This window comes from Protopterus annectens, chromosome 4.part0 (genome assembly GCF_019279795.1).
Source record: "Protopterus annectens isolate FY-2018-M chromosome 4.part0, PAN1.0, whole genome shotgun sequence".
Classification (NCBI taxonomy): Eukaryota; Metazoa; Chordata; order Ceratodontiformes; family Protopteridae; genus Protopterus; species Protopterus annectens.
The window spans coordinates 806,204,505-806,348,683 of NC_056733.1; positions in this window are offsets into that span (position 1 = coordinate 806,204,505).

The following is a 144,179-nucleotide window of genomic DNA, read 5'->3' on the forward strand; positions in this document are numbered from 1 at the left end:
GCAGGCAGGGAGATAACTACTGTGGATGACAATAGTCACATGGCCAAAATATGGGTGGCCATTACACAGACATAGGCTTGATGTGTGTGTGTGTGTATTCTGCTGTACATGTAATACATACATAAACACCGCACACACACACACACACACACACACACACACACACACACACACACACAGACACACACACACACACACACACACACACACACACACACACACACACACACACACACACACACACACACACACACACACACACACACACACACAGACACACACAGACACACACACACAGAGCGACTGATGTGAGATTACAACTGCTACCTACCTACTATTACACAATTACAGGATCTGATGAAGGCATAGCCGAAAGCACTCATCTTGTTTGTTTGTGAGGATTGTTGTTTGAAGGATTTTATTTGTTCTTTATTAAATTGTGCTGGTTTGATTTTATCTGCTGAACACACATTTTACTCTCTCTTCGTGGTGATATTGCAGTACTTGTGTTTAATCTGCCTTTACACAATGGGCCACACCATAGTATTTACATGTGTCACTGGTAAAAATTGGTGTATGTGTGGCTGTGGCAGTACATCACATTATGGCTTTCAGGGTCTCTGTCTCTCTGTCTCTATCTCTAGCTCCCTCTGTCTCTGCCTCTCTATAAATGATATATTTGTATATGTTACCTATATATCTGTATGTATAGCACACTTAGCAGATCCAGAAAAATCTTATATGTACCACATACAGATAGATGGGAGTAAACATGTCTGATGGGGGTTGGGATAGACAGTTAAGGTGTACATAGCTGTCTGCAAGTAGAAGGGATATTTGTACATCCCAGTGCTATAGTCGGATGTGGGTTCAGACATGGGCTGAAAGTAGCTGAGTGTAGGAGCATGCCCAGTATGACCATCAATAGTAACAGTGGGAGTCCAGGACAGACCTACCTGTACTCCTGACCAGGATTTTGTGTGCCACAGCTGAATGGCTGATGAACCTGTGTAAACAGTCCAGCACCTCACTGATATACTGGCTGAGGGAAATCCTGGCTGTGTGCTATCCTTATTAACTGAGTCATATCTAGAGTGGGTACAGAGTGCATTGGACTGAGCAGAGTTTTGCATAATAAGTGAGGCACATTTTGCACAGCACTGTGATGTCCAGGTATGTCAGTAGCAGATCAGTATAGATTAATGTGAGGAACCACTGACAAACATTTGTTTACTGACTCCATACACTGCAGGGAACACAAGCTACTGCACGAAGTTTTCTAGTCTGCACATTCTACGTTTGTCTGGCCAGTGGTTCCTCCTTTCTCTTATATGTGGCCCTTTGTCCTGCTCTGCTCCAGTCGCAGGCTTTGTCCACAGTTGCTGCTCTTGTGTAGTTGCAGTTATGGTGTGACTGGGGTAGAAGTCATAACATCACACACAGGGTTACAGACTGCACACCTCTGACTGTACCTGTTTAGCAGGTTGGCCAGCATTGTGCCCCATACATCTGCTCTGGTCCTCAGATGGTTTGTGTTGCACTGTTCTTATAAGGGTACATGTTGGCCATACCTCTCAAACTCTTATCGCCAGACATCTGGATAGGGCCATATATAACAGTCGGACACAGGCCCAGACATGGGGACAGAATCTTAATATTGCTCTTCCAAATGTAGACAGTTGGTAGACTGGTTTTGTATTAGCTTGCATTTTCCTATGGATATGAAGTCTGCATCTCAACTGTCTGTCATTGATATTTTAACATCAACCTTTATTGGTTTGTCAATAGTTTGCTAGACAAATGCAATATTATGACAAACAGAACAGATATATGAAGCATACATGTTGGCATTCTGAGAAACCCTGACATTTGTGGGTTATGGATGGTACCCACTGACTTGTTGTGAGTACTGACACAATTACATGGCCGTCATTGTATCCTGGCACTAGACTAACTTGTCACAACCTGCTGTTCTACTAGGAACCATCTAGGTTACTCAGAGCTGTGTACTGTCCATATCTGTGGCCCCTTGTCCCTCCATTGTCCTGCTTTTCTGCAGTAACAAATAGTGGCTACTGGACAGCCTGTAAAACTCCTACTGTAGGTGTAGATGACATGCAAAACAGTAGGCACAACCAGTCTCGAAACATGGACCCTGTCATCCAAAGCAATGTACTTAGCCCAGTGAGCAACAACAGTCAACAATCAGTGCTGTCTACTTCCTGACACTATTAGCCACACACATACATATAGCACATTGACCCCTGCATACTGTGGAAATAGAACATTTTAGCAAGTTGATTGGGACAGCCCTGGGAATGTGTAGTCTGCTGCTATTACCTTACAAACATAACTGTTACTACAGTTCTATGGGAACACAGGTGTGTCGGGCTGTACAGATTTTTGCAGAATGTCTAGATGTTTTCCTCATATTTGGGTCCATTTTTCATAAAATTGTGGTTGTCTGGAAAATTACTGGCAAATCATTAAAGGCTGAAGTTAGAAACTAATGACAGACATTTGAGTTTCAGACTTCTTACCCTTCAGAGAATTCATGCTACTGCAAAACCTGTTATTTTATCAACTTTCTGTTTGTAAGAGCAATATTTAACACTTACCGCTGCTTTTGGGCCTTTGCCCCACATTTCTTTATGGCTTTGTACAGATTTAGTGCTCTAAGAGGTTGAGAGGTATGTGTGGGGCTCCAGCATTGATATCCATGCATCTTTCCTATGACCCTGCTGTTTGCAAGTCCCTCACATAGTGCAGTTGGGTTTTCTGGCTTGGGGCCTACTGCATATTCTGGGGCAGCCAGTATTTGGCAGAGAGTTCCTGTTGTCCCACATAGTTGTCCATTGTCTGCTGGCAGCTGGTAGCCCACTCCATTCCCTTGCATACATGCAGCAATATCATACATATGCTACCACAGTCTACTACCCCATTCATTTGTTGTTAAGAAGAGTGACTTACCTTCTGCCTGCAGCAGTTGAGAGGTCAGTGCTTCAGGGCTGACTCTGTCGGATGCACACAGTACACAGCAATTACATGGTAAGATATAGGTAGTGTAATGTGGCTGGCATCCTTTTTACTGTGTATATAAGTCGGAGTGAGGTGTCAGTCCCCGAGTCCCTAGGTTGTCAGTGTATGTGCTATGCATTGCCTCTTTGCCAAGGCCAGGGTGTACTGGGCATGCCTACATCTGCCTACAGACACAGGCTCAGGGGATTCCTCTTCGGAGTCCCTCCATGCCTGTGGGGACCATGGCAATGGTGGGGAGGCTGTGTGTCCCTTCCCTCTGATGCTCCTGCCACAGCTTTATCCACAGGATCATATTGTGTAGCATGGCACATACTATGAACATGTGTGCACATGTGGCTGGAGAGTACTGCAGGGCTCCACCAGATATGTCAAGGCAGCAGAACCGTGACTTGAGCAGCTCAAATACATGCTCTACAATGTTCCTAGATTGTGTGTGTGCCTCATTATGGTGTTTCTCAGTTGGTATGTGTGCATTTCTGATGGGTGGCATCATCCACAGTTCCAGTGCATACCCAGCATCCCCCACTAGATGGCTGTATGGGATGTCCCCCCTGGCAAATGCCTGGTACAGTTGTGTTGTATGAAAGATGTGGGAGTTGTGATAACTTCCAGGGATGCCAGCACACACACTGATCATAATGCCCTGGGCATTGCACATGACCTGGCAGTTGATGGAGTGATACCCCTTGTGGTTGAGATAGACTCTACCCTCCTCACTGGGTGGTGCTTTGATGTGCACATGAGTGCAGTCTATGGCACCCAGTACCTCTGGCTAGCGTGCTACATGATGGAAGAGATGCATATTGCTGGTCCTCTCCTCAGGAGTGCTGGGGAAATAAATGTCCTCACTGGTATGTGTTAGCATGACATCCAGGAACTGGTGGAGTACCCTGCATGCAGATGCCTTTGAGATGCCCATCATGTTCCCAGTAGGTCATTGGAAAGTATGTGTAGCTAGTATTCTTAAGGCTACATGTACCTTTATTTCCACTGGGATTGATTCCCCTCTGTTGGCTCTGGGTCTGAGGTGAGGGTGGCAGATCTCAGTGAGTTCCTGTAGTATGTCCCTGTCCACCCTATAGCTCTCTACTATCTCTAGCTCATGTAGCCCATGAAAGGTTACCCTGGGCCTGAACACTCTTCTCCTCCACAGTCGGGGCCTATTGTCAACATCATCATCGTCACTAACCTCAGCCTGTAGTGCATAGAGATGTAGCAGAGCAGCAGCAACCCCCTATCATTTTGTCTGTTAAAATTCCCAAGTGTGTACACCAATGGTGCAGAGTATGTGGGAAAAATCAGATTGAAGGGTGTATGCATACTTTATGCTGGTGTGCTGCAGATGCAGCCTGTGTGATTGGCTGACTATGATACATTCCACCCGCCAGGTATATTATTGACGGGTTTGAATGGGCCAATGTCAGTGGAACAAGGCTTATTAGTCTTTTATATTTGACCGGCTTTCCCAGGTTATTTCCTATTATTTTTTTTTTCAATTTCTCCCACTGCAAAGCCCTGCGATGTTCCATGCAAACCTGTGGCACTAGTGTAAACATTGCTCAGCAGTTTAGATCCTCCACTGTACACGGGCATGGTCAGCTTTTTCTTAACTAGCTAAAACATATGCAGCAGGACTAAGTATAGCTTAGCAGCCTCAGACACACCTCCTGCTTAGTTGTGCTTAGCTGAGTGCAAACAGGCACCACTAAGCACCAATCCACTTAAGCATGCTGTGACACACCCCCTTTTAATGTGAGCTATCTGTTCTGCCTATACCAACACAGTTCTACCATGGTTAGTACCTACGGACACAGTGGCCCATTTTGCTATTCAATAACCATGGCTCATTTACATACACCTAATTGTGTATACCCTGGATACAGCACTACACCAGGGCCTATCACCTTAGCTACCACTGTAACCTGCCATTGTGTGACTCTTCATGCTGGCCACTATAGTGCAATGACTTTGCATACCTTTATATTTCATATTTTACACTTTTTACTTTTTTTTTTGCAAAATAGCATGTTGGCGCATCACTGTACACCACGTAAACGTGACATATGTATTAAAAAAAGTTTAATTTTTGATATATTGCATTACTTTTTCACCTCAATGTCCATAGTTTTGGCCATTTGCATGGCTACTGTGACATATACAATCTTTTATTTGGGCTGTTACAGCCCCTATTTAAATTTTATACTCTGGTACATGATTTGTAACTGCATACATTTTTCTTGCTGACACAGCACCTACATGGATGCCTTTCTGGTTGTTGAATCAGAAAATCACCTCATTTGTATGGTTTTCACCAGCAGATGAGGTGACTTGCATTCTGTGGACACCTCCATTGCCACACTGTGTCTGCACACTTTTGCATTCCCCCAGCCCTGTTTCCTGGATCGCTTGGTGGCCATATTCCATGTTCAGGCTGCTACACTATTCCTACATGGAGAATTGATCCATGTAGGGTTTATTGAATTACTCCTATATGTATTATATTTCAGTTCAGATTCATATGTCTATAGCTCTGTACTTGGCTAATGACTACTAGGGTCCTGAAAAGCCTAGCCGTGCAACCCAAATGTGACCCACAAATTTGATTTATAATTGATTCATAGGGGGGTGATTTACTGACTGCCTCTATCCTTCAGAGACATAGGAGCTAGACTAGGGGTGAATTTCTAATTTCCAATCCATTGGTCCAAGTTATGCTAAAATAGGGATAGGGAGGAACTCTGCTTCACATAGATGATGAGCATGTTCCAGAGAATGGGAATTCTCTGAGAAACATATCTGCCTCTCCAACATGCCCTATTTATGTTGCAAGCAAAATTTAGGTGTTTTAGTCTAGTAGTTCTGATGCTGTTTCTTTTGCAGATGAACAAAAGATTCATCAAAAAAGGGTTAAAGGTTGCCTTGTGTACCAGGGAAGGATCACCGCTCAGAAGTCTGCTTAATACCGAGTAAAGTGACAGGCTTTGAGGTGATCAGCATAGGACATTGTGTTTACTTCCTGTATTCTTTATGTAAGGAATGTTTGTGGACTTTCCAGTTGTTGCATATGTCTAGTCAAGTATATACTGAAGCAGGCATTATACATTATGATGGGCCTGATGAGGATCGAGTACAGTGGTATGATGACTTCTCTGGACCTAGATGCCACTCCCTTGCTTATAAGTTGAGCAACATAGTTATTAATGGACACATACTAGTAGAAGGCTAGGTTACCATCTGCATGAGTTCCCGGATCCTTGATAGTTACCTGGGGTGGCATACTTCTAAAAAGGGACTATAATGCATTTCTTGGTGGTACGTTTTAAGCCATGGCTTTGGCACCAAGCCTTTGCCTGAATTAGGCCTCCATGAAGGGTGTTCTTACCTTGGGTGGATTTAATGACTGCTCCCAGTTTGCAATAATTTCCAAGCTTGTTAGCCAGAGGCCTTTGACATTGGCTTTGACATCTGAGAAGTAGATGCCAAAGAGGAGTAGGCCTATCACAGAGCCCTGGGGGGACCCCACTAGTGACTGGCCTCTTTGTGGAAGTGGCCTCACTGATTCTGACCTCCTGGGTCCTATCAGTGAATCAGTTAGCTAGCCAGCATGTTATAAAGTGGTTTATATGCAGTTCTGTAAGTTTGTTGACAATGTCCAAATGAGGTATTGCATTAAATGCTTTAGCCAGATCTTGGTACACAGAACTTACAGTTTTCACCTCATCCACTACCTTAGTGATCTTTTAAAAGAAGTCCACCAGATTCAGTAATCATGACCTTCCTATGAAAAAGTCAAATTGGGATGGATCCAGTGTCTGGTGGTCTCCCATGTTCTTGTTGAAGATTTCCATGATAATTATTTTCATGGCTTTGGAAATAAAACTAGTCAGACTAATGGGTTTGTAGTTTCCAGGATCAGTTGAAGGCCCTCCCTTATGAAGGGGAATGACTATCACAGTACTCCATTCACATGGCACAAAGCCTATTTTAGGAATTTAGTTAAGTAATGATTTCAGGGGTCATGAAAAGTTAGACTATTCAGGAGGCATCATGGGATGTTATTGAAGCTCACTGAGGCCATGTTCTTCACTTTAGTGAGTGCAGCTAGTATGCTCCCTGTTTATAGTTGGAGGGGTTATGTTTAAGGGTATTATTGGGGGGGGGCTGGTTGGGAGTAAGAGGAGGGTAAAGTTGGAACTGGATTTGTCTGCTAACAGGTTCACTATATCATTAGGCTTAGTGCCCATGGCACCATTAACCACCAGTTCAACTTATTGCTGTGTGCTGACCTTGAGATTTCCGACATAGCTATAGAAGGCCTTATGGTTATCTTTCACCAGGGGGGATATCTCAACCTCAGAATTGGCTTTAATTGACCTAATTATCCCTCTTAGTGCCTATTTACTTTGATGAGGGAGTTTTTATCTTTAAGAAAATTACTCTACCTGATGTTTGCCATATTTTTTTCCGTTTCTTGTATATCCTGTTTAATTTGACATGCCACCAGGGCAGTTTGTTTCTTGGGCTAGTTCTAGGCTTATTTCTGTTATGTACGACAGCCTCTCTACAGCCATTGACAAGGTTGTACAGAATTTATGAGAGAAATTCAACTAAGGCTGGTGTGTTCTCAGAGTTTGAAGAGGCATTGAATTTTGATAAACCATTACTTAATAGCAGGTAATTTGCCTTGGAATGGTTTCTAACTGTTACTGATTTTGATGGGATTATAGAGTTGATTTTGGTTTTGAAGACAGCAGTTTTATGGTCAGACCATACCAGGTAGGACAAGACATGAACGGAGTGATTGTAAAGCATTCACCTATATTTGTGAGCAAGAAGTCCAGTATGTTGAAGCATCTAGTGGTTACATCCACTTTTTGGTCAAGGGTGCTTGTATTTTTGAAGACTAGCAATCTCTGTCCCTGTAGATTTGAGGCCGTGTACAATTTCAAATCTATAGAGGGGTAATTAAAGTCTCACATGAGAAGCATGTTAAGCTGGATTGTAATTGCCTCTAGTAGGGCCAAGTATGCAATATGAGCTTCTTGGGACATGGGGGTTACCTATAGCTAGCTAGGATATGCTAAAATATTTTGTCTATAGTGATCTCCATGTAGAGGGCCTCCAGCATATCATCCTGTACCACCCTAGAGGTATGCTTGTTAATGATGTATATTGAGACAACCTCACCTTATCCCTTGTCTGTGCAGCTACTGGTCTAATAGTGTGGAAGGCACTGAAAGCTTGTGCTGATGGATACTCTCAGCCTCTTTAAAACATATCTTAGTAACTGCAAAGATAGCTATATTCTCAAGTGTGAAGAGAGCTTGGAGGAAGTGTAGTTTTTTTTTTTTTTAGTTAGGCTCCTGGCATTGAGCAGTAGCACCTTAATTCTATTGAGTTGATTTTCCAATGTTAGTAGGTTTGTCAAGTTGGCATTGTCTAAAAAGGCACTATAGGGGAGAACAAAGCCATAGCTATATTAAAAAGCCTAGTGAGGAAAGGTGTGGACCATCCCCCCAAGTTGTCAAATATTGGATCCCCTTAGATTGCCACGAGAAAGACAACCAGTTGTTGAAATCAATATTTTTTGTTCATATTATGGCATCATCCTTGGTGATAGTAATATGCTGTTCAGTGCCAGGCTCATACCAGCCTGAGACACATAGTCCAAAAGCTCCATAATGTCTTTCTTCATATAGTCCAGGGAGGTACATCTCAGGTCATTTACAACTTCATGGACTATGATGGAATCATACTGGTACCTGCGGCATTATGACTTGAATGCATGCATGATATGGCAGATCTGGGCTCCCAGTAAACAATCTTCCAATTTTTCATCCTAGTTCATAGGTTCATAGGTAGGTACTAGGCTATCAGCCTGAGGGCCTATGTAAGCCTAGCCAACAAGGTTCCCTGGCTTACGTCACCCAAGAAAGTAATTTTCCTGTGCCACTGTCAAGCAGAGACACAGAAGTGATCCCCAGGGTGTATTTCCTATTTCCCATCCACTCATCAAGATTTTTCTTGAAGAGTGCTAATGAAGAACTTTGCTTGACATAGATGGGTAGCCTGTTCCAGAGAATGGGAAGACTCTGGGAAAGGAATCTATCCCTTCAGCATGTCCTGTTTATTGTGGTGACAAGGTTTAGATCCCTAGAGCATGTAGCTCAGAGGGATTGGGATTTCTTTAGGTGTAGCATGTCCAACAGCTCTGGGTTTGACATAGCTTTATATGTTAGGCAGAGATCACCTCGGAGTAGGTGATACGCTATGGAGTAAAGCTGGAGTTTTTTGAGGCGGTCAGTGTAGGGCATTTGTTTGAGGCCAGTAATCCTCTTTGTGAGTTACTTCTGTGGCCTTTCCAGCTGCTGCAGATGTCTTGTGAGGTACATTCCAAAAGGGGCATTGTACTCTATAATGGGTCTAATGAGTGTCGAGTAGAGGGGAACAATGACCTCTTTTTTCCTGGATGAGAACCCTTTTATGATGAGGTGTGCCACGTAGAAGGACTTCCTGACTACTGTGGCGATGTGACTATCAAAGGAGAGACTACTGTCCACCTGGGTCCCATGGTCTCATCACACATTCGGTGTTAAGTAGATTGCTGCCTATGTGGTTATTCATGGGTACAGAGTTTTTACCAATGGGGATGACACTACACTTTTTGGCATTGAGCTTGAGGCCATGGCTCTGACACCAGACATCTGTCTCAGTGTGGCCTTTCTGTAGGACGTCCACATCATTTGGATACTTGACTATGGCTCCTAGTTTGCAGTCATCTGCGAATTGGAGGGGTATCAGTATATATTACAAGGGAGTTTCCTATGTTGAGAGCCCTAGGAAGTTTGTTTGCTTGCCTTAGAGGTTTAGTGTTTAGGCTCGACTGAGAGTTGCAGTATGTGTGATGTTAGCGGTTGTTTTTTCTAAGTGCACTTGGGTTTGCTGAGTCATAGCTTTGACAGTGGGTGGTCTAGGTGATATTTGTTGTTTAGGAAGATTAATTTTAAGTGCCTCAGCATATGTTAGTCTATGTGTGTGTTGTGTGCTATGTGAGTTCAATGTTATGTATGTGGTTTCAACAGCCTGATTTTGGACTTGTATGTGGGAGTTTAGACTCCAGTATCATTGTGTAATTGCACTTCTTGCATACTGTGTCTGGTTCTTTAAGGGTTAAGCGGTTGTACGTAAGCATGAGACAATTGCTACATTGCCTTAAGTTGGCTAAAGAGAGGTTAAGAAATTGCATTTCCATACTGTCTAATCCTTTGGGTTGTGCGCTACAAGGGGTGGTATATTGAGGTTAGAAGGTTATTAAGGACACTTTGTTTGTTTGTTTGTGCTGATTAATAAGGGTACTTTATTGGAGCAGATTAAGCTACAGAGTATTAAAATTTACTAACTGTAATGTTTACGCAATACTGAATTCTACTAAATCAATAAACATTGCTCCTAGAGGTCCAACTAGCTGCTCTAAGCTTTTTTGCAGTGTTTGCACTATATTGCTGGTTTACAGTTTACTGTTTTATGGACTGTTCTACAGAGAAAATTTGCTTTCTAGGTGTTTGCTACTATACAGGGCACTGTTAACCCATGCAAACATGCAAAATGTATAGCAGCACAGAAAAAGAAAATGAAAACTAAATATAAGACGTCTGGCCAACAGAATGACTACACTATAAGTCCTTTTGTTTATTTCTCACCTCAGACCAAGCAAACACCTCCTGCCACAAGGTGAATAAACCCAGTCCTCTTGATGTAAAAACACAGTGGAAGTGACCCACAAGTGCAGTGCTAACACAAACCACTTAAACAACTATCTGGAAATCCTTTGCTGAACATAATTTCAAGGTAGTAACAGTGAGTGGAAGAGCACTTTTTTTTACAAAAAAATCTGTGGAATGCACACATAAAAGCAGAAAACAAAAGTGATTGCTGAAATAACTTTAGGAGCAATTTAGCAATCAAAGGTAATTAACTTTGCATGTATGGCAGTAGATGCAAGTAAAAGACTTCTGGAATGCAGGCTAGGACTACAATTTATTATTTATTTATTTATTTCCAGTTTGATTACCGGGGAAGTCCACTGGGCCCTGAGACCCATTTTCAGTGGAGGCCTGGGGAGAAAAGCTCCAGATGTACAAATATAACATACAGAAATATAAAATATGAATGATACATTGAGGTAATCAGTTTGTACAATAGAAACATTCATTATTGCAACAAAGTCAAATACTACTTCACTAAGGTTATTCTAAAAGGTTATACAATCATAAGCTGTTCTTATGGGGTAATTTAAGACAAAGCATTATTTGAGCACATGAGCACATTCTTAGAAGGTTATGTATTTGTAAAGGAATTCTTATAGAGTAGTTTGAGAAAATGCAATTATATAAGCACATAGAGAAGAGAGTTAAGAAATCTATTTACAATATTTACATGAAGGAGAATGAAAATAAGTCTTTGGGACATTTTGAGTGCAATGGAGCACTCCATGTGGTATGAATATGTACTTGGATAGTTTTTAGTTGAGGTGGACTAAAGGGCAGCCTCACCTTTTTGCACTCTAGGTAGGATATTTATGAGTTTTTGAATAGTTTTAGGTAGGGTGAAAGCAGGTGCATTTCCACTTAGTGGACAGATGTTTGAAAAGCAGAGTTTTGAAATTTTCAGTGCTTGATATAGTTCTTAGAGAGGAAGGGAGAGAGTTCCAAGTTCTACAAGGAAATTAGCAGGAGATAGTATATAGTAAAGGTTTACTCAAGAACAATACTGGTTTACTGGGTGAGTCTATGGAAAACAATGGACGAGAGGAGTACATAAATATCTTATACTAATGGCAATGAAAGAGGTGAGCGAGGGACTTTGGAAATCAGATAATCATAAGGGATGGAGTGCAGAGACACAGCCTTATAAGACAACACCAACAACAGAGGGGTGGGAGGATTCGGACCTTTTTTAGGAACAAGCAGGCTAGCTACAGAGGTCAGCAATCAAATAAAGGCAATATTGGAGCTTCTTCAGAAACTTTAGCTTAATGTGTTAGTGGGGAATGGGGAAGACACAGACTACAACTTTAAGCAGGTAAATGATAAGCACACATTGGGGCAGGGACAATTCTTTCACTATTGAACTTCTACTACAGTTTTAAGCAAAAAACTATGCAGAAATTTACCAGTAGCACTGTTTATGGAAACAATGCAGTAATAAATGATTAAGGCACAAATCTAATTGTAGTGCTCAATTTTGCCACAACTGTGAATTACGAATGAAAACTAGAAGAATTTGGCCAGCAGGGTTTAAAATACAAACAGATTGTTTTTACAAGCAATTCTACTTATGGAAATACAAGTGCAGAAACACCATTTTCCCACACCTGCTACTTAAAATGCAAGACTAAGGTGTAGTGCATTATGCTGCAAACAAAAAACATAAGTCTACCCAATAATCTCTGTATGAAAACTGTGGTAAAATGTAGACATGGCAGTAAACTTTTTTTCAAAACTGGCACATGTAAAAAAAATATTCTATATCAGTACCAGATGTAGGATATTCATGTTGTAAATAACAACAAGCTGAAGTCTGAAGTCATATGGAGTTAAATAATTAAAATATAAATGGAAACGTTTGTGCAAAGCTAAGAAAATAACCATACTGAATAATTAATATACTGAAAAGTAGAGAGAGGATTCAACAATACATGATGCAGAAGTAACAATTATGGTGAAGGGCAAGAAAAAGTGATTTTTTTTATTTTGGTTTTCTGGGAATGATATCTAATATGTATATAACCTTTTGAGGAGAGAAGCATATAAGGAACACTTGCTCATCTAGGTAACTGGCTGTGTGGTGTGCAGTGTAACAAGTCAGCTTTGTTTGGTTATGCATTTATCAAAGAACAAAACCATTCACAATTGATGCATCATACTTAAATGAACAAAGCTAGTCAAAATTGACTCATCATACTTAACAAAACAGGAAGAAGGTGAATAATAGACTTTGTATCATAGTACTTTGAGCGACAATAATGGAGAATACTGGACCACAGCAGTGCGTTTGCAGTAGTGCAGTTTGAAAGTGATGTACTGCTGCAGCAGCATTCTTCTAATACTTATTACTGATAGTTAAAAAATTGGTACTTACCTATTATCAGAACCAGATTTCAAATTCACCCTAATTCCTAATGTTATAGCAAAAGTAGTTTCTCCTGCATTAGAAAGGAGTGTGCAAAGTCAAAATTACTTTTCTATCATGTTGGTTCTGTAACAGGGACAGGAAGAATGCCCAAATTCCTCCTCCAGGGTAGTGTCCTTTAACCGTAACTGAATGCAAGAACTGGTTAAGGCATACAGTAGCAGCTTGCCAGTAACAGGAGGTATTCAGGCTTGTAACCCTTTTATTTTGCTTGGAGTGTAAGGTCTGTAAGCCGTTTTTTTCCATGCAGTGAGGTCTTGATTTAATTTTTTTTTTCCTTTACAGCTCTGCAAGCCTGTCTGCTAGGCTTCACCTCAACACAAGGTAGAATGATTTCTGTATTGGTGGTAATTGTTTTTCCTACATGACTATTTAGTGAGAAAAACAATCGTGACACCTTTCGACTGTGGAAGAATTTGTGCTTGTTAATGTAAAAACTGCTGCATTGTTTCTTTTTCCCTGTTTATTTCATTTCGCATTAAGTTGCAGCGCTAAAGGACGGTACCCAAAAAGAGGAATTTGACAAGTATTCCTGCTTGTCTTTCACAGACAATGTGATACAGTAGTGATTTCGAGTTCACACACCGCTTTTTACGTTACAATACACTTGTTTCACGATAACATCAGGATTTATGCCAGGTTACAAATATGGTTGGGATAATACATTAAGTACCAAAAAATCACCAATCCACTTACTGAAGTGCTAACATAACACATGTGTATGCCTGTCCAATTTTGCAGAATATTTACACAAAATAGTTGATTTTTTAGTAAAATAATGAGGATTACAGTTGGCCAATAATGTCAGATATTCAGGGAGCATGTAACAAGAAACATAACAGGAGATCCTATTGAGGTAGTAGAGATATTCCAGAAATTTTATGAAAATTTGTATAAAGCAGTGGAGTGGGGAACTCAAGAAAAATCACAAATGGAAATATTTATGAAGATTTAAGTATGCTGTGGTTAGTAATAGATGAGACTCCATGATTAACAGTTAAGACAGCAGGAGATGAGATAAAAATGGTGATGTATAATCAGTCTGCAGGAAAGTCTTTGGGAATGGATGGTATTCCTGTGGAAATGTGGAAGCTATGAGGAAAGAAAGTGATAAAAATCTGGAAGGTTTTGTTTAATAGTATTTTAAAAGGAGGCGAAGCAGAAACATACTGGAAGAAAGCTGTGGTGGCTGCAGTACCTAAAGATGGTAAAGACCCATCAGACCCAGCTCATATAGGCCTATTTCAATTTTAAACAATAATTATAAAGTGTTTATGTCCATAGTAGCTTAAAGAATGGCAGTGGTGTTGCCAAAATTGATAGATATGGATTAATGTGCTTTTGTGGAAAACAGGTAAATATTTGACAATTTTAATAGAACAATGATGATCCAGAGGGAAGCAGATTGTAAGAAAATACTGCTTCTATTAGTGTGTCCTGATGCAGAGAATGTATTAGACATAATAAGCTGGGAAGTTATGAGTAGGGCAATGGAAGCATTTACATTGCCTGATACAATAATAAGGTTACTTAAGAATATATATATATATATATATATATATATATATATATATATATATATATATATATATATATATATATATATATATATATATAAGGGATCAGAGGCAAACATTAAAATGGGAGATTCTTCCCTGATAAATTGGGCTGGAACAGATGATCTAGGCAGGGGTGTCCGCTTTCCCGTTTGTTGTTTGTGATATTTATAGAGCCATTGTAAAATAAAATAAGGGTCTCAGAAATTCAAGGATATAATTGATACAGTAATCAAGAAAAGTAGGCTTAATCTGCAGAAAATTTTATTTTGTACCTGATAAAACCAGAAAAGGACATGTCATTCCTGTGGAACAGTTACAATGTTTTTTTTAATATAAAATTAATGAAGACTAAGCAAAGGCTCTAGCTGTAAACCATGTACTCACACATGAATTGGTTCAGCAATACCCATATTTATATAGATACAATAACATGCCATATTTAGGAGTATAGGTTAGAAAGGATTCTTGCTGTGGAAACTAAGGATGTAAGGAAAGAGAGTAAACAAATGATAATATAAAAACTGAGAAGCTGGAAGCTTGAGTTTATGGATATGGATAGCAAGATATAAGCAGTGAAAGTGGTTCTATTCCCTTTAGTTTTATATACAGGCCAGGCAATTTTTTTTCAACCAGAGGAGAAGTTGTGGGCAGTATTTAATAAAGAGTTGAAGAAATTTATCTGTGAGGGCAACAGGGTAAGGGTCAAAGGGATAAGCTGATCCTTCCAATAGAACAAGGAGGTTTGGAATTTTCTGATTTGAATGGACATTTTAGAGCTACACAGTTAAGGTTCATATACATACCACAGGCAGAAAGCTATAATTCAAAGGGGAAAGGGATTATGATGAATGGGGGAATTCAAGAAATAAGGAGAGAGGTGGATTTTGAATATCCGTAAGGAGAATAACAAGAGCCATACAGAATATTATATTTATAAAGTAGCAGAAAGTATTCTAAGACCAAAGCCAACACGATAATGGAGAAAGGAGATTCTGTTAATAAAGATGACTGTAATTAGGGGTACCGAGTATAGGCAAGATGGGGCTATAGTTTACTGGAGAAAACTGGCAAGGGAACCACTATATTAGGAGCAAGTATCTAGAGAGGGAAAGATAATAGAGTGGGAAGAGACTAAGAAGACATTTGGACTGCAGGCTAGAGACTTTCTTCCCTTTTAGGGATTGAGATCAGAGTACAGGCAAAGAGAAAACTATTGGGGAATCCTAAATGAAAGACCTGCTCTGGTAGAGTTTTAATCAATTCTAAAACTGAAGCTGCTGTTTAAAAAAAGGATAATTAGTAGTGCATATAAAATATTGCACCATAAAAACAAGAATCAGTCAAAGGAGTTTAGAAAAGATTGGGAAGACAGACTGGATAAACAATCCACAAGGAAACAATAAGCGGACATATGTATGGCTCCCAAGCATGGATCAATGTCTAGAAGATAAAGGATTTCTGCTTGGAAGTATTTGCATAGTTATTTTTATACCCCAAGCAGACTCCAAATAATGTTTCCTTGGGCAGATGGCAAATGTTGGAGGCATGATGCGGAAGAAAGATGTAACTGCAAACATGTTTTGAGAGTGTAATAATTTGGCAGAATTCATAAAATTCCCTAGAGTACTGTGCCAAAAAAATTGGGTGAGCAAATGGGTGTAACAAAGGAAATTATTTTTTGAGCTGTGATACAGGATTTGAATTGCATAGACATTGTGAAGCCTTGTTGACCTTAATTCTGGCTGCTGCCAAAAAGCAGTTAATAGAAAATGTAAATCACAGTTTAAAACTACTTTATTTGAAGTAATGAGGATTGCAACAGAGATAAAAGAAATGGAAGTTGTATGTTCAGAAAAGGGTAGAAGATAATACTATAATACTACATATTTGTTTACAATTGTTTATGTTTTGCGGAAAGCAATAAGAAGCTCTGCTGAACTGAATTTTGGTGTTGGGTTGGTGTAAAGGGAATTGTGATAGGTATTGGGAAATATTAAAGCAATACCACCACCTTTCCTCTTTATATAGTCATTACAGATGATATTATGGCAAGGAGGTACAACTCTAGAATTGTTTATGCTGGGTTTAAGCTAAGTTTCAATTACAGTGAGAACATCGGGCTTATGTTGGGTTATCCGAGCATGAGGTTCTCAGTTTTATTGCTAATACTTCTAACATTTATTACAGCAAAAATTAGATCACAGTAGTTGGCGATTGGCTGTTGCTGGATTACAGAAGTGCATGGAACAGAATTATGTTTGTGTTTATTGTGATAGCTGGGGCCAGGTTTATGGTGTATATCTCCTCCGAGAAGGATCTTGGTATATTGTAGAATTATGCATACTTGTTTCTGGAGAGGATTCTTGCACTTAATTTTGTTTTGGTTTGAGCTGAAGTGCAACCAGCCTGTATTTGGTATAACAATGATGGGCAATATTAAATAGGTTTGGTGCCATGTGTGGAGAGTGTAAAGAGTGAGTATGGATAGGTGGTTGGGAGAGAGTTGGAGAGATGCTGCTATATATTATTGAGTAGTGGTACGATGAAAGATGGCACAGTAGGAGGAAAGAATAAAGGATAAGCTGTAGGACAGGAGTCTATATTTTATGGATATCGGGTAGCTGGGAAGTAGCAATGAAGAAGAAAACAAGAAGTTGCAAGACAGCATGAGATTCAGTGAGGGTTGATTCTGAAAGCTGGAAAAGGACAGATAAGAAAAAAAAACATTTTCTATAAAAGAAGAGCAGTAGCATTTACTGGTATCTTCTCTGGAATGTAAGGAGTAGGGGAGTATTAAAGGCTAGAGTATACTAATGTAGTCAAAATAAGAAAGAAAAAGATTTATTTGGGAAAAAGATGCAGTGTAGACTAAATAGGTAGTATTACAGGCAGTTGTGATTATAAATGGATATAGTGTAAAGCAGTATGGAAGGGAGAAAGATAGTAGGGGATAGGGCTAAAATTAAATAGAGATAGGGATTTAGGAAACAAGAAACAGAAGTGTATGTATAGAAGAGGTAAGGTCATTGGTGGGGGGTTTTGAATAAAAGTAACAAGTGAAATTGTATGTAGGAAGTAGAGAGGGTAGGTGGGAATTAGGGGTAGGGCAGGGGATTGTAGCAGGCTTCCTACCCTCAGGTCAATTTATAACAGAGATCAAATCAGTTTATAGCTGTAACAGAGCAATTAGAGAGATGCACATAAAGCAGGCTGTCTGTTATTTCCTGAGACTAAATAACTGGCATATGCAGTACAGTCTATTGGTCAAGCAAAAGGGGACAGCAGACAACTTAGTAAGAGATCCTTAGAGTGCAAGGACTGTTTCACTGATAACTGATAAAATCCAGTAAAAGACAAGAAGGTAGCAATCCCAGTAAGTATTCCAAAAATAAAATAAACCAGATGCTCCAAGGGACAAGATCTTGTATCCACAAAGTGTTTATTAATTTTACAGCTTAAAAAAGTTTAAAAACAAACTGCTGTTATAAAATAATCAAACAGGTATAGTGCTTTCATCTTTCAAGTGAATGACAACATCAGAACCATTGCATTTAAAACAGCGAGGCTTTTATATCCAAAACCACACCCTTAATTGAGAACAAACCATGAAGCCAAGTCCTGCATTTAAAGCTATATATTCAGCTAGCATTCAATTTAATAAATGTATGTTATAAATCGTTACAGAATAATGCATCATGAATAAAATAAGTAAAAATAATATACATATATACAAGCTGTGCTTGCAGAAACTATATTACAAAGACAAAAATAAACATATGTTCTTAAGTACATTACATCAATGTATATTTGGACAACCTATATTTTTATTGATCTTTCGTTTAACTCACTGGCAATTGAAACTGTTTCATTTAAGTTTGATGGCACAATTGCAGTAAATCTCAACTGCCAAAACAAAAAGATACACATAAAGCAGGTTGTCTGTTATTTCCTGAGGTTAAATAACTGGCATATGCAGTAGAGTCTACTGGCAAAGCAAAAGGGAGCAGCAGACAACTTAGTAAGAGGTCCACAGAGTACAAGGACTATGTCACTGATAACTAAAACCACAGAACATGCATGTATTTAACTGATTAAAGTTAATATGCAGCAAGGTTTTTCATGATAAATATGCTTATGTTAAACAGTGACAAAATTCTCAGCAAACTTGTATGTGTAAGGCCTTATAGCAGAGCTTCTGAAATAACAAGGTCAGATGTAGTGACCACAGGATATTAAATGCTGAGAAAATTCTCCATAAATTTGTAGGTGTAGGGCTTTATGACAGAGCTTCTATAATACTGAGGTCAAATGTAGTGACCACAGGCTCTGCTCTATGAAGGAAGGTAGTGACTGAAGTGAATTTGGCATTACGTTGTGATAATGACTTATACATGGTCCAGTGTTTAGCCATTGTCCCTGGAGAGACTTTTAACCCTTTAAGGAATGAAGTTTACCCCATTTGCTTTGTGCTGGCAGTGACGGTACAGTCCACAGTGTAGGCAGTAGATGAGGGGGAGAACAGAGCAATACTAGAAATGTTCATAGGTTCATAGTTTCATAGGTTGGTACTAGGCTATCAGCCCTAGGGCCTATACAAGCCTAGCCATAACAATTGACTGGCTATTTCTTCCCACATTATTTACTTCCCTGGACCCCTGTCTAGCAGGGTGAGTGATGTGATCCCCGGGGTGAATATCCTTTCTCCCATCCAATTGTCAAATGTTTCTTTTGAAGAGGGCCAAAGAGGCACTCTGCTTGTCATGTAACATGGTTAATTCTGTACCATATTCACCAATCACAATCATCTGCACTGGTGTAGCAATGATGAAACTATTCTTGTCCAAAAGTGTAACATGTGCCACAACCTACAGGCCAATGGTGGCTGTGTTCTGCCGATGTTACTGTAAAAAATTATGGCCAAAATGAATAGAATGGCCACAGGAATATTCCAGATTATTGCTGTGAATAAGGCAGAAATAGGCTGGCCAAATCCTCAGAATTTCTGCAGTATGAATATATAAAGATATTCCAAATCAAAAAGAGCACATCCCATTTGTGAACATTTACATAGAAGAATATAAGTACTAAGAGACACAGGGGTCAGTGACTCAACCAACATCATAATCCACTTCCCATCGCAAGTAAGCTACGCACTGCACTATATTGCATGGTTACTATTATTGCTTTTGAATGAGTTGGACAGACGGTGCCTTGCTTATGATTGTTTTCATTTCTTCTTGGATTGAACTGTATGTTAAAGCTAAACTGCCCTCTGCTTTTACACGATATCCAACTTATACATGGGTTTAACTGTTGGAATGACGTCCTTATTTTAAACTAACATTGCCATATGCTTCATTAGGATGTAGGAATGGCGTTTCCACTGTACTTTCACTAAAATAATAGTGCCACGTGTTTTTAGCTAGCTGTACCACTGTTGTTTTTACCGAGCTGTAGAAATTGTGTTTTTTGCCGAAAATAGCTGTTTTAATGTCCTTATTTCAAAATAACATTGCCATATGCTTTATTAAGCAGTAGGAATAGCATTTCCACTGTAATGTCGCTAAAATAATATCACCACATGTTTTTTAGCAAGCGGCACCACTGTGTTTTTACCAAGCTGTAGATATGGTGTTTTCTGCTGAAATTATCTGTTTAAAATGCGATGTGAAAGACAATACTGATGTAATGGATTAACACCACATATTTTTCATTTACTGAATCAACCGCATTCCTGCTATATTGTATATCACAAAGTGTGTTTAGCCAAGCTGAAATTTAAGAGACTGTCAGTATTGATGTAAATTACTTTGGCATCCTACTTTAACTAGTTGCTTTATCACTGTCTAGTGATCAGAAACTTAAGAGCCTGCTATCACTGTTAGTTGCTTTATTACTGTCTAGTGAGCAGAAACTTATGAGCCTGCTATCACTGTTGTAATTAGTGCTATTTTTACAGTAACAAGTCTTCTCATAACCAGCAATTGTAATAAGCTATTTGTTGCAAAAGCACTGTAAGATATACTACTCTAACTGCTTATCTCCTCACCTACTTATGTCTCCATTATTTAGTCTCCTTTTGTCTGATTATCCTTACACCTCTCTCCTTCAAATATAATAGTCTTACTATCATCATTACTCTCCTACCTACCCTCTTTCTTACTTCATTTTACCCCTCAGGAACCCTCTAACTGTCCTTACTACAGTCTTCTTGCATGTAACTATCTCTCTTACTTACTATCCCTATATTTCCACCCCCCCTCCTCACTACTGCCTTGTTTCCTCAGAAATAGACTTAAGTCACCTCACCATCTTACTCTTTTCCATCTTTATTTTACAGGTCCTTGGTATCAATATTAAGGTTTTACAAACCCGAACCAACTAAAAGAAGAATACCCACTCCCCTTGAGTTCTGACTTCTGTGGTATCCTCTCCAGCAACTGTGCTATTAAATGAAAGCAAAGTATGTGTTAAGTATATAATATTTAACCAATCCTCCTAGCCTACTAGTATGTTTTGATATTGTAAGGTACCTGGTCAGCTACAACACATCTCTGCATGTCCCACCCCTCACCTAGGTTCTCTACTTGTCCTTCTACCTCCTTACCCACTTGCCCAGCCATGTTCTCTGTTAGCTCCCTATCTTTCCACTAAAGCTACTACTGGTATTGCCCTTACCTCTTATTACTTTCTGTACCCTCTCCTCACACTGTCTTCTTCATCCACACAGTCTCTCACTACCTCATACTACTATCTGTATATTCTCCTCATACTGTCTAATCCAGCCACACAGACTCTCACTCACCTAACCCTAACCCAGTAATCCCCTTCTTCCTCCTCTATCCCCCCACTCAGCTCCCTAGCCTCACTCACAGCTTAGTGACCATTTTCCCCCTCCCTAGTCTTGTGTCCAGCTTTGTGTATGCTAAACCCTCCTCCATAGCCTTGTGCATAAAAAAAATAATAGACGTATTCCTAGATACAAAATAGCTCTGTCCTGCTACATAGCCTTTCACTGATTGTTTCATTCTATCACCCTGCCTCTTCCACGATGGTGCTACCCCGCTCCATTCGCCCTCACTACCACTCGGGCTCACTTCGCTCCCCATACCCTACCCCAATCCCACCCACCCCTAGATCACTCAAACTTATAGTTAAACACCACACCCACCAGCAATTCACACCTTCACAATTGTCCTATTACAGCACAGCAATCAAGTACAACATAAACTATAACCACCACACCCATATTAACACACCCAAGCATATCACCTAGTCCACACACAGTAGTATACTCCCTAAATAGAAATTATCCTCACTAAATCTAAAAACATGTACAGCTTGCAAAAACCCCTTCTACTAAAATGCTACTCTACCCATCAACTATCTCCATCCTACTTCTACTCTCTATACTATCTTCCTACCACACCCAACTACATATCACTCTTCCACCCCCATGGCAAACAGAACCCATTGCTAACCACACACTACTAAAAAACTTTCCCATACCAAACCCCAACACTACCTCCTTTCAAACCCCATCCCTCTTTTACAATAAGTTATCAGTAAAATCTAACCCTCACACCTCACACAAGCTATCTAAAATTCTTGATAAACTAGCCAAAGTCTACCTAAACCTACTGCAAAAACTCTCCTGCTGTGGAGACATACATCCAAACCCTTGACTCATCCCAACAGAAATAGCTGAAATACAGTTAAGAAATCCCCACTTCTACAAACCCAAATCATCTCTCCTCTTTCTAAATATAAATGTAAGAAGTGTACTGAACAAAATTCATAACCTGTATGCCTTATTAGCCTTGTATAAACCTTATATAGTGGTATTAACAGAAACATGGCTCAAACCTGATCACCCCAATAATGAGATCATAGCCCCAGGTTATTATATCATATGTAGAGACAGAATAGGGAAAAAGGGTGGAGGGGTTTCAATTCTATTTCGAAATCACCTCACCCTAGAACTAGTTGAGCATAATAACGAAGAATTCAACAAGATAGAACGTATCCTTGCCAAATTTAAACTAAACACCAACAAACAAATGACAAGTCAAAAAAGAAAGGTGAATACGCCATGGCAATCAAAGCAAACCAGATAAAGGTCAATGCACAAAACGATAAGTCCCAAGATTGATGTTAAAAAGTCATTCCTTTATTTGAACAAGTAAGCGCTTTCATGTCACTCTAGAGGCTTCATCAGACTTAAAACAAAATCTTGTGTTCAAACCTACGTAAATATCACTAAAACACCAATTAAACATTTAATAACAAACACATGACAAAGGAAACTTGCTCCATTGGTATAGGACTAAATAAAAAATAAAAAATAAAAAATAAAAATACATAAATATACACCATATATCAAAAACCAAATACAATGTATAAAAAGCATAACATTAAAATCTGATATATATACAAAACTTCATATTTTTAAAGTTAAATAAAATGAATATCATGTTACCTTATTATAACTGCATATAGACATTCTGAGTAAATCATGTTAGTAGTCACCATGCATATACACATATATAGCTGTGTATAAATAACTAAAGCTAATGTCTGAGTGGTCTATCCGCTAGAAATGGCCTCAGTGAAAATTTATCATTGAGGCCATGTCCCTTATCAGCCACTAACCTAAGGATCCAGTTGGCTTCCTCCTTTTCAGTTCTATTATTAATATTTCCTAGCCTTTCTGTAACACACATATATCCCAAAACCATAAACTTAAAAGTATGTGTCGTGTCATGTTGCTATACATGACTAGCTAGAGCATTACACTCATTCTCTCTGTGAATGGCATAGATGTGTTCCCTTATCCGTTCTCTTAGCTTTTGATTGGTCTTGCTAACATAGAAACAATGGCATTTGTTGCAAAGAGCAAGATAAACCACATTTCTAGATTTGCACTCTGCATAATGGCTAATTTCATATCTAATACCAGTATCTGGATGTTCAAAAGTGTTAGTGTTCATAATAAAACCACACTGATTGCAATTACGACATGCATATGTTCCCTTTCTATGAGATGTAACACTGTTCCTCCTATTCTTTTCATAACAAAGCATCCTTTTTAATGACTTAGTATTTCTATAACTAAAACCAGGATTAGTACCTACCAGGTTCTTAATACTATCATCTAATTGTAAAATTCCCCAATGTCTTCTAATAATGTCAACTACAGAACCATTATTACTAGTATAGGGAATAACTATCCTTCTCTTCACTTGTCTATTACTGGTATGTTGTGTCCATGTAGGATTCCTTCTCTTGATATAGGGTAAACCTACCTGTTCACGTTCATCTTCATGTAATGCTTTGAGATCCATTCTATGGTAGCCTCTCTCCATAAACTCCTGTTATATATCTATAAATGAATTAGAAAACACTGAATCATTGCTTATTAGTCAAGAATGGTGTATAGCTTGATTCTTAATTATATTCTTATGTATGTGTTGGGGGTGCATGCTATCTCTATGTAAGATGGCATTCCTCCTACAAGGTTTCCTGTAAACCTCTGTTGTTATTGTCTCTTTTTCTTTCTGCAACATAACATCTAGAAACTCATTTCTATTCTGAGATCTCATACTAGTCAATGTTCAAAAGGTCGTGGTACCATTTATATATGTAACAAAATCTTCCAAGCTCTCTAAATCACCTCCCCAAATCAAAAAAACGTCATCCACAAACCTCCTATAATATTTAATAAACTTAGAATATATCATATGTTCTAATATGTATGTGGATTCCCAATATGCTACCACCAAATTAGCATATGAGTTGGCACAAGATGTGCCCATCGCTACCCCTGTTGTCTGTAGGTAGTAGTCATTATTAAAGGTAAATACATTATATGTAAGCACTAGTTCTAGTAGCATGGTAATTCTCATAATCTGATTGTTATTCAAACCTTTACGTATCAAGTATAACCTCAGGAAATCCACTCCTACATCATTTGGTATACTGGTGAACAATGATTTCACATCTAACGTCACCATGTAGTCAGAACCTCTAAGCTTACTATCAAAATTATAGGGTGCTAGAGTCTCTAAAAATTGTTGAGTATCACGTAAGATAGAATCTGTGGAATCTACTAAAGGTCTTAGTTGTTTCTCCAAGTAAATTGACATACTCTCTGTCAACCATCCTTTACCAGAGACTATTGGTCTTAAGGGAGGTTTATTCATCACCTTATGTACTTTAGGAAGACCTCTAAACATAGGTACCAAAGGTTTTTTGATTAAAAATTATCTATACAAATTATCATCAATGACATTGCACATTAACATATCATACAAATTTGCATGTACTGTTCTAATTACTTTATGTAAATCAGACATAGTGAGCTTCCTATAGGTAGTATTATCTGATAGCATTTCAATGACAGTACTATCATAGTAACTCCTATCTAGTAGCACTGTAGCAACCCCTTTATCTGCTGGTCTTATCACTATATCAGCATTATTTTGTAGTGCGTTCAAAGCCAATTTCTTGTCTTTAGTTAAATTATAAAATTCAGGTTTCATCCTATTGTTTTCAAACAACATCAAAAAATCATTAGTACATGCTTTCTCAAAACATTCTAACAAGGGATGTGAGGCAGGTATATATGTTGAAGGTTTCTTAAATAGAGAAACATTATTGTCATTCACTCCATTCCTGTCATATTGTAATCCCAATGCAACATTCCTAGTGAAGTACTTAATATCCACTATCAAATCACTCACATGCACACCTGGTGAAGGGATAAACGACAATCCTCTATTTAAAACAGACTTTTCACATTCTGATAATACATACCGTGACAGATTAATAACAAAGTCCTCTGTATAGGTTTCAGTGTCTTCCTTTGAAACTCGAGTTGTTCTTCCGACGTTTTCCTTTTTCTCCCCTTGTACTGTAGACTCCATGCCTGTTTGTCGGTCATTCGAAATGGTAACAGAAAAAGGAGACCAGTCACATCGTTCTCTCTTGGTAAAGAGCACTGTCCAACCACCTGAGGTGTTCTTCTCCGCACAACTTGCTCACTATTGATTTTAGAGTTAATTGTATCGGTTGCTGAGGCCATAGAAGGAAGCGCTGCAGATCGCGATCCTTTATCTGTGGTACTTGGAGGAAATGGAGCCATATTACCGGAAGTAGAAGGAGCCAAAGAGTCAGGACACTCATTAGGTGATCTAACAATGTTGGTGGTGGTTCCAGTACTAAGAGGTCGAGTGGACTCCCTCGGCCAAGAAAAGAAGTTCCCTTTTGAAAAGTCAAAACAGTCTCTCTCTAATTTTTGTTTCTTAGCCAGTAACAATTTATTGTCCAGGGCTGTTAAGGTGGTCGCTAGATCAGTGAGAAAGCCATCTCTTTGTATATCCGTCAGGATAGATGTAAGCCACTTCTCTAGATCCAGTGCTTCTTTGTGAAGCTCTTCTTCTATACTGCTATACTGTTCAATTAAAAGCCTTATGTATCCATAACTCGTCTCTAAATTCAGTTGCTGCCACTTAGACAGCAACTCAGGGTACGCTGACCCAAAAGTCAGCATTTTCAATATGTGAAGCCCTCTGGGAACAATCTTGAACGTAAGGCAGGCTTCCATGTGTCTCTTCTGCCACTGAGCATTCTTAATCTTACTTAGAACATCCTCTAATTTTCTCATTAACTGTAAGGCATCAACTTGTAGCATAGTGCCTTTCTGTGTGAGGGCTGCTTTAGTTAACTCTGCATATGAAAGTCTCAATAATGGATTCCCATCCATACACAACATTTGTTTAAAGTCAAGTGTCTTACATTCAATAAATCCATTAGATATTAACCTGGTTTCTTCTGTCATGTCCCTGGTGTGGTCAAATATAAATATGTTGCACAGTCCCAAACAAACCAACAACTCAGGGTAAGGTGTGAGGTGTGAGGTGATACCTTACCCTGAGTTGTTGGCTTTTTTGGGACTGACCAACAAACAAATATTCATTGCAGGAGCCTAATTCCCAACAGGTAATAATATTCCTATAATGGAAAACCTGTTAAATTGGTTCTCACACTCCGTCCCCTATGAAACCATACTACTAGGTGACTTTAACATAGACTGGGTCAACTGCTCCAAACACCATCCCTCAGATCACATCAACCTCCATGGGGTCATCCAAATAATTACTACCCCCACTAGGATTGACAAAACAAATAAACATCAATCCATTTTGGATTGGATTCTGGTATCCCACCCCACTCTTGTACAACAATCAGGCTGTTTTCCTGACAGTCTAAGTGACCATCAACCCACCTACCTAATCAGGAACAGAACCCAACATCTCCCCAACCTACCTATTCTCAGAGTAATATGTAATAAAAGAAACTTCATAGCCAATGACTTTAATAAGGCACTAACTTGTTGCAATTGGTTCCCTCCCAAGCACCTACCTCTCGATGAAGCAGTACAGTATTTTAACTCAGCCTTCCTACTAATCCTAGACTATCATGCACCCTCTAGAACTATTAGGCCAGAAACCTACCATGCCCCATGGCTAACCAAAGAGACAAAACGTACAATGAAAGAAAGGGACAAAATCTGGATAGCATCTCACAAAGATAAAAATCCTACCCTAAGGCAAAAGTACATAGAACTACGTAATAAAGCCAAGAGGCTAACTAAACTTGACAAGTCCAACTATTATAAAAATCTACAAGATAAATATACCCATAACCCCCAAAAATTCTGGGCCTCCATAAATAGATTACTTCACCCTGGGAAAGCATCCACCCCTACCCCTGTGTTGCCAAATAGCCAAGACAATATCCTGACACAATTTAATAAATTCTTCCCAAAAACAGTACAAAATCTAGCTAATACCCAAAAAAAATAATGGCACTCCAACACAATCATCCATTACAACCGACAGTAATACAAAAAGTAATGTCTCTAGCTTTTCCCTTCATCCAGTGTCCACTAAAATGATTTCAAACCTCCTTAAGAAGCTAAAACCAACCACACTAGCAGCCGATAAACTTCCTGCAGATTTCCTCAAATATCAGCAGAGGCCATATCATATCCAGTGTCAATTCTCACAAAGAGGTCAATTTCAGAACACAAAGTACCTACCCTCTGGAAAACATCCCACGTTGTTCCTCTGCACAAAGGAGGCAACTCCTTAGAGCTGACCAACTATCGCCCTATAGCCATACTATCACCCTTATCAAAACTTTTAGAAAGAGTTGTTCACTTGCAACTAATGCAGTATCTCCAACAAAACAAATTACTATCTAATTCCCAACATGGCTTTAGACCCTCCCATAGTACGACCAGCGCTCTTCTATCTTACACCAATACAGTCAACCACTACAGAAACAAATGTCTTTTCATATCATCCATTTTCCTGGACTTATCAAAAGCCTTTGACATGGTTAATCACAATATGCTCCTCAAAGCTCTATCTAGTCTAAACATATGCTCCTCCAATATACTATGGTTCAAAAGCTACCTATCAGAATGCCAGCAAGCAGTCCTCTGGCAAGAAAAGCTGTCCCCCCTCTTACCAGTATCCATAGGAGTCCCTCAAGGATCAATCCTTGGCCCACTGTTGTTCTCTCTCTTCACTAATGACATCTCATCTTCCCTGTCCACTGCCTCAGTAGTACAATATGCTGATGACACCACCATAATATGTGCTGCACCCAGCATAATGGAACTACATACCCTTACCCAAAATAACTTTACTTAAGCTGAAACCTGGTTTTCTAACATACGACTACTTCTAAATCCCAAGAAAACAAAACTAACCCTATTTACCCCTGGAAGATCATCTAACTTAAACTATAGCCTCATCATAAACTCCAAAAATAATATTCAAATCACACCTCCCAAAACACAAAACTACTAGGAGTAGAGATTGATAATCACCTGAAATTTGAGATCCACATAGCACAAACCATCAAAAAGGTGAACAGAAAATTAGGACTACTCTATAGAAATAAAAAGTTCATGACTAAACAGACCAAAGCTACTATTGCTAGAACCCACCTCCTCTCCATCCTTCTTTACGCCTCCCTTATCCTAACTAATCTTCACCTTATCGAACTTCGCAAACTGGAATCGTGTTACAACAAGATTGCCAAGTTTGCCACAGACTCCACAAATAGGTCTCATCATTGTCATTTCCTAATGCAACTCAAGTGGCTGGAGCTTCCTCAGCTACTACGACTTAATCAAGTCTCAGTAGCACATAAACTCTACTACTACCCTTAGAAAACGCCTGCACTCCAGCTGCTAATTCAGCCCCACAACACCACTAGAGCCCTAAGATCCAGCAGCCAAAACCTCATTCATGTAATCAGACATAAAAATGAAGCAGGAAAATCTCTCTTTGCCTGCACAATAGCCCAAAATTGGAACTCACTCCCAAGCCATATAACTACCACTACGTCTAGTACCCAATTCAAATACCTCCTGAAATCCCATTATTCAAACAATTGACTCTGCTCTTGCTACTCCCCAGGGTAAACAATAACTATGCACCATTGCAAGGATTCTGCTACTCTCTAACATTTTCCTTACATAGCCCTGCTAATATCCTTGCTTATTCATCCAAACTCAGCATCAGTACAATAGGATAAAACATACTATCACCTGTTCACTACACTATTGCAATCTGTACCTGATATAGGCTATAATCTGTATCGGAGAAATGTATAAACCTTATCAGAGAACTTCATATTCTCATTTTGGTCTTACTTCAATACCTATATTCTTCATGTGTGCATGTGAGCATATATATATATATATATATATATATATATATATATATATATATATATATATATATATATATATATATATATATATATATATATATATGTCTCTACAAATTTTAATGTATAAATGTATTGTGAATGAGAATATAAAAAAAAAAAAAACTTGTTAATTTTCTACTAATTGTCACTTCTAACAGATGCATCATATGCTGTGTACATTTTCATTTTTGTACTACTTTAAATAAGGTAACACCTAAATTTGTTCTTAAGACTTGCTTAGACCTGTATAAATGCTAATAGCGTAACATGGAGCTGTTCTCCCCGGGCCTCCGCTGAAAATGGACCTGTGTCCAGTCGGACCCTCCCGGTTAACAAATGTAAAATAAATAAAAATAAATAAATAAAAACTTAAGAATCCACCTACATGTGCACTGACCCACAAGAGGGTGAATGACCAGCAGTAATGGTACACAGAAGAATTTTGACCTTGGCAGTGACAGCTATCTCTCACCCATTGATGAGTGTCTGTGTATGTGTCTGGGGATCAGTGCAATGCATTTGCATAAAGGACATTGTTAGGTATGACCATGACAACATGTGCAGTTGCCTGCTGCTTGCACCATGCTTGCAATGCATGCATGCTTGTGCTGTGATATGCAGTACATATTTGCATCCATTGTGCCACATGAGATATTGACATGCTGTAATCGTCTTTGCTCTGTCAAACATCATAGACATACATGAAAGGTCTGGGTGTTGTGCATGTTGCAACATTTGGGCATGTGACTGATTTTCTTATAGTGTCACTGACAAAACGTGTATGGGCAGCACACTCACCTTTGGTGCTAGAAGTTCAGAAGGCAGTGGGATCTATTCTCCCTCCAGCTGATTGAATTGCTGACACTATATTGTAACATTAGGGGGTGCTGCACTCTGGGCATGTCATCCCTTGGACGAGATGTTAAATATAGGTCCCATCTGCTTGAGCTGGTGATAGCTCAGGATGGGGGGTGGGGAGTAAGAGATCTCACAGCACTTATCAAAAAGAGTAGGGGATGCTCCTTGATACCTGGGTAAATTTCCTCTAGTAGTATCAGGACACTGGATCGAAAACTGATTTAATCAAACAGCTTTTACACTGAAAATGCCGTTGATAGAAATCGGTTTTGTGGGGGGGATGTGCCCCCCACACACCCCGTTAATTTATATATATATATATATATATATATATATATATATATATATATATATATATATATATATATACCAACTCCAAGATTGCACTACAGTGAAGAACGGGCAAATTTTCCAATCTTCACTGTCCCATGATCTCACAAAACCGATTTCTATCAATGGCATTTTCAGTGTAAAAGCCATTCAATGAAATCAGTTTTTGATCCAGTGTCATAGACCCATAGTATCAATACTACCTTGCGCCTGCACTGAAAATATGCTGCCAACTTATTGGGACTAGCCTGGTTAACAAAGAATAAATTAAAAATAAATACATCTGCTCAGCATATCTCAGCCCATTCATTTTACATTCAGCTAATTGTACCAAACTTTCAGGTCATATATATATCATGTATATGTCAGCATGTATGTGCAATGCATGTGATACAGCTATGTGTGTACCCAGAAAAAGCACTTGCAGTCACAGAGATAAAACCATGTGTGGTATGCCACCATGTCTGTTGCTGTGTGACACTACATGCTTTAATGCTTATCTTTGTACATGTGGGCTTTGGCTGTGTCTCTTTGGTACAAATGCATTTCTGTGCATGTTCATACCGCTACAGCTGGGTGATCTAATTTGATTTAATGTGCAACATTTATAGTTAGGTTTTGCAGAGAGGAAGGAGAGACTGGTGGGAAACCACAGTCAGGACATCCAGCAGAATAACATAAAAACAGTCCAGCAAAAAGCGTAGCAGGAAGAAAAGAGGGTGGAGCATCCTTTTGGTGAGGACATCGAGGATTTAAGGGAGAAGGTAAAGCATCTATATCCATTCTTCCTAGACCTATAAGAAGATGCTGCATCCTCTCTGTTAGGACAACTGGGTCTTAAGGCAGGAAGCACAGTAGCTATCCTTTCTGTCCACACCTACAAAGAGGTGCTGCATTTTCTTTGTGAGGACAATGAGGTCTTAAGGTAGGAGGTATACCATCTGAATGGTCTAACCAACAAGAAGGTGAAACATTATCTGAGCACTGAAACTCTGTGCTGTACATTATTTTGACCCTCTTGCTGCCTGGGTGGGCCAACAGGAAGCAACACAAATATTCCTGGATCTGTCAGCATGAGATGAAAACCTCATACCCATGAACACATGGCATTTGTCATCTGCTGTGTTGTGCCATGCAGCACTGCCCACTACTCTGCACTAAGACTTTATTAAATCTGTAATAGGTCAGGCACCTTTGGCATCTGGTGTAACATCCTGGGAGATGTAGGCAAGCCAGTGTTTTCACCATCTGCATTGCCTAAACTTAGTGCCAGCTTTGGAGTGACATCACTTCTACTACCTGAATCTCTTTCCAGCAAAGGTCAGCCACAACTTATATAACCTGGAAAAGCAATCAAGTGCTTGCTATAAGAGGCCATGTGCCTGACAGCAGATGATTATGAATAAGAGAAAAGAAGGGATGAGACTAATGTTGAGGAGAAATCTTATGCTGAGGATGTTACGACAGAGAAGGGATAAACTTTTGTAGTTACAGCAGACGAATATTTTTGAGTTTGCAGTGCCCACCAACCCTCGAATCTAAGCCTCATTAGTCAAGCACAAAAATCACTTTAATTTGTATATTATTATACTGTAAAAGTCTATTTTTACAACCTGATATAGCATACTTAGGTTTTGTGTATTTTATTTTGTGTGAATGCACTGCATGCCCTATGCTGAGATATGCACTGTAGCTTTTGTGGGAGAGTGTGTGTGTGTGTGTGTGTGTGTGTGTGTGTGTGTGTGTGTGTGTGTGTGTGTGTGTGTGTGTGTGTGTGTGTATGTATAGGGCTTAGTGAGCTGCAGTGTATTGTTTGGTCTGCTTATTTATGTGACCAAATGTTGGTGGGATATTTATAAGTATCGGTCATTGTGCTTCTGAATGATTCTGTAAAAAAACATCTGTTTACTACTGCAGCATTCTTAAATAATTATTTTATTGACTCACAACCTTCCCTTGCCATCTAGGTATGCTCTGTTTATTTACTATTTGTTTAGTGTTCTTTTCATACCTCTCAGTGGTCCAGAATTTTGCAGAATGTCTAGATTTTTGTCTCATATTTTTGGTCTGTTCCTCATAAAATTTGTGATTTTTTTGGCAAATCAATGCCAATATCTGGTAATTGAAGTCAGTAAATAATGACATACATTTTAGTTTCAGACTTCAAATCCTACAGAAAAACACATTTGCACAAACTCTGTTATTCTAGCAACTTTCTAATGTTTATGAGTGATATTTAAAATCTGTCCCTATTTTTGCCTTTGTCCCATTTTGTCAGGGTTTGTCTAGATTTCTAGTGCTAAGAAGTTGTGAGGTATGGTTCATTTGGCATCTACAGTGCAGGTGATAAGAGATAATAGCTGATGGAGCTCAATGCCATTTTCCAGCAGATGTAAATGTTTTTCAGCTGTACCTAATATCATCTCTGTTTGTTGAAAAGTAGGTATAGTGTAACCTCTTCTACACTAATGCTGTTCACATGTGAGCTCTTGTGGATCCACATTTTTCAGGCGCAATGCCCAAGTATTCACTAACAAGTTGCCATACTTGTATAAGTGTGATGTGTATACTTTCCTTTTCTTAGCTACAATCATGTTTTTATTCTTGTACAGTAACAGTTAAAATAAAAGGATTCATCTCACAGCTTCAGAAGCCAAACCATCAAATTCCAAAAATCGGAAACCAGTCCATCAAGCCTACAAATATCAGTACAGAATATGTTCTCATAAAAAATCGACAAAAAATAGGAAAACATGATTTAGCCTCTTACTTTAATATACTCATTCTATAATGATGCAGTTGTGGAAAAAGGGCGTACACCACCAATGTCTAAAATTCATCTACCTTCCTGTCTGCGCAACTGCAGTCATACAAAAAAGAAACTTAAATGCAATTGCGGTTCAAACAAATGAAAACCAGTATATCAGTTACACCTCTAACATAAAAACAAATCCATACTAACCTCATGCACAAACAAAACATAACCAATTATAGTTTTCAAATAAATACATACATAACATTAAAGTGTCCAAAAAACATCCTTCAATTTCTTTGTCACAATAGAATTTCCCTCCATGAAATTGTCATTGATGGAATAAATAAACCCAATATAAAACATTTCTAAGCTTTCTAAATTTCAACTTTTCTGGGGCTATACAAATAAAAATTGTCAGACAGAAAAAAAGATCAATATTACTGCATTCAAAAATTCCATTCTGCAGGAAATCTTAAAAGAAAATAAATTATATAATCTCACTGTGCATACAGTTTTTGAGATATTCTAGTCTCCGTCTCACATTTTTGGAAGATCTATTCCATGTTTCTTACTATTACTAGAGTTCAGAGACATAGGGGGAAATTTAATAAAGCCTGCATGTTTTTTTCCTGGTAGGCATTGCACTGTGCTGCTTACATAGGCACAAAGATTTTTAAATTCAATAAGTGCTGCTGAGTGGTGTGCACACACATGCCAACACTCAAACCTCCGTGCCATGCAGTTCACCTCATAAGGTGAAAATCATGCAAATGAGGCAGGTAAAGCAATCCAGCAAGCAGATAGGCATCTGTAGTGTAAGCAGAAATATTCCATGTACAGGAGTGTAGACAGACAAAAAGGGTTGTAAAAATGGAAATATATGGAAATAAATGTCATACCACATGCACATATGAACAAAACTATTATCCTGTATGTCAGAAAAATTAAAGGAAATAACTTAATTTTTTTTTTAATAATCTGGGCATGTTTGCTCAGCACACCACAGTGTGCAAACATGCTTTATAGAAAAATAAAAAAAAGTTGGAAAAAAAATTAATATAATGTGACAGAAATGTATTACATGACTGTGTGTGGAGTCCATACAATGGTGCATTGGTGCTGTTACTAACATGGTTGGGCTATGAAGCATGACATTTCCAGGCTGTGAGCATGGATACCTATGAAAATGACTCAGAGTTACTGAATAGCAGAAATGAGTAATCATGTCCACATATCCCCCTTCATGTAAGCCTAGACCCATGTTGCTGTTTACAAGGAAGTAGCTGACACCAGGGGGTATGTCTACTGACTACTAAGCTCATTTCAGATTAGGTGCATGTGTTTGTGTGGTGTACCACCTGGCTGAGAACCTCCTTTCATGGGGGTGTGGCCACTCACTTCTAAGCTCTGTTTACCTTCCGTGCACATATTTGCGCTGTGCACCACTGTGCTGAGTGTGCCTGAAACAAATGTATTTAATTAGTTTTGACCATTGTTTAAGCTAAAATAGGGCCATTAAATGATGTTAATTATACTGTAGGCAGGAGAAATGCATCATAGTTAGCCAATTACACATTCTGCACTTACAGCAGTGTTCTATAAAGTATGCCTACACCCTACATTCTGATTTTTCCCCAATATTCAGGACCATTGGAGCACAGACTTGGGAATTTTTACTGAGAGAATGCCAGGGGCTGCTACAGGTCTGCTGCACCTGTATGTGCTAGATGCTGACGTCAGTGCTGCTCCTGCTGCTGACAATAAGACTAGGCAGAGAAGGAGAAGAGTGTTCAGGCCCAGGGTAACCTTCCAGGAGCTACATGATCTGGAGATTGTAAAGCACTACAGGGTGGACAGGGGCACCCTATAAGCACTCACTGAGCTCTGCCACCCTTAACTCAGACCCAGGGCCAACAGAGGAAAACCCATCCCAGTGGAAATAAAGGTATGTGTAGTCCTTAGGATAATAGTTATAAGTACTTTCCAACGACCAACTGGGGACATGATGGGGGGTCTCACAGGCATCAGCATCCAGGGTACTCCACCACTTCCGGGATGCCATGCTACTACATGCCAGTGAGCACATTTCTTTTCCCCTCACTGCTGAGGTGAGGGCCAGTAATATGCAACACTTCTACCATGTAGCACACTACCCTGAAGTACTGGGTGCCATAGATTGCACTTATGTACACATCAAAGCATCATGTGGTGAGGAGGGTAGAATCTACATCAATCTGAAGGGGCATCACTCCATCATCTGCCAAGTCATGTGCAATGCCCAGGGGATTATCATGAATGTGTGTGTTGGCAGCTCTGGCAGTTATCACAACTCCCATACCTGGCATGCATCACAGCTCTACCAGTTGTTTGCTAGGGGAGACATTGTACATGGCCAATTACTGGGGGATGTTGGCTACTCCCTGGAACCATGAATGATGACACCCATCAGAAATGCACACACACCCACAGAAGAATGCCATAATGAGGCACACACACAAACTAGGAACATCATAGAGCATGTGTTTGGGCTTCTGAAGTCACAGTTCCGGTGCTTTGATATATCTGGTGGAGCCCTGCAGTACTCTCCAGCCATATGTGCACATATGTTTACAGTATGTGCTATGCTACACAATATGATCCTGTGGAAACAGTTGCAGCAGGATCAGCAAAGGGAAGGGATACACAGCCTCTCACTAGTGCCTTGGCCACCACAGCCACAGTCACAGGAGGACTCAGAGAAAGAACACCCTGATGATGTCCCTATATGCAGACATAGGCATGCCAAGTATGCCCTGGTTTTGGCTAAGAGACAACACATAGCACATTCACTGACAATCTAGGGCCCTAGGGACTGACATCTTACTCCTACTCACATACATATATTAAAACTGATGCCAGGCAACCCACACAATCTGTACCTATCCATGTATTGGCCATGTACTGCTTGCATCAGACAGACTCAGCCCTGAACTACAGTACTGTCAACTGCTACAATCACAAGGTAAGTCCCTAACCTATACACTAGTTGTAAGGATTACTATAATATGGTATTATATGTATGGATCTGCTGCATTTATGCAAGGAAATATAGTGGGTTATTTGGACACAAGTGACATCCACATTGGACTACAGTTATCCAGTCCATTAGTATACATTTCTTAATATTAACTAGGCCTCATGGTTGGAATATGCACTAAATCAGTCAAGGGAGATGTTAATCAGTGGGGCCACATGATATTTGGACTACTGTGTATCCCAGCAGAACATGTGGTGTTGCTCTTCCACACCCAACACAGCAGTTTTCCCATATAACCACTTTAACAGTAGGTCATCAATGCTATATCAGCAGTCCAGACAATCTCAGGGCAGTAACACAGAAATTGCTGACACATTATATGTCTCACTTAATGCAGGAATAACAATGTACATATGATTGTGTGATGAATGACTACTCTCTGGCTTGCAGCTTGGGTGGCTCAGTGGACTAGGCAAGTTACCATGAGTGATGCTGTTGATGGTTCAAATCTGGAAGTATCCACGTCTTTTGTACTCTCTGCAACTCTCACCACTTGTTGTAGCACCTTCCTTTCTGTAACTGTGCAGTTTCCAAACTACACTGTGAAACTGTAGGTGAGGATGCTCTCTATTTTACCCCTATATAAGATGGAGAGAATATGAGGAGGAAGCTTAGCTTTTTTCAGCCTTCTTAAAAAAATGGAGGCATTGGTGCGGTTTCTTGACCAGTTGGCTGGTGTTTCCCAACCACGAGAGATCCGCGGATATGTGTACACCTAGGAATTTCATACTCTTAATTCTCTCCACACTGTCACCATTGATCCTAAGGACTGGGTGGTTTGTTCTTCTTTTCCTGAAATCGATGATAATCTCAGTGGTCTTGCTTACATTCAGGTCAAGGTTGTTTCCCTCACATAAAAGTGATCAGAGATGCCACCTCCTCTTTTTACACACTTTCATCCTCCTTTGTGATGAGCCCCCATGACTGTGGTGTCATCAGCAAACTTGATGATATTGTTGGACTTGTGCTTAGCATAGCAGTCATGGGTCAGTATGGTTAACAAAGTAGGCTCAGAACACATTCCTGTGGAACCCCGGTGTTAATTGTGATGCACTTTGATGTGTTCTTACCTGAACATACCATCTGTGGTCTCTCAATCAAGAAGTCCAGGATCCAGTTACAGAGATGTTTACTGATTTCTAAATGTGCCAGTTTTTCTATCAGCTGCATTGGTATCACCATATTAAATGCAGAGCTGAAGCCTGTGAAAAGCATCCTCACATAGCTGCCTTTACCATCTAAATGCTCAAGGGAGATGTGTAGTGCTACTAATATGGCATTAGTCATGGATTGGTTAGCTGTGTAAGCAAACTGCAAAGGGTCAAAATCAGGAGGTAGACATGATGAAAGATTATTTTTGATCAGCCACTCAAAACATTTCATAGCAGTGGATGTCAGAGTGACTGGTCTGTAGTCATTAGGGCTGGAGGGAGTGTTTTTTTTAGGTAGTGGGATGATGTTAGTTTCCTTGAAGCATGAGGGTACTTTTGCCATGGCAAGAGAGATGTCAAATATTTACTTGAGCATGGTGCATAGTTGATCAACACAGCCTTTTAACATCTTGCCCAGTATGTTGTCTGGGCCAGCAGCCTTCCTGGGGTTCACTCTCCTTAGCTTTCTTCTTACCTCCTCTGTGCTGAGGCTGAGTACTGCATCCTTCTCATCAGTGGATAGTTTTAGTGCCAACCTGTTGTTTCTTTCCTCAAATCTACCAAAGAAGATGTTCAAACTGTCCTGGAATTCTATGGTATCCTCACACTGTGGTGACCTGATTTTGTAGTCAGTGATCTCCTGTATGCCTTGCCATAGTTTCCTTGCATCCTTCACTTCTTCAAAGTGGCTCTGTACCTTTCTGCCATACTCTCTTTTAGTGTCCTTTATACCCCTCCTCAGATTACCTCTTGCTGCACTTAGGGCTGCTTTGTCCTTAGCCCCTGTAAGCAGCATTTCTCTCCTTCAGAAGTTCATATATCTTAGGGGTGAGCTATTGCTTCTGTTAGCTCTAATAGTGATACTCTTGGTATTTGTTACCCCATCAACACAGTTTGAAATTGTTTGAAAGAGTTTGTAGTTGAACATGTATTTTGCCAGTAATGCTTTCACAGGTGTATTTGCAAATGTTGCTGATAAAAGGGTACATTTACCTGCTATTAGAGACTTTCACTTACATCCATTATTCCGTTTTTGGCTTTCTATTTCTGTACTCTTGCACCAGACTCCAAGGTACACTGCCATTTTTCCATTACTCTTTAAGCAAGTTTGCTTGATGTGGTATGATGCACAGCTCCACTTAAAACACACAAGTCAAGTCAAAGTGAAGTCAAAGTGAACTTTATTGTCATTCAGACTGCACAGCAGTGCAGCTGAACAAAATTGTGTTACTTTGAACTCAATGTGCATAAAACATTATACTGATATTAATACAACAATAACGGATACTAAATCTAATCCAACAATAACAACAGTAAGACATTTATGCAGTACAGTAACAAGTACAATGACATGCACCAAGGCTATTCCACTTACATGTCTTCGTTAGTACCCAAAAATATTGCACAGATAATATATTGCACAGATCAAAATCAGACATATTTCAAACTGCATGGAATGAATGCTACCTTGGTATATTGCACAGAATGTTAACTTGGCATTGTTAATATTGCACATAAGGTATAAGATTGTACTTTCACAGAGTTATTGCATATGTCTGTGAATTACTTCAGCATTGTAACTCCAGACCTCCATGACTAGCAGGATGTATGTTATTACTGGAGTTCAGAAGTCTGATGGCCCAATGTACATAGTTCATTGTTTTTTTCTTTGAATTTTTATATCAACGTTCTTGTTTTTTATCTTTAAAATCAAAAAAATTACTAAGTTTTCTATTAATAATTGTATTCTTGTTATTCTTAAGATATGATTTTAATAAAATTTATTAAAAAAAAAAAAAAGAAGTCTGATGGCCTGTGGAAAAAAGCTTCTATTAAATCTGGTGGTTTTGCAGCATATAAGCTATTGTATCTCCTGCCTGAAGACAAACACCAGAACAGACCATGGGCAGGGTGAATGCAGTCTTTGACTATCTTCATGGATCTGCTGAGGCACCGAGCAGAGTGCAAGTCCTGGATAGATGAGAGCGTGGATCTGGTAATTCTCTCTCCACTTTCACCATCCTCTGGAGAGATTTGCAATCTGAAACTGTGCAGTTTCCATACCACACCAAGAGATTACTAGTCAGGATGCTTTCAATGGTACCCCTGTAGATGGCTGTGAGAACTGAAGGTGGTAGTTTTGCTCTTCTCAACCTTTTTAGAAAGTGTAGGTAGTGTTGCACCTTCCTGGCAATGTGATTAGTGTTTATTGACTAAGTCTTCAGCAATATGCTTAATGAGTGTAACTTGCAATTACTATGTTTTGCTTAAACTACCTGTTTTAATTAACAACTGTGTGGCATGGCAGGTTAATGCAGTGGTCTGCAGGTGTGATGGTCTTGGGTTAAAAATAGGAGACTGGTGTTTATTTTGTACATTTAAAACACATGTATCAATACAGGTGAGCTAAGTGAAGCTGTGTGATGTGGTGCGTCACGCAGCATTGTGCAGCATCACACAGCACAGAAATAAAAATATGTAAAGAAAAGAAAAATGGGGAGATAAGAAAGTAGATAAATGGGGTGCAAGCAGGGGAAAAACATTGTGAAAGGCAGGTAGGGATGTGCAGGAAGGGTGTAGGAAAGAACCATAGCTAGCCATTTCTTGTACAGCAACAACTATGCACTTTGAAAGAATTTGTAGATGACTTTGGACTCTCACCCTCAGAGAGAATGGTGAGGACAACATGATTGCATTGTTAAGCTAATTGGACCAAATTATGTGTGTCCATTGGACACGTGCGAAATGGAGAGCTATGTATGGGACAATATTTTTGGGGTGGACAGGTGCCCATTTTTTTTTAAGGTGAAAGTGGAATGTTTATTTATTTTTTTTAACATTTGTTAGCCGGGAAAGTCCAACTTGGAACAAAGCCAATTTTCAGCAGAGGCCCTGGGACAAACACTCCAGACGCATGTTTTTTTAACATGGGAGGAAACGGGAGCACCCAGAGGAAACCCACACAAATGCAGGGAGGACATGCAGACTCCACACAGAAGGTACCCCAGCCAAGAATCAAACCGGAGAACCTCTTACTATGAGATGACAATGCTACCGCTGCACCACTGCGCCGTCCAAAGTGGAACATTGGTGAAGGGACATAGGTATGTGTGGGGGAGGTAAGTTGGGTAGGTGAGGAAGCTTTTGCAGACAGACAAGACAAACAAGACAGCAGACGGGGTGGTGTGTGACACAAGAGGGGGGTGAACACCTTGGATGGGGAGGGTGTTGTGGAATCTCAGTCCAAAGTGCCTACACAAGGTAGCAGTGTGACTCACATTCCTGGGGACTGCTGGCACAGCTTTGTCACTGCCCCAAGGGTAGCAGTGGTGGAGGCTGGGCTCCGGGATGAGTCTGCCCCACCATGGTGACCAGCATGCTCTCCATCTGATGCAGGCATCATCTAAAACCACTGTACATGACACTGAGTACCAAATCTGTCAGTTTGTTATGGGTGATAATGCCCCCTCTACCACTGCTGCTAGAGAGGGGCTCACCCCTGTCCTATGGGGTGGTACTACCTGACACTGCAGGTAGTGCAAGGACAGCAGAGGGGGCACCACCTGGCTGGATTCCAGGATGTGCTGGGACCTGATGCCATGGCCAGAGGAGGCAAGGTAGGCAGATCACAAGGAACTGGCCAACCATGATGCACTGTAGTAAAGTGGTTATAACAATAAGTTAAGCTTAGTGAAAATTAAAACAATGTTAGTATTAGAATGGAATTTAATATTTATTAATTCAAATACATATTAAGGTATATTATGTGTAACACAACATTAAGTATCATAATAGTAAGTATCTTAACAACAAGCCAGTATGAATTAAACCATAAGGCCAACAAAACAGTTAGTTTAAAAAAATATGTTAATATTAAATCATAATAATAAATATCAATAATAAATTACAGAAGATAAGGAGTGAGGAGAGAGAGAAAAACATACTATTAGTTACCTCGCAGGTAATATTACTACATAGAGTACTACTATATACCTCTACAGGTGTGCAGTGTTACTTGTGAGTACAGTGACTACAATTCCTTTATAGCTGAGGCTTAAACAAAAGCAGAAATAAATAATTAATTACATCTGGTTTCTATTTTTAGATGTCTGGCAGGTGACTGCTGTCTCTGTGTAAGCATGACTTGGCATCGCTGTGCTCCATGCCACACAAACAGACATTTAAAAAAATTAAAAAAAAAACATAAACACGTAAAAAACAAATATCATAATTAATTATATCCAGTTTCTGTTTTCGATGTATGGCAGGTGTCAGCTGTGTATGTGTAAGCATGGCTTGGCATTGCTGCCCTCTGCGCTGTGCTGTGCAAACAGACATTAAATAAAAAGAAATAATAATTCAAGAAAAATTAGACATTTAAAACACAAGCTATTAATTCACAGCACATTTTAACAGCAGCAGAGAACATTACAGGGAGCTTCATCATGTACATAATATCTGACCAGCTTCAAAACTTCTGCCTACAAGCATTCAATATCACCATTACTATGCTTTGCTTAGGCAGCACACCATGATTAATATGCATGGCACGCTACCAAGGGGGAACCGTGTCCCTGTACACGGGTACATTCCATGTAGGCTCTACACAGACTCTACACAGATTTTATTGAATCCTGGGGATAATCTAATTCAGAACTACTTTGTGTATAGTGGGTTGTACCAAACCCACCTAGTTGCTGTCATTGTAACATGGCTTCAAAAGGGAACAATGCACTTACATGATACATCAGACTCTGACAATGGTGATCGTGTAGCCATTGACATTTATTATCTTAAAATAACATATCTGGTAAAGAGATGAGGGCTTCTTTCAAATCATTTGTGTCAATAACAAAAACGCCCCTCATCAAGATGGCGCATCCTGGGCTATCTCTTAGCACCTGTGCAATACTTAATTTTGTCTGTGTGTTTACAGTGACTCTGTCTCACTAATTCATCTAAATTGAGTTTGGAATGGGACACTGGAGGCATACTCCCCAGTTTACCTTGATTTTAGAAAATGTCCCTGATTTGCCTCATATGTTTACCTGTTCTTTGCAAAATGTTTGATTTTATGCTAAATCATTGTATATTACAACAAACCTCTCAGCTGTCCAGATTGTGGGAGAACGTCCAGATTTTTGCCTCATGTTTTGGGTCTGCTCCTCATAAAAATTGTGGTTTTCTGGACTTTTGTGGTAAGTCAGTGAGGCCTGAACTTACTAAATAATGACAGGCATTAGAGTTTCAGATTTCTTAACTTTCAGAAAATGCATGGTAGCACAAGACCTTTTATTCTAGCAATGTTCTGTGTTTCTAAGAGCAATATTTAAAACTTGTCCCTATTTTGGGGCTTTGTCCCCCCATTATTTTTATCTTTGTCCAGATATTATGTGATAAGAGGTGAAGAATTACGGATTACAGTCAGTAAGCCATGCCAGACACTAGGGTTTTTATGCTTCCTTTTGTTCAAAAAATGCATGTGTATGCAAAATCTGATCTCTATTAAATTTTAAGTGAATTAGAGTAATATTTGCTAATTATCTCTGATTTTGGTCCTTTGTCTCTACTACTTTTAGCTTTGTCCAAAATTCTTGAGCAAAGAAGTGGAGGGGTACATCTGGAAGTAACTTGTTATTACAGCTGCAATTAGATGAAGTGTGCTGGAGTGGCTCTGCCTTTTATAAAGCTTGTATTTGGGTACTTGTACAGTGTTCTGTAAATTGTAGAAAATGCCTCTTATGTTTACAGTTTTGAATGCCTTTGCTGTGATGCCATCAACTGTTTTACTATGTCACTAACCTTTTACAGTGCTGATTTAATTATCTGTGACAAATGGCTAAGTTAGTGCACAGGTTTTCAATCTGCATCCTGTTAAAACTCAATCCTTTGTCTGATTTGATGGACTGGAAAATGCCAAGCATAGAGAAGCACTTGTGCATTGCTAGTATGAAAGTTTTGGCTGACATGGAAGGTCTTGATGTCGTTAAGAGACATTTAAATTATTCTTCAGTCATGGCTATAAGAAAGTGCTATTGACTGGTCCAGGAAAATCAGTGTTAATTGTAGTACTGACAGCTTCTGGCAGTTCTCTCACTGAAATGGTGTACTGGAGTTTCAACTGCATTAATGTGTTCATTTTTCTGCTCTGTAATGAAAACATCTGGTCACATGCACTACTGTTATATCTTCTACGGATTCAGAGACTCTAGTACTTAAAATTCTGACTGCCTTACATATACAAAAAATACTCTTTGAACACATTTCAGTAGTTTAAAGGGATCCAGTTGCACTAAGATGAAAAACAGTTTGATTATGTAGTTTAAATCACAAAGAATGTAATTTAAGGATAGTTTGAATACTGCTCAAAAGTTTCAATATAATTTATTGAAGGATCTACTTGAAAGTACCAAAGCCAAATGTATTGCACCCCATCTACTACTGATGGTCTTGTCACCACCCTGTTAACAGGGACGCTGCAATATAACACTGGTGCTTCACCCACTCCATTGTATACCTCAAAGTGGGGTCTCTACCCAAACCCTTGATGTATTACTTTATAGGTCCTATTTTATATATATATATCTATATTTTACACACACACACACACACACACACACACACACACACACACACACACACACACACACACACACACACACACACACACACACACACACACACACAGACATATACAGTATATATGTAAATCACTTTCTATCAAGTTGCTACAAATGCAGATAGTATATAGGAACTAAGGAGCAAGTAGGCAGAGCCCATACTTTGGGTATCTGGCCTCCTTACAAAAATACTTTCCCATATTCTTTGATTGCATATTTATGCAGTTGTAGGATGACAATACAGTGCTACTGGGAGACTGTGCTTTGCAAGTTTGGTGTCATAACTACAATGCAGATTCTAACAAAAACATTCTACAAAACACTCAACAGAATACAGCTGAGATTAAATTATTTGTTAATGCAAAAAAGCCGAGTTTGGTGACTTCTGGGCTTAACACACTTCCCCTTGACTCACATAAATTACATACAAGCTAGAAAAACAAAAAAGTTTCTCAGAAAAAAAAAACAAGCAAAAAACCCTCCCCAGAAAATCTGTCAGCAATATCCATGTAATTAAAACTGAGCAGACATCTAGATGATGAAAAAGAAATGCATTTCCAGTTTTGAGGACAGCAGACAAAAGTGTGTCTGCCTGCACATCACAAGTAAATGCAAATGCTGTGTATAGCAGGCAGGACAGAACCACCACGATAATCATAAAATAGATTTATTGTTCTAAACACAAAGATGAGCGCTTTCGTGTGCCAACAAGCATGCTTCTTCAGATCTTACAAAAACAATTCATCTCATCATCTTATATACTCTCATCACAAACACATTAAGAACCGTTAAAAATAATCATTCAATTAAACCCTATAATTCAATTTAATACAACGGTTTAATTAATTAGTTGTCTGTTTAAAATATATGCTTATGGCAGAACAATCTGTTGCATCATAACACATACAAAAACCCTGTTTAATGACTCTAAATCTATAGATATAGAATATATTATATTGCATAGAATATATTATAAATGCAAATGCTAGATGACAGTGTTCACAGTGTTTTACATTATGACTAGGGTTTCCAGATGAATATTGTATTGTGACATACAGATTACTATTGGTAAGAGCAATATGCAGGATGAGTGTGATTCTAAGTCACAGATAATGCCATCATGCAAGGGGCAAAACATCAGAGAATGTATTGCATATATCAGCATTCAGTGCTTTACATTAACTAAATGCTCTAATTTTAATTCTTAACCTAATTTAGTTTGAGGGATGTAAATTATTGATTTATGGGGAAAATCTTACTTTCCCAACATTTTTAGAGAAGGGGTGTTCATGTTTTTTTTTTCACTGTGGAGGCTGCTCGTACAGTTTTGGTACTGATTTTTAAGATAAGGGTGATGTGCAGAGCTGTAGTAACTACAGAGGGATTAAATTGATCAGTCACAGCATGAAGTTATGGCAAAGAGTAGTGGAAGCCAGGTTAAGAAGGGAGGTGATGATTAGTGATCAGTAGTATGGTTTCATGCCAGGAAAGAGCACTACAGATGCGATGTTTGCTCTGAGAGTGTTGATGGAGAAGTACAGAGAAGGTCAGAAGGAGTTGCATTGTGTCTTTGTAGACTTAGAAAGCATATGACAGGGTGCTTAGAGAGGAGTTGTGGTATTGTATGAGGAAGTCGGGAGTGTCAGAGAAGTATGTAAGAGTGGTACAGGATATGTACAAGGGTAGTGTGACAGCGGTGAGGTCTGTGGTGGGAGTGACTGATGTGTTTAAGGTGGAGGTGGGATTACATCAAGGATCAGCTCTGAGCCCTTTCTTATTTGCAATGGTGATGGACAGGTTGACAGATGAGATCAGACAGGAGTCCCCATGGACTATGATGTTTGCAGATGACATTATGATCTGTAGTGAGAGTAAGGAACAGGTGGAGGAGACCCTGGAGAGGTGGAGATATGCTCTAGAGAGAAGAGGAATGAAGGTCAGCAGGACTAAGACAGAATATATATGTGTGAATGAGAGGGATGATAGAGGAACCGTGAGGATGCAGGGAGTAGAGGTGGCAAAGGTGGATGAGTTTTAGTACTTGGGATCAACAGTTCAGAGTAATGGTGAGTATGGAAGAGAGGTAAAGAAGAGAGTACAGGCAGGATGGAGTGAGTGGAGAAGAGTGTCAGGAGTGATTTGTGACAGAAGTGTAACAGTAAGAGTGAAAGGGAAGGTCTACAAGAGGGTAGTCAGACAAGCTATGTTATATGGGTTGGAGACAGTGGCATTGACAAAAAGTCAGGAGTCAGCTTGACGTAGCAGAGTTGAAGATGTTAAGATTTGCACTGGGTGAGACGAGGATGGACAGGATTAGGAATAAGTATATTAGAGGGTCAGCCCAGGTTGGAAGGTTTGGTGACAAAGCCAGAGAGGCAAGATTACATTGGTTTGGACATGTGCTGAAGAGGGATGCAGAGTATATAGGGAAAAAGATGCTAAGGATGAAGCTGCCATGTAACTGGAAAAGAGGAAGGCCTAAGATAAGGGTTCCGGCTGTGATGAGAGAGGACATGCAGGTGGTTGGTGTGACAGAGCAAGATGCAGAGGACAGGAAAAAATGGAAACAGTTGATTCCAAAGAAGAAGAAAAAGAATGGATAAAACATAGTTGTTTGAAATTCTCACCGAAAATGCCTTTTCTAAGCCTCTGTGACTGTTTCTTCACATGCAAGAGTATCTACAGGGCACTTGCTGCATGCTAGAGAAGCTGGAAGCAAGAAGACTTTGAGCGATTACATCACCTGAGATTTGATATCATGCATGACTCGGAAACCAGGAAGTAAAGCTGAAAATGAAACTAGAAGAAAAAGTAACTGTTGTTTTTTTGGTTGTTTTATTCATCGTTTATGCATCTAAATGTATGGACTCACTTTAAATATGTATTTTTAACAAGCTAGGACTTTAACAGAGTGATTATTTTACAAGTCTAATGAGGAAAATTACAATTTAATGCTACTGTATGTCTGTTACTTTGAAACACTAAAGTCTGACAGGATACCATTATTTGCTTTGATAGCATGCCCTAAATGATAATATATTAATATTTGACTACTTAAACAACCAATTTCTTTAATATTGTCAATGTAAAGATATATATAGGATTAAGTCTCCTTTTCCTACTGCTGCTTTCGTGCTTAAGCAACTTTAATCTATATTAAGTATTTTCATTGATGCAGATTTAAAGCAACATAATCAGACTCAGTTGCAATTATAGTTATGATACTATGATTCAAATCTTTGTATGACCACATACACTGTAGGAATGGATTGTTAAAATGTTTTAGGTCACTCTATTCTGTTCAATTAGTATTAATAGACCAACATATGTCCCCCCTTTTTTTCTGTATTGCTATAGTTATAAACACAAGAGACTGTAATACAGGTATAAAATATATAGGTATCAGAAGCTTATGTTGATAAAGCAACTAGGTTAATTGGTAAAACTGACTCTTTATTTTCCAGGACCTAGTAGTGGTTTACACAATATTACATACGAATCCACTGTGATTGTCTTATGGACTTTTCATGTTCATATTTGTTTGAGTTACCTTAGAAATGCTTTACTGCTTGTATATACTACATTTAAAGCAGGAGCTATTATGTATGGTGTTAAAGGGTGGTTTAGTTAATTTATTAACTAAACCTGGAATTTTAGGTTCCATGTATGTATGTTTTCTTAACTATTGGTTTCAGAATTTGTTTCTAAAGATTTTTGACTCATCCATGATAAACCTCTTCATGAATTACTTCAAGTCATTATACTTGGAAGATATTATTGATGCTCTAAATATTACTTTAACAAATGATGATATATAAATGCTTATCATTAAATATCAATGGCTTAAATAATGTTAAAAGAGCTGGTTTAATTAAATTAATTAAAATGCACAGAGCTCAGATAATCTTCTTGCAGGAAACCCGCTTGCTGGAGAAGGATTTGCAAAATTTATCATTTAATGGTTTTACAGTTCTCACAGATTCCTGCTTTAGAGCCAAAAGGAGAAGTAGTCTTATACTATGGAATAATACATACACTACCTAAAATTTGAAACACCTTTTCAGATAAAGACGGAATGTTAAGCTTAGTAGTGCTAGAAGTTAATAAGAAATGTTTCACACTGGTAAACTCATATTGGATTCCTGGTCTAGGAACTAAATATGTGAAGAAATACTTGGATCTCATTACTTTACATGCAAAAGGAGAAATTATTCTGGCGGGAGATTTCAATTGCTTGTTATCAGATGAAGACACCTCTAAAAATAGTAAGGTTAAACTAACGACACAAGCTAAAAAGGTAAACAGTTTTATAGCCTCAATGAATTTTACAGACATACATAATTTAATAGTTCAAAATTCACTTCAATACACTCATTATTCATTCCAATTTGGCACACAAACTAATATTCATAAGATTTTTGTGTCTAACACTCTTTACTCTAAAATAAGTGATGTTACAATACAGTCATGTCCACTCTCTGACCACAATGCCTTTTTGTTCAGCTTGACTGAAAAAAGAGGATATGATAATTTTTCAAAGAATCCCAGCCTATGTTACTAAGTTAAAAGGTTTTAAGGGGTGGTTATTAAAATAAATAAATGCATTTATAAAAAACAACAATAATGGTGAAGTAACAGATATCATACTTGGGGATGCATTAAAAGTTCCTATCTTTAGTGGAGTTAAAGCTTGGTATTTTCAAAGGAGAAAGGAATGGGAGAAGGAACTTTCTGATTTGCAAGCCAAAATAGGTAAGTTGAAACTAAATTTAAAATCAAATGATAAAGCAGTGCTTACTGAAATTTCTAAGCTAAACCACAGATATTTAGAAATATTGAATCATAAAGTTGTTATAAGCTTAGAAAGGATTAAACTACAGTCCTATTCAGTAAACCCCAGACATTTACATAAACTAGCTATCAGATCTAAACAAATTAATAAACAAAATCACATTAATGAAATTAAATACAAGAATAATAACACAGTTAATTAACAACTGATTTAGGAGGTGTATTAGAAGCCTTTAGAAATCATTATCAGTTAATCAATGACATGCAATCACCACTAGATTCAGATGATGTAATAGATGCATTTCTACAAGAAAATATCAAGACTAAACTATCAAAACAACAAAATAGTACCCTAAATAAACAAAAAACCTTAGCAGAAGTGAAAGGACAAGTTCAAAATCTGAATGATAATAAAGCCCCAGGGTTAGATGGGATAATCCCAGAAATATATAAAAGTCTTCCAGAGCACACAAAGTTATTATTAAACACATTATCCATGGTTAAACAAGACTTAATTTTCCCACCCTCATGGAAGTACTCAATAATTTCCCCCATTCTGAAACAAGGTAAGGACCCCCAACTATGTGCATCCTATAGACCTATATCATTATTAAATATTGATTATAAAATTTTCACGTCTGTGCTGGCCAAAAGACTAAAGAATATATTCCCCAATCTAATATACCTTGATCAAACTGTCTTTATCTTACATAGAAAAGTACATGACAATATTATTAAGCTACCATCTCTAATAGACATTGCAAACAAAACTAAGAAACAATTAAGTATTATTAGTCTGGATATTGATAAGGTGCTCGATTCCCTTAGTTGGTCATACTTACAAAAAAATCTTTAAAGAATTTAACTTTAATTCAGATTTCACTAAACTGATATTAAATATTTATAGTGATTCTAAAGCATTTGTTAAGATTGGTTCATGTTTGTCATCCCCAGTAAACATTTATAAGGGAACTAGACAAGGTAGCCCTCTATCCCCATTATTTTTTGCTTTATCAGTGGAACCTTTTGCTTCATTTATTAGAAATATCCCAAATATAATTTCCCTCCAAAGTTAACTTTTACTCAACTTATGATACTTAACGCTTATTATACGCATCTTAGCTTACATAAATTTAACTCTAAAAATTCTCCTAAATGCCCATACTGTAAAAATGAAACTGCAGATCTCCTTCATATGTTCTGGAGCTGTAAGTGTATATATAAACTATGGAATTCCTTGAAACTACAACTGCAGAAGGTGAGTTATCAAACTTCCACGCTTTCCTGGGAATTTACTATATTACATATTCTCCCAAATTATCTAACTAGATCCCAATTGACCATACTTATGAATATCTTTTTGTTAATGAAACTCTGTATAGCAACTAATTGGTTGAGTCCATCGCAAACTTCATGGGATAACTTTAAGAATCCAGTGATAAAACACATACTAGCCCACAAATTACTAATCACTGATCATACCAAACAGATAAATAATCGGAAGATCTGGGAACAAATTTTTAACATTATATTGACTTAATGTGTGGAACCCAGGATAACCCTTGGATATTAATACTATAAAGTAAACTTTAATAGTAATCAAATTATTATAAGATATAATACCTATTGTCTAGACTTTTCAGATGTCTTTTCTTGTGTTAAAATGAAAGCATTCATGTATATAGTGTACACATGTTGTAGGATTGTTTTTTGTAGTATTGTTTGGAAACTACCTGTGTATATCAAGCTCAAATATGTGTATGAACAATTGTAAAAGTAATAAAGAATTATTATTGAAAAAATAAAAAAAGAAATAACCCAAATATCAAAGGATTTTAAGTTAATGAAGGATAATACTGTCCAAAAGTTCAGCTTTTTGCTGATGATATTCTACTAGCATCCAGTGACATAGAAGGCTCTTTACAACATATCATGAAAGCCATAACTCTATTTGGAAAAATTTCAAGGCTCAATTTTAATCAAAATAAAACCAAAACATTTTCAATCAATAAGAAAATAAATAGCAATTTGCAAAAATACAATACATTCAACTGGGAAAATGATAAGATAGATTATCTAGGAATAAGTATTAAAATAAATAGAATGAGACTATTGCATTTAACTGCATTAAACTGGTAGCTATAATCAGTGACTTGACTGAAAAGTGGAACAAAATGTTTTTCACCATGGAAGACAGACATACATTAATAAAAATTATTATTTTACCCAAGATTTTATTTTACATGCAATCATTGATTTTACCTCCTCTTAAGAAATTCTTTAAATAGATTCCCTATTACTAACTTTTCTATGGTTCCGAAAGAAACCAAGAATAGCCTATAAATGGCATGTTAGAGCGTGGGACAGTAATGGGATTGGCTTTCCCACCATATAATTATATTCCAAATCTGTTATTATTAACATAATACTACAATGGATTTCAGCCATATACACCTCTAGCTGGAAACAACTACATGAAATACATATAACTTCCTCTGAGAACTCAGCAACCCAGTTTAAGGAAACATTTGGAATTAACAAAATATTTTGGATACTCCATGAATATTGCTTATACAATAAGAAATTTAGCCACTTCTCACATGGTATAAACCAAATATTTTATATTTTCAAAAATATAATCAACAACAATTATAGTCTAAAGAACACCTTTTTCATTAAATTTCCCATAGCTTATATACCAGATTGCCTAGATACCATCAATATCAATAGGATGCGGAATCTTAAAGAGAATAATCTAAAGTTTTGGTACCAGTTTATAGATAATAAGAACATCCAACCAATGAACTTTCTCTTAGCCAGATATAATGTCTGTCATGATAATTGGCTCTGTATTCAATCTTTAAGACAGTTTGTTGAAAATAAAGTGAGAGTGTCAATAAATCTGGAAACTGATATTATACAAAGATTGATACAACTATTCATATGAGGTAGTCCGATGAACATTGAACATAAATTAAGCATATCACTTGTATATAAAATCCCATGAGAAGACTTGATTACTTTTGACCAAGCTTTCTGAAATTACTCCACAAAGATTAATGGTGAACCTTCATTTAACGATAATAAGAAACAGTTATTAAATTCAATATAAAACACTTCATCATCTTTATATTGGAGACTATATACCTGGAGATTTATTCATATAAGATTTTACACTCCACACAGAATTGACATTATAGCCAAGAGTAATGAAAGCAAATGCTGGAGGTGTGGTGATATTCTTGAAGCCAACTGGGTTCATATGTTCATTGAATGTAGAACTCTCACACAATACTGGAGTGATTTTAGACATTTCACAAAAGCCCTGAGGTCTGATAAATGTCAAATTACTAGCTCTTTGATATTTTTCAATGTCCCTACTCCAAGTGTAATTCCTAGACATCAGTTACCTGTTCTTTGGTTAATTCTAGCTATTGCGCAAAAAATAATTACATTGAACTGGAAAAATAAGCAAGATATGTTTACTGAGTTTATTTCAATAGTAAAATATGTATGTAAAAAAGAAATACAAACTATTTATCAGAGATCATCAAATGTAACACACAAAAGACTAGCTTGCCAAAAATTGGAGATATTGTTAGATAACTATTGACAACCTTTCTTGGATAAAACAAATGTTTCTCATGGATGTTTGTATATAGTGTAAATTGTTATTATGTTTTATATTGTTTATTTTTAATACTTTATGTCCATGTTTATTAACAAAATTTAATAAAAATGTTTTTGGAAAAAAAGAATGTAGTGCATGTTAATGACTGCATAATGACATGGAAATGACTTGCCCCACTGAGCCACATGGAGCTTGCAAATAACAACACCTAAAGCTGTGGACTGATTGAAAAACATATAAGATAGGTGCTGTTCCTATATGAATAGCATTTGGAACACTGAGATTGAAGACGTGCATGATCAAATTAATACTACTATCACCAGATGAAGCACAGCAGTATATGCCAATGGCTCCAACTGAGGCAGTGGCTGCCATGTTTCATATTATGGCTATCTGTGTGATTGTGATTTCTGTAAAGATAGGGAGACTGTAAGGGGCCTAGTGAAACTGTGCCAACCAGAAGCAGAATCAAGGGGAATGCATGATATGCCCATACCTGTGAATACTATCATATGTATAGCCTTAACCATCTTTGAAACAAAGACCTTTCAATGACTATCTGGGGCTGTAGCAAAGATATTGCAGGCATCAGCCTTTCAAATTCTAAACTAGTTTCATGTAATTATAGACTGCAGGGGAGAGAATCAGTAATCTGGAGAATTTTAAAACACAACCCCTTTCCCAGTGGTCTGGTGAGCCATCCAAGATTCCTTCTGGTCTACAGGGTCTGTGATGCATCTACAAGAACTCCTTCCACTCCCTTAACTGCCAGGTGGTCTTTACTACCCAAGTTGTACATATCTCTATCTATATATCTATCTATATATGTGTATATATATATATATATATATATATATATATATATATATATATATATGTATAAATATATATATATATATCTATATATATATATATATATCTATATATATATATATATATATATATCTATATATATATATATATATTTATGGGTTCCATTCAGAAGCTTGAAATACTGAAATCTCGAATTTCAGTATTTGAAGCCCAAGAAGCCAAATCCACATAATAGCGAAAGTTTAGAAGTGCGAAATTCAAAACCTCAAATACCGGAAGTTTTGAATTTCACTCTTCTAAACTTCCGCTATGGTTATGTATTCAGGTAAGTGTGTGTCTGTGTGTGTTAAGGGGTTTGGGTAGGGGCTGTGGTGTGTGTCAGTGTGTTTTGTTGCTGTGATGTGTGTGTGCGAAGAGAAAGTAGCTTGTGTGGTGGTGTTTTTGTGTGTTTGTATGTAGTGCGACCTCGGATTGAGAATATTTAAGTGGGGGGCTTGCCCCCCTGCTTTCATGTAGTAGAGTGATTGTGTGTGTTTGTGTGGTGGATGGTGTGTGTGTGTGTGTGTGTGTGTGTGTGTGTGTGTGTGTGTGTGTGTGTGTGTGTAGTAAAACTGCAAAATTCAAAACTTCCGGTATTTGAGGTTTTGAATTTCGCGGTTTTTAGTTTTCGTTGTTTTGGGGATTCCACTTCTTGGGCTCAAGATACTGAAATTCGAAATTTCAGTATTTCAAGCTTCTGAAGTGAATCCATAGATATATATATATATATATAGAGAGAGAGAGAGAGAGAGAGAGAGAGAGAGATTCTACTATTCCTTTTTCTTTGTCTATACTCTGATATCAATTCATGATAGGGAATGCAATCACTAGCCTGCAACCTAAATGTCTTTTTGGCCTTTTCCCTTTCTACTACTTTTCCTTCTTTAATTATTTGTTACCAATACACTGGTTCCTTTGCCAGCTTCCTGTAGCAAATTCTATCCCTCTCTAATCTATTCTCTGTACTCCTAGTTGTAACGATCCATATCAGCAAACTCTCTTTTTTCTATTCCTGTGTTGGCTTAATTCTTAGAATACTTTCTGCTACTTTATGAATATAATATTCTGTATGACTGTTGCTACTCCCCTTAAGGATCTGCATCCAAAATCCCATTATTTTCTTATTTCTTGATTTACCTCCCTGCTTCCTCATCATCTCTTTCACAGGTTCATAGGTGTTTACTAGGCTAATGGCCACAAGGGCCTTCTTAAGCCTAGCCATACATCCCAAATCTCTGATAAGTTCTGATATCCTTGATAAGTGAAACCATGGGCCTGGGAGATGAACCGTTTACAGGTCACCTGTGTCCATAAGAGACATAGGTGCCAAACCAGTAATGAGTTTCCAGTTTCCCATCCAGTTGTCCACATTACACTTGAATTGGAGTGGGAGGAACTCTGCTTCACATGGATGGGGAGTCTGTTCCATAGACAGGGTTGTCTCTGGGATACATACCTATGTCTCCAGTAGGTCCTATTTATATCACAGGTAAGGTCTAAGTCTTTAGAACAGGTAATTCTGGTGCTGTTTGTTTTGTGGGTATGCAGGAGGTCCATCAGAGTGGGATCTGACAAAGCACTGTATGCCAGGTATAGATCTCCGCTCAAAAGCCTGTAGGAGACAGAATGCAAGGATAGAGCCTTGAGGCAGTCTGCATAGGACATTTTACTTATGCTGTGTGTTTGTTTAGTGAGGAAACTCTGTGGACATTCCAGTTGTTGGATATGCCTGGTTAGGTACATACCAAAGAGGACATTGTACTCAGTGATAGGTCTGATGAATGCTGAATACAGTGGAACAATGACTTCCTTGGGCTTAGATGCCATACCTTTGTTTATAAGTTGCGCAATGTAGAATGACCTTTCCAGTTTGAATTGCAGTTGTCTGCTTGAGTTATGTACAACAGCCTTAACTGTGTAACCTTAAAATATCCCTTCAAAACAAGTAATCCTAAACCTCCTTGTTGTGTTGGGAAAATCAACTTATCCCACTTGACTCTTGTCCTCTTCCCCTCCTGAGTAAAATTACTTCAACTCTGTATTAATTACTGTCCAGAACTCCTCTTTTTGATAAAAATATGCCTGCCCTTTGTATAAAATTAAAGGGACTAAAGACATTTTTACTGCTTGTATCTTGCTATTTATATCCATAAGCAAGAGCTTCCAGTTTCTCAGTTTTTGTATTATCTTTCATTTAGTCTCTTCACACATATCCTTAGCACCATAACCATATGTTTTTTAATCCATATTACTAAATACTTCATTTTATAATGTTCCCGTAAATATGGATACTGTTGGACCAATTCATATGTAGGTATACAGTATATAACTATAGCCTTTGTTTTATCTTTATTAATTTTATATACCCACAAAAAACTGGAACACTCTCAGAATATTCCACAACACTGAGATGTCCTCTTCTGTTTCCATCAGGTGCAAAATAATAGCATCTGCAAATAAAGCTAACTCTTCTTGAACACCTTACTAATTATATCCTTGAATTTCTGATTTCCTTGTTTTCTTTGCCAGTGGTTCTAAATATAAAGCTAATAACAAAGGGGAAAGAGGACACTCCTGTCTGGTCCTTCTATCCAGACACAACTTATCAGAGAGGAACCCACTCACTTTGCTCTTTGCCTTCAATCGCTCACACATAGTGAATACTTAAAGGCAGGAACATTAATAGCGGTACAGGAAACTATGGTTCTTATGAAAAGGACTTTCAGGGAACAGAGTAATTCTATTAAATGTAATGAAATTAATTAGTGGAAGGTAATTAAGCCACTGTCTGCCCATCAACATTAAGGAAAGGCATCAGTCTGAGATGTTAGTGGTCCTGTTTGGCAGTGGAATGAGAACAGTGAGGCATCAGTCTGAGATGTTAGCATTCCTGTTTGGCAATGGACAGGGGATGATGAGGCATCAGTCTGAGATGTTAGCATTCCTGTTTGGCAATGGACAGGGGATGGTAAGGCATCAGTCTGAGATGTTAGGGCTCTTGTTTGGCAATGGACAGGGGATGGTGAGGCATCAGTCTAAGGTGTTATTGATCCTGTTTGGCAATGGACAGGGGATGGTGAGGCATCAGTCTGAGATATTGTTGATCCTGTTTGGCAATGGACTGGATATGGTGAGGCATCAGTCTGAGATGTTAGTGCTCCTGTTTGGCAATGGATCCTGTTTGGCAATGGACAGGGGACAGTAAAGCATCAGTCTGAGATGTTAGCGCTCCTCTTTAGCAATGGAATGGGGATGGTGAGCCATCAGTCTGAGGTGTTAGCGCTTCTGTTTGTCAATGGATCCTGTTTTGCAATGGACTGGGAACAGTGAGACATCAGTCTGAGATGTTAGTGCTCCTGTTTGACAATGAACTGGGGATGGTGAGGAATCAGTCTGAGATGTTAGCATTCCTGTTTGGCAATGGACTGGGGATGGTGAGGTATCAGTCTAAGATGTTAGTGCTCCTGCTTGGCAATGGACTGGGGATGGTGAGGCATCAGTCTGAGATGTTAGCACTCCTGTTTGGCAATGGACTGGAGATGGTGAAGCATTAGTCTGAGATGTTACTGCTCCTATTTGGTAATGCACTGGGGACAGTAAAGCATCAATCTGACATGTTAGCATTCCTGTTTGTCAATGGAATGGGGAGGGTGAGGCATCAGTCTGAGATGTTGGTAATCCTGTTTGGCAATGGACAGGGGATAGTGAGGCATCAGTCTGAGATGTTAGTGCTCCTGTTTGGCAGTGGAATGAGAACAGTGAGGCATCAGTCTGAGATGTTAGCATTCCTGTTTGGCAATGGACAGGGGATGGTAAGGCATCAGTCTGAGATGTTAGTGCTCTTCTTTGGCAATGGATAGGGGATGGTGAGGCATCAGTCTGAGGTGTTAGTGATCCTCTTTGGCAATAGACATGGGATGGTGAGGCATCAGTCTGCAATATTAGTGCTCCTGTTTGACAGTGGAATGAGAACAGTGAGGCATCAGTCTGAGATGTTAGCATTCCTGTTTGGCAATGGACAGCGGATGATAAGGCATCAGTCTGAGATGTTAGTGCTCCTGTTTGGCAATGGACAGAGGATGGTGAGGCATCAGTCTGTGATGTTAGTGCTCCTGTTTGGCAATGGACAGCTGATGGTAAGGCATCAGTCTGATATGTTAGTGATCCTGATTGGCAATGGACAGGGGATGGTGAGGCATCAGTCTGATATGTTAGTGATCCTGATTGGCAATGGACAGGGGATGGTGAGGCATTAGTCTGAGATGTTAGTGCTCCTGTTTGGCAGTGGACTAAGAACAGTGAGGCATCAGTCTGAGACATCAGTGTTCCTGTTTGGCAATGGACAGGGGATGGTGAGACATCAGTCTGAGATGTTGTTGATCCTGTTTGGCAATGGACTGGGTATGGTGAGGCATCAGTCTGAGACGTTAGTGCTCCTGTTTGGCAATGGATCCTGTTTGGCAATGGACTGGGGACAGTAAAGCATCAGTCTGAGATGTTAGCACTCCTCTTTAGCAATGGACTGGGGTTGGTAAGGCATCAGTCTGAGATGTTAGTGCTCCTGTTTGACAATGGACTGGGAACAGTGAGGCATCAGTCTGAGATGTTAGTGCTCCTGTTTGTCAATGGACTGGGGATGTTGAGGAATCAGTCTGAGATGTTACTGCTCCTGCTTGGCAATGGACTGCGGATGGTGAGGCATCATTCTGAGATATTGTTGATCCTGTTTGGCAATGGCTGGAGATGCTGAGGCATCAGTCTGAGATGTTGGTCATCCTGTTTGGCAATGGACAGGGGATGGTGAGGCATCAGTCTGATATGTTGTTGATCCTGTTTGGTAATGGACTGGAGATGCTGAGGCATCAGTCTGAGATGTTGGTTACCCTGTTTGGCAATGGACTGATGAGATGTAGGTGCTCCTGTCTGACAATAGACTAGGGATGGTGAGGCATCAGTCTGAGATGTTGGTCATTCTGTTTGGCAATGGACAGGGGATGGTGAGGCATCAGTCTGATATGTTGTTGATCCTGTTTGGTAATGGACTGGAGATGCTGAGGCATCAGTCTGAGATGTTGGTTATCCTGTTTGGCAATGGACTGATGAGATGTAGGTGCTCCTGTCTGACAATAGACTAGGGATGGTGAGGCATCAGTCTGAGATGTTAGTACTCCTGTTTGGCAATGGACTGGGGATGGTAAGATATCAGTCTCAGATGTTAGTGCTCCTGTTTGGCAATGGACTGGGGATGGTGAGGCATCAGTTTGAGATGTTGGTGATCCTGTTTGTTAATGGACTGGGGATGGTGAGGGCCAGCTAGCAGAAAACCTGAAAATCTGCTCCTATAATATTGCCATGAAAACTGCAGATGGATCAGATAGATGTCCAGAGGGGAACCATGAGTCAGTCATGACATGAATAGACTTTAGTATTTATGCAGGCTTCAGGATCAGATTCTGAACTTGATGTGGGTGATTCCACATTTCCCAACATTTGTTTTCCAAGTCATTGAGCTTAGTAATGTAGAGTTAGAAGGAAAACGGTATAAATAAAGGTACAGCATCTTTTTAGTATTAGTACATGTTATGTTTTCTTGTCTGTTGTTTTTGTCCCTTTACAAGCTTTTAAACACCTTCACATAATACTGGTAAGTAAAATGTCAACACAGTTCAGTTTGTTCACTGCCTTTAGTCCTAATTTTTACAAGCTAAAACTAATTCTTAGACAACAATGATTGATATTGCAATGAGAGTTAAAACAGAAAAAACTACAGAGCAATGTCTGCACATTTTCTTGGAGACATCTGATGGAATTATTATGCCATTCAAAAAGTGTTATTCAAATGCTCTGAGGGAATTCTTCACATATTATAAATGTTCCTTCTCCTGCTATGTTCTGAAAAGTTAGCAGTTTTAAAAGTCCAGGATTTTCGCGTTGTATGTCTTACTATTAATTTTGGCATGAAATGTGTGCCTATGTTGCCACATGTCTATGGCAGAATATTCATTAACAAAACTGAAAGAAAATGTAAAAAGAATAGCAGACCATATTCAAATTATTAAGCATACAGTTAAAGGTTATACACTTTCTGAGCACACATTAAATGGGGGGAATTCTGCATCATTTTAAGTTCACCAGACTTGAAAATACCTGTTTTGGAAATAAGGAAGTAGCAAATAAATGACTTTATGTAAAAGGTAAATTACAAATGAAACTGAAGTGCAGTATACTTTTGAAATGGAGATGAATGAATATTTTCATCACAAATCATTTAAAGGGGATGTGTGCCTTCAATGTGTGACTCAACACTTTCAAAATGCAGTCGATATGATTCATTGATAAAGAAATAAGTACACCCTCATTACACAAGTCCCGACTGGATGCAGCCTTACAGACTAATCAGGTTCAGATCCTATACTCCAGAACCATAGTATTAAACTACACTGCCCTAAGTGCAGTTTTTCTGTACTGGCTCTCAAACACTGGGAGTTTCTTCCCCTGATTTTTAAGACATTCTAGTTGCTCAAAATTCAGACCTCTATCCAGGCAAATAATGTTTAAACAAAGAAAGTGCAAGCACACCCCTAGTGGTTACTCTTTCACTACTATGCTCTCTCTCTCTCTGCTACTTGTACCTGTTCTGACAATACAAATTGTACACATACAAATAGCTGTAAAGCTATTTACCCACTTTACCTTGTTATACTCATGTTCTTCTTGCATTACATTGCTTTTGTAATTTACACATTATGCAATATTATACTGCGGTGGTGGTGCTGTGGTAGCGTTGTCGCCTCACAGTAAGACGTTATCCGGTTCAATTCTTAGCTAGAGCGTCTTCTGTGTGGAGACGTGCATGAATGGGTGTACCTTCATGGAAGGTTGTGCGTCAGGGCTAGCAACTCGGCACGTAAAAATCTACTGACAATTATTAGCGAACCGGAATTCTGCTGTGGTGACCCCTAACCGGGAAAAGCCGAAAGACACAACATGCAATATTATTGTCTAATGCAAACTTGGCTTTACCTGAAATTGGTCTTTATCAGAGCTCTACCATGCTACACAAACACAAACAAAATAAATAGTGTATATTTGGCACTTCATTCTACCAGAGGTTCTATATCTAATTATAAATGTCTCTGAGGTCACACTACTGTAGGGGAAGAGGCTAACTCTCGATTAATAGGTCCACAGGTTCTTACTAAGCTTACATCCAAAAGTGACCATCACGAAACTCGGCCACATCACCCAGCACTGGTGGTAAACTAGCAATGCCTTACTCCAAGTAGACTTTCTCATATAGTCCTGGTGAAAATTTGCAACCACCTATCTAGTCATTCACACTTCTTTTAAGGATTACTATGGAAGTGCTCTCCTTGGGCAGCCTATACCAGAAAAGGGTAAGCACTAGGTTAGGTCTCTGTCATATCATCTGGTCTTGTTGATGTGATAATGCAAGTTTAGGTCTCTAAAATGGGGTGTTTACTTTACCAATTGTTCTGTTTGGGCGAAGGAGTTCAAATAGTGCTGGGTAATTCACAGCATGGAAAACTAAGGAGAGATCGCCCCTCAGGAGTCTGCATGACACTGGGTAGAGCAGCAGAGCTTTTAGTGAATCAGAGAAGTTAGAAGCACTAAGACTTGAGATTTTGGTGAGGAAAAATTGAGGTCTGTCAAGCTGATTTAAGTACTTGGTGATGTACATGCTATAGGGTTCATTATATTCAATGATAAGCCTAATAAGGGGAGAATAAAATGGGGATGTAACTTCTTTGAATCTTGTGGAGATGCATGAAAGATTAAGCTGTGCAAGGTAGAAGGATTTTTTAACCACCACAGAGATAAGAAGGTCAAAGGAGAGTCCGTTATCAACATAATAAATAAATAATAAGTACCCAAGTGCTTGATGGCTGTGTCAGATTTAAGTGCATTGCTATCACTATGGTAAGTAGTAGTGATGCTACATTTTCAAATGAAACTATGCTACATTTCTTGGTGACAAGGGTACATAAATGATTAAGACACCAAGCATCTGTGTGGTTAAGATCTTGCTGGAGAATTTGAGCATCTGACTGTGATTTGATAACAGCCCTCAGTTTTCAATCATCAGCAAATGTATTAGCCAAAGTCTTTTGATATCATTTATTTATGTCACAGAAATATATACCAAACAGGACAAGACTCAGGATAGAGCCTTGTGGGATTCCACTAGTGATATTTTCCTGTCTAGAACACATACTTCCAACCTTTACAGTTTGGATTCTGCAAGGCAACCAATTACCCATCCAGCTAATTATATATGGGTTAATGTTGAGTTGTGATAGTTTGTTAATAATTCCAAATGTAGGAAGCTTTTTGTATTAATCTGCTAATGTCAATGAGTTCATCATAGAATGATATAAATGGTTAGCAACACAAACTTGGATGAGCTAAGCATATTATACATACCCGATACATTGTTTGCACACAATCAAAATATTTTGGCACTGTTCATGAATACCATACCTCTCAAGTGTACCTCATTATGAGGAACGTACCTCATTTGGGGTCTTAAAAAGTTCATGTTCCTCAAAGTTCCACATTGAAAGAGTCTGTCACACATTCAGTGTTAGGAATTTTTTTAAGTGAAATCCATAGTAAATAGAAACTAAGCATATTAATTCATTAATGGATCTTCCTTATAAGTAAAACCAGCATATTTTAACCATTCTATGACCTTCCTAGTTGAAGTTGTTAGTAAGCCATTAGTATGTGTTCCACATTTTGCTCATTTGTTCCACATTATGAAGGCGAGTGTTCCTCATTTTTGAGATGGAAGGTTGAGAGGTATGTGAATAGCGATTTATTGCTACACTAGTGAGGTATAAATAATAGACACTAAAACATAAAAAAGATGTTTTTCTTAGAATAGAGCACAATACTTAATAAGATGCCACAAAAGAAACTTATAAAGAACCTACAAAGAAGGAAAATTGACCATTTTGTAATGAAGCAGGTACCTATCTGGATTGTAAACAAGAAATGTTATTTGAAACAAGACAACACAAAATGGGATAACAAATGAAATGAAATAAAGATGAGAGTACCAAAAGGGGTCAGTATAATTTTTTCAACTATTCTTGATTCTTCTTCTTCTGGCTTTTCCCGGTTAGGGGTCACCACAGTGGATCACCTGTCCACTCATGATTGGCGGTGGAGTTTTTATGGTGTTGAGTTGCCAGCCCGACACTCAACCTTTCACAGAAGGCACACACTCATAACTAGGGTCAATTTAGAGTGTCCAATTCACCTACAGCATGTCTTTGGGATGTGGGAGGAAACTGGTGCACCCAGAGGAAAGCCACGCAACCACAGGGATGACATGTAGACTCCACACAGAAGGCACCCCAGCATCAAACTGGAGAACTTTTTGCTGTGAGTCAGCAACACTAACCCCTGCCCCACAATGGCTGCCCTTCAACTCTTCTTGATAAAAACACTAATCTAGGACTTCTGAAAGGAAGATAATTATCAGGTAGGCAGATGATGTAAATACTGTCTGTAAAACAAATTTAAAGGAAGACTTTCCAGCTTTAGGAAGCATATTATGCGCTGTCAGAGTGCACATAATTATTCTGTTAGACAGAATCAAACATACATATCAAACAACAAAATATCAAACTTGGCAAACTACCATCTAGAAAAAGAAATAAGCAGCAGAAAGATATTAAGCTCTAGAAGATGAGGTTTGTACCACTACTCAAATTATATTGCTTGAAGATATTCAAAATATCAAAAAACTCAAACCAGCTAAATGCAGTCTTTAATTTTAGCACACAGTGTCTTCAAATGGGTCTATGTCAGATGATCGACTTTTCGGAAACTCGAAAAAATATTGAAGAAACCATATGATCGAGTTTTTGGAAACTCAAACATCAAAAAAAATCTACCTTTTTTATGTTTTTGCAGTGAACAAGCCGCCCTGCACCCCCACTCCCTGCAAGTTATATATACCAACTTTGAGACTGTGCTACAGTGAGGGAAAAGGGTAAATTTCCCAGTTCTCACTGAACCACAATCTCTATTCGAAAGCATAGAGTTTTCAAAAACTCAATCATATGGTCTTGATCATATAGCATTCAAATTTCTGAAAACTCGATCAACTGATAGGGACCCCCTTCAAATATATGTATTTAATAAAGATTGCATGTAATAAAAAAGTGTAAAAAAGACAGAGACAGTTCAGACGTACTTTGATATGAAGATCTAATGCCTAAGGAATCATAATATGGAATCTATGAAAAAATAAAGGCATGAAAAATGCAGAGAATTTTCAGACAATCATTGCTCTACAAATAAGAGAAGACTGCACAGTAAGAGCAGTGTCCCTACCAGACTGGTCATCACAAGTGTAATACATGGAAATGCAAATCCTTGTAAGTGAGACAATAGAGATTTTTACGAGTTATTTTTCAGGGGTGGGCTGTGCCCATTACAACTCCTCCTTTGTGCACCCCATATTTCTCCTCATGAGGATTCACATCATGAGAATTCACATTTTTGAGCTATTGATTTTGTGACAAGTACCCCTCTGATAGATCATGAAAGGGTGACATGATTCTGTTACAGAGGTGAACATCTTTCCAAAGCATTACAATAAAAAAATAGTTCTAGTAAGAAGAACTCTCAGAAGCTGTAACCACAGACTTCAGAGGCTTCAGTGATTGGTAGAGATGCTATAAAACTGTATTGCCTATAGGGATAATAATAGACTGAACTCACAGGTGAAAAGGTCAGAGAAACAATAAGCAACAACTCATTTACAAATGTATTTGACAACAAAATATAAAACCAAAAATTCAGCATGTAGACAGACCATTGGATACCCACAAATACAATTTTGCTCAGTTCATAAACTATCTGAAAGTTTCCACCAGTTTTCTTGAATTCAAGTATACACTTGATAAACTGAGTGTTGGTGGTTTACAAAAGTGTCAGAAGGATGGGGTTGTTTACCAAGGTTAAAATAGCAAGTAGCAACTTCTTCTTACATTATAATAGCATGTACTCAGTTTATTTAACAGCATGAGATACACCTTGGACACATTAACTTCCAAGACTGAAATTGAGAAACAGATTATTAAAAAAAATTAAAACTGAGGTGTAAAATGGGGTTATCCCAAGGATGTTTTAAACAATAAAAAGGCAACTGTTAGTAACAACAAGCAGGCTGGTAATTCTGATCTAAATATGATATTGAAATATAGTACCAACAGTAAGGCTATCAAGGATATGATAAAAGAAAATTGGAAAATTTTGAATGTCAGTCAGGAAATGTTGGGGGTCCAGTCGCAATTTGTTAACAGAAGAGCAAGGAATAGAAAAAAACTTTGGAGAGGGGACTAGGAACTAAGAATATTGTTAGCAAAAACAGCACATTATAAGGCATACATAAATGTGGTGGTTGTAAAGTTTGTAGATATATTTTAGAAGGACTCTATATTTTAGAATTGACAAACATAAAGTGTATTAAAAACACAGATTTTTTCAACAGTTGGTTGTATGACAACTTTACAACTGTTTTATTTAATGAACAGATGTATTCTTTTTTTAAGGTTGAACACCCTAAATTATGGGGGGGGGGGGTGATTGTTTGGTATTCCCATTATTTATGCCAATGAAACAAGTCCCACTATGAGACCTACAGTATTGGTTAAAGGTTTTAAATTTGTGGGGGTCCAGCCCCAATTTGTTAACAAACGAGCAAGGAATAGTAAAGAAATTCTGGATAGGGGACTAGGAACTAACAATATTATTAGCAAAACCAGGACATTATAAGGTGTACATAAACATGGTACTTGTAAAGCTTGTAGATATATTTTAGAGGACTCTATATTTTAGAATTGACAAACATAATGTGTATCAAGAAACATAGATTTTTTTTAACAGTTGGTTGTATGACAACTTTACAAATGGTTTATTTAATGAACAGATGTATTCTTTTTTTAAGGTTGACACCCTAAATTATGGAGGGGGGATGTTTGGTATTCCAAGAATTCATGCCAATGAAACAAGTCCCCTGTGAGACCTATAGTATAAGCTAAAGGTTCTAAATTTGTGCCACTTTTTATGTATGTTGACAAAGTATTGAATTAAACTGTAGTCAACTTATTTTTCAGTAGGGATTCTTTTCATTTTAAAGATACTTTAAAAAGTATAGTTAAATAAAGTGATTCACTAGTGACGATTGACATAATCCCATATGATTTAGCTATAGACCGGGTGGGTTTCTAACATGTTATTGAGCCATCACGAATTTACAGTTGGAGAAATCAGATTTATTGGCAAAAGTTTGGAATGGGTCTTAAAACATAATTATTATTGTTTGAAGGAGAGGTCTATGAACAGGTTAGAGGCTTAGCAATGGTAGCTTGCTTAACCACTAACTATGCAAATTTGGTTTTCATATATTGGGACAATGAATGGGTATACATTATTGAATTTTTTAAATACATCATTTTTATACTTGTTTTATTGATGAGATTTGAAAATAGGGGTTATCCCAATGAGGGTTTAAACAATGGAGAAATGGCTGTTAGTAACAACAAGGAAGCTGGCAAATGGGATGCAAGGATGTTATTGACATATAATACCAACAGTAAGGCTATCAAGAATGTGATTAAAGAAAACTGAAAAATTTTGAGTGGCAGTCAGGAATTTCTTTCTGTTTTTGGTGTTCAGCCATAATTATTTAATAAAAGGACAAGGAATATGAAAGAGATGGAAGCAGCCAGGATGATTTTTTAAAGTACATAGAATATAGTCAGCAGACATTATCGGATGCTTGTGCAGGAAGGGGTTTAAATATTAGCATTAATTACAAATGTGTTTTAAAGATTAAGAGATATGTGCTATCACATGACTGTTCACATGATGCATTTCAGCAGCATTTAAAGGTTTAATGTTTCTTTGATGTTAAGTCTGATGAAGCCTTGGATCATTTTTAGTGATTGTGAAGATAAAAGTACTTACTTTTGATAGTTTTCAATATGAAATACTTGTGTTTATCCTTTTTGGCTTCTTTTCTATTTTTTAGACTTGGTTTTGAATTTATTGTTTAATTGTTCTGGTCCTTGGAGAAGCAAACAACTTTATACTTGATATATCCATATATGGCTTTATGGCAAGTTGCAGACATATACATACATTGAAACCCAATTGATCAATGCCAACATACTGAAAAAAACACTTATAGGAAATCAGAAATAACAAAAATCAAAAAAGACTGAAAAAGGAGAACAAACTATTTTCTTTTGTGATCTTATAACAAATCTCTACATCTACATTCAGACCAAATCTGTCTGAATAGTTGTAGCTTTACCCCCTGGATACATTAGTAACCAACCATAACTCACATGTGCCTTGCAACAATATTTGTAATTGTTTACAGATTGTAATTCTCAATCATTTGTCAGCAACTACACTTTTTAGACTAAACAATCAGAGCCAATCATGTGGATATTAATCAAATATCCAGGAATTTGATAGAAATGGCTAGAAGTATTTTTTTTTTTTTGGAACAGATGCCGTTTTATTTCTTTGTTGATAAGGGAGAATTGAGGAAGTCAGGGAAGTAAGAGGTGGGTAAGGAGGGGGACGGTAGGCCACAGGGAAAGATACAAATGGCTGACAGGGAAAGGGTTAACACTATGATGGAGGAGGAACACAATGGTGAGGGAGACATCAGAGGCAAGACAATGGTGTGGGGGAATTGCACAGCATACATGGGTGGGCATAGACACAAAAGGATGTGAGTACCAGGTTGGGGACAGGGCTAAATATCTACAGATGCAGTCTCTGTCAGCTAAAATACAGTGGGAGATTACTCATCATCTTGGGTACTGTCACCACTCGGACTTCGCTCAGAAGGTGGAACCAGTGCTGGATAGGGACTTGACTCAATGAGCTGCTGGAGCATGTTCTCCATCTGACTGATACCAGCATCTGACCTCCAGTTGATATTCCCCACAATCTCTGCTTGCTGCTGATGGGTGATAAAGGTGACATCCACTCATACTGCTACAAGTAGCTTCTACTATACTATTCTCTGGTGCAGGGCTACCTGGCACAAATGGTGCAGGTAGGACAGGAGATGTGGAGGCAACTGTGGCAGAGTGGGACCCAGATGTGCTGGGTGCTTCCTCTGGTGTTGAGTCTTGATGCTGGAGGTGGCACTGCTACTGCCATCTATGGGCGCTGGCATACCTTGCAGTTCGCATGGGTACAGGTTGCTGTTCTGTTGTATAAAATACTAAAACAAACAGAGAGAAAACAACAAACAAACACATAAATAAATAAATAAATAAATAAATACATATGCAAGCGAAAGGAGAGTGTCAAAGCAAGTAGAGGAAGTGAAATGCAAACACAATGAAAATCCCATTCTAGCTGTTATTAATAGTGCTACACTTAAACAAAATACACTTAGCAAAGCATTAAATAATCCTGGATGTCAAATGTCTGTTTTTATATACAGTACATATAGATAAACAGACAGATGTAGTGGGTCCTAAAATAAAAGCCAGCTTGATACACAATATTACAGAGAGAAGATACATGGCTGTTTAGCCAGACCAATGTGTGCCTGTGATCAGATACACTTTTTATATCTGAAAATACTGTACATATAGAAAGTAAACTTGCTGCTCATATGGACATACTTCAATCACAACTGATACACAAAGGACTGCCAATCCTACTGTAAATTGTGAAATATCCAGCATCTAATAATGATGATGTTACATATATAGGCATGGCCTGGGGTGGAAATTGAACGCAGTGACATCCTCATAAATGTGAGATCAAAAACACTTAACATGAAGATCCACTTGGCCACCTCATACAGGAAGAGGCAAGAAGAAACACTTCTAACATTGAAAACATTTTGGGCTAATTTCTATAAGTTACTGTTAGTTGCCTGTCGGGTGCCAGGATCCTACATAACAGAGCACTCAGGTCACTCCAGAACAAGTACAAATATGACTCTGTCATTGTCCATGTTGGTGTTAATGACCTGAGCCGTACCTCCCTGGACTACATGAAAAGAGACATGGAGGAGCTCTGGAGCTCTCTGATCACATAGCCCAGGCCGGTATGACCCTGACCCTGAGTAGCATCCTGCCCTCACCAAGAACAATATCACGGTATAGAGAAAAAATTATCAATTTCAACAATTGGCTAAGCTTCTGGTGTTGTTCAAAGGGGATCCAGTGTCTGTCAGCCTGGGATGACATGCTCGACAAGCCACGCTGCTTTGCTAGAGATGGATTGCATCTGTCACCCTTAGGCTTTCGAATACTGGCCAAGGCTCTTGCCACGCCTATAGTGCTTTTTTAGGCAAGACTCAAAAGACAAACCCACCACCGTAAATAGCACAAGTAACAAAAAACTGAGGGTAATGCTGCTCAATCCCAGAAGTCTAAACCTCAAAATGCATGCACTCGAGGCACTCCTCAGTATGGAGAAAATTGATATATGTGCAGTAACAGAAACCTGGTTTAAGGCTCCAGAGAGCACCCCAGACTACCAGGCTACAGCTCATACCATACATTTTGGCCACAAAACCTGGCCCGAAATACAAAAGGTGGGGTAGTATCCATATTCATCAAGGATACCCACACCTCCAGGTTAGTAGCACAGCACGATGCTTCAGAGATCATCCACGTGCAACTAACAATAGGCAAAACTGCTGTTCAAATTATAGCTTGCTAGAGATCACCCACCATGTCCTAGGACCCCCACTCCGCATTCCTGGAAACACTGGGAAACATAAAGGTCCTACCAAACACCCTGATATTGGGCGATTTCAATTACTCAAACATTAACTGGGAGAACTACTCAAGTACGAAATCCCTTGCCCAACATTTCCTAAAATTTATAAACTCAAATGCCCTGGATCAACTGGTCAACACCCCCACCAGAGGTGACAACATATTGGACCTGGTCATCACCAACATGGGAGACCGGTGTTCCACACTGGAGGTCAACCCCTCACTGGTTAGATCTGACCATAAACTAATCACTTCAGATATCCACATTCCGCCGCGATCCCCGGTCAACGAAACCACCATGAAAAACTTTTCAAAAGCAAACTTCACGTTGCTTAAGACTAAGGTGGGAAGTTTCAAAGCCCCCATGCTAAAGAATAATGCTGTCCAAGCTGCAAAATCCTTTACTAATGCACTCTATGGGCACGTACAAGAATGCACAGGTCATGCTATCCCAAACAAAACCAAGACTCACTCTCCAAGAAAAGGAAACGAGTCTGGTGGGCCCCTGCCATAAACAAGCTATACAATAGAAGGAGGAAACTAGTACAGAAAAGAGTAAAATCCCAAGAAGGGAAGACATCACTGATCAGTATCAGCAGGAAACTATGTTCCCTCATAAAATCATCCAAGGCTAGCTTTGAAAGAAAAATTGCCATGGACTCCAAAGATAACCACAAGGCATTCTTTAGCTATGTCAAGAATCTAAGTGGCAATTCTCAGATCTGCTCAGAGTTAGTGCAGAATGGCACAAAATACACTGAACCGACTGATATAGCCAACATCCTGGCAGACAGGTTCAGTGCAAAATTCACCCCCTCTTACCCCTAAAAGGGCCCATAACTATACCAGAAGAATGTAGTGCCCCTGAAACCACAGACACTCAGGTTAAAACAGCCCTCTCCAAAGCCAAAAACACAGCATCAATGGGACCAGATAGTGTCCCAGGCTGCATCCTAAATGAGCTCAAAGATGAACTAACCCGTCACCTAAACACACTGTTTAAACTCAGCCTCTCCACAGGCTATGTGCCCACAGAGTGGCGCACAGCAACGGTTATTCCACTCCACAAAGGTGGAGCCACAATGGACCCCGGGCACTATCGCCCTATAAGCCTGACTAGCTTGGTCTGAAAAGCTATGGAGTGCATCATCATGGATCTCATTAACAGAGACATTGGAAACCTCCAAACACTGGACCCTACCCAGTTCGGCTTTGTTAAGGGCAGATCATGCCTCCTAAACCTGATGGACTTCTTTGAGACAGTTACCAAGGATATAAATGAGGGAAATGTGGTCCACACAGCCTACCTAGACCTCGCAAAGGCCTTTGACACCATTCCACACTCAGGTATTATAGACAAGCTCACCAGTCTGAACATAAACTCCTATGTCACGAGATGGGTTGCCAACTGGCTGAGGGACAGAACCCACATGGTAAGAGTTGCAGGAGCTAGGTCTGACTGGTTACAAGTGGCATTCCCCAGGGCTCAGTCCTAGGACCCCTCCTGTTCAGCATGTACTTCTCAGAGGTACAGGCAAGCACAGGAGGACTATGGCTGACCAAGTTCACAGATGACTGTAAACTAGGGGCTACAATTGACTCTCCAGTTGACACAGACATCCTCCAAAAGGGTCTCACTGAGACAGATACCTGGTGTCAAAACCATGGCCTCTAGCTAAATGGCAAAAAGTGCATAATAGGTTCATACTTCATACTAGGCTATCTGCCCTACGGCATTTATAAGCCTAGCCAGAGTGTGTTTGGCTTTCGCCACCCATTTTAAATTAATTTTGCTATGCCCTTTTTCGAAGTTATAGGTTCATAGGTTCATACTATAAAGCTAAACTGAATTAATTTGTTTTTGTGCATTGAGGAATTGGGTTAATAACTTTTGAATGCCACACTTTTGGAGATTTCATAGGTTCATAGGTTAGTACAAAGCTAACTGCCCTTGTGAGCCTTTTTAAGCCTAGCCAATTATCCCTTGTGAGACTCAAACCCTGCACCTTGTGTTTGTAAGGCAAACGTCATCCACTTTGGAAAAAACAAAGTACCCATAAACTACCACATAGGTGGTAGCCCCCTAAATATGGAAGACATAATAAGGGATCTGGGGACCCAAGTAGATAGTAACCTCTCCTTTGATAATCACATTGCCAAAGTGGTTAGAAAATCCTTCTATGTGGCTCACCTAATCACAAAAGGGTTTGCATCCAGATCGAAAGAGGTCATTGGGCCCCTCTATGCATCACTCATCAGATCCATCATAGAGTACAATGCCTCATTTTAGATGTACCTTACAAGACACCTGCAACAACTGGAAAGACCACAGAAGTTCCTCACCAAGAGGATCACTGACATCAAGCAGATGCCCTATGCAGCTCGACTGAATAAACTCCAGCTCTACTCGGTTGCATACCGCCTACTCAGAGGTGATCTCTGCCTGACATACAAGGCTATGTCCAATCCAGAACTGATGAACATGCTCCACCTAAAGAAAACCATATCCCCTCGAGCCACATGCTCCAGGGATCTAAACCTCACCACAACAATAAATAGGACGTGCTGGAGGGATAGATCCCTGTCTCAGAGACGTCCCATGCTCTGGAACAAGATTCCAATCTACATTAGGCAGAGCTCTTCACTAACCCTCGTCAAGAGAAACCTTGATGAGTGGATGGGAAACAGAATGTTTACCCCAGGGATCACTTCAATGGCTCTGCTGGACAGAGGTACAGGGAACTAATCTAAGGGCGTGGCGAAAGCCAACACATTCCGGCTAGGCTTATAAATGCCTTCAGGCAGATAGCCTAGTACCTACCTATGAACCTATCAATCTATGAAATGTGCACGCTGATTGGCCAGTATGCCTGTTGTAAATCCCACAATATACCAACAGAAAAAGGTCCGGTCGCCCAGACTTTTTTCAATTGGTATAAAGTGTCCAAAACCTTTTTTTTAATAAATAAAAAAAAAATGGAGCAACAGAGACTTTCTTTTCTCCGTTACTTCCGTTTCAAAGCAGTGATGCACTGGATATGTGTATGAATGCAAGTCCCATATGTATGCGCAGTACATCAACACAAGGAAGCAGTATACCACCACCAGTGGAAGAACAGTAATGCACAGTTATACAAAGACATTATTTAAGAAAATATTTTTTTTTCTTAAATAATGTCATTGTATAATAGCAATAACCAACTCCATTGTTGTGGTATATTGAAATTTACCCACAGTTGGCTTTATTTAATCATGCCAGCCATGGGTAAATCTTCAGTATACCACACCACGTCATCAGTTATTGCTGAATTATATAATACCTACTACTCTTACTTTTAAAGCCAGACGTTTTAATGAGAGTATGCATACTCACTTTGGCACTCTTTTTCATATACTCCAGTAATCTGTGCCATGACCACAAGGATGGCCTGTCCTGGGAATACATGCATCCACAACAGATGTTGTTATGAAAGGGCTTGCACCGCAGGAGTGGGATGTCACTTATCCAGCCATATTGGCTAACATCTGTGGATGTAGCAGCTGACTGGCTGTGAGGATGGCCTTTTGCACTTCGATGAGTCTAATGTTTGGAGATTTCCTATATCCTGATTGGTTAATTACAGGATTAGTGATTTCACTGACCCTTGCTCTTCTCAATATTAAATACCCTATTACTGGTTCTGACAATTCAGATAAAAGCACTTTTTTCTTTTGCTACTTCTCTGCTCTCACACAATTACCTGTGAAAGACATCCACTTCTATAGTCTCTTGTCCTCCTTCACAAATAACGATAACTGTGCCTTGCCCTTTGTCCATTGTTACATGGGTTGCTTATACCTGATGCACAGAATAGCCAGTCTATGCATGAGTAAGCACAGCCTGGTGTTTTTGTATGCATCATTTTTGCTTTAGTGAATGTCTTAACTTTTATATACTTATGCTGTAAAGCCATGTGTGATGTGCTGCCTCGTTTCTATCCCTAAGAAGTAACTGAAAATAAGCAACAGATTAATATGACATATTGATCAGCTTAATAAACATCTATGTAACTGCATGGATATGCAAACTAAGCAAGTCTATGCAAATTACCAAAATTATTTGCTTTATACTACAAAAAATAACTTTGCACTACTTTTAAAATGAAGGGACGTTTCATGTATTTACTGAGTTTTGTGCTTTTAGAAGTTTATTTAATCACACTAGAGACTCAGTTTTCTGTTTTATTTTTTTCCTGCAATTAAAGCTGGTAGTGCAGCGGATGAAAACTGAGCTGCTTTCTCTAGTGCAGGGTTTGATACCTTCAGTCTCCAATTATCTGCTGTGCAACTCTGAGCAAGCGACTTAACCAGGGAGTACTCTGTCCAAAGGGTCAAGTTCTGCAGGCAGAATTTGTTCAGAATGTTCAGAATGTACTGACTCTGTTTCTGAAATATGTTGGAGATTTTTTTAAAGAGCATGCTGCCTGAAAATAAAATAAAAATAAAAAAATATATATATCTGTACAAACTGTGAGTAAAGAGAATTTGGGAACAGACTTAACTGTCTGCATTAACTTTAGTTATGTAAAAAGGCCATGTTTCAACAATGTGTAGAATTGAGATCTAGAGACAAATTAGATGCAATGAAGAAAGACCTCATTATCAGCTAACTTGCATTTCTTTAATCACAGCTAACTACCACACGTGACAATCAGCACATTCATGTGGTAGTTAATCCTGGCAGCCAATGCATCATGTTACCGCAAGCACCCTCCATTCACTTTCCCACACATAGTAAAAAATGATACATACCACATACCCCATACCAGTCCCTATTGTCAGGACATACCCCAGTGTCTTTTTTATGTTAGTGTCAGTGGTGCAACATGTAGCATATTCACCTTTAGTTCAGCCGTTGTGGGTTCTATTCCCTCACCTGGTAGATTAATAGCTGACACTGCAGTACAGCATAATGGGGGTTACTGCACCCCTGAGTGTGCCATCCTTGTGATGAGACATTAAACCAAGGCCCCATCTGTTTGAATTTGTGGTAGCACAGGTGGGTGTAAAAGATTCCATGGCACTTATTGAAAGGAATTAGGGAAAAACTGAAAATAATTAGGGAACGTTTACTGATGCCTTGGCCAAATTTCCTCTAGTAGTATAAATACCCCCTTCAGCTAACCCTGAGAAGAAGCTACTAGTCCAGCAGGACAAAAACAGTCAAGAAAAAAGATAAATAGATAAGTAAATACATTATCCCTACCCTGGTAATTCATATATGATTTCAATCATTAATTCTACATAACAAAACTATGATAGAAAAGAGCCACCAATAAACTAAATGAACAAAATTGTCTCTTTGGCAGTTTTACACTATAAGCTCCATACTCATAGAAAAGCACATGTTCTACATAGAAAAACAGATGTCCAGGCAAATAAAACAACAAACAGAACTTTAATAAATACAGGTTAAGGGCTATCATCCATGCAACAAACTTGAGACTTCTTCAGAACAATGACATACCCAAAGTCACTTGCTTAAATACTTAAAAAAAAATTGCTTAATCAGCTCTTAAGTAAAGCAATATAAGATGGCAATTAAATTAATCTTATTGTTACCTTTATATTTTCTTAAAGGCCAAAGTACCCCATTTACCTTTACACACGGAAAAATATTCTTTTGTACAATATCAAGTGCAAACTTAGATATACATACAAAAAATATATAAGCACATATTATATAAAAACGTATTATGTACCAAGTTATGCAAGATAACATTTCTAACAAAATAATGCAGCTAAAAAATGCAGTTAAATAATTTAGAAAGAAACAACAAGGTCACCAAACAAACAACTATTACCTTTGCTATGAAACTGTAATCCAAATAAAAAATAAACCAGCAAAGGTATGGCTCCAGTATAAGCAATAGCAGCAGTGATAGAATCCAAAAAACAAACGATAAATATGTGTTAACTCAGCTTTAATAACACAAGCGCTTTCATATATAGCTTCATCAGGTGTTTGAAAAAAACTGAAATACAACACCTTTATAAACATTTCAAAAATCATGTGATGAAACTGATATAAATTTAAAGGTAGACACTCTTTAAAATATAATTCCACTAGACTACTATACATATATTCAAATAAAACATTTAATAATTTATTAATTACAATAAAACTAAAATAAAAATGAATATAAAAATAATAAAATAAGAAAGTGAAAATATATAGGCATAGAAACATTTGTGTCATTTCTTCCTTAGAGGTCTCTTCTGTAATATTGGTTTAATTGGGACATGGTCATTAAGACCATGGCTGTAATTCGCCCTAAGTCTAACTATCCAGCAAGCTTCTAGCTCTTCTGTTCTGTGCCTAATATCTCCACGTCTCACATTTTCATGGGTCATAGCCAGAACTAAAAACTTAAACACATGATGTTTATCTGTACTGGCTACATGTTTAGCAAGTGCGTTTGTAAAATTCTTTTTATTAATATGATACAAATGTTCCCTGATTCTTTCCTTCAGGGAACGATCCGTTTTTCCTACATAATATTTGTTGCACAAAGTGCAATCAGCAAGATAAACCACATGCATAGAATTGCAAGTGGCTGAAACAGTAATATAAACAAGCTCACCAGTATCTGGATGCTTGAAAATAGTCTCTGTAGAAATAAAAGTACAATACCTACATCTACCACACGGCTTAGTTCCAGGAACAGATGTAGCAGAATTACTAAAGTAATTCTTATTACATAATCTATTTTTAAGTGACCTCTTATTCTTAAAGGAGAATTGTGGTCTTGTGCCTATCAATGATTTTATATGTTCATCAGTCATTAAAATATTCCAATGAGAATTTATAACTTCTATATATTTATCAATATCTCTGGTATAATGTAGAGACATTCTCAGCTTACTATCATTAGTTCTTTTTATTTTATCTACATTGTCCGAAAAGTAAGGTTTTGCAATGGTGGACCTCATTAAATCCACCTCACAAGAAATATTCTGAACCATTCTTTCATCATAGCCCCTTTCAACTAATTCCTTTTCAGTTATAGATTTACATCTTTGATAATCATCCTCCTTAACATTGAGCCTAGAGGCTTTAAAAAATTGATTCTTAGCTACACTTCTAAACACAAAATTTGGATGCATACTTTATCTATTTAATAATTGGTTGGCATGACATTTCTTCCTATATAAACTGCTAATCAATTTACCATTTTTATCCCTACTTATGTAGACATCCAAAAAATTATACCTGTAATAGAAAAATTTAAAGTGAAACGCAAAAAACTAGAAGATGTGTTAATATATTCCATAAAGTGTGCCAGTTGTTGTTTATTACCTCTCCAAATTAGAAAGAGATCATCAACAAACCTTTTATAAAAGGGAATATAAGATGTAAAGGGACCATTGGTTAGAAATTTGGTCTCCCACATATTCCTTACAGCATTAGCATAACTATTAGAGCATGAGCTCCCATGGCAACACCATTCCTTTGCCAATATATTTTCTGATTATATACAAATATATTGTTCTGTAGAACCAGGCTCAATAAAGTTTGAATCACATACAATTCATCTTCCCTAAACTCTCCTGACTGTCTCAATAGTTGCATAACAGAATCTATGCCTATATTATTAGGTATGACAGTAAACAAGGATACTACATCTAAAGTCACAAGCATAAATTTGTCTTGAATAGTAATATTCTTGGAAAATTGATACAACTCAGTCAAGAATTGTTCAGTATCTCTCAGGATTATTCCTGACTTGTCCACTATAGGTCTAATACATTTCTCTAAGTATATAGACAAAGATTCTGTACACCAATTACTACCTGCAACTATTGGTCTCATAGGAGGCTTATCACAATTCTTGTGTATTTTTGGTAATCCTTGTATTATAGGAATGGTAGGATTAGATGTATACAAATATTTAGCTAAATCATGATCAATTACTGTAGTTGTTTCTAACCATTCAATAGAATTTTGAACAGCATTTATCATAGAATCAACACGTGCTGTTGTAATAGGTTCATAAAAATTAACATCTGATAACAAATCGGACATTGCTCTATCATAATCAACCTTGTCCATCAACACAATCTGTCCACCTTTATCTGCAGGTTGAATAATCAAACTTTGATTGTTTTCCAATGAAACCAAAGCTTCATACTCTTGCTTAGTCAAATTATACCTTCTATTTGTTTTCCTACTTGTATGTTCATTATTATAAATGTCATATATACTAGAAATACATAACTGCTCAAAAGCATTTACTAAAGAATTCTGCTTCGGAATAAACAAACTAGGTTTTCTAAAATCATTTATATACACTGATTGAGCATCATTAAACATACATTTAAGGGTTAGATTATGTGTAAACATTTTGGCATCAAAAACAATGTCTGTAATTTGCATATCAGTAGTTGGAATAAATGTTAAACCTTTACTTAAGACACTCTTTTCAAAACCGGTTAAATAATGACTAGATAAATTATAAATCAATGTCTCACATTTTGGAAAGCCTTTTTTATCGTTAACGGGCTCGTAGTCCCATCGCCCAATTTCCGTTTGTATCTGGTTGCACTCCTGCCTCGTTGTTGCATTTTCTGTTGACCATTCCTGACCCGACTTACAGATCTCTCTCTTATCGGGAGAGGAAAATTGAGGCCCATAATATTTGGACCACACAAAAAATTATTACTATTACTGTTGTTTAAGTCAAAGTGACTAAATTTGCAGCAAATACCCACCACAGTATAGCACTAAACTGGTTAAAACTACCCCATCAACTACATACACAATTTCACACCACCTATAAAATTATATAACATCCATCTGCTTGTCCATCACTAAATGCCATTCAACTCAACCATGTTCCCAGTCAGTCATTACAATCCAATGGCCAAAAATTCCTCTCTGTCCACATACCTATTCAATCTGCTGGACATGGTCTGTACTCATACAATGTTGCTAAGGCTTGGAACTTGTTACCTATATCCATCAAGTCAGTACCCTCCCTCCAGTCCCTTAAAACCATTCTGAAAGTCTTCCTGGCCAAATTCTGATTGTTTTCTTGCTTAACCACAGGATAATCTATAACCCTAAATATGAACAAGTACCTATTTTTTACCTTACACATCCTTAGTCTTCTATCTTCACTTTCATGACTATCTTTTTAAATTGCCATATCCTTTTTTTCTCTCACTTCATATTGCAGTTCTTGTTTGTATTATATGAACATACTTTCAGTTTCACTATAAACTATTTAGAGGTTCTCTAAATATTAAATCCTTGTCATATAATTTATATCTGTTCTTAACTAATGTTTTCACATTGTGTCGTATTTGGTAGGACTATCTAATTAAAGGTTTACTTGTTCAGGGCTTAATCTGAGTTTTTTCATTGGTTTCCTTGCATTAGCTGTTTTGCTCTACTCTAAGGTCATTTTTTTTTTTGCTACTGCATTTGTGCACTTTGATTGTATTTTATACCAACTGCTGCTTTTAAAGATTTGTTCTGTTTAGGACTGAGCATTAAAAATCTGGACATCTTTTCGTAGAGAAATTCCCCTGTACCTTCATGGCAGGATAAGTACAGTAGGATTAACTAATTAAAGGTTTACTGGTTCAGGGCTTAGTCTGAACTTTGTCACTGGGTCAGGGATCCATTTGAACTCTTTCATTTGTTTCCTTGCATTAGCTGCTTACAGCCAATATGGGTGGGTACTGTTGGTGGTTATAGATGCAGACTTCCTGCTTGTTAAATATTCCTTAGCCCAATGTTAGTGCTCCTTCAGAAGTTTCTCACGGTCCTGCTCCACTGTCAGGTGAACACTAGGCGCAGCTACTGAGTACCATCATAAGTCCCACCCACTAGCCCCTCCTTATTTAAACCTCTTCTACTGTACATCTACCTTACCTGATCCTTCCTGTCCTCTTCCTGTTCTGACCACACTGATTTATCTTACATCCAATTTCCCACAGTTTCTCCAGCCAGCTTGGTTGACATGAGCATCCTGAGGCAGTATAGCAATTCCCTCATGTACACTGACAACCCTCTTATTCTACTTTACAGAAATTCAATATTCAAAAATGTCTCCAAAGCCAACTTCATGCTTCTTAAGACAGAAGTGGTGAACTTCATGACACCCATGCAGATGGACAATACAGTTACAACTGCTGAATCATACACAAATGCACTCTTTAAGCACTTAAACGAGTGCATGGATCGTGCCATCCCAAACGGAACCAAGATGCTATCCTCCAAAAAAAGGAAGCCAATCTGGTGGTCCCCTGCCATAAACAAACTGTACAACAGAAGGAAGAAACTGTTGCAAAAGAGAGTAAAATCCCATGAGTGGAGGAGCTCCTTGGTCAGCCTCAGTAAGAAGCTGAGATCCCTTATAAGATCCTCCAAAGCTAGCTATGAAAACAAAATCGCCACTAAATCCAAGGACAACCACAAAGCATTCTATAGCTATGTCAAGAATCTAGATGACTACACCCAGATCTGCTCCGAGTAATAGCACAAAGGCACGGAAATTACAGAACCAACTGATATTGCCAACATCCTGGCAGATCTGTTCAGTGCTAACTTTACCCCCCTCTCACCCCCTAGAGGGCCCATATCCATACAGGAAGAATGCAGAGTCCCTGTAATCACAACTACGCAGGTAAAAGCTGCACTCTCTATAGCCAAAAACACAGCATCCATGGGATTGGACAACATCCCAGGCTGCGTTTTACACGAACCTCAGAACGAACTGGCTCTCCACTTAAGCACCATGTACAGTAATAGCCTTGTATCAGGCTTTGTGCCCACAGAATGGTGCACAGTAATAGTTATCCCACTCCACAAAGGGGGAGCCACCACTGATCCCGGGAACTATCAACCTATTAGCCTGACAAGCCTGGTGTGCAAGGCCATGGAACATATCATCATGGAACTCATAAACAAAGACATTGGTAACCTCCAAACTCTGGATCCCACCCAGTTCAGGTTTGTGAAAGGCAGATCATGCCTCCTGAACCAGATCGACTTCTTTGAGGCAGTCACCAAAGCCGTGGATGAGGGTAAGGTGGTTCACACAGCCTATTTTGACATCGCCAAGGCTTTCAACACCATCCCCCTTCTGGAATTATAGCTAAACTCACTAAACTAGGTATAAGTCCTTACATCACAAGATGGGTTTCCAACTGGCTCACTGACAGAACCCACACTGTAAATGTTGCAGACTCCAAATCTGACCTCAAAGCAGTGACAAGTGGAGTACCACAGGGTTCTGTCCTAGGACCTCTCCTGTTTGCTATCTACTTCTCTGAAGTACAGGCTAACACAGAATGCCTCTGGCTAATGAAGTTCACAGATGACTGCAAACTTGGAGCCATAGTCAAGTCCCCAAATGATGTGTACATCCTACAGAAGGGCCTCACTGAGACAGATGCCTGGTGTCAGAGCCATGGCCTAAAGCTCAATGCCAAAAAGTGCAGTGTCATCCCCTTTGGTAAAAACTCTGCACCCATGAACTACCACATAGGCAGCAATCTACTTAACACTGAATGCATGATAAGAGGCCTTGGGACCCAGGTGGACAGTAGTCTCTCCTTTGATTGTCACATCACCACAGTAGTCAGGCAGTCCTTCTACATGGCACACCTCATCATAAAAGGGTTCTCATCCAGGAAAAAAGATGTCATTGTTCCCCTCTGCTCATCACTCATTAGACCCATTATAGAGTACAACACCCCTTTTGGAATGTACCCCACAAGACATCTGCAGCAGCTGGAAAGGCCACAGAAGTACCTCACAAAGAAGATTACTGGCTTCAAACAAATGCCCTACACTGACCGCCTCAAAAAACTCCAGCTTTACTCCGTAGCATATTGCCTACTAGGAGGTGATCTCTGCCTAACATATAAAGCTATGTCAAACCCAGAGCTGCTGGACATGCTACACCTAAAGAAATCCCAATCCCTCTGAGCTACACACTTTGGGGACCTATGCCTTGTCACTACAATAAACAGGACATGTTGGAGGGATAGATTCCTGTCCCAGAGACTTCCTGTACTCTGGAACAAGCTGCCCATCTATGTCAAGCAAAGTTCTTCATTAGCACTCTTCAAGAAAAATCTTGATGAGTTGATAGGAAATAGGAAATACACCCCGGGGATTACTTCTGTGCCTCTGCTGGACAGTGGCACAAGAAAATAACTTTCTTGGGTGGAGTAAGCTATGGAACCTTGCTGGCTAGGCTTACGTAGGCCCTTTGGACGATAGCCTAGTACCTACCTATGAACCTATGAACCTATGTGAGAGATGCATCTCTATAAAGAACCTAGAATTCATGCTCTCTTACACATCAGTCAGTGCATCTGACGCAGACCTCACCTCTTTCAGCACCCAAACCAACAACACACATACCTACATTTGTGGAAACATCAGAGACCTCCCAAGCACAAGCATGCTTCACATAATACAGCCTCTGCAAAACACAATACACATAATAGCTCACATACCAGTGTCTCACCAGACAAGGCCCTAAGGAAAAACACAAAACCAAACATCTTAGTCATAGACAACTCCATTGTGAGACACACAGATGTCCCACTCACCAGGTTGGATAAGGAAAAGATCATGGTCAGCTGTCTGTCAGGTGCCAGGATCCTCCACATCACACATGCACTCAAGTCTCTCAATAGCAGGTACTGTTATGACTCAGTCATAGTCCATGTTGATGTGAATGACTTGAGACATGCACTGGACTATATGAAAAGAGACATGCTTGAACTCTCTGACTGTGTGTCCCAGATAGGTATGTCCCTAGCATAAAGCTGTATTTTACCTTCACCTAGTTGCCTCATTACAAACAAAAAATGATTGACTCCAATAATTGTCTTAGTTTCTGTTGTCAGTCTAAGGGGATTTTGTACCTGTCAGCCTGGGATGACATGATCAACAGACCTCAATGCTTCATCAGAGATGGTCTTCATCTGTCACCTCTAGGATTTTGGTTATTGCCTAAGGCTCTTGACACCCTCTTATATCTCTTTTAGGCAGTGTCACAAGGACAAAACTCCCAGCATAATAAGACCATCTAAAAACAAACTCAAGGTTATACTGCTCAATGCTAGGCATCTAAATTTGAAACTGCACTCACTGGAAGCTATCCTTACCCTTGAATATGCTGACATCTGTACAGTCAAGGAGACCAGGTTTAAGCTGTAGAAAGCACCTCAGCCTTACTGGTTTACAATTCCTTCCACACGTTCAGACCTCAAATTGAAGGTATGAGAACTAAGGGAGGTGGTGTACCAATATTCATAACAGACAAATACACCTCAAGACTGGTTAAACAGAGTGACTCCAATGAATTACTCCAGGTGTAATTAACTGTTGGTAAGACCTCTCTTCAAATCATTACCAGCTATAGGAATCCCTCCATGTACCAGCACACCCACTCAGCCTACCTGGATCTACTTGAGTCAATCAAGATACTACCAAACACCCTGATTTTGGGTGACTTTAATTACCCGCCCATTGACTGGGTTAATTATACATGTACTAACCCTCTCGCCCAAAAGTTCCTGGATTTCATTAACTCCAGTGCCCTGGACCAGTTGGCTAACACCCCCACAAGGGGCTCAAACATTCTGGATCTGGTGCTCTCCAACATGAATGATCGGTGTACTACCCCAAGTGTGTTGCTCTCCCTGTGAGGTCTGACCACAAATCACTCTCATTGGAGGTAACAATAACATCCCCCCCAGCAGCAATTAGATTGAAAAACTTCACTAAGGCCAATTATGACCTCTTACAAGATGGCATAAACAGCTTCATACCCCTCCCCCCACGGATGAAAAGGTTACTTATGCTGTGATATATACTAATGCTTTATACAAGCATCTATAGCATTGTATTAACTCTACCATACCTGATAGGACTAAAGCAAGATCCTCAAGGAAGAACAAACCTGCAGTGTGGACATCAACCATTAACAGGCTATACAATAAGATGAAGAAATTGCTGTCTAAGAGTAGGAAGTTACAGTCTCAAACCTGGAATCACTCTCTCCTTATCTTAAATAGGCAAATAAGACATCTTATAAAGTACTCTAAAGCTACGTACAAATGCAAATTAGCATTCTATAGGCATTCTTTAGCTACATCCAAAACCTCAAAGGAAAAATCCATATTTGCACAGAACTCGTAGTTAATGGTACTAGATATACATGACTGGTGGATATAGCCAACCTGCTGGTTGACAGGTTCAGTGCACACTTCACTCGTTGCTTGTGAGTGCTGTATAGGTTTTCACACACTTGTTAAATGTGTGTGGGAAGGCATTCAGCAGTGCAGTGTGGTAGACGGGAAGGCACGGTGGGTAATCTGAGTTCACAGCAGCCTGAATCAGGTAGATTACTGTCATTGTTTTCTAGATTTAAAAGTGGTTGGGATAAGTAGAATATTCAGGGGCAAAGAGGGGGGTGTCCTTTCATGCGTCAAGGGGAAAACTGAGGGACACATTCTCCCATTAATATACAGGTATTGTGGCAGTTGGTGTATAGGATAAAGGAGGATTTGGTTACATTGAAGAGGTTATATTCGGGTATGTGCATTGCATGGCCTGACATAGTGCCGTACTTATGTGGGAGAAATGCCACTAGTTTAATGGCATTAGAACGGGCTCAGCAGTTTATTAATTGTAGGCTGGCACAGCAGTTGGTTACTTCAGGTATGCACGTGATAGAGCATAGGGACTTTGATGACAGAAACAATGGAGTGCACCTGAATACGTTTGGTATGGATCTCTTTAATGTATATTTAAGCTTATTTTTGGAGGGTTTTGTGAAAGTTCTTTATCAAGCAAGGGGGAACAGCCTGGGGTCAGGCTGGTGGGTAGAGGAAAAGGACAGGCTTGTCCCTCTTCTGTTCCCCCACTTGGTGTTGGGTGTTGATGCAAGGACTTTGGGAGATGAAAGAGAGTAGTAGGACACTGCATTGATTAGTAAGAACAAATGAGTGGTGGTATGGATAATGCTTATTCAGGCAGGGTGAGCAGGGATAAACTTTGGGGGATGAAAGTGAGTGATAGGACACTACTTGATTAGTAAGAATAAGTGAGCAGTGGTGTGGACACTGCTTATTCGGGCAGGGTGAGTGGGGATACATTGCACTGACATATGTTTACAAAATGTTACATATTGTGGTCACAAGGATTTTCATGCTGTAATTAACATTTTGAAATGATGCAATAAAGTTATGTTGTTGGAAGTCAATAATGGTCATCAAATGCCATTTTGGTGTGATGTGTTTTATTGAAGGGAATCAGGACAAATGATGTTTGGGAACAAACCAATTTGTCTGGTGACATCTTCAATGCTTAAGGGTTAGACGGAGTTAAATAAGGGTGTGGAGTTTTGATTGGGGGAAGGATATTAAGGCTAGGAAGTAAGGGAAGGTTGAGCAGACTCTGAGAAGGGGAGGGTTAATTTTATATGGGAAAGTTTAGAGGAAGTGAGGTAGGTTTAGGGTGGGATTAAGGTGTTTCAAGCGAATGTAAGAGGGAAAGGAAATCGGATTTAGGTGTGATCATGCTACATGCCGTCCATCCCTTTTTTGGGGGATCATTTGGATGCTGTTGTTATTGAGGTGGGTGTTTAGGCAGAGAAGAGGGGTAGGCTTTTCCCCTCTTCTGTTCCCCCCCTTGGTATTGGGTGTTGATGCAGGGAGTTTGGGGATATAAGCAAGTGGTAGGACACTGTTTTGATTAGTAAGAATAAGTGAGTGGTGGTATGAATGCTGCTTATTCAGGAAGGGTGAGTAGGGATATGTTGCACTGAAGCATGGTTACAAGGATGTTACATGTAGTTATGAGTATGTTCATGTTGTAAATAACATTTTGAAATGATGCAATAAAGTTATGTTGTTGGAAGTCAATAAAGGTTGTCAAATGTCATTTTGGTGTGGTGTGTTTTACTGAAGGGGATCGGGACGGGGAAAACATTTCTTCAGTTTATATAATTACCCTTTAATTATAGCAGTCACATTTCAGTACAATTGTAGTTTTGTGGACTTGAACTTATTTGCTCATTCCAAACATGCATTCACATACGTACACCCATGCATGACATTGTACTGGATATTAAGGATTTATAAGAATTAGCAGAATTGAATAATTGTGAAGAATTCATAAGAAAGGTACAGTAACCAATTAAATCCATCTTCAACTGATGTAAATACATATTAATAGTGAAAATTATTTAACAAAGGTTTGTAGCATTCTTTAATGAAAGCTGTGTTAATATTTTCTTTAGGAATAAAAATGAATTTACAGCTTTTATTAGAATAATCTTTAGCTAAATGATAACTACATATTAAATGTACAACTCTTATGTTCTTTTCTTCAGTAGAAATTTTAGTGGTAAGAGCACATTTGTGCCTCCATGCTTCAGAAACAACAACGACTTGAGACATACCTCTCTGGACTATATGAAGAGAGACATGACTGAGCTCTCAGAGTATGGGTCCCAGGCAGGTATGACCCTAGCTCTAAGCAGCATCTTACCTTCACCAAGAATGATACTACAATACCAACAAGAAATAATTGACTTCCACAATTGGATTAGTTTTTCGTGTCATTCCAAGGGAATCCAGTATCTGTCTGCCTGGGATAACATGGTCAATAGGCCTCGATGCTTTGCCAGAGATGACCTCCTTCTGTCACTCCTGGGATTCTAAATTCTGGCCAAGGCTCTTGCCTCCTCCATTGTGACTTTTTTAGACACTGTCCCAAAGACAAATCTTTCAACATAAAAGATCTGTCAAAAAGCAAACTGAAGGGCATGCTGTTTAACACTAGGAGCCTTAAACTGAAAAAGCAGTAACTTCAGGCTCTCCTAGCACTGGAAGATACCGACATCTGTGCAGTCACTGAAACTTGATTCAAGGCTGTGGAGATCACCCCTGCCATACCAGGCTATACCTCATTCCACACATTCTGACTCCAAAATGTGGTAGGGAAGACTAAGGGTGGTGGAGTCTGTGTCTTCATTAAAGACAAGCACATCTCCTGACTAGTTCACCAGCATGACGCACTAGAACTACACCAGGTGCAACTGACAGCTGGCAAGACACTCATCCAAGTTATAGCCAGCTACAGACCCTTGTCCATGAGTCAGGACACTCACTCCTCCTAACTGGACCTACTTGACTCCATCAAGGGACCCCCTAACATCCTGATCCTTGGTGACTTCAACTATCCCACCATAGATTGGGTGAACTATTCCTGCACTAATGCACTCATACAATGATTCCTTGACTTCATCACTTCTAATGCACTAGACTAGCTTGTCTCATCCCCCACAAGAGGTGATAACATTCTGGACTTGGTTGTCACCAACATGGGTGATGACTGCACCACTCCATAGTAAGTTCTTCCCTGTTGAGATCAGACCATCGGTCTGTCTCATTCAAAGTTTCTATCCTGCCCAATCCCCCAGCCATAACCAGGCTAAAAAACTTCACAAAAGCTGACTATAGCCTCCTAAGCGAGGGTATCATTAGCTTCACCCCACCACCACCCTCAGAGGATGCAGACAACTATACTGAACAGTAGACATGTATACAAGCACCTGTACAACTGCATGGATTCAACCATACCCAACATAACTAAAACCTGCTCCTCAAGGAAACACAAACCTATCTGGTGGACATCCTCTATCAACAGGATTTAAAACAAAAGGAAGAAACTGTTGTTCAAGGGTAAAAAGGCACAAATTCCCAATTGGAAAAACTCTCTTCTTAGCCTCAACAAGCAAATTAGATCACTAGTGAAAACCTCAAAAGCCAATTATGAATCAAAACTAGTCTCTGAAAAAAAATAAAACTACAAAGCCTTCTTCAGTTACATCGGGATACTTAACAGTACCACTTACACTGATCCTGTTGACATAGCCAACCTGCTAGCATATAGGAGCAGTGCAAACTTCACCACCCTGCCTCCCCAAAGACCCATTCGACATCTCCAGTACTTATCCCATGCCTCACATTCTCCATAGATCAAGTGTTAAAGGGCCTATCCAAGGCAAAGAACACAGCTTCCATGGGACCTGATAGTATCCCAGCCTGTATTCTGCACCATCTCAAGGAATAACTAGCTTTGCCATTGAGCACCCTATTCAACCAAGCCTAAGTACAGGCTTCATTCCAGCAGAGTGGAGAACTGCCATTGTCATCCTCTTTGACAAAAGTGGTGCCATTACTGACCCTGGAAACTATTGCCCCATTAGCTTGACAAGTTTAGTCTGAAAAGCCATGGAGCGTATTATTATGGAACTCATAAACAAAGACATAGGCAATCTCCAAGCACTTGACCCCACTCAGTTTGGATTCATCAAGGGCAGATCTTGCCTGTTGAACCTGGCTGACTTTTTTGAGACTGTCACCAAGGCCCTGGATGAGGGAAAGTCAGTACATACAACTTACCTTGACTTGGCCAAAGCCTTTGACACAATTACCCTCTCAGGCATCTTCAAAAAGCTAACACAACTTGGCGTAAATCCCTATCTCATTAGGTGGGTGGCCAACTGGCTCACCAATAGGACCCACAAGGTCAAAATAGGTGCATCCATCTCCAATAGCTGTCCTGTCACTAGTGGTGTTCCCCAGGGATATGTCCTGGGACCCCTACTGTTTGGCATCTACTTCTCAGAGGTCCAGGCAAAGACAAAAGGCCTGTGGCTGACCACGTTTACAGATGACTGTAAGTTGGGTGCTGCCATTGACTCCCCAAATGATGTTAACATACTACAAGAGGGTCTCGCTGTAACAAATGGCTGGTGCTAAAGTCATTGACTTAAGTTAAATACAAAAAATGTATTATCATACTATTCAGTAAAAACATGGCCCCTACTGATTACCACATCAATGGCAACCCTCCAAGCACACAGCCTGTGGTGCAAGACCTGGGTATGCAGATTGAAAACAATCTCATATTCAACCATCATTTAGCGGCTGTGGTCAGAAAATCCTTTTACTTGGTTCATTTCATAAGTAAACTGATTGTATCTAGATAAAAGGATGTTATTACCTCTCCTTCCTCCTCGCTCATTAGGCCAATAATTGAGTACAATGCCCCATTTGGTATGTAATACCTCACAAAGAGAATCCATGGCCTCCAACACCTGCCCTATGTAGACAGGCTCAAATCACTATCACTCTGCTTGATATCTTACAGATTATTTAGAGGTGATCTGTGTCTCGTCTATAAGGCAATTCTACTAGAAATGCTCCATGTCCATAAGTCTAACTCCATGCAAATTACCCGCTTCAAAGGCCTAAATCTAATGTGCAACATTAGCAAAACCTGCTGAAGAGACAGGTTTGTCTCGCAGAGGCTGCCCTGTCTCTGGAATAGACTTTCCATGCACGTCAAACAGAGTACGTCATTGACCATCTTCAAGCGCAACCTTGATGAGTGGATGGGAAACCATAAATTTGTCCCAGGGGTTCCACCTGTGTCCCTCATTGACAGGAGTGACAGGTGCTGACTGCGGTTTCCTTTTTGGGGATAAACTCTTGGCTAGGCTTGTAAGGGCCTCAGGGCCATTAGCCTACTAACGTCCTATGATTCTATGTTAGAATTACCATTTTACTTCATTAAGAAGGATAGACATTCAAAGTTAAGATCTATGCAAAGGAATTTGAATTGGCACATTAATGCCCCACAGCAACATGAAGATATTGTTTTTCTTGTTAAGATATGAAATATCATGCCTACTCAACCTGGTAGACTTCTTTGAGAAGGTCACCAAAGCAATGGATGAGGGCAAAATTGCTCACACTGCCTAGCTTGACCTGGCCAAGGCACTTGACACAATACCCACCTAGGGCATTGTTGACAAACTCAAGAGGTTAGGTACAAACGTGAATGTCACCCGCTGGATAGCCAACTGGCTCACAGACAGGGCCCAGGAAGTTAGAATTGGGGAATCTACATCTACAAAGAGGCCAGTCACAAGTGGAGTCCCTCAGGACCAGTCCTTGGACTACTCCTTTTTAGCATTTACTTCTCAGATGTCAAGGCCAATGTCAATGTTCTCTGGCTGACTAGATTTACAAATGATTGCAAATTAGGAGCCATGACTGAATCTCACACTGACACAGATGTTCTCAGGAGGGGCTGACACAGACAAACAGCTGGTGTCAGAGCCATGTAGTAAAGCTAAATGCCAAGAAATACATAACAGTATTCTTTGGGAAGTCATCCATCCCTGGTACCTATCATATTGACAACGCACTCCTTAGAATTGACCCAGTAGTCAGGGACTTAGGGACACACATAGATAGTAATCTAGCCTTTGATCATCACATGTCTACAGTGGTAATGAAATCATTTTATGTTGCTCAACTTATAAACAAAGATATGGTATCTAAGCCCACAGAAATCAGACCTATCATTGAGTACAAAGCCCCCCTTGGTATGTACCTATCCAGGCCTATCTGACAATTGGAATGTCCACAGAGGTTCTTCACTAAAAGAATACAGGGTGTAAGTAACATGTCTTATGCAGACCACCTCAAGGCCTTATCCCTGTATTCTATCTCCTACAGGCTTTTGAGGGGAGATCTATGCCTTACATACAGGGCATTGTCAGACCTCATTCTGATGGACTTCCTGCATATCCACAACACAAGCAGCACCAAAAGGTTAAAGACTTAAACATTGCCTGTGATATGAATAGGACCTGCTGGAGAGATGGGTATATATCCCAGAGATTACCCAGTCTATGGAACAGGCTCTCCATCCATGTTCGGGTTCCTATCAGAAGACCGAAGACACGTTCTGTTGAATGCGTCTTGGTCAAACTGTAAATGCTGAAAATGCAAAATGACAAAGCGGCATTTAAGTGAATTATGTCCCTGGGAAAGAAGTCGCTTCCATCACTTTGCCATTTTCGGCACTGTAGTGCGATCTTGGAGATGGTCTATTTAAGGAGGAGGTGTGGGGGGACACAGCCCCCCACATGGGGTGTGTGGGGGGCGAAGCCCCCCAGTTAAAATAGTGTTTAGTGTTTTTTTTTTTTTTTTTTTTTGGGAGCAGCGATTTTTTTCTCTGGGAAAAAAATTTGCTGTTCTGGTAGTTCGCTCATTTACATTTTCATTGTTTTGGGTTCGATATAACAGCATTCGATCTTTTGATCATTTGCTGTTATAACATAGAACCTCCATGTTCATAGGTTCATAGGTTGGTACTAAGCTATCGTCCCAAGGGCCTATACAAGCCTAGCCATAACAATTCCTTGGATATTTCTTCCCACAATATTTACTTTCCTGGACCCCTGTCTAGCAGGGTGATTGACGTGATCCCTGGGGTGAATTTCCTATCTCCCATCCAATCGTCAAGATTCCTTCTGAAAAGGGCCAAAGAGGCACTCTGCTTGACATGTATGGGCAGTCTATTCCAGAGTATGGGGAGTCTCTGGATCAGGAACCTATCCCTCCAGCATGTTTTGTTCATTGTGATGACAAGGTTTAGATCCCTGGAGCATGTGACTCTGAGGGATTGGGATTTCTTTAAGTGGAGCGTGTCCAACAGCTCAGGGTTTGACATGGCCTTGTATGTTAAGCAGAGATTGCCTCTGAGTAGACGATATGCCACAGAGTATAGCTGGAGTTTTTTTAAACAGTCAGCATAGGGCATCTGCTTTAGGCCTGTGATTCCTTTAGTGAGGTATTTCTGTGGCATTTCCAGCTGTTGCAGATGTCTTGTGAGGTACATACAAAACAGGGCATTGTAATCTATAATGGTTCTAATGAAGGACGAGTACAGTGGGACAATGACCTCCTTTTTTCTGGATGAAAAGCCCTTAGTGATGAGGTGTGCCACATAGAAGGATTTCCTAACTGTTGTGGCGATGTGGTTATCGAAGGTGAGAACCCTGTCCACCTGTGCCCCTAAGTCTCTCATCACACTTTCAGTGTTTAGTGTACTGCCACCTATATGGTAATTCATGGGTACATGTTTTTTTCCCAAAGGGGATAACTATACATTTCTTGGCATTAAGCTTAAGCCCATGGCTCTGGCACCAAGCATCTGTTTCTGTAAGGCCCTTTTGTAGAATATCCACATCATTTGGGGATTCAGTAATGGCTCCCAGTTTGCAGTCATCTGTGAATTTTGTTAGCCAGAGTCCCTTAGTGTTGGCCTGTACTTCAGAGAAGTAGATTCCAAACAAGAGTGGTCCCAGGACTGAACCCTGAGGAACTCCACTTGTCACTTGTCTGGAGATGGATTTGGAGTCAGCTACTTTTACAGTCTAGGTTCTGTCAGTAAGCCAGTTGGCAACCCATCGAGTGATGTAGGGATTTATGCCCAGCTTAGTTTGTTTATCTATGACTCCAGAGTGGGGGACGGTGTTGAAGGCATTGGCGAGGTCCAGATAGGCTGTGTGTACTGCCTTACCCTTGTCCACAGCTCTGGAGACTGATTTGAAGGTCAGTCAGGTTCAGGAGACAAGATCGGCCCTTCACAAACCCAAACTGGGTGGGGTCCAGTGTTTGAAGATTGCCAATGTCACTGCTACTAAAGAAGAGTTAAAAGTTCATACTGTTTTTGTTTAACTAGTTATCTAGAGCTTGTTTAGCGTAATTGTCCACTCGACAATTACACTGTAGAACCTGACTGTATTGTTGGCGTTGGCGTTGTTGCTTGTTTTCTTACTCAGTCAATGCCTATATTAACAAGTAGCTTAGCCTGTATAACATACCATGATAATGCATAAGGTATTCACCAGTCAACTACTACTCATATTAATTTGTTTAAATGTCTGTTAGCTGTGAAAACCAAGAACAGTTTTAAAACTATTGTTACTGTTACCACTGCTTACTTATAGCGAGCTACTGCTTAGTCTCTCATTGAACCATCTAGCTATAATTTGGTTAGTCCAATTTAGATAAGGTAATTCTGGAGTGCATTCAAAGTTTATTGTGCTGTTTCCTATTGAAAGAGGTGCTTTGCTAATGTTCACAACAACGCTGATTACTTCTGTATATGGCTCAAAGAATTCACAATGTCTGAATCTCACTAGCCTCAAAACCCCATTTACAGGATATTAAACTACTGTTCTCTTTCACTATCCTATCTCAGATAGCCCCTAAGCCAACTGCTCACCACGTGGCACCCAGGCTACCATCGCTGAACGGAAGAACCCCCTCCATGTGCGAATGCACAGACCAGCGTGCAACTAAAACTTGGAATTAGAACTGTAACACCCAAAGTAATTTAGGGTAAATCATATTTCCTAGCTTAACTGTGTAATCTTGAAGTGCTCCGTTGGCAGGAAACAGACTGTACCTTCTCTAGATATCAGGCTTAATATCTGTTTTGCTAAGATTTAAGTCCAGTAAAACAGCAAGCATTCACTTCTAATATTTGTCTGTTAAACCTATAACCAATTACCTTTAAGACCCAGGGATACTCCTTGTGGTGTAATCCCGCTCCTTGCCCCACCCTGCCCCCTTATCCCACCCGCCCCCACTACCTCTACATTTATCTAGTCCCCAGTCCATCCCACTTGCCACACACCAATCACAACTCTCCCTCACTCGGACACTTCTCCCTCCCACTTTTTTGACTTTCTATATCCCTCCCACTTTTCTGACTTTCTATATTCTAAGGTTACTCTCCTAGTCCTCCCCCCATCTACCTCTCTCTATTCTCCTCTCTATCTCCTCCCCCTCTCTAATCCTGCCCATCCATTCTATTCTAGGATATTCTCCTAGTCTTCACACCCATTAGCCTCTCATTATACCATGGATAAAAACTCTTTCTCTATTATCCCCATCATAGTAATTCTCCTTCTCACTCCATATCTATTAACCAGATATGAAACTCAAGCCCTCTCAGGAGTTCACCTCCCCGGGAGTCACACCTCCCTGCACTTAAACCATCCCTCCAATCCTATCTCTCCCTCTCCCCACCCTACCAATAACACAGGCTCCAAGATAGTACATCTTATTCTCTGCCACCCTAAAGCAACCACAACTAAAGCCGATCTTAAATTACTAGTTAAGCTCCAAAAACTACTAGAGCATCTGAAAAAATGTATCATAAAAGATGGCGATATCCACCCCAACCCAGGTCCTAACACTGTCCCAAGCTCCAGCTCCTTGAAATCTGCCAGAAACCTTACTAGCTCCCTCCTTATGTTCCACCTTAATCTTAGAAGCATCAATAATAAGGTGCATAACCTACACGCTCTACTAGCTACCCATTCCCCCGACATCCTGTGTCTATCAGAAACACGGCTTAAACCGAGCACTAAGGATGAAGAAATTATCCCACCCGGATATAATATTCTTAGGGCTGATCGGACAACTAGAAAGGGCGGGGGTATAGCTATCATGTTTAAGAACTCCCTGAACATTATAAGGAACCCACTCCAACCTCCTAAAGTCTCTAACTTAGAACTGATTGCCCTAAAGCTATTCCTAAACAACCAAAAAAGTATCAATCTTGTAGTAATTTATATACCTCCAGGCAAGAACGTAGAAAACCTCGAGCTAACTCTCAGCTGGTTTGCCAACAACTATCCGCAAGAAACCATTATACTAGGAGATGTCAATATTGACTGGTTCCTCTGCTCTGAGCATACAAATCCACACCCCATCAACCTACATGGTTTCTCCCAAAATATTCTATCTCCCACTAGAATTGGCAATGCTCAGCAAAAAGATAATATCATTGACTGGATTCTTACTAATAAGAGCACAAATAACTATACCACAGGGACCCTCCCCAATGACCTTAGTGACCACCTTATTATCTTTATCATTAAAAATAAATGTCCACCTACTAACCCCACCCCAACTAGACTGGTCAGGAATAAGAAGAAATTTGTTCCAGACAAATTTCTTGCTGAACTCAAATCTTGTAACTGGTCGGTCCTAAAAACTCTGCCCCTAGATGAGAGTGTGTCATACTTTAATGATACATTCCTCAAGATACTTGACTCCCATGCTCCAAAGCGACTAATCAGGACTAAGGGGCTAACAAGAGATACCAAAACTAAAATTAAACTCCGAGACCAGGCCTGGAACAAATGGAGAGCTTCTAAAACCCCCTTAGATCGCACCAAGTACCAACAGCTTAGAAACTCAACAAAAGCAGCCATTACTACAGACAAAAAACAATATTTCTGTCACCTCCAGGATAAACATCAGCATAACCCTAATAAATTTTGGGCTGGATTTAATAACCTCCTTCATCCAGGCAAATCTACCACCCCCACCCCTGAGAAATACATAGGTCAAAATCCAGAAGTAATAGCCGATGCCTTTAACTCGAGACCATTCAGTCCCTAGCCAGTCAGCTCACCTCAGCTCCCTCACCTGTAACCTTAACTAAAGACCCTGCCCACCCCTCCTTTAACCTACAACCAACATCTACCTCCTATATTCGTAAACTTTTGAAAAAACTAAAACCAACAACCCTAGCAGTTGACCAACTCCCAGCCGAATACTTACAAATTGCATCTGATGTCATAGCATATCCCGTATCAATCTTAATCAACAGAACCATAACTGAAGCTACCATTCCCACCATATGGAAAATCTCTTATATCATCCCTCTCCACAAAGGCAGGACCTCCACGGACACATCCAACTACAGACCCATTGCAATTCTGTCTCCACTAGCCAAAATTATGGAACGATGTGTTCACAAACAACTCAGAAACCACCTTACCCTTAACAGCCTCTTGTCTAATACCCAGCATGGTTTTCGTTCCCATCATAGCACAACCACTGCTCTTCTCTCCTTTGTTGACTCAGTCAACAACAACCGTAACAATAAATTAATATCCTCTGCTCTCTTTCTTGACCTATCAAAAGCCTTCGATATGGTCAATCACCAGCAGCTGCTCCATACCTTGGAAACCCTACAGCTTAACAAATCAACCATAAGTTGGTTTAAAGCTTACCTCTCTGGAAGAAAACAAGCTGTTCAGTGGCAAAGCAGGCTATCAGACTTACTCCCCAATAATATAGGTGTCCCCCAGGGCTCTATACTTGGTCCCCTTCTCTTCTCGGTCTTTATTAATGATCTTCACTCAGTCATACCCAAAGCCACTTGCATTCAATATGCAGACGACTCCACCCTGATCTGCTCTGACGTCTCTCTCACCAAACTCCAAGCCACAACCCAAAAATGTTTTACTATAGTAGAAAAATGGTTCTCCGAATTAAAACTCTTACTTAATCCTACTAAAACCAAGCTACTGTTATTTTTCCCCACTGCAACTACATCCCAAGGAAAAGAACCACTAAATGTCAACAGCCCAAACTTCCAAGTGTATTCTGCCAATGGTACCATTATTGAACCGGTCTCCAACACCAAACTACTAGGTGTGACCATTGACCACAAACTAAAATTTGATACACGTCAGCCTGACCATCAAGTCTGTAAACAAGAAACTCGGGTCCATGTATAGAATAAAGAACTTCTTAACCCCACACACCAAACTAACACCATCTCCTTTCCACCCTTCTGTATGCCTCCCCGATACTCTCATTTCTCAACAAGAGTGAGCTCAATAAACTTTCTACAGCCTATAACCATATAGCCAGATTTATAACGGGAATGCCTTATCAAACCCACCACTGCCTAAACCTAAAATCACTTGACTGGCTAGAATTGCCCAATATACTCAAACTCAACCAACTTGCTGAGGCATTTAAAATAATGAACCAACCTGACAAAACCCCCTCATTGAGCAAAATACTTACCCCCTACTCCAACCTCACTTGCATCAGATCATCTAAAAGCCTCCAAGTGCAAACCATTAAATCTAACAACTCGGGAGGTGACGCTCTCTATGCCAATTCCATTGGAAAACTCTGGAACTCCCTTCCAAACAAACTAAGACTCTTGACCTCTCTAAATCAATTTAAAAATCACCTCAAAGAATTCCTTAAGTCCCACTGGCTATGCTCCTGTACTAAACCAGACTAACACCAAATGTCCAACACCTCCTAGCCTCTTCCCATCCCAAAATCATTCTCTGTCCCAGAAGGAAGCACTTTGTAACCTTCTTAGATTAACTACAAAAGCCTCCACCTGTTTCTTAATGGAACTAAAGTCAATTTGTTTTTATGTCTTTATGTGAATAATATTTACACTTGCTTGCACCTGTAGTCAACAGAATGTATAGCCAATTGTTTATATATCTTTATGTGTATAATACTTACTTTTGCCTGTATATGATATGCACCTTCTTTGTATATGATCTGTACCTTTCATTTCTTCTGGAGCTTTTCTCCCCGTGCCTCTACTGAAAAAGGACATGTATCCAGCTAGACTAGCCCGGTCAACAAATGTAAAATAAAATAAATAAAATAAAATAAAAATGTCTTTGTTTATAAGTTCCATGACAATGCATTCCATGCCCTTGCAGATCAGGCTCATCAGACTGATGGGACGGTAGTTCCCGGGATACAAGGTGGATCCCCCTTGTGGATTAGGATAACTGTAGCTGTGTGCCACTCAGTGAGCACGAAGCCTGAGGTGAGGCTATGATTAAACATAACACTAGGTGAGGTGCCAGTTCATTTTGTAGTTCATGTAATACACAGCCTGGGATGTCATCTGGTCCCATGGATGCTGTATTCTTAGCTTTGGAGATTGCAGTTTCTACCTGTGTGGCCATGATTATTGGAATTTTGCAATCTTTTGGTATTGAGATGGGCCCTTTAGGGGGTGAGAGGGGGTGAAGTTAGCACTAAATCGATCTGCCAGGATATTGGCAAAATCCTTGGGATCAGTATATGTAATGCCATTCTGTTGTAGCTCAGAGCATATCTGAACATTGTCATTTAGATTCTTGACATAAATATAGAATGCCTTGTGGCTGTCTTTGGAATCTTTGGCAATTTTATTTTCATAACTAGCTTTGTAGGATTTTATGAGGGATCTCAGATACTTACTGAGGCTCTTAAGGGAGTTTTTTGCATCCAGGGATTTTCCTCTTTTCTGCAACAGTTTCTTTCTTCTGTTGTATAGTTTGTTTATGGCAGGGGACCACCAGATTGGCTTCCTTTTTTGGAGGAGAGTGTCTTGGTTCTATTTGGGATGGCACAACTGTGCTCGTACAGTGCCTTAGTGAAGGATTCAGCAGTCGAACTTTCAGCTCCCATCTGCATGGGTGTCATGAAGTTTGTCACTTCAGACTTGAGTAGCATGAAGTTGGCTTTGGAGAAGTTTTTTACAGAGGTTTCCTTACTGTGGGGTGGAGGTGGGATGTGGATGTCAATGGTGATTTGCTTATGGTCAGATCTGACCAATGAGAGGGTGACCACTGGTTGGTAATGACCAGGTCTAGGATACTGGAGCCTCTAGTGGGACAATGGATTAGTTGATCCAGGGTATTGGAATTTATGTATTCCAAGAACTGTTGGCAGACGGTGTTTGCACCTGAGTAGTTTTCCCAGTTAATGGCAGGGAAGTTGAAATCACCCAGTATTAGGGTGTTTGGTTGTATCTTAATATTTTCCAGTATGTTTAAAAAGGTGTAGTGAGAATCTTGGGGCATGGTGGGGATCTGTAGCAAGCTACAATTTGGATGCAGTCTTACCTAGTGTTAGTTGCACCTGGAGAATTTCAGATGCACTGTGTTGGGCAACTGGCCTGGAGGTGTGAATATCCCTGGTGAATATGTACACTCCTCCACCTTTAGTGTTTCGGTCTTGGTTTGGTGGTCAAAAAGTGTGGTAAGCATTGTAGCCTGGTATTGCAGGGGTGCTCTCTGGAGCCTTGAACCAGGTCTCAGTTACTGCACAGATATTGATGTTCTTCATTTTTAGGAGTGCCTTGAGAAAGTGCATTTTTAGGTTTAGACTTCTAGCATTGAGTAGCATTACCTTCAGATTTTGCATGCTTGTCTCTGTTACAGTGGTGGTTTTGTCCTTTGAACCTTGCCTAAAAAAGGCACTATAGGTATTACAAGAGCTTTAGCCAGTAACCTGAATCCCAGGGATGACAGGTGCAGACCATCTCTGATAAAGCATTGTGGTTTGTTGATCATGTCGTCCCAGGCAGACAGATACTGGATCCCCTTTGAATGACACCAGAAGCTTAGCCAATTGTTGAAGTCAATCATTTTGTCCTTATACTGTGGTATCATTCTGGGCAAAGGCAGGATGCTACTCAGGGCAAAGGTCATACCTGCCTGGGCCACATGATCCAAGAGCTCTTCCATGTCTCTTTTTATGTAGTAGAGGGAGGTATGTCTCAAGTCATTCATTCCAACATGGGCAATGACATAGTCGTATTTGTACTTGTTGTGGAGTGACTTGAGTGCATGCATTATGTGGCAGATCCTGGCACCTGACAGGCAGCTGACTGTAATTTTCTGCTTGTTCAGCCTGATGAGTGGGACATCAATGTGCCTGACTATAGAGTCACCTATGACTAAAGTGTTGGGTAAATTGTCTTGCCTTAGAGGCTGTTGTTGAGTGGCACACTGGTGTTGTGAGCTATGTGTCACTTTGGTTGTGACTGGTGTTTGTTTGCATTTCAGCTTCGGAGGTCCTTGTTGCTTGGGCAGGTTAATGTTAAGGGCCTCTGCATATGTTAGTTTAGTGTTGCTATGTGTGGTGTTGATAGTGTGGGTTTTGAAGGGCTATGTGTTGCTTGACGTGTAGCACATGTGTTAACCTTCTCTTCTTGGCTGTCTAGCACAATCTTGGCTGGAGAGAGCTTTGCTTCCAGTTTGGCTATATAAGTGCATCTCTCACAGGTTGTAGTGTTGGGTGGTAGCAGGAGACGGTTATCTGTGTACATGAGGCAGTAGCTGCATTGCCCCAATATGCTCAGATTCACCAGGTGGACAGGAGAAATCACTGGAAGCTGACCCTTGGACATGCCTGTTTAGGTGCTTTTTTGTAAAGTACAAGAGCTGTTTTCCCTTACCTTTGCAAGGTACTTTGCAATTATAGGCTGTTTAGTGCCTACAATTAATGTCCCCTTATTAACAAGGAGAGTTGAGTGCTTGTATCAGTTTAAGGCTTCCAAGTGCTTTACATCAGGTTCTAGAGCAAGTGCTATTCACAGGGGTTCAGATTTTAGTGCTACTACTGAGAAAGTAGCTAGTTCTAATGGAAAATTTGAAGATCAGACTTTCTGGCACCTGGAATAATTTAACCATAGCCCCGCGGTGCTGCACAATGCGAAAAATGTGCACAGATATTGATGTTCTTCATTTTTAGGAGTGCCTTGAGAAAGTGCATTTTTAGGTTTAGACTTCTAGCATTGAGTAGCATTACCTTCAGATTTTGCATGCTTGTCTCTGTTACAGTGGTGGTTTTGTCCTTTGAACCTTGCCTAAAAAAGGCACTATAGGTATTACAAGAGCTTTAGCCAGTAACCTGAATCCCAGGGATGACAGGTGCAGACCATCTCTGATAAAGCATTGTGGTTTGTTGATCATGTCATCCCAGGCAGACAGATACTGGATCCCCTTTGAATGACACCAGAAGCTTAGCCAATTGTTGAAGTCAATCATTTTGTCCTTATACTGTGGTATCATTCTGGGCAAAGGCAGGATGCTACTCAGGGCAAAGGTCATACCTGCCTGGGCCACATGATCCAAGAGCTCTTCCATGTCTCTTTTTATGTAGTAGAGGGAGGTATGTCTCAAGTCATTCATTCCAACATGGGCAATGACATAGTCGTATTTGTACTTGTTGTGGAGTGACTTGAGTGCATGCATTATGTGGCAGATCCTGGCACCTGACAGGCAGCTGACTGTAATTTTCTGCTTGTTCAGCCTGATGAGTGGGACATCAATGTGCCTGACTATAGAGTCACCTATGACTAAAGTATTGGGTAAATTGTCTTGCCTTAGGGGCTGTTGTTGAGTGGCACACTGGTGTTGCGAGCTATGTGTCACTTTGGTTATGACTGGTGTTTGTTTGCATTTCAGCTTCGGAGGTCCTTGTTGCTTGGGCAGGTTAATGTTAAGGGCCTCTGCATATGTTAGTTTAGTGTTGCTATGTGTGGTGTTGATGGTGTGGGTTTTGAAGGGCTATGTGTTGCTTGACGTGTAGTGCAGGTGTTAACCTTCTCCTCTTGGCTGTCTAGCACAATCTTGGCTGGAGAGAGCTTTGCTTCCAGTTTGGCTTTGTAAGTGCATCTCTCACAGGTTGTAGTGTTGGCTGGTAGGAGGAGACGGTTATCTGTGTACATGAGGCAGTTGCTGCATTGCCCCAATATGCTCAGATTCACCAGGTGGACAGGAGAAATCACTGGAAGCTGACCCTTGGACATGCCTGTTTAGGTGCTTTTTTGTAAAGTACAAGAGCTGTTTTCCCTTACCTTTGCAAGGTACTTTGCAATTATAGGCTGTTTAGTGCCTACAATTAATGTCCCCTTATTAACAAGGAGAGTTGAGTGCTTGTATCAGTTTAAGGCTTCCAAGTGCTTTACATCAGGTTCTAGAGCAAGTGCTATTCACAGGGGTTCAGATTTTAGTGCTACTACTGAGAAAGTAGCTAGTTCTAATGGAAAATTTGAAGATCAGACTTTCTGGCACCTGGAATAATTTAACCATAGCCCCGCGGTGCTGCACAATGCGAAAAATGTGCAAACACGTGGGTTTTTAAGCCAGAAAGTTTAAATGTATAGAAATCAGCCCAAAATAGCTAAAATTCCAATTTCAGAGCCTGAAACCACTCCTCTAGTGTTAGACAAGCAGTACAATGCTCACCACTCGCACTGGTAAGCAGTAGGACTTCCCTCTACCACAGCAAGGTCTGGATAACTCTTAAAGCAGAAAATAAAGTCCTGAAACCAGCAAAGCCTGGGATCTGAACTATACTAGCTAGGAAAGGCAGAAAATGAGCAAATAAGATAGTATTTTTTTTTTGGTTAAAACAGGCTAAACAATGCAATAATACACTAAATAAACACAGACAAGGCTAAAGTACTTGAGTGTGCAGTCCTAAACAGTAAATACAATTAGAACTCTACAAAATTAGCAATTTAAAACTTTTAAATGAAGCAAGACAAGTGCATAACTGAAAAACAATCTAAGAGGCAGTAATACAGTAGAATAAGTAGCTAGTATACATATACAGAAAAGTCTATATATACAGAAAAGCAGCTAAAACAACACTAAAACAATTCAGATGCAGTGCAACCTACAGCCTTTGAGTTGTAGCAATATTAAGGCAAATACAGTTTTAATAAGTGCACTAAAATATACTCCACATTTCCAAAATGTTTGAAAAGCAGTCAGAACACAAGAATATTCAGACAATTTTTTTTTAAAAAAGGGAGAAAGGAGGAACAGAATTAAAGAAACTAAGTGGGTTGGCCTTCTCAGATGTTCTCTCTGTATGAGCTAATGACACTAGACTGAGAGGAGTGTCCAAGATCAAATCTAGAGTAGGGGTGGGCAACTGCAAGGCCAGTAGGTGTAAAGACAAGATGCCAATACGGAGAGAGGGTGGGACAACACTACAGAAATGTTTATCACAAGTGACCAATAGCTATGAAATACAGTACAAGTATGCAGTATACAATAAAATTGCTATAAATATCTAGAATAAGCAATAACTACTACAAATAAGCAAAAAAAAAAAAAACAGGCTACTTATTGCTATATATCACAGATCATCTGCTCCTCCTCAGATAGCTGTGTGTGTAAATGGCTGAAAACTCAAGCTAACTTCTTAACAGAAAGTTGAAACCTGTAACAACTTTCAAAAAAAGCTCAAAAGAACCAGTGAGGTGTTTTCTCCAAGCTGTAGCCCTGGCAACCCAACTAGACAATGACCATAAACATTAAACTTTTACCGAAGTGGGGGATGGTCTTTGCTAACTAAGATGGCCTGGAGAATGAGCTCAGAAAACAGCCTCTAACAAACAACTAGGCCCACAACACAATCAGGAATATGAAGAATATTACAGCTACTACCTAAACTATTTTATTCAGAACACACTGCAGAAATGCTTATCACAAACACAATCAGGAATATGGACAATATTACAGCTATGACCTAAACTATTTTAGGCAGAAAACACTACAGAGATGTTTATCACAAGTGAGCCAATAGCTATGAAATACAGTACAAGTATGCAGCATACAATAAAAGTGCTATAAATATCTAGAATAAGCAATAACTTCTACAAATAAGCAAAAAAAAAAAAAAACAGGCTACTTATTGCTATATATCACAGATCAGCTGCTCCTCCTCAGATAGGTCTGTGAAGCAGAGTTCCTCCCTAACCCAATTCATGTTCAGCTTGGACAATTGGATGGGAAATTGGAAATTCATCCCTAGTTTGACACCTATGTCTCTAATGGACAAAGGTAACATGTAAATGGTTCATCTCCCTGGCCCATGCTTACACTTTTCGAGGGTATAGGAACTTATCAAATATTTATGATGCATGGCTAGGCTTAAAAAGGCTCTTGTTGTTTTTAGCCTAGTAAACACCTATGAACCTATGAACCTAAATATATACATTACAGGAATCCCATACTAAAGATATTATCACTCATCTCATACCAAGCGTTGTGCATCCAACCTTAAAAAGCTGAATCATGAATCTTGCTTAAGTGCTATACAATAAGCAGCATAAATTAAACCCGTTCCCTTCCGTCAGGTCTCTAATGTTGTTACTCTATAATTTCTTACTCCCCCATGAAATCTCCTGCCTACACTCATTTGTAAATCTTTACCACAGTCTTATCACTCTACATTTTTTTTTTACCTATAGGCAGAAGTGAAGTACAATGTACCAAGCAGTGTGGCACAGATTAGACCACAGACAAAGTGCTGTACACAGCACTGGAGTTTGACTGCAAATACAACAATGGCTATTAAAACTCATTATGTTGCACTAAAGAGTGATCAGCATGATGGAATACTGATCGTATCCCCTAACACTTAGTGTGTGGGGCACTTGCTCCTTTTGACCCACCCTAGCTACTCTACTGCTTATAGGCATATGTTTATTTATAGTTCTGATGCCTAGTTTGTAAAACATTCTTAACTATTCATCATCATGCATGCATCCATTTGAAAATGTGCAACAGGAAATAGCAGCGGAGGCAGTCACAAATAACGGAAATTGATGTGTGCAGTAAAAAAAGCTGAAAAGAAGCTACACATTACTGTCCACACAAGAGGGAGCAGTACAATATCAGTGCTTCTTTGCCAAGGAAACTGTTTCCATCAGGTAGTGCCCACACTGCCCCAGAATGGAGCCACATTCTATCTGTGGAGCTATGCTGTACAAGCCAGTACTCAATGCACGTGCCACAGGAATGCTCATAGCACAACATTCCCTGGATAACTATTTCAGTGCCATGCAATCACAACATGTAATTCTATATCATTGGCCAACATAAAAATGTATGCAAATAACTTGATACAATGGTTATTTAGTATTGTCAGTACATTCATGTAATATTGTTTTTTCAGGAAATGAACAGAAATCTGTGTAAGCCTATTGACAAATGATATGTGGATGAACCGCAAGTGTCATAATGGAAGTCTTAAAATAAATGTGACACTCCACCTATGCAAAGTCATTACATCATATAATTGTGCCACAAACAATCTCCTTGAGATGAAATGGATGGGAGAGGTCTCTTCTACTTTAAATGTACAGTATAAGGCCAAAAATGCTAGCAGTCACTGACTGTTTATGTTGAATATATGAGCATTTGACTACAGAAAATATATGATATTGTAGAGAATGAATGCACCAGAGTAGAAGTGTCACTACAATTGTGAGATCCGTTGGTAAGTCATTACATCATGTTATTGCTGCAAAGGGTATGTATGCCAGTTATTGCTGTACTAAGGCAACAAAGTGGTCGAAGTGCACAATTACATATTACAGATACACATCTTAATTATATTTAAAGAGCAACCTACACAATAAAAGGGTGAAAAACAGACTTACAGCTGGACTCAAGCCTCCTACCTATGTACATACACAATCTACAAAGCCCACCACCAAAGTCACACACCACAGGAGAAGTTGCACTACAACTTTGAGATACTGTGGTTATGTAAGCATTATGTAATCACTGTGTTGCCAAAAAGTTATTTTCCCTGGGTATGCAAGAATTTGCTACTTTAACACTGTGCCACTTGAAATACATCTCATAGGCTGAAGTGCATGTAGCAGTGGTTGTGAGGTCACCAACTGTATATGACAGTAATCAAAGTCACACTATTCAAGCAAGATATCTAGTTACACAATTTATACAGCTCACAATCAGCAGCCAGCACAATAAGGAAGTTCAGAGTACAAGTGAGGCAAACATCATCTATGAAGGGATAACAACAGCAGTGTATTGCCATGGAGATGTGTGTGTTAAAATGACTTTTACAACCATCTGGAGTTATAAATGTTGCCAGTGGAAATGTGTGTAAACCAGCTGGATGCCATTTACAGTCTCTCTCACACACACACACACACACACACACACACACACAAAAACACTCCTAAAAGGTAATCACTGCTGTATTCAAACCTCTTACATATCTAGTTACACACTCTAAAGAGCAATATAACAAAAACATGTGCCACAGGAGAAGCCAGACTTTTAACGTGTGGGAGTGTACTTTAGAAAGAATTGCCTCATCAGTGTGCTGCAGAAAAGATGTAGTGAAAGGTGGATAAGGGGATGGTGGAGCCATAAAGTGGTTTAAAATGATTCTCCAGAGTGGAAGTTGATTGAGAGCAGCTGTGCTGGAAGACATGCTCACCTCACTCTATGCACTCCCCCATTACAAACACAAGATTCCCACATAAATCATCAAATCTCTTACTTATCTAGGTTACGAAACTTAGAGATCACAGTATTGGAATTACCATATAGGTGGCAGTACACTAAACACAGAAAGTGTGATAAGAGACTTAGGGACACAGGTGGATAGTGGTCTCACCTTCGATAACCACATCGCCACAACAGTCAGGAAATCCTTCTATGTGGCACACCTCATCACGAAGGGCTTTTCATCCAGAAAAAAGGAGGTCATTGTCCCACTATACTCATCCCTCATTAGACCCATTATAGAATACAACGCCCCATTTGGTATGTACCTCTCAAGACATCTGCAACAACTGGAAAGGCCTCAGAAATACCTCATTAAACGAATCACAGGCCTAAAGCAGATGCCCTACGCTGACCGCCTTAAAAAACTCCAGCTATACTCTGTCGCATATCGTCTACTCAGAGGCGATCTCTGCTTAACATACAAGGCCATGTCAAACCCAGAGCTGTTGGACATGCTACACTTAAAGAAATCCCAATCCCTCAGAGCTACACGCCCAGGGATCTAAACCTTGTCATCACAATAAACAAAACATGCTGGAGGGATAGGTTCCTGACCCAGAGACTCCCCAGACTCTGGAATAGATTGCCCATACATGTCAAGCAGAGTGCCTCTTTGGACCTCTTCAAAAGGAACCTTGACGACTGGATGGGAGAAAGGAAATTCACCCCAGGGATCACGTCAGTCGCCCTGCTAGACAGGGGTCCAGGAAAGTAAATAATGTGGGAAGAAATAGCCAGGGAATTGTTATGGCTAGGCTTGTATAGGCCCTAAGGCTGATAGCCTAGTACCAACCTATGAACCTATGAACCTATGGTCACAAATGCTAAGGGAGAAGTCTGACTCTTAAGGGAAGAGAGTGCACTTTTGATAGGCTGACCTCAACAGTATGTTGCACAGAGGCTGTTTCTGTCAAAAATGGGATAAGGGAGCTGTGTAAAAACATAAATGAATTCCCTTCAGTGGAGGCATTTTACACACACACACACACACACACACACACACACGCACACACGCACACATGCACACACGCACACACACGTTTCCTGCATTAAGCATCAAACTTCTTACCTATTTAGTTACACAATCTGGAGAGGACAGTATTAGTCAAAAGTGCAACAGGACAAGTCTGAATTTAGTGATGTGAAAATGCACAGTTGTACAGTACTTTTTAAAAATCTGTTGTCTAGAACAGATGGTACTGTACATCACAGGTTTTTAGATAAAGGCATATGTGTGCACAGGACAATGTAACAGCACTGTGATTGTCCCAAGTAATGACATACTCCTCTGCTAAGATTTATATACTATCCTTCACTTTCATTGCATTACTGTGAGGGACATGTATTGTTTCACACTGTGGCATGCCAAAGAAAATCCGAATTGTAAAGCAGTGGATTATCAGTCAAACTTTCCTACCACTTCATTCCAAGATAATTGCACACTTGTCTTGTCTCATGTTTGTAAAATGTACATTGACAAGACAGACACTTCCTACAAAGGACAGTGCACAGCACAATAATAGTGGTGGATGATATATGAATAGGTTGACCAGAAAGTGTAACATAGTTACAACATGTGTTACCATTGGAGGGAAGACATACATTAACTGACTGAATTAACTGTCAACATTATTCTGAAATTAAAATAAGTTGTTGTCAAATTCCAGTACAGGCATACAAACATTGTGCAACCTAACCAAGTAATTATTTGTTGTGTTTTTGTTTTATTCTCTGCAGGAAGAGCAGCACAGTCAAATTCAGGTGAGCTACTGATGGCAAAAGTATTAGCTATTGTATACTCATATCCTGAGGTGTTGAACTTAGAATGGGAATTAGCAGTAGTCTATTGGACTCTTTGCTGATTCTCTTACCAAATTGCATTTAATCAATCCTTATATATATATATATATATTTATATGTATATATGTTACAGGTGTATTATGAAACACATGAGGGCCCAAACATGTTATTACGTGTAGAAACATGGCTTCTGGAAATATTAAGGAATCAAACTGGTTTATTGGATGACAGAAATAGTGGGAACAGCTGGATAACTGGTGACAGGAATACCCAATACAGACATAACAACACACTAGTGCATGTTTCATTTCTACACATATTTGTGTTGTGTTACTGTTTGCTTTATCAGCATCATTATTCAGGCAAGATCTTTACAAGACAAGCTTCACAATAAGGAGCAGGCACATTAATATAGCAGCAGGATAACGTGTTAAGGAAAGGTGTAGCTAGTAGCTACACTCAAAGGAGTCATACAAAACATTCAAAAACATTTTTGCAACCATCTGATTTTGAACCTTTAGAGCATTCCAAGAAAAAAAGTAATAACTGAGCATTATCTAAACACACCAAGTAGGACGTGATACTTCTGAAAGTTCACATGTGTCAGCAAGTTGCAGAAACCAAGAGTATACATGTATTCATCTTCATTGCCCTCTTCACAACATTAATCTCTACATTCAACTCTTCAGCTTGTTGAAAAGAATATGAAACTGGCTTTACATAGTTAAGTACAGCAGCTCAAAAGGCGACAAAGTAATGCAGCTGACGTTTGTGCCATAAGCTGAGTACTTCCATTTAGCCTCACTTGCCGTTGGTGTCCAGTACCAAACATTGTGCAAATGCAGAGGAGGAAGCCTAATGACAAAGAACGGATAAGATACACAGACGGGGGAGAGGGACGGAAGGACTAAGTAGCTTATGATGGAAGCAGGATAATGATGGCTCATAACAATATGAAACCAACAGCTAGACATAAAATAGTGCACAAAAACAATCAACAACACTTAGCGAATGCCTGTATTAAAACCCTTGAAAGAAGTCAAAAATCTATCTATACATGTGAGTATTGTCTCACAATGCCATAAAGGAATTATTACTTCACTCCATTTAAATTATGCAGCTGAAGGACAGTGACAACTTACCAAAGCAGAAGGAGTGACCAGAGCGAGATAGAGGCAAATGAAGAGAGGAATAGCAGCAACACATTTTGTGGGGCTTGTAAGAATATCTGTATGGTGTGCTGCTGTTACTTAGTAAGTCAATGTTCAGTTATCATGCTCTGCACAATAAAGTTCTTGCTATAGGAAGAAATAGGGGGTGGGAGAGTGAAAACAGCATGAAGATATAAGCTAAATCTGCCCTTTGGGACTCCAGTATTTTTGCATATCATGTCTTGCTTCACTATTCAAATGGTATGTTAATGAAATATTGTAAATGGAGAGAAATACAGATGTTTGCAGTTAAGTAAATGATAGGAATATGAAATGTCATGAAATAATTTTAAATTCAGCTGCAATTAAACCCATGCCTCTATGCAAAAACATCAGTCTCCACCCAAGGGAATTATCTCAACACATCACATAGGAATGTCTAGCTCATGCCATCCAGTGGTTTAAGAAGTGTGCCAATAAATGTTTCTCAGTACAGTATTGCCTTTAATTTGCTTTAGCTCTGTATACCCATAGCACAGCAGATTTAAGCACATTTGCATGCATGTAACCAGAGTACTGCAGATGAAATTAAAATCTTCAGCTTTAGCCATAGAAAATTAAACAGTATTCATTATCCCTCAGCATTGTTGCACTATGCCAACCTCCATGCAAATGCTTAGGACAAAAATGAAGGCTTTTCCATAGGCCATTTCCTAGCATGAGCATTGTGAGTGATTCCATTTTTTGACCATTTTAAACATGTGAAAAAGGGGTGGATAGAACATTGGGGAAAATGGGTGTGCCAATGCAGAGGGTAGGATAAAGGGGAAAGAATACAGCAATTTGCAGGTAGGTGGTGGAAGAGCAACATTGATATCCACATTTTCAAAACATAAATGTAGTACTGTAGACACAATTTCATGACTTTGTGGAGAGCCACCACACAAGGGATGGGAGACAACAACAGAATAATGTTGTATGGGCAATTGGACCAAATCAAGTGTGTTAACATGACAGACGTGAAGTAGAGAGTAATGCATGGGTTGCAATTTTTTTTTTTTGTGGAAGAGAGAAGCATGTTGTGGAACATGCTTTGAAATGTGAGGGTCAGGTAGGTAAGTCTGTGCACATATCTAGCATATACAAGACAGAAAAGGATGGTGATGGAGACAAAAATTTGAGGGACACCATGATTTATGATAGGTAGGATGCAGCAGAGGTGCACTCACGTCCAGCTTGAGAACAGTGAGAATGCATTCCTCACCCTCAGAATTGTCAGTGCTGTCTCCTTTATTAGTTGCCTGGGTCAGTGTCAGATGTGGAATCACTTTTGTAATTTGATGCAGGAACGTTTCAATGCTGCTTATAGATGATCCGAGGCTCCTCTCTGTAATATCCTCCACAATAGCTGTCAGCTCTTTTTGGGTAACGTAATTGCCACCTTCACTCAAACTGCTCCCGGAAGGTACCACTGTACCAGTAGCTGGGGCAGTGCTATTTGACATAGGTAAAGCAGGCAAGGAAGGGGTTGAAGAAGAATGCTGGTTTGAACCAAAGTGCTGGATGTCTCTGCTGCCATCCATGAAGATATGGTGGTGAGCCGCAGTGGTCAGTATAACTATCTGTGATGTTCATCATTTTGTTTTCAGCAGCAAGATATGCAAACAAATGGATTGCTCAGCAGACACATCGGCAGTACTTAGATCAAACAGCAATAAAAATTTGAAACATGGCAGTACGATTTGCTAAGTGTGACGCTCAAATTATTGACATATGTTGCAATGTTCAACAATGACATATTTACTGGCTTGGCTTGTAATCCTTGCTGCTTGGAAGGATAAATAAGATGAATTGTGACATATTTTGATGTTAGGATTTGCACACTGTTAAAATTGTGTTTTATCATCTGAGAATCAAGCCCATGTTACTTGACACAGGAAATGTGCCTTTGCATGATCTCCTGGCTATCTACAGATGGATAGTGGCAGGTTCATAGGCTTAAGCTTTACAATACCCTGCTGTTTTTCTGCACTTTAGTAATGCGGCACTCTAGAATTTATAATTATGTGTTTTGGCTGTACAGCTTAAGCTTATTAATGCTATTTTTTTACAACTATCAATGACCTAGACTTAAGGATGAATAGTGTTACTTTTCCATTTCCTTATAATAACCTTTTTAAATACTGTTAATATAAAAATGAAAGAATACTGAGATTTTTAATACAAAAGTTAAAAGTGGTTTAGAACCAACAAAACAAGGAACAGGAAAAATGATCTATAAAGTAGCACGTAAGGAGTTAACAGTATTGTAAATGAGCTCTTTTGTTCTTTTATTTTACACCAAGAACTTCCTATTTGACTACTGAATCAAGTTTCCACATTTAAAAACAATACCAAACAAATCACTTGTTGAAAACAACCAATTCCCAACCATCTTCAGTTAGTCAATGTTCAAAGAAATTTAAAGGAACAACACAACTAAAAACTAAAATCATAAGAATTTAAATGAATATATACATAACTATATACATCAAGAGCTGTTTGTTTAATGTTTTATAAACTCCGTGCTTGCAAATGATATTTTGTATTTACAGTCTCATTCAGACCAGGTAATTTGTCATCATTAAGCCTGATTTGCCATCCAGAATCTCTAATAGTATCTTGTAGTTGCCACAGAAGTCATTCATTTCAAGAGAGTCCAGTACAAAAAATCTAAATTTCTTAAAGTTATTGCACTGTACAGAATGTCTCACCAAGGCATTATACCAGCATCCCCTTTTCTAATCGCTAGTGAATGTTCATAAATTCTGCGTGCCAGCTTCCTTATAGTTTTACCAACATAGAAGCAGGTACATGAATCACATAAACCTAAATAGGTTATGCCTTTAAAATTGTAACTGTACCTTCAGTTAGAGAGAATTTCCATGTTTAAATCACTCAAAAATGTTTGTGGTGTTGGAAATAAAGCACCACTGCTTACAGTTGCCACATTCAAAAGTCCCAAAGGTAGCATGATTAATTTTCTTAGGGCAGGTGTGTCTTTCTAGGATGCATCTAATACAATTAGCTTGTTTATAAGTGAACAGAGGATGATCACCTAGAATCTTAGCTAAATCCCCATTACCTAAAATAATCTTCCAGTTATTCTGCAAGATATTTCTGATGATGGTGATGTCAGTGGTAATGGGGAGTGGAAAATCACCCCTATAGCCAATAGGCAAACTAGTTTGGGGTGTGTGTGTATCTTCTCTGGCCAAAGAACATAAAGTACAATCTTTATCAAGGATTGGTTTTACCTTACCAGTATGTAACAAATAGTTTTCATGAATAATGTTAGCCAGCCAATCATTTTCATAGCCTCTAACCATGAAAAAAAACTTTCAGTATCTCCATTACTTCTGCAAAAATCTCTTCATTGCTCATTTATCTGCTAAATCTTATAAACTGTCCTTTCACCACTCCTTATTTCATGCGGTGTGGATGCTGATTATGATTGTGCAAATCATTATTTATGAAGGTGCATTTTCTGTAGATTTTACTCTCGATAAGATGGTCACATGGATCAAAAGCTAGATTGATATCCAAAATAGTTATGCATCTTCCAAAACCATTGACCGTAAATTTCAAAAAGGAGGTGCTGAAATTGAACCATTCTAGAAGTTAATTAAATTCAATTTGAGAGCTCATCCATACAATAAAGAGGTCATCAATAAACCTCCTATAAAATACCACTTTTTTGAAAAAACTGTGGGGTTTAAAGTATTTTTGCTCCCACCATGACATGATGAGGTTGGCGAAAACAGGGGCCATCCTTGCCCCATAGCAACCCCACACTTTTGTTTGTAATGTTTTCCAGCAAAAGAAAAAAATGTTATTATCTAGAATGATCTGAAGTAAGAAGTATACTGTGTTAATTAAGGTATTACTGAAACCAGTAAACCTTGATAGATACTTCCTAATGAACTCAATGCCCATCTACTGTTCCATGCATGTATACAAGGAGATTACATCCATAAATGCAAAGGAAAATTCTGGATGTCTGTCAAAATTTCCAGCAGATGCCAAGAGTCCTTCAGATAAAATTCTGATGTTTGTACAATAGTGTTCAGAATTTAGTCAAGATAAATGGAAAATGGTTCAGTCTTCTAATTGTTGGCAACCACTACTGGTCTAAATGGAGGATTTAATCAGTTTTTATGAACTTTGGGAATTCCAAATATTCTTGCCATCTTTGGTAGCTCGACTTGTAAAAATGTAAAGGTTTCATGATCAATATTTCCTTCACTGAAAAAGTCATTCAGATGCCCATCTATAGTTGAAAAAATGTTTTTTGAAATCACACACTTTAATCTCCTCACAGGCAGTATTATTGGTACTTTTCCATTAATGGGGCAACACTCAAAATGTGCTGTCCTGCTTATTCTTTTCTGGTTTTACGTTTTTGTTCATCCTCACAGTACTATTGATTTTTTTTGTTTTTCATTATTTTTATTTTTTATTATTTTTTTTTTTGCAAGACACAGTTGCCAAAACAGGGACTGTCCTGTGCAAAAATTAACAGGCGATAGATAACCCTGTATATGACTCATTTGGGAAGTTGTCTCTTGGTGAAAAACATATATATTTGGTGGGGGAAGCTTGGGTGAGAATTTAGCAGTATCCCGGTGTTGTTTCTCAAAACAAAGTGGAGATGCATTGCATTTGTTGCATTTTAATCGTCATGTGTCACTTAAAATGTTGTCATTAAGTAACACTTCTGAGATTTACGTATCATTTGTTGACAGTCGAGTGCATTTGTTTGCTAAGTGGGTATGTGGTTTACAAATACACCAACCGTTTTGAAGAAAGATTACATAAATGACACAACAGCAAACAGACTTACAAAGAGACGGATGTCTAGGAAGAAATGACTACATCTTCTTCCACAACTGACTAAAACATCAAGGGGTGTCACCAATGGAATTCCACAGTCCTGCTACCAGCAGCGTAAAAAAATGGGTGAAAGTAAACATCAGCATGGCACATATTACAAAACACGTGATGTCAAGTCTCTTATTTGTGAAAAGATTTTGACTAGTCTGCCCTGGGTGTTGTGTAGGCTGTAACTCCCTTCACATGCCCCTTAACTGCTATTAACATTCTTTGAGGTAGGATGAACAGAAACTTAAAACCACAAAAAGAATAATCAACAATGAGTTTACAATGACCACACATTTTGAGTGTTGCCCCGTTAATGGAAAAGTACCGTATTATCTTGGAGCATTTCTAATATGGCAGCATCATATTTGTCGCTGTCCAAAACCATGACCATGCAACCTTTATCCACTTTCATGACCCTTATTTCCCTGTTATTAGATAATCGCTTAAGGGACAGTCTCTCTTGAAGTGGAAGATTATATTTCCTTGTTTTTCTACCCAAACTCTTTTTCAAATCCTCCTCACAAGAATCATGGAACACATGTAGTGTGCCATGAAGCAAAGGATTGTTTTTTTTTTTTTTTGATAAAGCAAGTATTCTTAGGCGTGAACTGAGAAACATCATGTAAAATATAATGAAGGGTCAACTTGCTAAGATATACCTTAAAATGAATCAGTACCTTAGTGAGATTCACTGGCTGTGCCTGAATAAATGAAAATCCTTTAGACAACACTGACGTGTTGTTCTTCCAAACTAAATTTACTTAGGTTTAAAATTACTATACCGTGGTTCAATTGCTCCTTCTGTGTTTTTAATACATCCATGAATATAAAATATTTTGAAATGTATTAATATTACAATTACCAGATCTCAAAGTTTTAAAAATAATTGTCTTTTATCCCCCAAATCCACCATATGCTTACAATCAGATTTTAAAATAAATATATACAGATGAGTTGTAATTGGAGTTTAAATAATTGAGAATATGAAACATTTGAATAACATACATTAATGCATGAGAATTTCAGAAATGTGAATTTTGTACATGTAAATAGTCGATGTTTTGTTAATGTATTTGCTATTTACCACTTATAATAATATAATAATATATTTGCAAAAAATTGAAAATGGGAGTACTGCACTCTAAATAAATGGCTTGGCAAGAAGGGTTGCTAAGTTTTACAAGCCATCACTAGCTATATAATCAAACTTTCCTGATTCATCAGTGTCAAGGACCTTTTTTATTTGATTGTTGACAAAATATTGGAAATATCCATAGGTTTTAATTGTTTCAAATGGGAAAAAAGTATTTACAAGAAATATACTCTATCACATGGGAAATTGGATGGTCACTGATTTCTATCACATATATTAAGAAAGAAGGTTTTGTAGCATAGTGTTGCATACACGTTTACAAATCAGTTTGTTGGTGCATTCTGAACAAATCTTTGAAAGTTCATACCTAAAGTATTGGATAACTATCATCTGTTAGTTGATAAAATCTTTCAAATAAAGCCCGTAATCATTCTGTATGCCAACTGGTCATTGTCCAGAACTAGCCCCCTTTATGCTACTCCTGTTTACCCTTTTTTTGAGCATAGAGGTTGTAAATCTGTGTTGTGGTCATCTTATTTTTCTTTCCAAATAACTTTGTATGGAAAATACCTTACGTTTAAGCATTTTAAACTGTACATATCTGTCTAGGATGTGCACAGTACCAGAGCACCTGATCTGAAGAATAACTTAAGGGACCAAATTCTGCTAAAGGTAACAAAAGGAAAAATCTCAAGAAAATTTGCCAAAGTTTTAAGGCTGCATTTCACAAATGTAATGCATGCTTGTAATTTTTTTTCCCAGTATTTCTCATATCATTTCCAGTCATTCCTATTCCAAGTCGGTAATGTGAGAAATGAAACAAAAATAGTAGTCCTTTTCACAGGTTCATTAAAACATTAACTACAATAATACTAGAAATACTGATGCTCTGTTACAGATCACTTAAATATTAAAAGTTATGTGTAGTTCTGGATGATATGTCTTAAAACAGATAATTATGCTTCCAGAAGATAATTACAAGCGGCCCATAAAAAAGCAATGGAAACACAGAAATTGTGTCACATAGAAGTTATGCCATGAGGCTACAACAATTAAGAAAAGGATATGTATTCATCTTGTCTTTGCTCTTCTAGTTTCTGGTGACATCCATCCCAGTCCTGGTCCTTCCCCTCTCTCCACTCCCCCTCTACCTTCATCTGTTGTTCCCCAAAAACATCATCAAATATCTCCAGCCTCAAACATTTCTCTACCTCTGCAATGAACATCCAAAGCCTAAACAACAACATGTCTGAACTTCACGCATGGTTGGCCCAACACAAACCTCACATCCTGGCTCTATCGGAAATCTGGCTAAAATCTCATATCAATTCCTCTGAATTTCTCCCACCTCAATACAATATTTATAGGTCTGATAGGGCACCCAAAAAGGCAGTTAGATGGCTATCTTCTACTCAGTCTCACTGACGCTAACACCTTTAGACATTACCCTGTCTAGTTTCTTCCCTGCTGCACTACTGCTCCTAGACTGACACATTAATAACTATAGAAAGTTTGCTATTGCCTCTATCTATATCCCCCCAGGTAAAAACATCTCTATCCTTGAACATATACTCTCCTGGATCACCACCTTCATCACCTATTGAACCATCATTCTTGGAGTTGTTAATATAGACTGGAACTCCCTTATTGATGACTCACCCCAACATTTCATAAACCTGTATGGATTCTCACAACTGATCACTAACCCTACCCATTAGAGTAAAAATGTTATTGGTTCCACAATTGACTGGCTGTTGACCAACTCTCCAAACAACTATTGTAACCCTTCTACCTTCCTTGACTCTATTAGTGACCATTCTCCCATCTCTATCTTAAGACACTCTCTTCATCTCTCTGATCCCCATCTCTACAGATATTGTAGGAAACTGACTAACTTTTCCTCTGAAACCTTTAACGATAGACTCTCTGCCATCAACTGGTCTTTCCTAAAAACTCTCCTGCTCAATGATGCTATTACTAAATTCAACCACATTTTCCTTGATGCCCTTAACTCTCTTGCCCCAACTCGCAAAATCAGAATCAAATCTAATTTCGCACCCTGACTCTCCAAAGCTTTGCTTTGATGCATGAAAGAGATGTTTTATGGAAAAATGGCAAACCACTAAAACTCCCACCTTTCTCCAAGGTTATAAGCAACTCAGAAATCATGTAAAAACTTATTATTTTGGATAAACATCAATATTTCACTAAATTTCAAAGCTCTCACCCTAATGACCCCAAACATTTCTGGTGTACTATCAGCTCCCTGCTCCACACCGTGTTCTCCTACCATCCCTAACCCTTTCCCCTATCACTCTCCCACTGAAACTGCAGACTTTCTCAACAAACACTTCATAGACAGCATCTCTAAACTCCTACCCTTTGGTAACTCTGCTCATCCCAAATCTTCCGTGTCACCCTCACCTCCACCTAAACCTCTATGCTCCTCTGTCTCTCAGCCTTTTACCTTGAAAACTGTTTCTACTAAATATATCAAATCCCAGCTTCTTAAACTAAAACCATGATCTCCATCCACTGATAACCCCCCCCCTCAATTTCTGAAAATTGCTGCTGACTCTATTGAATATCCTGTATCTATCTTAATCAACTGCTCCATTCAGGAATCTACACTACCAGAAATATGGAAATCCTTCCATACCGCTCCATTAAAATGACGAAACAAGTCATGGGCATTCAGAATCACCAATTCGCTGAAACACCTGATGTTCATAAGGGTCATTTGCATATATCCCATGTGCCTCTGATACAAGAGGTTTGGGAAGTCACTCAGTGGAAGTTCTAGCTTTGCTGGAGTTTTCATTTTGTTTTTACTGATTGGGTTTTCAGTGACCTTCTCACTTATTGTTTTAATTTGTTGTTTGGGATATTTTTGCAGTGACCCTAATGATAATGGACATCAGTTGGGTGTAACAGCCGTGTGTTTCTTATGCTTCATCAAACACTCTGCTTGTGCTGTGCTGATGAGGTTATAACAGGGCCAAAATATTCATATCCACAGCTAGTGGGGTTTGGCTTTATTGGCTTGAAATTGTTCATTAAAATGACAAAACAAGTCATGGACATTCAGAATCACCAGTTGGTTGAAACACCTGATGTTTATAAGGGTCACTTGCATATATCCCATGTGCCTCTGATACAAGAGGTTTGGGAGGTCACCCAGTGGAATTTCTAGCTTTGCTGAAGTTTTCATTTTGTTTTTACTGATTTTACTGTTTTTTCAGTGACCTTCTCACCTCTAGTATCAAAAGAAATCTGAAAATAAAACTATGACACTTGCTTGTTTAATTGAGGAACATCAGTATGCCTCTATGGGAGGTCTGGCAGCCCACAGCAGAAAGCAAGGACAAGAAGCTTCCTTATAATTGCAGAACTAGTTAGGGATTTCCTACAGGTGAAGTATCAGTTTTACTATAGGACCCCATGGGAATATGAAATTAGGCCTAGATAAGTAGAGGGACCCATGTGACTTGTATACTTTTCAGCTCCCTAACACGAACCCTTACCACCAAGGGACTGAAATGGGCAAACAGTCTCTATCATAGGTCAGGAATGAACAGCCTATGTGTTTCTCACCAGGCCTAGGAGTGAGACAGGTTATTCTGTCATCGATAGAACAAATGGTCCAAACAGATGCAGCTGGCCAAGCCATTGGTTTGTGGGGAAGGCTGTGTAGGCATAAAATAAATCAGTAAAGTTGTTATTTGTCTTTTTAGCTTTTCCCGGTTAGGGGTTGCCGCAGCGGAACTCTGGCCCGCTAATGATTGGCAGTAGATTTTTTTTTATGGTGCCAAGTTGCCAGCCCAACACCCAACCTTTAGCGGAGGCATGCCCATTCACACATGTCTTTTGGAGGCCACTTGACCACAGTGAGGACATGCAGACTCCACACAGAAGGCACTCCAGCTGAGAATCGAACAGGAGAACCTGTTGCTGTGAAGCAACAACACTACAGCTGTACCACCATGGCTTAAAATGAATCAGTAAATTAAAAATAGAAATTAGTGAGATGAACACTATAGCAGTGGCTGAGTGGGCTTGTATTACTGAAACTGATTAATTTATTGACTTCCAGACTAACTGGGGAGAGCATGCACAGAGAGACAGCTGTGATATTTTACTTGTAATGCATTCCAATATTTGCAAACACACATCACATTGACAAGAATGGCCCTTCATGTACTTAAAACACATACCATGATACTGCAGTGTATTTCTTTCATACTATTTACCTTAAAAAATACAAAAAAAAATCATTCAGAGTAAGGCAGCACCTTTCATTTTCACAATTTCTGTGTCAGATGGAAGAATTTTGAAAAAGCAAAGTGTTGTTTAAAGGGATGTATGCTATGTAAGTATCTTACTCTGGGAGGAAATCAAAAGGTCTTCCACTGTATAAACTTGGTACATGGTGTACAAGTGAAATACATAGTGCAGACATGAGTTACACAGTGCACAAGTGAATTGCATTGGTGTAATGCTGACACTCAACAGGGACTTGGAGACAGTGTACTTACATAAAGTGTTCTAGCCTGCACAAGTAGTGCTACAACTTCATAGACCATGCATGCAGCTGAATGAATGTGATAACATGAGGGGCATAACAATGTACACAAATAGCTGCATAATTCAGAGGTACACAAATTAAGTAAAATGTATGGCATAACAGTGTAAAGGTAGTTATAATTAGTCTAGCCTGCACATAAAAGCTGGAGTAGCTGCTGGCACAGGTTATGACACAACTTTAAAAAACAAGACCTAATACACTAGTGGTGTATATGGATAAACCCTGAGAATGACCTTGTGACCCAGTTTTGATTAACGGCTAGGGTGACTGCTGGAGTAGCAGGAGGGATGGGTAGGCCTGTGGGTGTCTCTTCCATTGATCTCTATTGGAGGCTGGAGATGGAGTGCTGGAAGGCAATGTCTGTAAGAAGGGAATAGGGTGGAGATATAGCTGAGCTGCCATAGAGGAAGGGAGATGTGCTGCATGTCTCCTTTGTATGTCTGCCACCCAGGCATACCATATGATTTGTGGAAGGGAGGGGAGTAACAGGAGGTAAGCCATATAATGTAAAAAAAACACACAGAAGGATGTATGACAGTCTGACCCCCTCCAGGATGTCCTTAGGGTCCTTGCTGGCCCCAGACAAATTTGAGGGCATTTGCCAGGGCTAGATTGAAATGGCAGCAAACCCAACAAGGACGTGGGGTGCTGATAGCTCTGTATGATTGAAAGAAAAGGGGAGAATAATACATCAAAGAAATAAGACTGTATAAAGAACATGAGAAGGCAGATGTTAAAATGAATGCAGACATGACATTTCCAAAAAGTTATTACTTCAAAAGAGAAAGCATATCATATTGTGAAAAAGTTTTCCATAGGGTTTATTTCAAGAAGATACAATCAGGTGGCTTTTCATGGAAGAACTAGGTTAACAACTTAAATAAATTAAATATCTTTCTGCAGGGTATGAATTACTTAACGTGATGAACTTGTAGGATGTAAATACTCTGTCCCAGCCAATTTGTGCTGCTTTGTTCTTGCTGCATGCATAAACTTCACATCACAAACACTTTCTGATGTGTAATTGATTAAATGTTTCAGCCAACCATATGCTCAAAGACTGAGTTTTTCAGTGTAACTAATAGGTAAGGAACAATTAGCCTTATAATCAATTTTAATTACACTGTAATTGCATGTAAGCTGTAATGTATCTCCCATGCAATTACCTTTTCTGAATATGAAACATCTTCAATATGATATTCCCAGACAACATGCCATGGAACTGTTGCAGTAGTCTGTGCAGAACATTCCTGATATTAAACACATCTCATCACATCAGAGAGCAGGCATTTTAAAGCTTTACAGAATGACACTTGACAGTTTAACTTCAGCATTGTTCTAACACTGGATCTCAGTCTATGATTTCAACCTGTTAAGGGAGACCATGGTTTGCTCAAAAACTGTATAAAATGTCCAATAATGAATGTATTAATATAGGAAACACCAACATAAAGAACATTTCATGAGCAAATAGAAATACGGGTAAGAAAAGGACCTCAGACAGTTATAAAAACAATTATTATGTTATACTTTCTACTGAAAAAAAGGGTCTATATCATAAAACTGAAAACCCGTTGGAGCGAATACCACAACAGCGACACATATAGCCCAAACTGCAAATACACCGAACCCCCTAAACTGCGAAATTTAAAATCTCAAATCGTCATAGTCGGCCAACCCCACCTCGCTCTACATACTACGTACCCAAACATAATAAATAAAATACATGCATACACTAACCAAACTCTACTTCTAACCCTACACTAAACCTTACATACATTACTATCTATGCACTTACCTTAACCCGCACCCTAACCCTAAGGTCCATAACTATCGCACACTTACCCTACAGAGATATACCCAAACAAAACAAATAATCCACACACATACACTTAACAAAACCCTACTTCTAACCCTACACTAAACCTTACATACATTACCTATCTATGCATTTACCTTAACCTGCACCCAAACTCTAAGGTCCGTAGCTATCGCACAATTACCTTATGGAGCTATACCGCAGATGGGCCAACTATGACAATTTGACATTTCGAATTTCGCGGTTTTGTACGTTTGCCATTTCTGTAGTTCGCTCAATATGTGTCGCTCTTTTCCGATCCGCTCAAACGGATCTTCGGGCTTCTAATATAGACCCAAAAAAAAGAACATTTTACCTGTGGTCCAGCTACATCTGCAGCATACAATTAAAAACATCTGCATCACAGAAGAACATTTTCTGACCTCTGTAACTAGAAGATCCTTTCAATGTAGCAGAACTTTCATTTCTCTCATTTGTCAAGTGATAAAAGTAAGTCTGAGAGCTGATAATTATATATATGCCTGACACTGCATGCTACAAAAAACTATATAATGGAATATAGCGTAGTGCTCAATGAATTGGTTTTCTTCATGTTCATAGGTATTGTAGTGTTCAGGGCTTTAGGCTAACTACATTTCCTTTGCAGTTCTGAAACAATACGGAAGTATTCATTGCTAAATTTGTTATACCACTGCTGAAATAGGCTTTCCTTACGTTTTCATCAGTGATCTCTGCATGTTATGAATATTAGGCAGCAGAACAGGAGAAGCAATACTTTTGTGCATTCATTCCTGATTATAGTGAGAAGTAAATCCACCAGTGACGAATGAATGTATTGAACGTGTGTGTGTGTGTGTGTGTGTGTGTGTGTGTGTGTGTGTGTGTGTGTGTGTGTGTGTGTGTGTGTGTGTGTGTGTGTGTGTGTGTGTGTGTGTGTGTGTGTGTGTGTGTGTGTGTGTGTGTATACCTGCACGTTTCTGTGCTGAGACAGGATGCATCTTATCTTGTCAAAAAAAACACCCCAAATAATTAAATTGTTCATGCTTTCATGGAGTGGTCAGGCAGTTAGCACGTAGGGCTAAACCTCTCAGTTGTTAATGAACATGCTTTCTGTGCTCAGGGTATAGGGTATAAGATAGGGTTTGTTTCCTTCAGTTGCCTCCTGCATGACTTTGAACAAGCTACTTTACCAGACAGTAGTTCGGAATCTTTGCTAAGAGGGACAAGCTGACATGTGGACTTGGCCTCGCAAGATGTAAACAAAATGAAATACATAGATTTAGCTTATCTGTGTTTTATTCTATGTCTGCAACCATACTTCACCTTTTTGATTTCCTAGAGTGTGCAAATACTGTTTTTTAAATGTTCCTTTTGTATAAATTTTCTTTGTGTTTCACCTCTTTCAATATATGAAATGTTGTTTTGAATTATTTACTGGAATATTAATGAATTCATCAATATGCTCAGTTAAGTAACTCATGCATCAGAAATGGCAATTATGTAACAACTGGAAGACACAAGAGATTTCTGAGGGAGCATGAAAAATTAAACTGCAGAACAGCTGTTATTGGAAAGAAAAACTGTATTTAGTATTGTTTCATGGCATGCCTATATGAAAAGAGTGTTAAGCCAGACACAGACAGATTCCATGTATCACTATGTACTCTGCAGAAATGTCTGGTATGAGCAACGAACTGGGTACAATTCTTACTGAAAGCAGAATCGTGCATCTGCTATTCAGTGCTCTGTGGGAATCGCATTGAAATGCACAATAGATATCACAGCTGCTTGCAGTATCTGCCATTTATTTTGCTCGCACTCAGAATTACTTCAAATAAAAGTGCAAAGCTGCAGGAGGCTGGAAACAGTGTATAGCAGATTGGTAAATATGTACGCTCTACCCTGCATTTAAATAGCCCAGTATTCTATAGATAGTAAAAAAAAAAAAAAATCAGCCAGACAGTAGTCAAATCTACTTGATAGTAAATCTGAATAACCCACAGAAAAATACCAGACTGCGCAAACATGCAGAAATAATAATTCAATATTTAAAAAAATGATTTCAATTGCTTTCCTAAGGAGATAACATAGTGTATACAAATGCAACTCTTTCTGCACATAAATTATAACCGTCAATCTAATTCATTTTATTTTTTTGTTTCTGTTTCAAGTATTTCTGTCTTTCAATCTAATTCATTTTATTTTTATAATTTTAATTTTTTGATCCTGTTTTAATCATTTTTTGAATGCTGCTAAGTTTTATATGTGCTACTGAGTGCGTAAACACTTTATGCATTTCACATGTTATTATTTCAGACATCAGTTGATCTCATTTATGCATGGACCTACAATATGATTACTGCAGTTCTCCAGCATTATTTTAATCTTCTCTGAATGCCCTGATGCATAATATAACAGATGGTCAAATGTCCTTGCCTTGTGAACATATTGGACACTTAATTCATTTGATCATAGCAACTTTATCCCCAGGATTCACGAATCCTCCATGTAAGACTAAAGTAGTCTTACACGGAAACGCCAGTGTAAGAGTAAGACGGCAGCACACCATGCATATTAATGAGGGCGCTCTGCCTCAACTCTAAGTCTAACAAGGAGCGTGCATGAGTGCAGGGGGCATGTCGGACTACTGAGCAGTCCTAAAATCCACACCCCTGCAAGTCTCTCAGTCGGGAAATGTCAACTGACATGAGCGAGTCCGCTCAAATGTGTACATACCCAACACTAGACTCCCCCACATTCTAAACCCCAGTACAATAATAAAACGTAAAACTTTATTTTTTTTTTTTTTCCGATATAGCTGCCTGTATTTGCACATGTTTGCACGTGTTTGCATGTGTTAGCTACAGTTAGCAGTCAAGACATCGAAGAGGATAATAAGAAACTTATATGCACATTAAGCAAAATAGCAGTAGTGTAGTGGTAGAACCTTCACACTAAGAGGAGGCATTCCCGGTTCAAGTTCCACCACTCCCCTTTTTATTTTCTGTTGGAAATCTGTATATGTAAAGAATTCCTGACATTTACCAATGAAATTTTAGTAAAAAGCATTGAAATGGTCTATGTAGTAGTGAACAAATTTTATATATGTATATATATATATATATATATATATATATATATATATATATATATATATGTATATACATATATATATATATATATATATATATATATATATATATATATATATATATATATATATATATATATATATATATATATATATATATATATATATATATATATATATATATATATATATATATATGTGTGTGTATATATATATATATATATATATATATCAGAAAGTGAAATGGTTATGCATACTGATGAATGCATAAGTAATGTATCTTAAGCAATGTGAAGCACTGCTAAGCAAAGTTTACCAGTATTAAGCACACTTCAGTATAATTGCTCATAGCTTAGCACTGCTTTAACTAGCACAATAGCATTGCACGGAGCTGCGCATCGTGCCAACTAGCACAAACAGAACATGTTTGCATGTAGCTGCACACTGCGCTATCCAGCACAACGTCGGGCAATGTTGGGCAATGTAGAGCAACACTGGGCAACTCAGAGCAACGTAGAACAACATCGGGCAACATAGAGCAACTTCGGGCAACGTCAGGCAAAGTTGATCAAAGTCATTAAAACATAGCCACACCTCCTAGCCAGTCTGGCCAGTAGTGAAATAAAAAGCAATGACAGGCCTCAAACCCGGGATACTGTGCACCATAATCACAGTACTGAACCACTAAGCCATGACAGCTTTACATAAGTATGCACTTTCAACACACACACACATACATATCAATGTAAGTTTACCCATTGCTAAGCAGGTGTACCTTCAGCTGCATTTTTTCAAAACTGGCCAATCACAAATAAGTGTGGGAAATTATGCATATTTAAGCTCCATAGGTGGGAATACTAGCCATAACTGGTTGTAGCTCCCATCTGCAGGCAGCAATGGCTGGTGCTGGAGAGGGATCTCGTTTTTGAGTGCAACGTTAGGGCATTCAGAAGTCAAAAGTAATGGTTTGGCTCCTTGTCCACAATCATGAGGATAGACTCCTGCGGGGCCACTACCAGGGCACCCAGTACAAAGTGGAAGCCTGGGACAGTCTAGCTCATGAACTCACCAGTGCCATAGGCATCCCTCGGACTGGTGAGCAGGTTAGACATCACCATGCAGACCTGAAAAGACAAAAGGTGGATCAACTGTACCAGTGGATCCAGGAGGCCCATGGGATGGCAAATGTCCCACTACTGAGTAAGTAGCCATGGAATTAAGTATGTAAGAATTGCTATTCTAGTGTATACTATTAATAGGTATGTCTCAATATCACTTCAATTACTTCACAGCTGCAGGTGTCCGTGCTGCGAATCAGCAAGCCTATGCAGATAGGCTGCTAAGGCTGCGCCACCAGGCAGGTTAGTAAGTATTCTGCTTGTACCGTTATGTAAAATAAATGAGAGAGCCTGAAAAAAGTATTTCAACACAATAAATAAAGGTATAATAATTCTCTAATAATTATTCTACATGTACTGTCATATAAAATAAATGAGAGAGCCTCTAGAAAAGTGTTTTAAGTATTTAATAAAGGTATAATTCCTGGAGTGTGTCTGAGTCATTTTCTTTGGTATGTTGTTGTACCTTACATTATAGAAATAGTACTGTTGTATTAAGCGCTGTTAACACACAGTTATGTAGGCCCATATAAAGTGGATGAAGGGAGTGCCAGTAGCTTTTAAGCATATTCACAGTCCTCAACTGTTGGTTCATGCCCAGCATGTACAGGTTAATCTGGCACACGAGTAGCTTGGTATTGTGTTCCCCAGAAATGTCATTGTGCTGGCAGAAATGTAGGGAGCTGTTAACATATAACTGATAATTTCACCTAAACATATCTAGATAAGTATATGAAAGTAGAGCTGTCAGTGTCGACAAACCAAAAAACTAAGTAAAAGACAAAAAAGGTGATGAACAGACTGAGTGATATAACAAAAATAAAATCAAAAACAGTTTTATTAGCGCTTTCGGAGTGGTCTGTGCCTCTCCTTCTTCAGACAAAGTACAAAACAATTAACCAACTTTTTATAAGAGAAGAAATACCCTGGGATTCATGAAGCTTGTGCCAGGCGCAGGTGTAGCGTAGGCAGAATAATGCTAAATATGGCCGTCGAGCAATTCAGGTACGATCCAATTTCACGTGCACTACCGGCGTACACCAGAACTGCGCAGCCCACGACATAGGTATGCTAATCACCCCATGCGCAGTGTCGCACCATGCAAATGAAGGCAGATATCGATTCATGAAGTGGTTCAGGAGTAGGGTAAGCCCACAGAAATGTAAACCAAAAAACATGGTTTACATTTTCCCAAACAGAACATCGGAGCTATGGAAGCGGACCAGACTCATGTATTACAAAGTTAACATATGCCAATGGCTAAATACACAGCCAATGGCATAAGAAAAGATGCACAACACCTAAAAAACAACATTTAATGTCATGTCCACAGTAACGCACAGTACAACCGCAGGGCATGTGTGCGCAAACAGGAACATAAAGAAATTATATAAAAATGTCATAAAATCGCAATGTAATACAAATCAGGTTTACACCATAATACGCAATGGTAGGCATGGAACACCACAACCAAGGTGCAAGGGTTGCTAAGGGTCTGCAACAGTGTTCGGCGCGGTAACTATGAATTAGTAGTCAATGCCATACAAATGAGGCAGGTAATACTGAATCGCAAACGTCCCACCGGATGAAGGTTGTACCATATGGCTCAGTGCTATAACACCGAGGAGTGGCTCAGAGGAGATACATGACATCAGCAGAGGGGTGTGCCACCGTAGCAGTAAGCACATTGGAGCAATGCAAATCTGGCCTGGCCATTGCTAAGCAAAGCTGCAGGACAGGGGTGGGGAGGAAGGTATAGAATCGTTTAGCTGAGAGCACACATGGTGCCCGAAAGCGCATGTGTACGGGGATGAAAATGTGCCTGAAACCCAGTAAGCGGATGCACGTGCCACGAACAATAGCACAAACAGGAAGGTCAGGGGAAGAAAAGAAGGAAATGCCGAAGTAGGGTAATTGGAGTACTAATGAGCAATTAACACCAATCACCTCACGGCGGCCAATCGACGGCAGCTGACAAGTCTGCTCGCAGAAACCTGCAAAACAGGATAGGGGAGGCATTGGAATGCAAAGAAAGGAGGGGAGGCATTGGATTGCAAAGATAGGAGATCTGTCATAGCAGAGCAAAGCAAACCGACAGTAGACCGGCAATAGCACACATTACGCAAGATAAGCCTGGTCTAGGAAAGTACAAATGAAAGCAGGCTGCTGGATGCATGCCAGAAAATGGTAGGTGGAACATGCAGAAATGTAAAGGGAAGGTCAAGAGGTAATCCACGGCAGCCAAATGTAATTCAACACCAAAGGCACCACAATAGTAGTTCCGGTAGTAAAACACATAAGATACCCTGTAGCTATGATCGTACATACACACCCTATGACATCATCGGTGTTCACAGCACAATAGTATAAAGTGTGAAAGCACCCTACACACACCTGTGTATTCCCAAACACTGCACCATAGGTGTAAACACACGGGAACTTTTAAAATGTACATGTTGGGAGCTGCCATAGCTGTGATTCATCAGCATGTGTTAGAGACTGACGGTGTTGTGGAGGAGGATGCCGACAACCACCGCAGGCCCCAGAGGAGGAGAAGAGTGTTCAGACCAAGGGTAACCTACCAGGGGCTACATGATCTGGAGATAGTAGAGTGTTACAGGGTGGACAGGGACATCTTACAGCAAATAGTGGAGCTGTGCCGGCCATGCCTGAGAACCAGAAACAACAGAGGGGAACCCATCCCAGTGGACATGAAGGTATGTGTAAGCTTGTGAATACTAGCCACAGGTACCTTTCAAAGGCCAACTGGAGATATAATGGGGATCTCACAGGCATCGGCATCCAGGGTACTACACCAGTTCCTGGATGCCATGTTACCACATGCCAATGAGCATATATACTTCCCCCGAACTCAGGAGGAGTTGGCCAGCAATATGCATCACTTCCACCATGTGGCACACTACCCGGAGGTACTGGGTGTGATAGACTGCACACACATACAAATCAAGTCACCACCCATTGAGCATGGTAGGCACTACATAAACCGCAAGGGATTCCACTCCATCAACTGCCAGGTCATGTGCAATGCCCAGGGCATTATCATGGATGTGTGTGCTGGCAGCCCTGGAAGCTACCATGACTCCCATATCTGGCATGCCTCACAGCTGTATCAGGTATTTGTCAGGGGGGACATCCCACATGGCCACCTTGTGGGGATGCTGGCTATGCACTGGAGCCATGGATGATGACTCCCATCAGAAATGCACACACACCCATGCAAGAACGCCATAATGAGGCACACGCACAAACCAGAATCATCATAGAGCGTGTGTTCGGATGCTGAAATCACAGTTCCGGTGCTTGGACACATCTGGTGGAGCCTTGCAGTACTCTCCAGGCACGTGTGCCCACATCGTCATAGTATGTGCCATGCTACATAATATGATCCTGTGGAAACAGCTGCAGCAGGGACAAAATGGTGAAGGCCCTCATAGCCCACCGCAATTGCCAAGGCCATCACAGGCACAGAGGGATTCAGACCACGAACACACTGTGCCAGCCCCAGTAGGCAGATGGAGGCATGCCCAATATGCCTACGCCTTGGCAAAGAGGGAACGTATAGCACATGCTCTGACAGTGTAGGCCCCTACGGACTGACACACCTCTCCACCTGCACACACAGTAAAATGGATGGCACACAAACACGACCACCTGTAAATTGTAATGTATAGGTGGCCCACTGTGTGAATCCTACATAGGCAGCCCTCAAACATTGTACACACAACAGCTATTGGAACACGGAATGTCAACACCTGAACAGTACATGCGCCTATCAGCATATGGTGGTGCTGTGTGTATAGGTTCCCAGGTACATCGGTAGGTACACGGCCGATTGTCAGAGGCCATACACCAAACGGGGCAAACAGTGTCCACTGTTGCCACAACATCGAGTAACCAACTGTCGCTTAGTGGAGCAGAGGCAATCGCAGGAGCACATGTGTGTAAGCACTGTTCTGCACACACTCATCACGGAGTCCCTGCTGCATTAATGAGGGGCTCCACATAATAAAATCATGGATGTTGTGTCAAGGCATGAGTTTTACCCATGACAGGTATTCGTCACCCCAGCATGCCCAACCTATGGTCGTTTGAAGGTGCAGCACAGTATCGTGTGTGGCTCACTGTGATATACATACCCAATGCCAGAGCACATCTAGTAAACATCACATGGACACACCATTAACTGGACTCATCAATATGTAAACTAACTGAGTTACCCATGTGAGTGCAGTATGGAGTAACAGCCGTAGTATACTCCACGTACAAAATGACATAACACGTATACATATCCCAGATATCCATGTGTTAAATGCAGTGACCGTCGTGCATGTTCCCGGTCCCACGTCCTGCAAGGGATGTAACGTAATCCCGAAGGCACGAGTAATGCATGTCGGATGCAGGTCATCAGATCATGTTTAGCACACGTTAGCGGGAATATGCGTTGCCCACTGCTGGTAAGCGATGTTTAAATATGACTATACGGATATGCGCGAAACAGGGATAAGCTTCTCCGAATATCGCGCAGATCACGGTCAATGATGTCCAGAACAGGTGAAACCAGCATTATTCACCCCTGTACTAATAGCACCTGCTCTGAAGGGTAAAACGACCACTGCCAGGAGTAGAACACGCAATCATGTATAGAATCACCTAACACTATTGCTAGCCAAGATGTACCTATGGTAGGGTTGCCACCTCTGCAAATGACCAATGTGGGACATACGTCAGATGTCTGCAGGCCGACACATACACCCGGCCAGTACAAAAATCAGAACTTCACTGTTTTGCCTAGATAAATGCTTATTCTTGTAATGTTTACTTACTTATTCTGTTTCTATAACATATAGGTGGTTCAGATACAGAATAACTGTTTTATGCAACTATTACATAAACTATAGGAAATAAGTATGTCCTACAATCTCAGCACATTTGCCATGTTTACAAATATTTTGCAGGACACAACTGCCCAAAGAGGGACTGTCCCTCGCAAAGTGGGACAGCTGGTAACCCTAACCTATGGCAGGTGTGTAATGTGACAGGTACAGACACAAACGTGTGGAGTCCAGGAAACAGTATACACCGACAAGTACACAATGAAAGGTGTAGCTTGCCTGTCACTTTCCCTGTCAGATATATATATATATATATATATATATATATATATATATATATATATATATATATATATATATATATATATATATATATAATACAGATAGAAAGGGCGATAGAGTGATATATGTTGATATATACGGATTCAACGATATCTGCAAATATATATAGATAGGTCAACGACATTCATAACACCTTGGAGGTACAAATAAATAGGATACCGCCAACTATGGAATGTGTAACATACCAACACGCGTAACCACGAGGCTGAAAGACTGAAAGAACACAGTATCGGAACAGTACAACCGCGAGTAATAGTATGACGATATGAAGGGACATGTAGTTACCGCTGCCGGTGTTGCGGTCCACGTAGGTACTGTGTTCAACTGTGTTTGTGAGTGCCGTAGTCTGTGTATGTGTGTGTTGAGGGTGCCGTGTGCATCTCCGTGTGACTGTAATGTGTGTGTGTGTGTGTGTGTCCGCATCATGTGTCTGTTAGTGCCAACTCGGAGGTAGATCATTACGGTAGGTGTGGGTATAGCTAGCCATAGGCATACGGTTACCACCTATCCCACATTAGGAGGGACAGCCCCTCCCTGGGCAGGTGTGTCCTGACATAAAACATAACAAAGGGCAAATGTCCGAGATTGTAGGACATTAATATGTCCCATATATCATGTAATAGTTGCATTAAATAGTTATGCCTGTATGTAAGAAACGTAAATGTTACATGCAATATGATAAGTAGCCAAAGTCCCACAACAATAGGTATGTATTGAGGATAAAAGTATGTGCTATCCTGTGTACTGACCGTGGCTATGTGTCGGCCTGTAAACACCGCTGTGTGTCCCGCAAGTGTCCAACAATGGCCATATGAAAAGGTGGCAACCCATGGCAAAGAGGTTCTGTTACCAACACAACCGCAATGACTGCAAATATCTGGGACAGAAATACACGGGATAGCTGTCATTTAGACATATCCCTTTACATATCGCTGCAATTCCGGAGGTATGGAAGTATCAACCTCACCTGCATACTATATAGAAACCAATTAACAATGGCCCAATGTAAAATCCCGTAACATAAGTCTACTAACTGATAGCTCTTTAATTAGGGACGGAGCCCACACACATATATATGGAATATGTAGAAATGCAAGCCCCACACACCTGTATATGCTACGTACACCCACCGACATGCCCACACTAGAAACTATAGCAATACAGACTGTAATAACAGCACAAACATCCAGTCAGTCAATTACATCTGCAGAACCATCAACATACCTTGTGAGAGACACAATTAAAGGCGCCATGCATAATTGTAGCCATTGTATAATGGAACAAACGGCGATGTTACAGGTTTTGTTTGCAATAGTCCGTTATCAGATGGTTGGGATGACAGGTACACCCACATGTTGAACCACATACTCTAGCTGTCACACACAATCCACGGGGGACATGAATCCAAAGTATACTTGTCTCTACACATAGCAGTTGCAATTACACACAACAAAACACAATACAGGCCATCTCCCCGAAGGTAGGGCAAATGGGCAATGCCCAAGTGGAGAATTCAATTATACCCCACTGTTGCCACATAATTGGTGAATGGAGTAGCTGCACAGCTGATGTGCAAGTAATTAGTCACTCAGGAACACCAATTGGCGGCAGGAAACCACATGTTACAGGTATCGACGTATATAAGGATGACTTGCCAGACATTCAAACCGTATGCTCATACCATATACCTGTTTAAGCAGTGTGAGAGAGATAGAGACGAAAGTCCGGAATGATAACAAGGTATGTAGAACACTCGGTATGTAAGTTTATGTATAGCATGTTTTGTATTAATTATTTACTGTATGTATAGCCTGGTTTGCATTAATTAAAAGTGTCCACAATGCATAAAGTGGGAAAAGGTATTTATGTAGTGATGTCTTGCTGAGCATACTAACGCTTGTAGAAACTGTGCATCCAGCAGTGGGCCACAAGGTACACATCACAGACACCACAAGGGATGCTACATGAGTGCTTTAAACAGAACAATTCCATACAACCCGCCATCAGTGGTAGGGTATGTCCAACAAGTACGTGCCATAGCAGGGGATAGTATATGTTGATATACTGTCACAGTAGGCATGTGTATGGGCATATAACGACAATGACATGTGTAAGGTGGTCCCGCTGTGCAAGTATGCTTTGCATTATGGGATACTATGTAAAATATGTGTAATGTATAGTATTGTAGGTAGATATGTCAGATATTCTACACAGCATAACAGGCATATCATGCATACCAAAGGTATCGTCTATTGGCATGTACAATAACAGGATACATATGGCTTGTAGGCATGGGACATTGTAATAGCATGATAGCTAATCTAAATGGAAGGGCTACCAAGTAACCATGCACAAAGGACATGTAATAGCTTCACAGGTTCATAGTGGGGTACTATGCAGTCTGGCAAGTGTATGTGTAAGCACAACTACAGTGTTCACACCAGTGGCACCTCTCTAGGGTAGTGTCCTGTGAACAGCAGAGCCATGTGTTACCTGCACCTCTGCACAGTACAGCCACTGCAGTGATACCTGGCATACATGTGTCTCCCAACCACCAAGGGAGGTATCACATGAACAGTGCTACTGAGTGTCCCTGCGTGATGTACATAGGACTCATGTTCCAAAGCATGGTGAGTGTCCGGTTTGGGAATGTAACCCTGAAGCACATCCCACTCATCGTTGCATGTGTGCACATATCCATGGGCATGTTGCTCACAGTGGCTTTTGCTTATGTCATGTATGTGGAGTATATCCATTAATATTGTTGTGGACATGGGCCCTGTCTGTTCAGCAGAGGTCACCCCTGAGTATGTAGTATGCAAATGTGTACAGACGTGGTGTCCGTAGTTCAGCCGCATACTTCAACTGTCGGAGCTCAATAAACGTTAAGGCGTGTTAATGTTGTGGTATGTAAAGCTGTAGCTGTTGTGTAAGGTACACCCTAAATGGGGTGGTGTACCCTTGAATGTGTGTAGAAGTCTTGGGTTCAGAGGTACAATGGGTGCCTATGTACCAGCTACACACCCAGTACAGATAAGTGTGGCCACATAGAAGGATATCCATGCCACAGTGGCAATATGGTAACCACAGGAGTGGGTGCGACATACGTGTGTACTACGAACATGTACAATGTGACATGTATGTAGGGGACTACCACCTATGTGATAGTCAGTGGGTGAATGGTGTAATGCAAAGGTGATGTTCATGCAGCTTGAGGCCATGATATTCATATCAGGTATCTGTCACAGTGACACCCATATGGATAGAGTCAGTATCAGCTGGTGGATCAATCATGGCACTTTGTATGCAGGGGTTTGTAAAGCTAGGCAGGGAAAGTCCCTCTGTGCTAGCCTGTACCTCAGGGAAGCATATACTGAACATGAGGGGCCCTATGACTGAGGACTGTGGTATGCCAAGTGTAACTGAAATGCAGTAGGTACTATGGTATGCTACCCTCATTGTGTGTGTCCTGTCCATGAGCCACATTGCATAACATCCTGAGACATAGGGTACGATGTGCAGGTGGATGTGTATGTTGTCAATACCAGAATGGAGAATGGTGCTGTAAGGCAATGAGAGGACAATGTAGGATGTGTGGACCCCTGTACCATCATCAACTACCCTGGTAACTGTATGAAAGGAGTCCACCAGGTGTAGGGGCCATGCTCTGGCCCTAACAAGTCCAACCCGGGTGGCATCACAGGACTGGAACCCAACAATGTCTCTGTGAATGATGTCCATGATGATGTGCCCCATAGCCGTGCAGAACAGTCCAGTCAGGTGTGTAGGACTATAGTCCCACACGTGCATTGTGGCGCCACCTGTGTGGAGTGTGATAACTGTTGCTGTGTGCCATTCAGGGGCCACAATGTCTGATACAAGGCTATTACTGAATATGGTGGCCTAGTGGGGAGACATGTCGTTCAGAGGTTTGTGGACATCACAGCCTGGGACTTTGGAAGGTGACATGGGGCCAGTGTCCCAGGACATATAGAGTGCAGGTTAGTACTGTGTTGGTGTGACCGCAGGGACACCGCAATGTTCCTGCATGGATTGTGGCCCTGTAGTGAGTGTGAGGGTGTAATGTTAGCATTGAATCCATCCGCCAGCATGTTGCCTACATCACCTGGGTCTGTAATGTTCCTGAGTGACTGTTGTATGTGAGAGCAGATGTGGGTATTGCCATTGACTACTGACATACCACCATAATGCCTTGTGGTACACCCTGGAATGTGTCGCAGTAATGTTTACATAGCTAGTCTTGGAGTATGTGATGAGGGATCCCATGGCCCTACCGAGGCTGACCAGTGAGCTACTCCACCCATGGGATTGTACACCACTGTGCAACAGCCTCCACCTGTTGTTGTACATTATGTCCATGGAACTTGACCACCAGAGTGGCGTCTGTTATCTGGTGTGTACCATCATGGCTCTGTGTGGAATAGCATGATCCATGCAGTCGTGTACATGCTAATGCAGTGCACTGGGGTATGTTTCAGCATTTGTATGTGCATTGTCCATCTGCACGGGTGTCATGACGTCAACAACCGCTGTCATAAGACGTCTGTAGTAGGTGTTGTAGTAATCATGTACTGTGTATGCCGTGAAGGGTGTGGTGCCGGGATGTGGCTAACAAGGGTGATTAGCATATGTTCAGAATCCACCAATGAGGGGATAACCCCAGGTGTGGAACACCAGTCACATGTTGGTAGTGTTCATGTCAAGGATAATGTTGGTCTTGGAGGTGGTGTGTATGGGTTGATCCAGCCGAGTGGAGGTTATGACTCACGGATGTGTCGGTACATGAGTGGCTATCCCAGTTAAGTGTGGGGTAGTGTCAGTCACACATCAGTAGTAGCTGTCTGAGCCCTACTGTCCAGTACACCAACAAATGAGGTCTGGTAACCGTGGGGTGTGTTGTTGAATCTGTAGCTGGTTACAATGTGTATAGCGGTTCCAGACACAGTTAGTTGCACGTGGAGCACCTCTGATGCATTGTGCTAAGTAACTAGCCAGGATGTGTGTACAACATAGTGGGATATGGGAACACCTCAGCTGTGGGTGTGCCGGTCCAGGTATGTGCCTGAAAGGTATGGTCTGTCTATAACCTGTCATTGCAGGTGTGCTCTGCAGAGCCTAGAGGCAGGTCCCAGTCACTGCAGAGATATTGGAGTGGTGCATTATAAGGTGTGCCTTGCCTGCGTGCATCACAGAGGAAGATGCAAGCATTGTGTCACATGACCCCATGTCTTGCTTGCCAGTTCCCGTTCCGCCGGTGACTGTTATTGGAAACTGTGCAAGACAGGCAGTATAGAAGCAGCAAGAGCCTCACATGTGATCTGTACTCCCAGGGCTGACAGGTGCAGGTCATCTGTGCCAAAGCATTGTGTTTGACCAGGTCAGTCAAAGCGGACAGATACCAGATGCCTGTGGAATGACAGCAGAAGCATACGCAACTGTTGAAGTGACACAGTCAGTCATTGTACAGTGGTATCGGGTCCGGATGAATGCATAATGCTCCCCAGGGCTTGGCCCACACCTTCAGGGCTACAAGACTGGTGAGCTATTGCATGTCCCTGCACACGTAGTCTGTGAAGTGGCATCTCAGGGCAGTCACACTAACATGGAGAATGACAGTCACATCGTACCTGGTGAGGTGTGGCATGGGTGCATAGGTTATGTTGCAGAACCAGTTACCCGACAGCAAGATGTAAGCGACTATCGCCTTGTGTAGCCTGCTGTGTGGAACTGCAGTGTGACCGCCTACAGAGTCACCTATGACTGGTGTGTTGTGTATGTTATAACACCCTATTGGCTGTATGTGATGGGCACACATGAGTCTGTGGGCTATAAGTTGGTGATGTTGTGTTCCATGATGGGGGCTGCCTCTGGTGCCTACACAGAGTATGGAGAGGTACTGCACGAGTTGTCCTCGTATGTGTGGCCTGTGGTGGAGATCATGTGAGACTATGTGATGTTTGGGGTGTGTTGCGAATGTTACACATCCCAACATGACTGTCAGGTGCAGTCAGGGTTGGTGACAGCATTACCCCCAGCAGGGCTGCATAAGTGCATCCCCCACAGGCTGTAGTGTCATATGTTGGGAGGCGAGCATTTAATGTGTACATGAGACAATTGCTCTATTGCCACATGTATGACATATCCATCATATAGACAGGCAATAGCACTGGTATGTGACAGTTGGACATGCCTGTATATACAACCATGTCTCACAGGATATGTGAGTTACGTGTGTACAACAGCTGTTGTACCGTAAGCAAGCTGGAAATTTTAGGACAGCCAGTGTACCTGTGGGAAATGGTGTGGAATGGGTGCTATAGAAATCAGTAGCTCATGACATGCTCACAAGTTCTGAACAAGTGCCTAGCATGAACATACAATACAGATAGGGTGTTGGATAATATCAACCCACAAGTGGTGACGACAGTCATAATGGGTGGCACCGCACTATAACCCTGCTGAGTATGGTGTGCATGTCCATGAACCATTATCACTGTAGATGTTAGCAGTACAGATGTACAAGACAGTACGGATGTTTGATTACAAATACCTTTGTATGTCACAGGAGTGTTCTACCAGTGGCCTGTTGACAGACTCACAACTACAAAGGTGCCAGAGTGACATGTGCATATCACACCAGTGCCAGCTACAGTAGAACAGGGTTAATGTGTTGTACTCCACCCTCATTGTAGCCCATACCACACAGACAAATGTTAGGCATCTGTGTATGTAAGGATGTGAATGGCCATGACCTATGAGCAATAGCTGTGTCAGTGTTGTGAACAACATACAGAATGGGCTGTGTGGGTGAGGTGTGTGACATATGTGCACAGTCTGATGGATGATATCAGCATTGTCACCGCTAGGTGAACATCCCTGTACCCATTAACTACCACCTAGGCTGTGGTCAACATTATGGACACTGTGTAAGGGATGGTGCTGTGCAGTACACCTCCCTGACTTGGTGACATCTCCAGGCCCGTAGGTAGTCATACGAGGTACCCATGTCATGACAGGGTGCCATCCATGAGCACGGAGATCATTGGACAGGCATATACAGCACTGGGGTGACCAATATTGGATCACATATCACCTTTAAGGGGTAATGGCCATGCGTGGATGGGCGATACCAGCCTTCACAATCCTCACCTCCACTATGCAGCATGCTGTCTACCTTGCATAAAGACATTTGCTGCACCATGATGATGGACATGCTACATGTCCATATCCTGATCTGAAAGACATATGACATGGACAGCCACCATACTAATACTAGGATCGCCACATGCTGGACAGATCCCTGTGCCATACATGTGACATACTCCCGCTATACCATGCAACCCTGTCCATCAAAGCTGCACATGTCATCCCAGTCATACATGGTGTGATGGCCGCATGGTAGATGTAGTATCAACTGTCTGGATCAGTAATGTGGCACTGATGCACCTCACGGTGGCATAATGGCTGTCGGTTACAGCTAGGAAACCTTGCCCGTACATGCTATGGTTGATAACCATCCCTGCGAATGACGTCCGACTAGCCATTGTCCCATGTCTATCACATGTGCAACACAGGCGATCCGTGGCAGGATGTTGAACAGCTGTACAGTGCTGTGTAGATGTATATGGCAAAACACATGCATGTACAGGTTTCCATGCGTATGTGTGCATTGTCACTGCTCAAGTCCATTAAGGCTGTGTCTGTGTTGATATGTGACATATACACAGCATCAAGGTCAACAGCAATACCGTGGACACATCCAGGCATGTGCAGATAGGTAAGAACACCAGTGCAGGCAAACAGACATGCCCACATCAAGACAGCATTCACATGGAGTATGAACACTGTAATGAGGTGACACACATATATGGTGATGATATCCAATGCATAACGGGTGTTACATGTGTGTGACACAAACACGTCAGTCATGTCAGTGTCATGGTGATTTGCAAAGATAACTGTGCAGATGTACTAGATGTCATAGAAATGTATGTGCAGCTGTATCTCTGTACATCTCTGAAACTGTGACCTGTCACCATCATTATGTCTTACAGATAATGCCTCGTACACGCCTTCCAGCCTACAGCCGCCAGGAGGATGATGTCCTCATCCCATACCTCCATGAGAACTATGAGGTGTTGTTCAGCCATGTGCCACAGCATGCCCAGCAGCAGGATGACCTGTGGCAGGATCTGCGCAGGAGGGTGAATGATGTGGGTGGCCATAACCGCACCTACCAGCAGGTGCGCAGACACTGCACGGACCTGATACGGCATGCAAAACAGCGTGCCACTGCAATCACCAGGGAACAAGGTGGAACAGGTGGTGGGCCACCAACCCAGCCCCCACTCACACACACTGAGGAGTTACTGGCCAGTCTGGGGACACCCTCAGAACAGCATCCACAAACACTATCTGCCATCGTGGAGGTGGGTGTCTCCCAACCAATGAGCCTGGAGTTTCCTGGTAAGTCAGTACTGCACATATGGCTACTATATCCCATTTACGTGCATGTGTCACTGTACATTATGTAATGTAACAACATATGCATGGTATGTGGACACACATGCTGCATACTACAGTATGCTACCCTGTGTATGCACACATGTGCATACTATATGCTATTGTACAGGCAAATGTGTTAACATGCACAGTGCACCCTGTGGCTGTCATACAGTCATGGATAATGTTCATACTGCTGTGTCACCCCTATACAGGTACCTCTGGCATGCCGCACAGACATGAGTCCATTGCAGGTGAGACTGTCATCAGTATCAGGCATGTAAAAGCATAGATCTATTTGCCATGTGGCCAGTTAACACTTGTACACTTGATGTTCATTCCATTCACGATATACAGGTCGCGTCACCCATCATTCACACAGGCCACCCATGTGCAATATATACAAATGAAATGATACACCGACATGAAACCAGAGTATTTGTCATTGCTACATGTGTGGTCAGCTGTGCATACAACAGTGGAGGTGTTCTACAATGGAGGCATATGTACTATACATTGGAACAACACGTGTGGTATGCAAACAGTACCACACAGTGAGCTGTGATATGGGCAGCCCACAGGAGTCACCATTGTGTCATATGCCCCTGCAATGGGTGCACACATTGTGATGTGCCATCTGACATGTCCCAGACACGTAGTGTATTGGCTGCAATAATGTCACACTATCCCATAACCCATACCCCACATACAACCTGTTGTCTGCATAGCCCTGTGGATGGTGACATATCTGACATCTATGGGTGTATGTCATATGGGACAACACAGACATGTGTGATAGATGGCCATCACACACATTTGTCCAACACATGCTCACATGGCCATGGGGATGGCCAGAGATACGTAGCCACACAGTAGATGTGATGTGTATACACCCTGTTTCACATTGTCCACACATGGTCCAATTATAGCCTTAGTTGACCGATTATACAGTTGATGTGGTACACTGGACATCCTAACAGCCTGTGCACAGCCAGTGGAGGTGTCACTGACGTCTGCCATATAAGATGTGTTGAACATCACGCCTGTGTCATAGCATGACAGTAGTCACCTCTACAGCTTCCACAGACATTGACACCACATCAGGCCACAGATACTGTACATTTCCCTTGCTGCTGTAGGACATCACCGTTAGCTGTGCACCTCGTGTGTGTGGTACAGCAATGTCATGTTGGACATGGTGAATTGACAAGTCCGCTATGTGTGGACATGGTTGCCAGGCAGCTAAGACTCTGTAGTTGTTGTGCAGGGGTGTCATCTGTAGGTCCTCCAGTGACCTGTCACATGACACAGCATGGTTTGGTGTGTACACACCTCAGCATCGTGGGTCACAATCCACAGTTATGTCATGGGTATGCATGCAGTTATGGCTATGCAATGTGTACATATTATGCACTGTATAGCAATATAGATGCCTCATGATGCCATGCAATGGCACAGTGTCTGTACTTCACACTGTAGAGCAATGTAGATGGCTCACACTACCCTTCCATGCACATGCACATTTGCTAAACATGCATTCTATCTGTAGGGCATACAGACAACACCGCAATGTGATGGCCATTACGATGCTGTACATGTCAGGACACCACTGTGTCAGACATGTATGCATGTTAATGCACACGTCAGCAGATTACATGTCAAGGTCACGTCAGCCATGTGTACTGTTATCCTGTTCTGGTCCACATGGTGTATCATGGGGATGCATGCATACTACCATGATTGTGTGAACTGCATGGCTACTGATATGACACCTGCTTGCTGTATTGTGCACCCCAGGGGGTATGCTTACTAACACTATTAATGTCTGAGCTGCATGCCGTCAGCTGTATCACAGGCATGCTGCATGCCATCTGTCAAATCACATGCATGGTGTGTGTGTGTGTGTGTGTGTGTGTGTGTGTGTGTGTGTGTGTGTGTGTGTGTGTGTGTGTGTGTGTGTGTGTGTGTGTGTGTGTGTGTGTGTGTGTGTGTGTGTGTGTGTGTGTGTGTGTGTGTGTCTGTGTCTATTGTAATTTAGAGTCTTTCTTTGCATTCACAGGTGATGTAGGTGCGTTACCCTCCTGCGGTCCATCTGATGTTAGTGTCCCCACAGATACTAGCAGTGATGAACATATGCATGAGGTACAGGCAGGGTTGTCAGGGGCTGAATCTGTGCCAATGGTTGCCATCCCAGCTATGTCCCCCTCTTCCCCGGACACAGTTCTGCTGCCAACACATACCGCATCACCAGTGGCCATAGAGGAAGGACAGTCAGCATCTGTTAGCGTGGAACAGGAACGTGTGGTGGCTACAGATGGTGTGTCTCCACACCATGGTGTCAGTGTAATGTCTGCAGATGTGCCACACAGGCATGTGGCGGTGCTGCTCATAGGAGGACCTCTGGCAGACATGCACCTGCAGGACAGAGCGCAGCAGCTGGTATCACCAGACGCATGTTCCAGACTGTAATGGCAGCACAGGCACGTGCTGAATGGCAGAACAGAGAAGGGCAGAGGCTGCAGAGGGCTGCTATCCATACCCTAAATGACAACATCCAGGCATTGGCAAATGCTCAACAGCAGATCGCTGATGTTCTGGACAGGCGATTGGGTGACATGGTCAGAATCCTTGACCGTGGCATGGCAATCCGCGAGCGTGAGCTGTCTGTGCTGGAACATCTGGTAGGAGTGAGGCATAGGCCACGTGGATGTAGGCCAGCTACACCACCTAGTGCAGGTCGACGTGAGCATGCCACCTCACATGCCCGCTCCCATAGTGCCGGTAGCAGTAGCAGTGCAGCTGGTGCTGCGCTGTCCACACCAGGACACAGCAGGCCACGTGGACGTGGCCCTGGATGTTCCCAGTGGGGACACGGTTCCAGTGGACATGTGTCATCGGACAGTAGCCAATCTGTACCTCTGCCTGGTAGTGCCCGTGCAACCCCTGGCAGGCACAGGTCACGTGGCCATGCCCGGACACAGTGAGCTGTACAACCTGGTCTGTACAATCTGGAGCTGTCAATAATACCCCTGTGTAGGCCTCACAAAAGGCAGAACTGTGTGCACACATACACGCACACAGCAAACACATCTGTAGGGCACCACAACACCCACATGCATACTGAACAGACATGTCCAATCATATCACCAGCCCTTACCCACACACATGATGTCACCCATTGGTGCAGCCTATGCCCCTGGCACACATTATCACCCTGTGCATATGATGAAGCCTGTGCCGCATCCCTGTCATCCACACCATCGGTGCAGGGACATGCTCAAATGGTCTGATGCACAGGGTGAACAGAATAGTGAGATGTGTATATTACATTAGTTGTGTATGACTAGTGAGGGAAGTGTATATTACGTTAGTTGTGTAAGAATGGTGAGAGACATGTATATTACATTGGTTGTGTACTGTTGACACGCACCAGACATACCATGTAGTACAGGTGTAGCATGCATTGTTATATGTGCACAACCATGTAGTACAGGTGTAGCATGCATTGTTATATGTTCACAGTATGTGTCTCGGTAACAACAGTAACAGCATGTTGGTAATGATGCCCAGGTTCCCTCCTTATGGTCTACTTGCATGTGTCTACAGGTAGCAGTGTTTGCAGTCTCCCATGTGTAACTGTGGAGTACTCACAGGCACGTATGGCAATCTCAGCATGCTATACGTAGCCTCAACCGGACAGCTGGAAAGTCTAACATACCACAGATGTCCACACATATACTGATCCAGCAGCCTGTGTGCAGTTTAATAGGCTACAGTGGCTAGAGACGTGACATCCATACCAGGTCACATCACAGGTATGTTGACATGGTGCAGGGGTTGTACACAGCGGTCTGGACAATGATAATGTTAGAGGCCACTTGATAGCATGAGGCCTCACTGTGTAGCAGTAATACCCTGTCACAGTACAGGAACATGCCCACACTCACGGGGTCGACAACACTATAATGCACACCCCATAGTGTTGAGGTGAGGACACTTGCCTATGTGGTCATCACCCTCACAGTACTGTGCACCCACACGACGTGACACAGAGAAGGGACATGTACAGGTAGCCAGTACGGCTGAGACCGATGGCATCAACAGGGTAGTTGACTGCATCACCATGAGGGGTTGGGATCCTGTGTGTTCCATATGGTAGCATACACCCACACTCCATGCACCAGACAGCCATACATACACACACACACACACACACACACACACACACACACACACACACACACACACACACACACACTGTGGAGACCAACTGTCATACACATACGGATAGCTGATGTGTGTGATACACACACCACACCTGCCTACATCATGCTTTCCACACTGCAGTATGTACAGATGTCTACAACAGTGTACAGGGGTGTGTCACAATTGGGATGTATTCCCCACCATATGTGGCATATATGGTCACACATGCAAACACACATGGCAGTACTGTGAATGATACACCTGCTATATGATGATACATCTGACAGACATGCAGCAGTATTGGCTGCATTATGTGTACCAATGCTATGTCCGGCAATTGTGCTGCTATATGCACACAGGAGGATGTAAGTGTTACAGGTGTCAAGTGATGTACAGTCGGTAACACCTGACCGCTGTGTAGGTATTATGTCTTCACCATCAGGTAACAGTAACATAGCGTACTGTTTGCACATGTAATGGTATGATGGCATGTGACACACCTGTGAGCCGTACCCAGTGAACATCCATCTACACAGGTGGATCACCACTTTACGTACACACATCCATCCATACCTGATGTACATCCTACCGTACTGTCAGTATGTCACCATATACAGGTGTCAATGATGGGGCTGCATTGCAACTGCATGTTGTAGTTCGGCACAGATGAGTTACTTACATCAGCTACTGCACATGCATGGCAGCTGCATGCACACTACAGTTTGTACATGTGTGTTGGTCCTACATGCCTGTCATGTAGCCATGTTTGTATGCATTGCAATCGGTGGACATGTGTGTTGACATACATAACACATGGACTGTTGTATGATATGATGGGTGTCATGGGTAACTAGTACAGAGGGAATGTGTCCTCGGTCAACATTGCTACCTCATGTACTGTTGGCATTGAACAGCCATGGACCCACCTCCAATTTTAACGTATGATTGCTGTAGCTACTTGTCTGCATGGAGGACAGCAAAAGCTATGCTATGTACATATGTGTTGTGTGTGTGGTCCATGCACATATCCACTGCAATTACATGTATGACATATCCGAACATGTGTGTTCATTGGTGTACAGCGACAGTCATCTGTCACAGCTGTGTAAGACCCAGGGCCCCTGTTATGTGTAGAGCCGACCTGGTTATGTACAGTGGTATCATTGCAATGCATAACACATGATGGAACCCTGTCGGTACATGTGTAGTCTGCACAGTTGCTGTACACCTATGTACAGTCCACTGGTCATGCGTCACACGGTGTTGTGTTGATGTATTGCTGGTCCAACAACATGGTGGTGTCTGAGGGCTACATTGTAGACTGCGGTGTGTACCTCTGTGATCTGCACCTGAGACATCTGTGATGGCTCCTGA